Below are 109098 nucleotides of genomic sequence, written 5' to 3'. Positions count from 1 at the left end.
CTTACCTGGACAGTAGGCACCAGTGAGCCGTGCTGGGTGCGTGGCCGAGGGTGCGACCTTACAGAAGTCCTGACAGCTCATTTATTCTAAAAATGAAAGTCTCACTTTCTACAACAAGGGAGCTTTAAGTAGATGAGTATAACATAATAGAATTAAAAAGTTTCAATTATATGTCTTTCATTTTTATATGAATAATAATCAAAAAAGAATACTGTTATTGCATTGCTTTAATGCAATGTCTGGCTGTTTCTTGCTCTGACTGCACTCTACAATGCAGCTTCCAAATAAGTTGTAGGTTCATCAATCTATACTGAAGTTGTCTTCCATCACATTCAATACTTTAACTGATGTCTAACCTTTAAAAATAAAAATAGTAAAAAAGAAATAAAAACTCATCTGTTTTTTCCCAGTACAAAAAAAGCTTTGGAAATCTGTAAGACTTCTCTTCATGAGTTGCAGTCACATAGCTTGTATCACTCAGGTAGACTACTCTCTCTTCCACACTATGACCATATTCTTGTCACTGAGGGCCACCAGGAACTGAAGCTCGGGGTCCATTGCTACGCTGTTGATGGAGGGGCCCTCCACCTGCCCGACGCCCTTCCTGACCGGGGTCGGCCACTCCAACACCTGTCAAAACAAAGAACACATTAGCAACCGAGAGGTGAGCAAAGTTTAGAATATGTAATCCAGGTGGACCTGATGATGTGGGTTAACTGGTCTGGCTGGACAGTAGCTGTGTGTCCATCAAATGAGCTCTTTCAATAACATCATCTTGTTGCGCACTCATCTGTTTTTATAACTGGAGAATTGGCGCCACCTAGTGTTTATTGCACAAACCAACTCCTATATATATATTCACATAACAGTAGTGGATAGAAACAAGCATTCATTTGCAGTATGTTTATTTGGTGTGTACTGATGGACTGCCTTTACGATGTACATGTATGTATGTTTATATTTGTGAGGCGGGTGGGGTTCAAATGTGGTGTATCCTGTTTGTGGTAAGTCCATTTGTTTGTCCGTCTGGAAGTTTGTTTGTTTGCATCGTGACGGGTAGGTACTATGGGTTTATTTGTCTTGTTTCGTTTGCAGTTTGTGGGATACTGCCTTGGTGGTCTTTTTTTCTTTGTTGCTTTGTTGTTGCTATGTTGCTAGAGTAGAGACTGTAAGCTCCCCCTGAATGGAAAGGAGAACACGCTGACAAAATAATGAAATGCCACTAGTGTGTAGAGTTTTCTAACAAATACAAATTGACATTATTCTGTCATGTCATTAGTGGGCAAATTAAAAATTTATGTCGTAATGTTAGATGTTTTAAGATATAGTCAAAGTTCATTCATTAGGTTGAATGGTGACAGCGCTGCTTTTTGTCCATTTATATTGATGTAAGAAGACTTTTTATTGGAGTCATTAAAAGTTAGAATAAGCCACAGAACTAGTGCTTCTAAATGACTTTATTTAAAGAGTTAAATACACAACATGTCAGTAATTATCCCTTATTGCACTGGAAAGCCAGCGGTAATTACAGCAGTTGAACCAGAAAGTTGGTCTATAAAACTGCAATGGATGTTTACAGCGCCCCAGGTTTGTTTACAATGTGCCTGATTGGCTGACTCTGTGTTTTTCTCCGTCTGACTGATTTTTAGGAAATTTGCCATGTTCCCAGATCTCAGCAATTCATTTGGCGAGTGTAAAGTTATCATACTGACAGAAAAAAATAAATTATTAGATCGTTCCCCGTCAATATTAATGTTATAAGTAACAGGACATTTGGAAGAGACGGATACCTCGGTGGGCTGGATGGGTTTCCCGCTCTGGAAACTGTTTTTCTGCAGGTTGGTGACGTGGTAGGTCCAGAGTCTGCCTTTGTCATCGCCGCACACTATGTAGGCTTGGCCTAAAGAGCGAAAATGAACACAGACACACAGAGTACAACCTCAACCTGAGTTCAGACCGGCTCTGTTACTGAAACACTAAGCTCGGGAAATACAATATACTGGAGTCCCGCCTCAAGGTGAGTCATTGACTGAAGTGGAACAAAACAACTGGAAATGCAGCTTGAGCTGATCTGAATTTACAGATATCATAGCACGATTAATTTATTATTATCATCCCACTGCTTTTGATTACATGACTTGGACTCACCTGGACAGGTGTTTAGAGCCAGGTAAGGAATCTCAGTGTTGGTCCACTGCAGTTCAGCCAGAACCACAGCACACACTGCCCTACTCTTCTTGTCAGGCCTCTGGGTTTTGGTCTTGCTCCAGCTCCACAAGTAAATGCAACCGTGCAAGTAGTTCTTGGAGGCTAGAAGGGAAAAAAAAGAAGAAAACTGAAGCAAAGAGCAACCGTGGAATTTAAATCAATGACCTTCTTGTGTGTTGAATTTGATTTCATGTCAAACCGTAAAAGTAAAAGTTCACATTTGCAGACATATCACTGAGCAACATAGAGATTTAACCCTCTTAAGTTGTTTTATAGCCAGTTCATAGTCAACAAATAAATACACTAATGCACAGACAGACATGTTCATTGGGAGTCATGGCCATGTGTGGTCATGATACCATTATATATATATATATTTTAGGATTCACCCTCTGAGCATCTCTACCAAATCTAATAGCAAATAGTTGTTGAGAAATTTAAAAACAATAAAAAGTGCCGACCTAATGGTAGCACTAGAGGCGAGGCCAGGGGTTTGATTCATCCTCTGGAGACCATGAAGTTATACAAAACATCATGGGAATCCACAGGTGAGGCATTTCCGTCTGGACCAAAGTGGTGATATTAACTCTTTTAAGCTTTGTAAATAAGACTACAGTGGTACGCTGTAAGAGCTTCACTTACCCACAATGTCATCTGTTAGAAAACTCAGACCGTCAATGGTGTGATAGTCATGGTCTTTGTCTTCCTTCTTATATATGGGGAAAGTTATCTCCATTTCCTTTGACCTGCTGAGAAATAAAAAAAAACAGATTAAAACTCCAGTGGACAAACTATGCAACTATCACCAATATTTTGTAGAACTGGAAAAAAATATCTGTTAGTATTACGTTTGGGACATGGACAGCAGGCTTTCAGAAACAAAGTTTTATTTTTAGAGTCCGATCTGATGCTGATAAGAATTTGCTCAACATGTGCAAATTGCAGAATAAGTCGGACTCATCAGTTGTGTTTAGTAATTATCTGTCTTTTGGCAGGATCGGCCAAAAGTTCTCTAAACAAGCAAACAAGAACGCAAGCATATGCACACGCGTTGGATGGTTTACCTCTTTGTGGTGTTGTTGGTGCCGAGTTGTGTGTCGTAGCAGTGCAGGCCGTCCTCGGAGGCAGTCAGAAGGTGCGAACTTGGGGATGTTGGGGGAAAGCAAATGTGCAGCGGGGTAGCGCTCATCTCCAACATCAGCAGCTGACTGGAAGGACAGACAGGACAGAAATATTTTCAAAAATCACAGCCTGAATCTACATTGCCCTGCTGCTGTTGCATCATAATTACAGTTACATAATTACAGCTGAGATTTGTTTAGACTCAAAGAATTTGAAATTTAGCAGAGGACTCAGTTTGCTGATACCAAATGAAATTAAAAATGTATATAATTTTAAACAAGGAATCGTTTCAAAGATTTCTGGTACAGAAAATGTATTCTAAAGACCCATTTTTAGCGGGGTATAAAAGCAAAAATACTCACACAACTTTGAAGTTGTACTGGCTGTCCACTCCACCGATGTCCCACATCGTTATCTTGTTATCGTACGATCCCGCTGCAAGAGAAAAGGTCAACTGGTGAGACCACACACACACGAAAAGAATGCTGATCAGAAGAGGTAGTCGTGACTCACTGAAGAGGAAGTTTCCCTTGTTGGGGTTGAAGCGGAGGACAGACAGTGCCTTGCGGCTGGCTCTGAACTCCCCGTAGGCCACGTTGTTTCTAGGGTGGATCAATTTGACCAGTCCTCTCTTCCCACCAGCTGCCAGAATGCTGCAGTGCTGAGCCGAGGCCTTGCCTCCCCTAGACATCAACACTATGGACCAGGCCAGGGAGAAGAACTCCTGTTGTGAGAAACAGATACAAGCCATGTTAAAGCTTATGTCATGATACAAACACTCTTTTTTTTTTTTTGTGCATACTCAGCGTTTTCCCCAGTATCAGGCCATCTAAGCTGCACCATCATAAATTCATCACACGTGGCACAAAATCAATACTTAACAATTACAGTATGAATCTAAAAATCAATATAACGTGTGCTAATGCAAAATTCATGCTAGCTGCTGTAAGCATAAAATAGGCAAGCACGTTGGAATTTTCTATCTTTAGGTTACACGAGGTCATGTGTGGGCCTTGAGGTCCTCAGCAGTATTAGTTCTTTGGCTTTGATTGGGAACAGTAGGTGCCAGTCGGTGCCACCATATCTCAACACTTTGGTGGCCAGGGTCGAAGAGACCTATTGCTGCCTTCCTAGACATAATAGATAGCTTGTTGTTGACGTTCCAATCTGCGTAAACAGACATCTGTGTCTCCAGACTAGAATATGTTGACAATAACACCTCCACGGGTAAAGACATTCTCTTTGACTAATTCTGGGCATATAGTATTTGTGGTGTTATCTTTAGGTTTAAAGTCGATCCACCAGGATGAGTTGGACAGAATGTGAGACCGACTCAGGCACTTCTGATGAACTCTGAGAGTGTCTCTAATTCTCCTTGGCCAAGCGTCAATAAATAAAACAGCATAAGACATCAGAGGCTCCTGAACACTTTCTTCCTTCCTGACCTCACCATTGACCTTTGACTTCAGGAATTACTCCACAACCACGTGACCATGGACAAAAATTGAGGAAGGAATCACAAGACTTAAGACTTGGAGAACAAATGGAGCAAACCTCTCCGTGAACTTTGTACTTCTTCATCACCATCCCGGTTTCACAGTCAATCACACAGAGAGAGTCTCCGCCACAGGTAGCAACCAAACGGTCTCCTCCACCAGCGCCTGTTCATACAAGACAAGAGACTTGAATGTTGGTCTTTTAAAAAAGGCCTTAAAATGCCCTGACAAATCTGAGATTTTTAGAAATTTGTAGACAAGTACCAGTAGCATCTGGCGGCTGGAAAGCGCATGCCCAGAGCTGGGTAGAGAAGTCCTCCGAGCTGTTCTGTTTGCTGTGGCACTGGAGGATGTGAAGGGGCTTCAGATGGACCGGCTGCTGGAAACAGAAGGAAACATGGACATGGGGGAAGACGGGAGGGGAGGAGAAAGCAGAGTGGTGAGAAAAGGGGGACTAACAGTCACTGGGCATTTAGTACTCACGTACAGATGAAAGCCTCTTACAGCTAATATCGGTTCACAGCTACACTTCTTGGAGCTCCAAACAAAACATCTAAATCTTTAATAGCATAAAAAAACAACATAAGAGTATGTAATAGCTCTATTCACATTACCTGTGTCTTGCTGCAGCTCTTTATTGTGGGCTGCATGTCAGCATCTCTCTGCAGCTCTTTTCTGCTGACATCTTCCTTCTGGTTAACGTGAGCTCCGTCCTCTTTGGTTTGTCGCACTTTAGAACCTCTCCTTGGCGTCTCTGGCCTCGTCGGTCCTTTGCTGGGGGTGGAGGGTGGTTGACTTCTCTTGCGGGGGCTCAATCTGACCTCATCGGTCTGGGTTAGAGGTTTGAGGCGGAGACTGGATTTACGGGGGCTGTCTTCAGCGGCTGGGGGATCTGTGCGCAGTATCTTGAGAGGTGTCAGGCTTATGCTGGAGTCCATTGGCGGTTTCCTCTTGGTGGGAGATCTGACATCCTGAAAAAAAAAAAGCAGTGCGAGCTTTAAAACAAGTCCAGAACAAATCATTTACACAACATCCTGAATTTACTTTACTATTCATCAGCTGTATAACCCACCACTACTGTACTTCACCTCTTCTTAACCAATCTCATCCTTTAAACATGTATAAGCTACACAGAAGTGGTATATATGATTTGAAAGTTAGAACCCTGAAGATTAATGTGAGATGCAGCTGCTGTACAAACCATTTTTGTTTTGTCTGTTTTAAAGTCCCTTCAGCCCAGTACTGATGCCTCACATCTTTTAGTTTCATATGATACCAGTAGCTTCACTTAAGCTTTAAAACTGAGACTGCTACAGCCTCTGAAAAACAGTACACTGGCCACGTGTGCTAACATCCACTTGGAGTGGAAGAGGTTTATAAATACAAAACATTGTAGAGGACGCTACTTTCTAAAGTCACTGTGTAGTTTCAGAATCACACTGACCACCCAGCAGAGCTGTGCTACAGATGTTGAAGCAAGTCATCTTTTAAAATCTTACACAGTTCAGTTTGGTGTCAGTAGCCTCCTTGCTCTCTGGTTCTTCTTTCGGTTCTGTCAGAGAACAAAAATACTCCTTAGCCATAATCGCCACCTGAAAAACCAAATGAGTTTTGAGACTGTTACTAAACATGACAGAAAACAACAAAAACAGGGGTCTGGCAGTCGATGTCGAACATCCTGAACTTACTTTCCATTTAGTGAAGTCGCTGACCGAACTCGGTCCAAATTTAACCTGTTGACGGGCGGTGCTGACAAAATCTGCCTCCAATGTGGACATTTTCTGTGCTGTGATGGGATCCGGGAGACTGAAGCTTTTCTCCCAAACTGCAATTATCTAAAAAGAACAGAGACAGTTTAAGTGACAAACAACAACAGCTTATGCAATAAAATGGGGCGACGTTGCAGCATGAATATTTCACTTTCAAAGACACAGTCAACATCATTCTTAGGCTATGGCATGACATAGAATAGAGTATAACGCCAGATTACTGCCATACAACATTTTATGATCTCGATCATAGCAGCTGGTTTCATACCCTGGTCCTCAGGTTCTCTGTGTAGACGTAGCGCAAGTGGTTGGCAGTAGTGCTGACATCTTTACCGTTGTACATTCTCAGGTTGGGCAACAACACCATCAACTTGTAATTATCACTCACCTGAAGAAGAAAAGTTATATTAACAATGAGTTTAAGACCTAGTGAAGTCATTTTAGTTTGAAAGGCCTCTTGAAAAATACACACTGAAAAGTTATGGTAACATTATATTTCCGTTCTATATAATTTCCCATTGCTATGCCACGAAGGGGGAGATGATGTCACGTTTCATGTACAGTTAATAGAGAAAATATTTATCCATTGGGGTCGTCCGTGCCATTATTATTTGCATTTATGCAGCCAAATACGAACAGGAAAGCGGGAAGATAGAGGGGTCAAAGCGAAGGACCATGATGGAGCTCCCAGGTCGCTCCCTTGGGATAGATTTGATTGTTTTCATGATCTGTTTTTCCCCCCATCTATTACAGGAGTCACAATGATAACTTGCTGGAGTACTCCTTAAATATTTGGTTACAATATGTGGGCATGTTAAAATAAGCAGTTCTCCTTAAATAACAAATAACTTTAGTCAGCATTTAGCTGGTTTTAAAAGAAACTGACTTTTTGTATTGTCTGTTACAAATGATTTATGCATTTCTTTTAAACTGCTAATGTATTTCCTAAGCAAAGTATAGCAGTAACTAAAAGGTAAAGTCATAGATATCCACTTATCCTGTACAAGATGCTGGGGGGCTGAAGCCTATCCCAGTTCACACTTGGTGAAAGGTGAGGAACAACCACAGACAGACAACCATTCACACCAGCAGACAATTTAAAAGAGTCCAGTTCACATAATCTGCATGTCTTTGAACCGTGGGAGGTAACCCATGCAGACAACATGAATATGCAAACTCCACACCTAAAGGCCGGCTGGTGGACTTAAGTACAGGAACTTCTTGCTGTGAGGTGACATTACTAACCACTGACCCACAATTCTGCTCGAGATTTACCAAAAAGAGCCCCCTCCCTAAAACTGAAAGCTAAAAGAAAATAAAAAGCTTTTTGGCAAAGTCCTCACAGTGATATAAAGATTGTCCTCCAACTTAAGCTCTTCCAGACCACTCAGAGATTTCAGAGTGGTAACATCCTCTATCTGGTTGTCGCTGAGATCCAGGTATCGCAGCGCAGGCAGCCCTAGATTTTTGGGAAACTCCTGCAGCCTGTTCCCAGAAAGATCCCAGTGCTCCAGGGACTGGAGACGGGACAGCAGCTTAACTGGAAGGTCCTGGTGCTTCAGCCCCAGCTTAGACAGACTGAACAACAGAAAGATTCAGTCAGCGTCCATAAAGCGAGAAATTTACTTTACTTTAAAATGGCATCAGTCACATGTGCAAACAGAAACAATACAAACAATGCAGCAATATTTCCATGAAGGTTTTTTCTTTCCCCTTTAGAAGACTTGACAAGAAGGATGAAGAATGAAAGCATGCTTACTGCAGTGTCTTGATTTGCTCCAGTCTGTTGGTTTTTGGAGAGCCTCTCTCCAGTAAAAGTTTCTCAGTTATTTTCTCCATTGATTATCTGCAGAAAAGGACCACAATGAAATAATTAATATGCGAGAGACGTAACTGTAGAGCAAAGACGGCGTCAACTCAGCGCTGCCTTCTGTTGAAAACTTCAAGTCTGTTACGACAGAGCATCACTAATGGGTAGGTCCATACGTGTGCTCTGCTGCTGCTTTAATACAAGAGTGTACTGACCACACCCTGAGTACTCCTACAGTACTCCTACAGTACTCCTCCGCCTTCACAGCAAGATGAGAATGTCAATCACTGGAAAGTAAGTAAGGTGCTCTGTATGAACATGGGGCCATGCGTGAGGCAATACACAAGAAGTTTTGCACTGTTCTACAGACAAGCAGCGAAGAAGGACTTTGTTAGCTTACGAATATGGATGTAAAAAGCTGAAACGTATTCAACACAATTGTTAAGCATTGAATATAACAAAAGCAGTGGTTCTCAGTGTTTTTACCCTGCCATCAACGAATATGCTCTAAATGCGCCCACATTCATTCTACATGTTATTAAACATGAAGTTATACAGCAGTGGATACTAGTATTACAAGACACTGAGATCATTGTTGATGCTGAGGCTCAATCTCTTTGTTTCAGAGGTTTCAGTCAAGTTTTGCATTTGTGGCCTTCGGCTGCTCATTTGCTTACCCAATCACAGCATGCAGTGTTAAAGCATCGGTATGCATGTCTGGTCAAAACCGCCTGTTGTTGGTGGTAGTCTGTATGTTACTGTGGCTATAACTATTCTTAAACTCTGCCTTACAACAGGGTGTAATCCACTGTGTGTGTTTACAATCCACCTGGTCATTATGCTTTTTAAAAAAAATTAGTTTACTCCACTACTATCTGCAGAAATGCCCCCATGAGTTTCAATACATCTTTGTTTCTGAAAGTCTTGTTTTCTTATTGAATCTGTTTTATGACTGGAAAGTTTCCTGCAATAAAAAACATCATTCACATTCATTCATTCATTCATTCATTCATTCATTCATTCATTCAGTGTATATGCACTCCACACAGAGAAGAGGCCACTCACCTGAGTTCTTATTGTTCGACACAATAACAAAATAAGTTTCGGACACACCTGGAGGTTTTAACCCCGAACAAAATGAGTTTTTCAGAGATTTAAAATCTGCGTTTTCTGCTTTTATTACGACACACCTGTTGAGAAAATGTATCATGCTCGAAAGATGTTTTTTTTTGTTTTTGTTTCTCAGGGTCTACAGAGGTTAGCGAGCCACGTTGGTAGCACCGACCACCAAGTCTTTGTATGTCTTAGCATTACAGACGATAAACTTTTCATACTTGGGTTGTATTGGACATGCAAAACGTTTATTTCCCGTAAGCAAACATTAGGAGTCATGATTTTTTTAATATTAAAGGATAAATTACTCACCAGTACTTCTGCAAGCTCACTGAACTCACCACCAAAGTAGAAAATGTGATTTCCCGGGGAAACTGCGTATATCCGGTGGGCGTGGTTTAAGTTCTGTTTTTATACCCTGAACATGGACTGCCAGGCTAAGTCCAATTATTATATAATTATATAATTATATATAAAATAAAGCATGCATTCAAAACCATGTTTTCAAACTATGAAAATGATCTCTAAAAATATAATATAAATAAAAAATAATAAATGAACATGTTACATTTTTATATTTCATGTTATATAATTTTTCCCCTTTGTTTTTATTTTTATTTTTATTTTATTTTTTTTTGCTTTTTTTCCATATTTTTGCGATTTATGATACTGTATTATTTATAATCTGTTTGTTTATTTTTATTTTTTAAATTTTTTTTAGGTCAGTGCTGCATTATTTCCTATATCCTATAAAAACATATTCTATATATACAGTCTCATTATTGCACTGATCTGTTAAATGATGTAATTCATTGTCTACAGCCTATTTTAATTGTATATAGTTTTTTTGTTTTTATCTCTATTTGTAGTTCTATTTCTCATTCCTATAAAACTTTAATTTCTATATGTTTGTCTATAGTACAGGCAAACAAATAGGAATAAATACAGATACATACAGATGAAAAAGCTTGTACTGCTGAGTTAAAACATGTCTGTGTGACCTTTCGTTGGAGCTTTCTTGTTGAAAAAGGTTAAATAAAGCAGCGTGTGGAGGATGAGACCAAACATTTCGGTAGGTGACGCTGTTAATCTTTTTTTTTTTCAGCTACACGAGAAGAAGATGCAGGATGATGGCTCCTGACAGCAGGGACGGAGGCGCTTCATGCGCTTGTAAAGGCATCCGGCGGTGTCTCGTATGTGAACAGCTGAAAGGAAAGGAACAGTCGGAGGCGAATGAAATAAAGGTAAACATATCTGGCTGAAATATGTATTTAAACATTGTTTTGGGAGCGGGAAACGGGAATAGCTGCGGCTAGCTCCACTCACAAATAGCTATGGATGCCCTCATAGGACATTAATCTGCCAAAAAGTTACTGAAGTAGCCTTTTGAACAGTATTTTGTCGTTATTACGACATAATACTAAATATATATGTTGTTTATTATCGTTATAACATGATGTCTGTATCCTGTACACTTGCCTCTGCTTGACTGTGTGATATTTCACTTGCTGGCCATGTCATGGCACCTGGATGTCACAAACTGTCATGACAAATCACAATATCAGCACTGCCACCCCACCTTTAAAGTAGAGTAGACCTAAAATGATTATTTTGTTTTGGTCCGTGTAGACCGTGCATCATTTCCTCTACGATCCAGAGACCAGGCTTGCCGCTTGCAAAGATGCCACGGCTGCATCCTTCCTCTTTCCTGGTGTCTTCCTGTGGGAAAACTTCATATCAGAAGAGGAGGAGGAAGAGCTGATAAGCTCAATGGACCAGGATGTGTGGACTGAGTCCCAGTCTGGTCGAAGGAAACAGGTTATGTGGAACACGTGTTGCTTTGTTTGCCCTCAGTTAACTTTGTATTTGGTCTTCCAGGGTCATGGCACACGTCACATAGTATAACAATGAGATTGTTCATAGGACAGTAAGCTGTAAAACTGTGTTGTACTGGCGTTGGGAAGTTGTGCTCATAATTTGTACATTTGTTTTGCGCACAACTCACAAGATTCAACTTAATTTTATTAAACTGTGCTCACCAGTGTCAAAAATCTGTCTTCTTACACCAGAAACTACATTTTTGGCATGTGCTGCAGCAAAATGCAGCATCTGTGATGAAACTCACAGGCCTCTGGCTAAATCTAAATGACCTCGGTGAGATTTTTAACAATACGTGCATTGCATAAAGTTTGCCAGGTTGTCATTGGTAATGTATGCATGGTGTCTAAAGGGACCTCTGCTGATAGTATGGACAGAGATGGACTAGATCATTTTTGATATGCAGTAACTAACATTACTAACTATGTACCATAAAAATCTAAATTATTGGACAATATTACACAGCTTTGCCGAAATACTTAATAGTTCATAATCAAAAATAAATGTAAAACATCAAAATTCTCTCCAGCTTATTCGTAGTTTGCCACAATGTCTATACTTTTTATTTATTATTTACGGTCATTATAATTTCGTGATGTCAGTGACACTCCCTCCACATCATACGTGCCCAAACAAAGTATAGGAGTAAGTATTCAAGTAAACAGTTAGTGATAGTTACCCATGAATGTTATATTATTAGTAGTATTATTTGAAATAAATAAAGGTTTTTCTCATTATGTTTGCAGGATTTTGGCCCAAAAGTTAACTTCAAGAAAAAGAAAGTGCGTCTAGGTGGCTTTAGTGGACTCCCGGCTTTGAGCCAAAAACTAATGCTCCGGATGCAGCAAGAGCCAAGTCTAGCAGACTTTAAACCAGTAGAGCAGTGCAACCTCGATTACCATCCTCAGCGAGGCTCCGCCATCGATCCACACCTAGACGACTCCTGGCTGTGGGGGGAACGCCTGGTCACCATCAACATGTTGTCAGACACCACACTCACCATGTCCCTTGAACAGGGCCTGCCAGAGTTGGGACTAGCAGAGGAAATCCACACAGCTGTGCAGCTTCCTCGCAGATCTTTAGTAGTGCTATACGGCGAGGCGCGGCACAGATGGAAACATGCCATTCACAGGGAGGATGTGCACAGGCGTAGAGTTTGCAGCACCTACAGAGAGCTGTCTGCAGAGTTCCTACCCGGAGGTCAGCAGGCAGAGCTGGGAGCTCAGCTGTTGAACATTGCTTTGAGCTTCCAAGGAACTCCAATATAGTCCAATGTGATGATGCACAGGAATGTACTGTCAGAGGTCAGCATCCAGATTCCTTGGACATATCTTAGGGTTTTAAATTTTGGCTAAGAAGGCCTCACTTCTTGGCAGCATTTGGCATAGCCTATGAATTTAATATCCTTGGTACTTTTGTGATTTTGTCTTGAATCCATGGGCACTGAAATGGGGCCTCACCTTTCATAGTGTCTGTCAAAAACCTGTCCAAGGTCATTTAAGAGACTACAAGCTTTGTTTCGCCTTTGAATAATCAACAATGCTCCTGAGAACTCGAAGCACCGCTTAGTTCTGCACCTTGAATAGTTGAATGTAACTGTTTTTGCAAGTGATGACAGAAGCAGATGCAGCTTGATTAATTCAAATTCAAACACAAATCACGTAAAATGATAAAAAATGCAGTTATTACATGATTTTCAGACCTACTGTCCTTCACAAATGTGGTCGCTGTTGTTGTTATTAACATGAACGTTCAGGTAGTATAACATATATTGGTTTGTCCTTGAATATCGTAACTGTTTTATTTAATAGGGAACAGTTTCTAGCCAGAGGTATATTTGTCCAGTAGATATGGGCCAAGAAACACATGCAATGTATTTTAATAAGTAGATATGGGCCAAGAAACACATGCAATGTATTTTAATAAAAAATAAAAACACATTTGAACACACTTTGTATGTATTTACGTTCCCTGCAGTTGTGACTGAAGCTGGGGGGGGGGGTTCTCAGATTTCGTACGTCATCGTGGTTTTGCCTTTTGGTGTGGCTGATCAGCGGTAATGTGAATACACGGCCACACAGGAGCACTGCTGGCACCAGCTGGTCTGAGGTTGAGCTCCTCAGCCGCTGCAGTACACAGGAGCATCTTAGTAAAGAGGTGGCTGTCGATTGTAAAGGTCATCATCCTTACCATCCGTTATACACACCTTTTAAAAGACCATACTAGTGTTTTTGTTTTACGATTAAGCTCATTTACTACTTTTCAAGTCATGTTTTTAGCATTTTAGATCTCTTTAATGTGTTTCCTCTCAGGCTACAAACGCATTTCATTCACAGACAACCACATTCATACCTACCCGCCGGTAGCTGCCAATTTCTGTGGCCTCAAAGATGAACTAACTGGCATTCCTTGCAGGATAAACAAGGAAAATATGTACACTCTTTCCTACTTTTCACTGCAACTGTTGCACAACAATTTCCCTATAGAGAAATTAATAAGCTGCAAACTTATTTTATATAAACTAGTCTAAACAATAGACGAAAAGAAGGAATTAAATAGAGTTTTCAGCTCAAAAGCAGTAAATCTTTATCTTTTTATGTAGTCTTTAACCTACTTTTGACATAATACTCGACATTTATTTTGGCTTCCATTAATTTGCACGTCTGCATGTAGTCGTTGACCATACCTTTATTTTGAAGGCCTCAGCCGGACATCCTTGTTTACGCTAACCGCTGGCTTGCCGTTGGCTGGAGCTGCTGCACAACCTGTTTGTTGATCGCTCTGTGTGGCTGATTAACAGCCCGAGTTTATTATGAGCCGGGTTGGTTTCTCAGGGGGGTTTTAAACTCGCCGTCGCCGGGAAGAGATAGCTAGCTGTCTTGACAGCACGTACAGCAACACAACGAGTATGTCCTGAGCTTTTTATCCGGCGACGGAATTAAAACAGAAGAGGCTTTTTTTTTTTTTCAAATGTAGCTCGTTAGCTAGCTGCGTCGCTCACAGTGTACACACAGCCTTTTTTTTTTTTTTTTTTTTTTTTTCCAGCCTTTTTTTTTTTTTTTTGTTCTGCTCTTGAAACAGGCTCTGCATGGCAAATTAAGTCCGATAGAGCAACAACAAAAAAAGCGGTTGTTCTGTTGAAAAACGTGTCAGGAGTAATACCTGGTTGTCAACCTTCAGCCCCGGGGCTAACCCCCGGTCGCCGACCGAATTAATGGCCGGAAATCCGAGGAGGGGCGCCGGTCTCATCGGCTTGATGAAGGACGCCTTTCAGCCCCACCAGCAGCCTCCCCAGCCTCACCAACCTGCGGTGGTCGATAAGAAAATGGTGGAGAAATGCTGGAAACTCATGGATAAGGTACTGAGAGTGTTGCTTTTTTTTAAGAGAACTGAAAATTATTTTGAGTTTTGTGAGTTGTCACTTGTTCCACATCAGAAAATATCCTCTCCCACTTGCCTCATTTTTATTATAACAATGGGGTAAAAAAAACAACACAGTTTTGACATGATCTTCTTCCACCTGGACTTGTCTGTTAGTTAGACACACATATTTTGACATGACCTAGAGTGAAACTGGTTCTCGCCTTGAATAAATAAGAGTCCTACTAAACACCTAGGATTAAATGTAATCTTTAGAGATTCGTATAGAAGTTTTGGCACAGCATTGAGCTGTGTAGCTGCAACAGCACAGCTCCCTGGTGCATTATCTAATTGGGACACTTTACTTTGTAAATGAGGTCACATTGTAGGTAATATGTTGATCTTTTTTTTTTTTTGTCATGGACTTTGTGGAAACACTTAAAGGGCACACGGATGTCTTTATGATTGATATTAGATCAAAAGAGATGCGTGTGTGTTCATTGCTGTCACTTTCCAGTTTATCTTTTGGACAATCTTAACTGAGCTAGAGAGGAGATCACAAGAGACTCATTTAAGAGGGGCCTGTTTGAAGAAGCCAGTCAGATCTCAGATAAGACAGAGTACGACCCTTTTTGGTGCAAAAAAGTGGCCGTGCTGCCTCATCTGCACCTGCATTAATGTGGTGTCTTCATGTCACACGGCACTGACTGATCCTTTTTTGTTTTAAAAACCTGCTTTTCACCTGGATCATACCCTCACAATCAGGACGGGGTGATAATACAGCGTTGGTGTTTTTACGGCCTTGCGATGGGAAAGTGTGTCTGTGTTTTTTACGTTAGATATACTTTATTCATCCCACCACGGGGAAATGTACTTGTTACGGCAGCAAGAAAAGTGTAGCAAACACTACAGAATTAGAAAAAAAGTAGAAAAGGCAAAAACAAAAAAACACAATAAAGAGACAGAAATCAAACAGACAGGAAATATCTATAACCTACACAATAAACACGAAAAACAATCAACCTTCAAAAACAGAAAAGTACTGAGGATAAAAGTGACATGATATATAAAAAAAGAGTATTGTAATGTAAAGTTACCATGTGTTTTTGTTGCGTCCAACATCAGGTTTCCAACATTTTTTCAAATGGTTGTATGTTGACTAGAGCCTGACGGATACTGGATTTTTGTTTTTAGTTTTATATAATTGCAAGTAACTATACATATAAAAAAAAACACACAGAAAGAATATAAGCAATAGATTTAAATTACACCCTGGATTTTTTTCTGCGCTCCCAACTTCCTTTATTCAGACATGCAGTTTACAATATTTTTATCAAGTGTCATGTTGTAAAGAACGACACACACGGTATGTTGCTTTCGCAGTTTAACACCTAACGTACGTTTCAGTGGAAATCAACACTCACTCTTCCTGTTTTTGCTGCAAAAGCTAAAAGAAAAATGCCCCTAAATTCTTAAATGGGAAACCGTCACAGTCAGTTGAACTAAACTAGTAAGCGTGAAAGCTCCTTATTAAGTCTTTGTTGGGCCACTAAAGCCTCATTAACTTTAGATACACTTTGAAATGTATTTTTGCACAGAAGACGACTGTGGTGCTTTTGGAAGTTATCTTACGGGCCTATCCTGAAATATCATCTTTCGCCTTTTTGTGTTTCCCATTCAGGTGGTGCGTTTGTGCCAGAACCCTAAGGTGGCATTGAAGAACAGCCCACCCTACATCCTGGACCTGTTGCCAGATACTTACCAACACCTACGCACCATTCTGTCCCGATACGAGGGCAAAATAGAAATCCTTGGGGAGAATGAATATTTCCGTGTGGTCATGGAGAACTTGACCAACAAGACAAAGCAGACCATGAGCCTTTTTAAGGAGGCCAAGGAGAGGATGTATGAGGAGAACTCCCAGCCCAGGTAGGTTTATATCCTGATGAAATGTCATTGATCCTCATGGGAGAAATAGTCTGTTGCAGCAAGACGCAGCAGCATGGGAAAAAAAAGAGTTGTGGATCAGGCAAAGTGCTTGGGTAACTGACAGATGTTACAAAGATCAGGCTTATCATTGTTTGAGTTGGCTCCACATCCAGATCATGAGTGTATTAAACTGCCTAATTGGCAGTACGGCTGCTGACTGAAACCTCTTTGTTATAAGCAGTATGGTCTCAAAGTTAATTCACTATGGATTACATGGCTTTACAGTGCAGGGTTGTGCTTAGTATTGGTTGATCTAAGTGAAGTGAAGTGAAAACCCTTTGTACATATCCATATCTGTATTATTTACAGAGTAGAGGCAAACCAAACTAAAAACAAACCTGTATGTAAAGTCATTCAAAGTAGGTCCTGCATCCGTTTTCGCCAGTGTTACTGTCTTCATTACAGAATTTAGAAACATTTCAAAGTAACTCATTTACATTGAAGTGGTTTTGAACAGCTGCTGTTATATTTCCTCAACATTGAGTTGGTAGTGACCTGTTGACATATATAACATAACGTAATTAACCTCTGTAACAGATATCTACATATGAGTGCAGAATCAGTTAGCAATGAACTAGAGTTTGGTATTTTAAGTGTTCTGGTTTTCCTTTGTCGTCCGAGTAGTGTTGACCAATCACGTTTGAGCATGCTTTGGTTGCATGCAGGTAAACAGAGCAAAAGAGGAGGAACGTGTTTGCCAAAATGCTATCTCGTCTTCCGATGACAGCATAGCTTTTTAAAAATGTGTAACGATCCGTTCATAGACATCATCTGACAGTTTCAACTCCATCTCATGCCCCAAGTTAGTCAGACTGTAAACAATGAAAGGCGCGTGGAAGAGGAAGTCTTGGCCCGGATATCTGTTATCCTTTATCCGTACAACCACTGACTGCACCAGAAGCCCTGAAACATTGGTCATCGCCCTCAGAGGCTAAATGATCCGCTCATCTTTTTTGAGGTTCCTAAGAAGTTTGTCTACACTCTATTTTTACACTTTTCGTCAGTGTAACGGAATGCAACTCATGAGTACCTTTTGGTAAAAGTAGACCAGCCATGTGATCTGAAGTCAAATTTGTTGAATTAATGAAGGCATGATGAAACTGTCGCAATCACATCCACTTCCTCTGTTTCTCAGAAAACTCTTACTAAGCAAAAGTCCCTTCCTCTGACACACTGATTTTTATCAAGCATTTCCTCTTAAAGACTCTTCATCAACAACTATTGTGACGGTCGATCACCAGCGAAGTACTCAACCATTCACTATGTCGCATTTATAATCAGACATCTGGGTTAAAGCTGTCATTGTAAAGACGATGTGTTTAAAAGCCTATAAAGCCTATTCTGCCATGTTTTCTCTTCTGTATGCTTATGAGTTTAATAAGAATATAGTTTTTTCTTTAAAAAAAAATATTATGTAGTAAACAAGGCAAACGATATTTTTAGATTTTAGGTTCTTTACTTTGATGACAACTTTGCACACTCTTGGCATTCTCTCAGTCAGCTTCACAAGGTCGTCACCTGGAAAGCTTCTCCGACAGTCTTGAAGGACTTCTCATATTTGCTGAGCATTTGTTTCCTTCACTGTGTGGTCCAACTTATCCCAAACTATCTCAACTGGGTTTAGGTCAGGTCATTGTAGGGGCCGTGTTATCTTATGCAGCACCCCATCACTCTTCTTCTTGGTCTTTTAGCTCTGACATAGCCTGGAGGTGTGTTTGGGGTCATTGCCCTCTTCAAAAACAAATGATGTTGTCACTAAGCGCAAACCAGATGGGATGGCATGTCGCTGCATAATGCGTGCCTTTTTAAATTTTTAATAAATCACCAACAGTGTTGCCACCAAAGCATCTGCACACCATCACACCCTCTCCCTCATGCTTTAAAGTGGGAACCACACATGCAGAAGCCATCCATTCATCATCTCTGTGTCTCACAAAGACAGAGCAATTGAAACAAAAATCTCAGATTTGGTCTCATCATACCAAAGCACCGATTTCTACTGGTCTAATGTCCATTTCTTGTGTTTCTAAGTTGAGATGTGTCTGTTACTTGTACTCGAAAGCATTTATGTGAGCTGTAAACGAGGGTGTTTCTCATGATAGCCAGTTTGATTCCAACATTGAAGATTTTTGCGTCCGCAAAGCTCTTGAAATTCTCCGGATTGACTGACCTTCATGTTTTAAAGTATTAATGGACTGTCATTTCTCTTTACTTAGTTGAGTGTTTCTTGCCATAATATGCATTACTATAGTGGTGGAATAAGACCATTTACTGTTTTTTCTGTTCTTTTCGGAACAACACAACTGATGGTCTCAAATGCATTAAGTAAGCTAGAAGTTCCTCTAATTATCTTTAGACAAGGCACACCTGTTAAATGAAAACCATTCCAGGTGACTACCTCGTGAATCTGCTTGAGAGAATGCCAAGAGTGTGCAAAGCTGTTATCAAAACAAAATGTGGTTACTTTAAAGAATCAAAAATTCAGTTTACCACATAATTATATACGTGTCGTTTCATATTTGATCTCTTCAGTGTTGATCTACAAGGTAGAAAGTCATAAAATACTGAAGAAACATTGAATCAGAAGATGTTTGACTGGTACTGTACATGTTATTTAAACCCCTGTGATCTTTCTGGACAAATATCAGAACTTGATGATAAACTGATAATAAAACTGATAGTATCCTTACTAACTTGTCTTTTTCTGTCCCTCTCCCTCTCCTCTTACTCAGGCGAAACCTTACCAAGCTGTCTCTGATCTTCAGTCACATGCTAGCAGAGCTAAAAGCCATCTTCCCCAATGGCTTATTTCAGGGCGACAACTTTAGGATCACCAAAGCTGATGCTGCTGAATTTTGGAGACGGTCATTTGGAGACAAGTGGGTTTTTGTTTATCAAATATTGAACATGTGAAAAGAGGAACTTGGAATTATGTAAATTCAGGCGTTGGCTTCCACACTAAACTTGCAAATTGTACTTTCATGATTAGAACTCGTTTTGCAAGTATTTTTTTTCTCGTTTCCCTCTGTTTCAGCCTTCCATTAACTTGATTCTGTTGCCACAGTTTTTTGAGATGGTGAGAGAGTATGTTTATTCAAAGTCTGTAACTGTGGCCCCCTCCCACCCATGTGCTGTAGGACCATAGTGCCATGGAGGACATTTCGTCAGGCCCTCCATGAGTTTCACCCCATCAGCTTGGGCTTGGAGGCCATGGCTCTCAAGTCCACCATCGACCTCACCTGCAACGACTACATCTCTGTCTTTGAGTTTGACATCTTCACCAGGCTTTTCCAGGTGAGGCACAATAACAACAAAGTGTCCTGGGGATCACCCAGTATCCACAGATCCATGGAGTAATTCAATAAAACAAAGTCTAAAGTCTGAACTCTGAATCACATTCCAGCCAAAGGCAATTATATTTAGTGGCTTTTAGTCATGAGTGAGTTTAGAGAATCAAACATTATGCTGGGTGGAGTAGAAAAACATTTGCAATTTCAGCTGAGTGCAAAGCTGGCATGTTTCGGCTTTGGCCTCCACTTTTGTTGCGAGTCCAGCTGAAATCTCTGCTCTGAACATGGAGAAGTAGATGAGATGGACTCCACATAGAAACAGAATTACGGCTTTCTAAACTTTAAGTTTGTGGGCTGCTGTACTTAAGAAATGCGGCCTCTCCTTGATTGTGTGATCACATTAACAGATGATATGCAAAGTTTCAACAGTGTCAGCTTTACATACAGTAATACGTGCGAGTTAAAGCTTTGAGTTCACCAAGAATTAAGGAAGCACATGGCGCCCACAATTTTGGAAAATGGATCGGTTTTGCTTGAGAACTTAGAGGATCCGCACATAAAAACACTGCACAAAAACAGTGGTCAGAAACTGCTTATGTATCCTATACATAAACATACATTTTTGCTTGTCTGTGTGTGCGGTGTGTAGCCGTGGTCATCTCTTTTAAGGAACTGGAACAGTCTGGCAGTCACACACCCTGGTTACATGGCCTTCCTAACCTACGACGAGGTCAAGGCTCGACTGCACAGGTTCATCCACAAACCTGGCAGGTGAGACACAGATGAGCTGTACATCTTTTAAACACTTTTTCAAAAACATTTTTGCATCTTCACACTGTGCGGAGCAGGAGGAACTGCAGAAATAAAAATTTTTGCTTTGCTCATGATTTTTTAAGAATGAAGTAATAGGTCAAGAGTCAGCTTCCCAACTGCACTTGTCATATTTTTTTCAACTGAACACTGCTGGTGTGTATCGTTGGTTGAAACTGTTGTCTTCCTCTCAGCTACATCTTCAGACTGAGCTGCACTCGGCTGGGCCAGTGGGCTATCGGCTACGTGACAGCTGACGGGAACATCCTGCAGACCATCCCCCATAACAAACCACTCTTCCAAGCTCTCATTGATGGATACAGAGAGGGATTGTGAGTCTCACTACAACAGTGTCAATGCACCAGTTTATACATTTTAGGCTACATTATGTTATAGATTATACACGCATCTAGGAATGGCTAAAAAAAACAAAGTTCACTGGTACAGAATATTTCCATTGAACATGTCAGCATATATCTCTTTTAATCATCAAAACTTTTTTTCTTGTAGGTATGCATCTTGTTGCAGCATGCAAAGAGTATCTTTAAAAGTATCAGACATTCCTCCACGGTGGACCTCAAAGCCGCCTGTACCAAGTTGCTTGGTGGAGGACAGCTTATACTGAGAATAGTTAGAATTGATTTAGATGACAAAAAATGTCAACAAATTTAGAGAAACTCTTGCAGCATAATCCTCCTCTTTGCCTTTTAATACACATCTCTCTTCACATCATCATGTTGTCATCACTTCACCAATAAATTCCTAAATACTTTGTGAGTGTTTAAAACAGCCATCGGACGTGAGAGGACGTATTGTTTAAAATGCACGTCGCCGTTCGGCTGAGGCAGGGATTCTTGATCTTAAGGCTGCTGTCATCAGTATTTGTTTGTGCATGTCTGTTTACATGTGCGGCGGTTCTCCAGCTATCTGTTCCCAGATGGTCGTGCACAGAACCCAGACTTAACAGGGCTGTGTGAACCTTCTCCACAGGACCACATCAAAGTTACTCAGGTTTGTTTCTCATCTGTAAACCAGTCCGTCCCATTCTTGTGCAGTATCCGCACTTGTAAAAGGTGCTGCCTAACATGCTTGTTATGCCACAATATATAGACTGCTTGAAATGGATGCACATTAAACAAAATTGCACTGAATTGATGAGCGTGTAGCTTCAATATAACCAACCTGTGTCCTCTTCTGTTACCCCTGTAGGAGCAGTATGAGCTGTACTGTGAGATGGGCTCAACGTTCCAGCTTTGTAAGATCTGTGCAGAGAACGACAAGGACGTGAAGATCGAGCCTTGCAGACACCTGATGTGCACCTCCTGTCTGACTGCGTGGCAGGTGAGGCTGTCTACACACTATAAAGTTTTTATTACGTTGGTTTCCAGCAGCTTAGTAAATCCTGACAGTCAGACGGGAAGTACAAATATTTCAGATTTTGAGCCATGACAAAGACTTGAACAGACTAAGTTTTGTTTTTTGCATAGCAGTGCTCGATAAGCTGTGATCCCTATTGGCTGCATAGGAGGGGAGTCAGCCGTCAAACAGGCAACGCCAAACACTACACAGTATCTAATATCACTATCAATTTCCAGCCTGGATTAAATTGACACTTTCCGGGCATATTTAGTTTTCAAGACGAAGAAGAGCGAAAGAAGAGGTAGAGCCTGTGACGAGTCAGAGAGGGAGAGACAGTGGTGTCAAAAAGTTCAACAATTTCTAATTCTGAGCAACTGAATTATAACTTGATGAACAAAACTGTGGCCAAACTATAAATTATGAGGTTAATTTGAACTTAAACGTTGGCTTTTTAGGCATAAAATGCTATTTTCCGCTATTCACATATCACATTGATTTTATTACGAATGCTGCTGTACTGCAGGTTTAACAAAACAAAAATCATTTGGCATCGGCTGATCAGACTCGTCTGCAACTGAATTGATGGCAAAAAACATAAATGAGGCATCGCTCTTTGATGTTAGAGCAAACTTCCACTTTGTTTGTTGTCTGGACAAATTCACTGCAGGTGTTCTGGTATCAATACTGCTTTCTCTCTTCACCCTTTTATAAACTTTTGAGGTCTTTTAATCGATCTCAGTTTAGCTTCTGCGCTGTTTTTTGTTTTTTTAATCACTTTAGTTGCTTCAGCTTTTCCATCTGACGTGCATTGGTAGTTTGCAAGTTCCCTTTATTCTTCCCTCTGAGCTTGTTGGACAGATGCCCTGTAATTTGTGTTTGAGCAAACGTTAAGTGTCCCATACTGTATATGACGAAGGCCTCAGATTTGACACTTTCCTTCCTGTTTTTGTACATCAGGAATCTGAGGGTCAAGGCTGCCCATTTTGTCGCTGTGAGATTAAAGGCACAGAGCCCATCGTAGTGGACCCCTTCCACCCGAAGGCCAGCGGTTCTTCCTTTGCTGGTTTCCAGGGGTCCAGTAGAGCAGAAGCTGCCGCCAATGATGAGGATGAGGATGATCGCCTGGAGGACCAGCACCTTGTCATGAGCAGGCTGGCCTGCACCAAGGTAAGAGTACCACATGAACTCCATAGACACTTACCTGATCCAATTTAGTCGTCACTGCTCATTCAGTGTAATGTCATTGCTTTGTGCTATGCAGCATCGCTAAATTTCCATGTGTGTTTATGTGTGCAGGTAGAGCGCCCGCCATCTCCGGTGTCTCAACTGCCCCCGGTACCCCCAAGACTGGACCTCCTGCAGCAGAGACCCTCCAGCTCCCACAGTGCACAGGGTCAAGGAGCCACACCCAAGGTATGTGTGTCTATTTGTGTGAGCGTGAGTTTCTCACCCCGTTTGTGGATTAGGACAAAACAATATGTGCATTCCCACAGGTACATTTCAGGAGTTATTGGTCATTGTAAGTGTTCCTTCTCCAAAATTGCTGTAAAAACAAAAAACAAAAACACCTTTCCTAATGAAATTTCTACAGAAGAGCTGGAGGACATAATCTACAGTCTTCATTCAGTGCAAAAAGTATACTCATATTTCCTGCTAACCAGTAAGATATCACATGTTCATTTAAATAACTATTTGCATATAAAACAAGTACACATTAATGTGGAAGTCAAGTTCCTGTAAACCATGCCTAAATCTTGGTATTTACAATAGTTATTTATGTGTATGTAACAAAGCTCTTGATCCAGGTCCTAATCAGTACAGAGCTGCATGGATGTGTGTATGCGTGTCTTCACATTTCATCCACTCCTGCCTTGACCCCAGATTGCAGCCACACATAGAGACAAGCCTCTACCTCTGCCTCCGGCCCTGAGAGAGCTGCCCCCTCCTCCCCCTCCCGAACGCCCCTCCCTGGTCGGTTCAGACTCCAGACTCCAGAGGAGACCTCTGCCCTCCACTCCTGACCAGCCCGCCTGGGCTTCCAACTACATGGTCCCACGCCCGGTAACCAAGGCCCTGTCAGCCCTGTCCTCCACCCCTCAGAGCAACGGAACCAGTGGCGAGGGAAGCAAACCCCAGGCAGCTACTAATGCTGTCTACTGCCTGGCTGCAAGGTACTGAGCTCAGAAAACTCAGAGAACTGAAGAAGAAAAAAATACTATAAATGGATGAATTTAAGTTATGTTGTCTCAACACAGAGGTAAATTTGCTTTTCTGCTTGCTTTACTGTATTTCCTCAAATATAAGTTGGGGCCTTTTTAATTACCTCAACTGCAGAAAGTAGCAGGCCTTAATTTGAAGTAGGCTACATTTCTTTTTAAGTCCCTCTGTTTGTTAAATTTATTCGGTCATACTTTTTTACAGAGCCTCCTTTTGTTTTCTGATCTGTTCCCAACATTTTTGTTACATTATACTGTTAGGAAAAACCCACCACTTCCTATTTCCATTTTAAATTAAAAGTCCTGTAGCATTCAAGTTGATGGAATTCCTTCATAGCTTAGCAAGGCTTTTATTGTGAAATATTTGCAGGACTGCATCCTGTAAAATTCAGTGACTTGCTCTGTTGTATTGCACTATTTTAAATGTAGCTTCTGCCGTCTTGTGACACTTGTACTTCATTACAAAACACATTCTGGTGATGAAATGTGCATTACGCTTAATTAGCATTCACATTATATAATTGTGAGTTTAGCATTTATTTGAGTTTGTTTGAGGAAACATGCCAAGTAATGTTCATTTAACTGTGCATCAGTTAAATGGTGTTAATGTTGTCGCACTTTTCTGGGCAGACAGCTTCTAAATCTGACAGGTGCCAATTTAAGTGATGCCCAGTGGCAAAGCGTGGGAATAATACAGTATGTGAGGAAGTAATCCGAGCCACATCATAATGTGTGTGGTGTACCCTGGTGGTTATTGCAAGCAAATTTACCCTGTTTGGATTTTAGGTACCTTTACACGATGATAAAGTACAGTAGCAATACATCAACCTAAAAAATATGTTTGTAAACTGAAAACTCATCTTTGATTTATTTAGTTAAGGCTGGGGAATATAGCTTAAATCTTTGAGAGTCGCTAAGTTTCAGATTTTCTCACTGCATGTGTATTCCACACTCAAATTTTATTATAGCTGTAAAACTGCACGGTTTTACCTGATTTATAAACCACAAATGGACAAAGTCCAACCATGCTTTGTGTTTTCTATATATGGTCAGAGCTCTGCCAGCGCCACTGGTGTCAAGTGGGGAGAAGCCATCGTCTGACTGTGAGGAGAATGAGTACATGAGTCCCACCTCTCTGCCAGCCTCTGGTGCCCCATGGGTTATAACAGGCTCCTTGGTGCCCCCACCACCTGTCCAGGCAAACCACCACAATGACATCAGGTAAACAAGTGACGAGCGCTCATGCAACTGCTCCCCGAAGGCTTTCATCATCCTGTAATTATCATGAAGTGTTTATTTCAAATCAAATCAAATTTTATGTGTATAGCCCAAAGTCATTTGCCCTGGAGGGCTTTACAATCTGTACAGGGAGTGACACCCTCTGTCCTTAGACCCTCGGTTCAAGTAAGGAAAAACAGGGAAAAATGTGGAAGAAACCTGAGGAAGAGCCACACAGGAGGGATCCCTCTCCCAGGACGGACAGACGTGCAATAGATGCCATGTGTACAGAACAAATCAACAGAGACAGATTGTACAATTACAATGACTGACAAAATGACAATGAATTACAATGAATGATAAAATGATTACAGTAGCAGTGGAGCCTGTGATAGAGATAGAGAGACACAGATGCACAGCAGCAGCAAATCATTAACTAACTATAAATTGTAATGGAGATATGCTGGCAATAATGACAATATTGCTGCCATAATGGCAATATTATAAGTAACAATATATGTAGTAGGCGTTGTGCAGGACCACAGAGAGAGAGAGATGCATCTTCAACCAATACCGTGCCTGACTAGGCATAACCCTGAAAGAGAGTCTAGTCCTATAGCAGCATAACTAAGGGATGACCTGAGCCAGCCCTAGCTATAAGCTCTATCAAAAAGGAAAGTCTTAAGTCTGCTCTTAAAAGTATTGACCGACTGTGTCTGCCTCCTGAACCGAGGAGCTGAAAACTCTGGCTCCCAATGTACTTTTAGAAAGAGCACAGTGTTCTAGAGGGGTAGTAAGGTACTATGAGCTCTTTTAGAGATGATGGTGCCTGACCATGAAGAGCTTTGTATGTAAGGAGAGGAATTTTAAATTCTTTTCTAGATTTAACAGGTAGCCAGTGCAAGGAAGCCAAAATGGAAGAGATGTGATCTCTGATCTTGATTTCTGTCAGAACACGTGCAGCAGCATTCTGAATTAGCTGCAAAGTGTCTCAGTGTAGAAATGGCTGCTTGGACCAAAAAAAAAAGGTGAACATGAGGCTAAAAGTGTTTTATCTATTGCATGAATATACCTAACATAAAACTGTCCAAGCCATTTTATTTCCATGGTTCTCTTCCCACCCTGCTCTGCCAATCATGATCAGTCAAGTAGATGTGTCAGTGTATCACAACAAAGAATGCAACAAACCCAACATCATTATTTTACTATGCATGTATCAGAACAGCCAATACTTTCAAAAGAAGAACAACGAGGAACCCTTGTTCTCATTAGTATTTGGGGAGAGGGGGCCACAGGAGGGAGCTCGAGTCTGAGATTAGAAACCAAAATGTGTCCAATCCATCCTTCTAACCATTTTCACATAGCAGTAGTACTCTGCAGGACCTGTAAACGGACTTTAGTGTGTTAAATCACCTTGCATTTGCCAAATGGCACATCAAAATCATGCAGTTGGTTTCTTTAGAGTGAAAATTCAGATCAGTTCATGGAGCTAGAATCTTGAAAAGGGGAAAGTTTACTAATCTGATTTATTACTTCTCTGTAAAAAGGTTGACTTGTCAGGTTCCTGTAATGAAAGAGAATCTTTTAAACAGTTCATTTAAATCTCACTAGAGATATTTAGACTATGTTAGACATTTTGAAGGATTCACTGACCACTGACTGTTAGAAATACAGTAATCAGTAAACAGCTGCAATAATTTATCTGGAGAAGTTATTTTTTTCCACCAGGGGGCTCTAGATCCTTAGGTTTGTTTCTCCATGGGTGTGCCTGTTCCAGAACCTGCAAACAACTCCTATAACCTCCTTGGTTAAACACTTTTAATGAGATGAAGCAAATGCAATGTGTGCCAAGAGGGCAGCAAAGTTACTCAGCTTGTTGTTCAAATGAAATGATGACGGAGTCATTAAAGAATCTCCACAACAAAGGAAGAATGAATGATAAAAACACTGAGCTCTATGTTATGTGATTTATTATAGACTTGTGATGAGCACCTTTCAATTCAAACTTTTTATTTAATTTATTTTGGTACTCTGTGTTAATATCATGTGCAACTAGAGTATGCGGGACTTTTTTAATTTAAAAAGACAAGTTTCAGGTATGTAGAACAATATTTTGACTTTATTTATAGTGGATTAGATGTCATGTAAAGATGACACCTAATAACACTCCTAATTATTGTTCTTTCTCTCTTTATTTGTCCGAGCAGTGAGTTGGGAGACAGTGATTCTGAGGACCCCCAAGTCTACGAGTCCATGTGTAACATCCAGGCCCAGGCTGGTTCCTCTGAGCCGGCACAGGCCTCTGACCTAGGTAACATTCACACTTCATTATCACTGTCCTAAGAAAATAAATGGACATTTTTCTCTTTTACTCACTAATTCTGGTCCTATTATTCTTGTACCACCCGCACTAAACCTGTAATACAAGAACTAAAATACATAAATTCACTATATATTGTATTGTATCGCATATGTGGGGACGTTGTGCAGGTGTTTCATTCATTGTTTTTCTCCTCACTATGTGAACTGTGTGAAATGTGCGTTCACTATAGGTAGGCATCACTGTGATGTTTGTTTTTCAGACCACCCTCAACACTCAGCTGCCGTTTCCCAGGACATGAAAGAGGAGACCAATGAGGAGGATGTTTACGAGTATGACTGTCCCAGACCAGTCGTCCCTCCCGCCCCCACCAGAAGAACCCTGTCAGATATGGGCGGTCCCTCAGCTGCCTTCAGCACTCTCAGCATAGACAGTGCAGTCGAAGCCAGTATGTATTTTAACAAGTGTATCTGCTGCCTGACGGTAAAATGACACAGGCTTCTAAAACATGTTTTTTTTTTTTTCTAAATCTAAGACCTCCCTCAGATTGTCACTGTTTCTGTGTATTTTCAGGTATGTTCGCAGCAGGTGTCGACCCCGAACGTCCCCCTAAACCTCTCCCACGGCGAGCCAACTCAGACAGACGGCCTCGGCCTGTAAACCGTGAATTTTCGACTCCATTGCCAGACCTCCCTGGTCCCTCCTCCTCTTCCTCTGCCTCCCCCCCTCCTCCTCCTCCTCCTCCTCCTGCTGCAGGCCCAGGAAACCTTGCTCTAAACGGGGAGATTGAATGCCTGATGTCCCAAGGCTACTCCATCCAGGACATCCAGAAAGCCCTGATGATCGCCCAGAACAACCTGGAGACGGCCAAGAACATCCTGCGCGAGTTTGTCTCCATCCCCTCCACGGCACACATCGCCACATAGTCACTCCAGGCACGCCCATCCTCTCTGTCCCATGTCTTGTCTTTCCACTCTGTGCCATTACCATGGATAGCATTTACCAAGCACTTTCCTGCAGGGCCACAAGCACTTGCCAAAAGGCTTTACACTGAGCTGCGTTCACGTCCTATCGGAAGATGCAGACAAAAAGATGACCATCATCTGCAAGTTCTACTCATTGAAATATCATCCAAAGTCATTTGTAACAAACTTGCGTGTAATGGTTTTATAGATTGTCTCGGACTACCAACGTAAAGTGGTTGAAAATGCCTCAAAATCTCTTGTTTACTCGTAATCGCCACTTGGAGATTGAAGGTTTCGGCCCAGAAGGAGCAGAAAGCTTCCCCAGAATAGACGTACCCATGGGTTGGTTCAAACCTTTGGTCCAGTTTGGTTTTAGGAGCAGCTCGGTACGGGCAGACAAGTCCGATATGACCTGAACGCAGCATACATGGAGAGTCCAAGCCTTTTAGATGTGAGCTCTCCGTAGCCGAGCTTTGACCCTGTTGTACTTTGCTGAGGTCCACTCGTGTTGTGGCAGTGTTTCCCCTCAGTCAGAGTACTTTTTTTTTTTTTCTCTCATTAAGCTAAGTGTTGAAGCTACAGTGACTTTTGATCAGTAGAGGGAACCTGCGGATCGGTGTCCCGCTGCTGGCAGCCGTTCAAGTTTGACGCTTTACAGGCTTCTTGGCGAATCGTGGCGTACGAATATGTAGCGACACAAGTTTGGTTGGAAAATTAGTGATTAACTCCGTGGTGTGTGTGTGGTGTGCGCTCATGCTGATGAATGTGAATGTTCAGTCGCAGTGCAGTATCGAAGGGCTTCATGTCGTACGCGTCACTGTGGCTCGCTCCGTTTCGATGGTATTTGACAAGTCGGCTCCATATTTCCTCTCAGCTGCCGGTTCTATAATGAAATAACAAGTTTAATGTTTAAGTGCTCTCATAAGGTGTCGTGTTGTGTGTAGTACTAACAATGGCTGAATTTTCAGAAGTTTATTTTCTCGTTTTTTAACTCCATGATTGCCTGCCACCATTTCAGGTGGTCGAACACTGAAGGCTGGTGTATTTACTCAAAAGCTTCTCTTCTAGATTCTTACTAAAAAAAAAAAAAGCTTACGGATTTTAACATGTGCTGTTGATGTGATTCAGCTCAGCATCACATTTGTACCCAGAACAGCTTCAGGTGGTTCAGGAGAGATCAGATGGATGGGATTTACATTGAGCTGGAAAAAACTGAAGGTTGTCACGTGGACTCAGGTACTCAGTAATAAGCCAGGGTTGAATGTAATGAATGAAAAGATGCTAAAGGACACAATTATGATGATACAACGTCGCAAACACTCCTCTAAGGATTTTCTTTTTTATTGTTACATACAAACACATATATTTAATATTTCAAAGTCAGTTTTTAAAAGCCCATTCAGTTTCAAACTCTCGAAATGTCTAATACTGTCGTACTGCCACATATCACAGTCCTGGATGGTTATCTCTTGACATTTTGGTCACTCTGCACTTCATAAAATGTTTTCAGCATTGGTTAAATGTTCTTTTAAGTGAAAATATTCCACATTTCATTGATCCAGCTTCTCCATTGGATAAAAGTAGCTATTTAAAGACCTCAGCTTGGGCTTTAAGAAGTTGCAATGTGCATTTTACACAATTTTCAGACATTTTGAGACAAAATGTTGAATTGGAAAGGGATGAAAATAATCTTGCAGCCCTATAAAATATATAAATTACATGATTTTTTATCATTCATATTGCTGAAATATACAGTAGTTGTAATATCTCAACAATACAGTATACAAAGATCCGTGTTTCCACAGGATAAATTGTAATAACTTTTTTATCACTAAATATCTACAGATTAAAGCTCCACTTAAATTTCAACACTAATTATCAAATGTTAGCACGCTTACTCGCCCTGCTATGATGGTGAGCATGAACATTACACCTGTGAAACATTAGGGCTGTCATTGCAAGCATGCTAACACATTTAGCTCAAAGCGCTATAGATTTTTTTTTAAAGTTACCAAGGAGATTTCTTCTTCAGCCTTCATGTAAATAATGTTCTGAACTGAGTGACTGAAATGTCAAGAGTTGGAGTCGTGCTGTGATAAGTAGCAGGCCTGTCCTGGATTGAGTCCTTGATACAAAGTCATCAGCTCGACTTCATTCAGATCCATTCTCCAACGAAATGTTCAAATTAACGCAAAAATCGAGACGGATTCGACTCAACAGTCCTCACTCAGGTTTTTGGATTTCTTTGCAGTGGACCAATAATGAGCAGCTGTCTCTCTTACTCTTACTGTATGCCATCCTATCAGTGGCATTTTGATGTTGTATCTACACAAGAGTGTGCGTTTCCACACACTCATGGGCTCACTTCAAGCAAAGATAAAAAGATGTCTGACTCATCAAAGCAGGGAGTCTGATCTTAGTGCAGAATACAAATCCATTAGAAGAGAAGCTCTGTCACTCTAACATGGCTGTTCCATATTAATGCACACATTTAGGAACACTGCCAGAAACAAGACAGGACTGGACAGAGCATCTTATTTTCATTTTAATATACAAGCAGGTTAATATGTCTGAAGCGTCCCCTTATAGATCCTCATCAGATCGTCACCTTTGATTCTTGCAGTAACATGTTAATGTGCCTTCTGTCCATCACTACCCGCACATGCCAGCAGACACATAAAACTCCACGTTTACTGCTTAAATGCAACAGAAATCTACACGCTTTTTACTGAATTTGTCTCAAATGTTCACCTTCATAAACAGAATATCACATCAAAAAATGGATAATAAGAGTCCAGTCAATAATAGATTTTCTTAGCCCGTTAAATAAATACAATTGTCATGGATATTTCTGATAAGATCCCATAAATTTGGTCCGTAAAGATTTGTGACCAAGATATGTACGGAACAATTTCCAAAATAAACCTATTGGAGCTCCCTGGTGGACAAATTATGCATTAGCGTTAAATTATACCTGCAGTTATGAGACACTAATTTTAATACTTACCGTTTCAATGAATGCAATGTACGACCATATTTTGACATTTCTATACTGCAAATTCCTGTTACTTAAGTATACATTGATCTGAGGAGTAGGTGGCTCAATCCCCAAAGTATCTGTACCGGTAACAGAGTTTTGTTTTGTATCGATCCTATTGATGATAGGATCGATGTATCAACTTAGACATCCTGGGATGCATGAACACTCCACTTACTGCTGCAATATTTGCATCTATTTATCTTGCGTTTAAACGTGCACATGATTTAAAATCATGAAGAGAATTCTTTGGTGGTAATTCAGATATATTTAGAGATAGCCTACTAATAAAGCACTCACTTCATAAATCATGACCTATTTCTCTCTCTTACATTAAAGCACATTAACAATAAAAAATGTATTTATCTATACTAATATTGGTCATCTTGACCCTCGTATTGCTTTATATTTGATCAAAACCAGATACAGTGGCATTGCCCACCTCTCTAACTGGTATATTTGTGATAATACAGATTTTTAATTTGACATATTTTTCTTCTGGAGTTAGGTTTGAAATATGTCTACATGTCTGTGGAATCCGTTCAGGGCTCTTTCTTTTATGCTCTCGAAGTATTGCCTAATGTGATGAAAGTAACAAACATACTGTACACTGAAGTAAACCATGCTGGAATTGTCCTCGTGTAGGTTGATCACGACCCTGCTGACGAGGCGGAGGTTGCTGAATCTGCTGTGGTTCCGTAGAAATCCTGCAGCTTTAATTGCCCCTTACCAAAAGTGTTTTAAACGAGCACGGTGCCCCGCGTCGCCCCCTTCAGCTCGCGTTGATTTACAGAGAATGTGTCCCTCGGCTTTGTGCTCAGTCAAACGTTTGAACGCTCAAACGGGGACTTAACTCTTGACCATGAAAGTGTCGCTGTGTGAGGATACACTCGAGGCTGACAGTCATTGTTGAATCACTGCCAGAGACTCCGCCGTCTCACACACAAACACTTTCCCTCACTGCTAAGCTCAGCTGGTGTGTTGGTCCACTGGTTAATATGTGTGGTGTAATCATGGTTACTAGCCTTTTCAACAAGAACTTGCCTACTAAAAAAATAAGTTGTCATTGCTTTGTTGTCGCTTGTGTAAATATGATTTTATTTATTGTCTTTTTAATATCCTCAGCATTTTGTTTTGTTGCCATGTTTTCATGCCTAAGCCATTAAGATTTTTAATTAAACAGTATTTTCTTTAACATCTGATCTGCGTGGTTTGTCCGTAATGACTTTAAGCTGCTGTACATCTTTTAGAGAGAAAGGGAACTCCTACTTGTCTGAACAAAACGACACTTGGCAACAGTTTGTCTGCAAAAGATCAATATTTAAGTTATTTAATATTAATTTCAGTCAATGAACAGTAGTTATCAGTGATTAAAGCAGAGGGAAATATGTATTTTCTCTGGTACCTCTTGACTTTGGATAAAACATTGTCACATATTGTGACAATAAAGTTGTCATCACTGTCAAACGTTTATAACAACAGATATGATTGAATATGATTCCTGGCCTACACGATTCAAGTATAGCTTTAACTTTATACATTCAGAAGTTATTTTTGGCCAGCCATGTGATGAACTGGCAACTTGTCCAGGCTGTACCGCACCTCTCGCCTAATGTCAGCCAGGATAGGTTTCAGCCCCCCCGTGACCCTCGATAAGAGTAAGTGGTTCTAGAAAATGGATGGATACGTTCTTTATTTATTTTATTTTTTTGTGTCATCAAATTAAAAAAAAAACTACAGCATCATGTCCATCCATATTACTGTGAATCATCTGTAATCAGTGAAGTCTGCACCACAAGCAGACACTTGAAGTCCACTTGACCCCCCCTTTGTGGACTTCATGAATTATGGGTTTGGACAGCACTTAGCACTCACACTTCCTGGGAACAAACCACAAGGGCCAGAGTCAGCCAAAGTCGTCAGCAGTCAGCGGTTTAGCTGCACTGTGGGTAATGTAGGCACCAGGTTTTGACGATGAGGGAGAATGTATGGAATAAAGATATCTCTCCCTATATATATATATTTTTTTTTTACTTTTATCTTAAGACCAAGTGCAAGAGTGCAAAGCTAAATCATTGCAGTAATCTTGAGTGGAGTAAACTCTTATGTTAACCAAAGTCTCAGAAAAAACACTGGTGTCAAATCCATGCACATAGTTTTGGTTTGGTTGACCACATTTCAGCAGCAGTTCTCTCTTTCAGAAACCGCTCTAGTTACTCTGGATAATCCACAGAATACTTTTTATTCTAAGAAAAACTTGTTTCATAACAAGCATGAGTACCAAAAAAAAACAAAAAACTACTGACTTCAGCATCCCCAGTGTTCCTATCAGAACAAAGCACAGTGATAGTACTGTACTCCTTTATCTCAGTATTGCCTCACCTGGATTTGTACGCTTTGCACTAAGTAACGAGGGAATAGCTGATTTGTTTTGCAGCGAGAAGAGAGGGCCGCTCTGAGATGCTTCAATTTGTTGCAGATGTGAGCTGTGTTTTCTTGTCCTTCCTCCTCCCAAACTCCAGCTAGAAATCTGAGCAACTGTTTGAGTCATTTCCAGCTCGCGCTGACAGCGGTTTGGAGGCAGCGCTCCTTCCTGTCTCCTCACTGTGGGACTGTGCAGCGCTAACCGAAAGCACACAGAACCCAGCCGCTGTTCTGGTTCACATTGAGCCCTGTGGGCAAAAAGAAAAGCCCAAAAGTGATCACATTCCCGGTGCTCTTTTCATACCTCTGCAGAAAATAATGATAGAAAAACAGTCTCTCTTGAAATGAAACATTTTTTATTTGGCATTATTTTCTTGCAAAAAATATAAAAAGAAACGCAAGCCTCAAAGAATCACATGTACAGTACTTAATTTACACACATTTAGAAAAAAAAAGAGCATAATTGCAATGTTCAAACTTGTTTTCACACTTGTGAAGAATCCAGAACAATAAACGCAAACTTATTTTAAGTTCTAAACTGAAAAGACGGGTGCGGATTTATGGATCAAACATCTGCACGCTGGACACGGTTGGTGTTATGGCTTTGTGCAGAATTTTCTAAACCATAATGACAGCATCGCACCGTACACGAGGACACTTCTTGCCTGAGGACGTCCTGTACCTGGATATTTCTACAACTTTTAACACCTCAACTCAGTGGAGGAAAAAAAACAAAAAAAAAAACAAAGAAAGCTGAAAACGTATCACTACTTTGTTAATGTTGCAAGTCATCTGGGCAATGTAGCGCTCACAGCAACAAAACGTGTCTTCACCATAAACCTAAACAGTGAACAATCAGTACATCGTATTCACAACACGGGCTCTTAAAGGAGTGTTCCAGTGCTGCTGCATGTTTCAGCTCATTTACTCTGAGTCAGAAATACTCATCAGCTGCTCATTCAGATGAAACATCAAATCCTAAAACAATGACACTGATCTGAAGGTTTTTCAAGATGCTTTTTTAAGATTTTTAACCCAATTTCCCCAAGACAGTGTCCAGAAATGAAATCTCTTTTGTGTAAAAAAAGAAATAAACACTTTTGTTCTTTTGTGTTTTTGCTCAATCGATATTTTCAGACACAACAAAGAGAGCAACGTGTTTGTCATTTTTCATTCTGCATCTTATAATTAATGCAGGGGATGGAATATTTTGTTGATCCACATGAAACGAGTCTTTAGGCATTCTTGGTAAACAACTCTCTGCGTTTTTACAAAGACAGATCAAAGTCATGGATTTCTCAGATGTCTGGCTCGGTCATGTGGATGTACTGATAACACGACAAACTGTGGAGAGCTGTAGACACGTTAAATGTATGTCTACCTTCTACAGCCGTTGCTTTACATTCGTGTCACATGTTTTGAAAAAGGAAAACACCTTGAAACTTGCTGGAGTTCAGTAATCCATCACAGAGAGGAACATCCACATCTGCTTATTGTTGTTAGAGAGTCATGATAGTTTCATGTTAATGCAGAGCAGACTTGAAATAACCAACCAAATACTGTCTGTGTTCCCTCTGATGGATTATCTAAGTAAAGCAAGTTTGAAGCAAACTCACAGCTGCCTGGATGGTAAAAAGAAAATGTTTAGCAGTATGTGATATCTGAAGTAAACACGTTAAACATGCACGCTGCAGCACTGGAACACTTCGGGCCCAACTAGCTCTCAGTGGAAACGAAGAAAACACACAGAGCAAACCGAAAAAACGAAAAAAACAAATTCAGTGTATGATGCATTCTCAAAACAGGCACAGCAGATCACTAAACTTTGACCTTTTTCTCCTTCAGTAACAGTCCAAGGCCACCACTAGCAGGTCTGTACACTACATGTATTTACAAACAGTACAAGGGCTTGACAGCAGTTTGCAAAAGAAAGGCTGCCAGTGTGTGTGTGTGTGATCGACACTGGTTTGATCGGGATCATTGCTGTTCTGATTATCCTGCGTTTCGAGCTTCAGTGTCTCCTGCTGGTCTAAGAGGAAACGCCTCAGTGTTCAACAATTTTTTTGGTAAATCACAACATCGGTTTGTAGAAATATTGAAGCAAACACGCTGACAAGCCTTCTCTCAGTGTGACTGTGAACCAACAGTAAAGGGCTGCCTCGGAGGAACAGCTAGCGTTTGGTCTCTTGACATCATATCCTGTCCTGAAACTCGCCTGGACGCATGAACACGGATCAACATGCACATGACCCAGACGCTACCATGAAATGAAAATCTGAGTGCCAAAATATCTTAAATAACAAAATATATATAATATATATACACTTTCATAAAAATAAAAAAAAAGGAAAAAAGGTGATGATGCACACGAGACACCATCAGACACACACCGAACAACAGCCGACAGCTGAACACAGTTTGAGGAAAATGGTACAAAACAAATGAACGAACTGAATGTTGAGGAAGCAAACATTCATTCAAAAGAAAATACACACAGCACATCCATACTCGTGTGTGTGTGTGTGTGTGTGTGTGTGTGTGTGTGTGTGTGTGTGTGTGTGTGTGTGTGTGTGTGTGTGGATGCGGTTGTGTGGTGCTGTGTAAATCTGCAGAGAAACAAAGCACGATGAGGGAATGTCCGGACTGTGAGGCGGTGTTACTCTGCAGGACTCAGATCAGTCAGCACGTCTTCTGCCTCCTCTGCTCCAACACACTCACTCACACACACACACACACACACACACACACATACACACACACGCAGACTGCTGGCTTCATGTGTCCTGCCTCCCTCTGCACAACACCGTCACTGCTGCGACATCGTGGGACTTTACTGGAGGGACAGAGGAGGACATCAGTGTAAACACCAGCTTCATATCTGCATGTACACACACGGGACACCATAAACAAATACAGATACTACACATGACAAATGAACAGCAATTTGAAGACTGGGGTCTTATTTTTTTGTAGTTTTGGCGAGGGATGGGTAACCGGCTTGTCCAATTTGTTGCAAGACAGTGACATCAAATTCGTGCTGTTTCCAGCACTTGCAAAAAGGAGTGGATCATGATGGAGAGAAAGGAACGGCCTGACACGTGGCTTCATTTCAAGTGCTGAAACACTACCTTCTTCCCTCATAGCTGTGCCTCGGGTCAGCCAACAGTTGGGGTAGTAAAATGATGTCCGGTATAGCTGACTGTTATTCATATTAGTTCTTATGGGGAGTTTACTTTAACATGCAAAGCTATGATAAGGGACTGTTGGTCCGTTTGGGAGGACCTCCTTGTCAGGATTACAACTGAACTTCTGTTGAACTCATAATCAAGGAGGAAGCTCCACAATCATGCCAAGGTCAGGGCAAGAACCGTACAACCCTGTGTTACTTTCTCTTTGTCAGACTCTGAACCACCCTGAGTGAGGACTCTGACCTTGCAGCTGAAACACTTCCAAACTTGTTATTTTTTGAGATGAGAAATAAAAACATCGCTGGGAACTGGAAATGCAGCAAAAAATGGGGCACTAAACATGAGCAGCAAGACAATCAGACATGCTGTCAACAAACCTCCAGGGGAGTGATGAAGTCATTATCCATCCATCACAGTGTTGACTGATGTGCTGCTTCATATTTGACCTACTGCAAATAACCAGAGTATTCCTGGGAAAGTTTTCCTGTGCACTAAGACAGTATTCAGAGTAGCCAACTGTCACCGTTTTGGCACAAGTGTATGGCTTAAACTTGTCCATTAACATCACAGTGTGCACAACAGACACAATTCTGTGGCTTTAGTTGACAGATGTACACGCACAGAGCACCTTTCATACATACATGTTCAATTTCCTCGCTTTGCTCTACTATTTTGTAACTATTACAGATTAAAAAGTCAATAAAACACACTTTTTGATGCACTGACTCTCTGGAGTCTGTAATGGGTATGATTAATAAATGTGTTTACCAAATAATCAAGGGTTTTGCTGAAACGCCAATACCGATGTTCTGTTTACAGCTGTTTGTACGTGGGATCCTTTCCTTTGAGCTTGTTAAACACTATTTTAAGTAGTGAGACTGTGTGGATGGAAGTGTGTCCATATACTGAACAAATAACTGACTGACAGATGGAGAGTATGAAAACACGTCTGACTGCTCATGTTTTGTTGTATTGTCCAAGTTCCCAGATCTCACCAATTACCATGTTTTCATAACTGATACAAATGATGACCAAAACTACAAAAACTCAACCCGAGTGGTACAAAGGGGAAACTGTTTCCAGTATTTCATGAAACTAACTAGATGCTGGGTCCAGCTACATATTTACCATACTGACATGAGAGTGGGATCTTCTCATCTAATTCTACATCTAACTCTAGCAAGAAAGTGAACAAGCATTTTACCAAAATGTGGGACTATCCCTTTAAAAGAGCAGCGTGAAGGATTTAGAGACATCTAGTGGTGTAGATTTCCACCCCGATGCCTCACCCTCTCTTTCCTAGCGTGAGGGAGAAACTACAATGGTCAAGAAATGCACAAAACACCAAAATGCCACATCTAGAGTGTGCGGTTTGTCTTTTGTAGTGTATACTGTAGAAACATGACAGCTCACATGGCAGACTCTGCCATCTGTAAATATAGAAGGTTAGAGCACTGGAGAGTATACTAAAAAACATAGAGTATCCCTTTAAGTCACAAACACTGTCTGTCTGTAACATCCAGACGCCCTAAAATCATTGGAAGTGGTGCTCTGCACGCTAGCAGCTGGTGTGTGTTTATTTATAACCATTAAATAATTGATAAAAAAGCTTTTGCTATTACCCCAAAATATATTACAAACCAAATTTCCAACAGCTTCTGTGTTAATCAAGTAAGTGAGCCAACTCGGCACTTCCTGACATGCATCTGTGCTCTAGCATCTCCCTCAGGAAACCTTTTAAACATTTAAACTCCACAAACTTCAACAGAACAAACTTTGTGTGGACGTTGCCTGTTGTGGGGGTGTACTGAACACTTGGGGCCGCTTTTTTATGCTGTGAAATAATGACATCATATTCATTCACCACAATAGTTACCTGCTCATTAGGGCCCCTTTTGTCTCCGTTGACAGCCTTTAGGAGGACGGCGTCTTCGGTCTTTGTGTTTGTCTTCATCTCCACGACAATGTCATCTTTGGTGGTCTTCTCTTTGGTGCTGCTGACAGAAACAAGAGGTCAGCACGTGTGGAATCTGACAAAAAAAACCAGGTAACTGGGCCTTATTATGCAAATACATCATTAAAAATGTCTTTGTTCTTTCAAGTTTAACATTTGTCTGCTGTGTTATTATATCCAGGTTTAAGTCAGTTTGTTTTCAGCATTCCTGCATCAGGATCTACGGGAATGTAGTTATTTTATGGGATAAGAAAAGTATCCTCAGATTTATCCTTTAAAAAAAGTGTTTTGTTGACATGGTAGAAGACAATACTCACATCTCTTGTTTCCCTGAGCGTCCACAAGGGATTTTCCCCTTCTTATGCAGGAAGTAGAGAACACTGCCGAGGATGGCCAGCAGCAGCAGAGAGAGTATGATCACCACTATGATCACTCCGCTGCCCTCAGCTACACACACACACACACAGAAAGACAAATCACATGTCAGTGTTAATCACGATATCGGCAGTATCGGCAACAGTAACAATTTAAAAGACTTGTGATGTTTGGCCATTTATCAGGCAGGAATGGCCTAACATACAAATGATAGTGGTTGCATTATGGGAAGTGTAGGATAAAGCTAAATCCTTATTTCAAGTATTCTAATTTTAATCTGTCTCTTGCAAATCCCCCATTACTATGACTGGAGTGCCATTTTAAAAATAGGATAAGGAAACATCTGCTCTGTACAAACTGACTGCACTATTTCAGCCATTTTGTTTCTTAAGTGGCGTATTTAACAAAGTCCATTTCCTCATGCATGATAAATAATTAGCTGAGTGTGAAATCATATTATATTTTTTTGCAGTGTCATTAAAGCTGCAGGATTGCAGAAAAATGTCATTTGTTTTGCACAGAATTTGTGACTCAAAGTCTTAATAACTGATTTAATTTAGATTACATAATTCCTCCAGAATGAAAAGACACTAACTTTTTAGTTTGCTGGTTCAGTTTGTCTGAGTGGCAACCAGTAACATTTCAAAAGATAAAACCAAACTACCACAGGATCCTTTCAAGCCCCGTATAATGTTCTTATCAGGACTGAGAAGGTATCTGGGATGGTTAAAAGTGCCTTTTTGCATTTTGAATTCATCTTTTTCATTTCAATTCACTAAAATGTTTTGAAATATTCCTACAGTAACTCATGATATTATTTTGCGCTTACTTATTATCAAATGCATGACATCAGTCACAAAGGCATATCTGTGCCGTGGTGTATTCTCAAGGATTAATTACAGTTTACTGCCATTTGTGTGAGTGATGATTATGGTAGACGGAATAGACTGTCACTGTCTGCTTTAATCCCAAATTGATGTTGTCCATTGTTATATATCGGCTCATTTAAAGAACTGATTCTGCAGCTATAGGACAGCCCCTCAAACCTTTACCTCACCTACTGTACATTAAAGTTAACTTTCCCAATGAACTCTCCTAACCATATGAGAGTTCATTGTTGTAGTGCAGAAGACAAAACAGCAGCACATTTATACACACACATGCAAGCAAAGAACAGAATAGAAGTGGCCATTTGAATTTGTTATATTTCATTTACAAAATCAGAAAGTAGAAGAGATGATGGTCGCTTTGGGAAGCCTGTGGATGTTCTCTGATAGACTATATTAACTTGAGCAGAGCTGGGACTTAAATAATTTCACATTAGCAGGATGACAAAAGAAACAAAGAAATATCTCCATTATTTCTGCCCCAACACTCATTTAGCTTCTTTTGACACTTCCACATACAACATATTAATGATCCCTCCTCTGAACTGTAGTTTTTGAATGTGCGTGTCATTATCAGCAGACTGAATAATTTATGTTACACTGATACAAAAGAGATGCAGGCTGACTACCGTTCAAACCTTGTGTTACACAGCAGACCTTCATAGTAGGAAAAGTACAAAACTGTTACTAATAACATTAGTTAGGATCAAAATGTCCTCAGTGCGAAAGGTCTTTAGTGTGACATGGGACTTTGTGGCAAGCAACCCAGTTTTATCTGAAATGTCTGCCTCCTCAGACATGACATGATCTTTCATGGTTAATAAGGTAAAATAGTAGTATATAAATACATTTCCAGATCTAAAATTAATAATCCCCTGTGCCTGGACTGTGATTGAATTTCAGGTTGATGCTGCTGCTCCAACAGAAGTATGGGCCCCATATTTAAAAACATTTACCATACCCCATTTGAGACAGTTATGCTTAGCTTTGCGTGTGACATACAAGCCACGCTATTTTTAGGATTTTATTTGCTTCTCCTGCATTCAATTATTGAGTTTAGCCTTCTAAATGTGCTGAATGCACAAAAACGGAGAAACAGACTAAAGACAGCGTTCATTTTGTGGTCCTGAGTGGCATAAAACAGTGATGCAATTCATTCTTAAAATAGATCATCTCCATGTTAATTTTGTGTAGAAAGCTTTTACTCTCAGCCTGTATACATGTTTAAAATGGCCTCTAATAAGCTCAGTAAACAATTAGGAGAGCGACCAAATATTTATATCGTGGGAGCAGCAGAGCACTCTACTCAACAAATTTTTAACATAGTTTCTTTTTTTTTTGTTATTGTCGTTTTAATGGGGGTGAAGGGGGAGGGCGCTCTGAAATGCCCTTCATTTGCTCGTTGTACTCCCCTAAGGCTAGTGAAGACTTTAATGGTATGAAGTGACTGTTGAGATATAGTCAGAAAATTGCCCCATAATAATTCCCCTCTTCATACTTCACACTGCAATTTCACTTGGTATGTAAAAATCCACTATAAAACACAAGACTGTCTGGAAAAGTCAATAAAAGTGAGACACTCTTTTCTCACTTATTTATGTTTGTTGCAAAAATTCTGGGATATATATAAATACTGCTTTTACTACTGCAGTAGCATTATAACTGTTGGGGTGCTCGAATTTGCTGGTGTTATTTTTTTTCTCTGTATCAAACAGAATATTTAATATGCCCACAGGCCATCCCAAAGATCTGCCAGTGAACCAAAGACAGTCCTGGTATAGAGCCCCTAAATAATGTATACAGTCCTTCAACCCTTCATTGTCACAGATAGAACTTAGTCTAAAGTGTGAAAACTGAGACAGAAGAGAGTCTTTTAGTTGGAAAAAGGGAAAAAGGCGACTGTGGCGATAATCTTACCAGGAGAGAAGGGAGCAGTTGAAGTGACCCTGGGAACTGTGAACAAGTAGAACAACGCTTAGAGTGGCCCCCCAACATACACACACACTTCTCATGTTTCATTTGATCGCAGCTGCTTTAGTAATTACAAACTATCCCATATTCAACTGGAGGTGTGAGGGGAACAGAGCTTAACAATACTGTTTTTTATTCATCTGCTAAAGGATCATTTCCCAACCTGGGGGCTCAGGATCCCGGAGGAGACACAAGCTGATTAAAGGGATAAAACCTAAATATTTTGGTACAAACTCAGTTAATGCCTGCATTGTGGTCTTACCCTGTGATGAAGAGTCACAGGTGGATCGTTTTATGGGGTCACAGGCAAAAAAGGTTAGGAACAACTGCGGCTTTTTGTCTTGTCTTAGGGCTTCATGGCAGCAGTGAGCTGAAAACTCTCACAGGCTGCATCAGTGATGGATTTTGCAAGTCAAGAGTTAAAGAATGGCCATGACGAATGTGAGGGACATGCACTTAGTCTAAAGGTGTAAAGCCCTGGACATTGTCCTTAAAATGTGGCTATTGGTATTTATTTTAATAATTTAATATGCATGACTAAATAAGTAAGATCTAAAACTATTCTAACTTTGTCAGATAATACTCGGAGTAAGAAGCTGATGAGAAAATGTGGCCTTGCCACACTTTTCTGTGTAAATTACCGACAAAGGTGTTGACGAAAAGATGTTAAGTTGGAGCGTCTTGTTTTCTCACACACTGTATGTCCAGACCAGAAAATAGGCCATAAAATTAAGATTTATGATGTGTGAATCTTAAGATTCTGTTGCATGTGGAAAAAACAACCCCTGAACAACTACAGTCATCACACAAACATTCCCTCCATAATGTGTTTCACCTAAGAAATTCTGTAATAAATTATGAAACCGGTGAGAAATGTATGAGAAGATTCACTGTGAGGGCAAGCAAACCTCGCGCTCATGGTGGGCATTAATGAATGCTTCAAAGTCAAACTAAGTTTGAAACTCCATCACTGATGCAGCCTGTGAGGGAGCACAGAACACTCTTCTTACTTCTTCACTCACCGCAGCTCCTTCACTGCACCAGAAGCCAAATATTGCATGAGCACTGTGGCCTTTCCCATAACAGTGCTGTCATGTTGGAATAAAGGCTGGAATTAAATGGCTAAAAGATGAAAAACAGTATGACCCTGATTTCCATTGTTTGAATGCAAATGTCAGTGCAGTCTTCATCAAACCCACAGCATGATCCACTCGTACAGACTTTCCAGTGCAGGTAAAAGAGAGACTCACTGGCTTTGATGCTGAAAGCCTTGATTTCAGTGCCCATGTCATTGGAAGCGTTGCACAGAGCGCTGATGTCCGAGGTGACTTTGACTGACACCACGCTGTGAGTCATGTGCTCGTTTGCTTTGCTCACCACCTCTTGCCAGCTCTGCTGAGACACACACACCTTGTTGATGAGAACATCATACACATGTTTACATCAGTGAATATTAACTGTTTGCAAAATGAAGCTTACAAACTGATGCTGCTGATCCTCACAACTAGACAATCTATAAAAGCCTATAAGCTCGTGGTCACCACATTTTTATATATTTTATTTGACTACACTGCAGATCATGCATGTCTTTAAATTTATAATAATAATAAATTTATATAATAATTATATATTTCTATGCATTCATGTTTGTCATTATTTAGCCGCAGAAATACTACACGGAGCGGCAGACCAGCAACTCCAATTTCCTGCAAGGTAAAATTACTGTTTTGGTAAATGGAATCTGGTGGCTTTGAACTGAACGTCTGTTTCTAATTAAACAGTTTTAGTAGATGCATATTGACGGCGTGCAATTGCCCAAAAGGATTACATTGCAGCCCATTTCACGGCTCACTCAGTACTGGACCAGTTTCAAGAACTGTTGTCCCTATTAGACTAGAATCAACCCACAAACACTCACATACTTTCACTGTCAGTGTAAAGAACTTAATTTACTCCCCACCACACTAACGGCAGGACTTTAATTCAAATATTATCATCTTCACATGTCAACTGTTACAGGAGCATCACTACAAAACAAACTAGCTTCTACTGCATGATGAACTGCATCTAGTGGAGACCGCTGTGAAGTTTGTGCTGTGTTACAGTGCAGACTGGATACCTGACTGCCGATGATGTTCCAGGAGATGCTGGGCAGTGGATGGCCCTGAGCCTCACAGCTCAGGTTCACCATCCTCCCTGCTGCCTCCTCCAGCTGCACTTCCTGCTCCACACCCACCAGCTGGGGACCACCTAGATGCACGTACACAGTATTCAGTGTATGTACTGTAAGTCATCAAATTACATTTATAAGTGTAGTTCATCATATTTGAATAACAAGTCTGTTTCTGATCGGGTCCTGTTTTAATTTGATAAATTCAGTATATTGTACATTTCCATTAGTCAGGCACAATAACAGACTTGTGTCACACACTCTGCTGCTGAGTTTTTCTTTTAGACAGAAAAACTTAAATTGACAAATAAATAATTCAGTTCAGTTCCCTTGACGCACAGTTGTTTTACATTAAAAGCCATTCAGTGACTTGGAAGGACACAGTTCTCCTCTTCTCTGGCAGGTTTTCAAAAGCTGCACATAAGTCTTTGACTGCACACATCCTTCTATAGGACAGATTCCAATCTTCACCTGACTGATATTTGCATTAACAGAAGCAGGTGTTTTTATCAGGCTAACCAAATTAGAGCACACAGAAACAGAGTCAATACAGAGACTATTCAAAACCAAGAAGAAGAACCAAGATACCTGCAACAAAACTATAACCACATATTTAAGAGCCAACAAGAAAAAACTGCATAAATAAATGAGAAGAAATAAAGAAGCATTTGAGTGCTGTGTGTAAAAGTGGATGGAAACTTAATAATGACATGAATTTCCTTTCAGCTTTAGCTACATGTTTAATGCAAAAGTCAAACTCTAGAAATGTATTCTCGTATTTATGTGGAAGCTTCTTTTGGCATCACAGGTAAAGAGAAGTTCTTGGAAGGCGATGGGACAACTGACCTTGAACGATGATGTGAACGGAGCCGCTTGTGTGCAGGGCAGGCAGGGAGGGAACGGTCACCTCACATATGTACTCTCCTGTTGTTTCAAAGGTGGCATCCTTCAGATGCAATGTGTTCCCTTTACCAACCTGCTGCCCATCCTACACACACACACACACACACACACACACAATAGGTCTACTTTGTTTATGATCAAATACCTAACTAATGACATCCTAACCAGCCTCAGCTGTGCTAACATGCTAAACTAATATGGTGGACATAGTAAACATTACAACTGCATGTTAACATGCTCATGTTAAGGTATACTTAGCTCAAACACAAAGGACCACTGTGTCTAAACACAGCCTTCACAGACTGTAGCCTGCAGACTCAGTAACTGCCTGCTGCTTACCAGATTTTAAATCTAATCTAGTCTAATCTGCACTAATGTGTACATACCTTGTACCAGACAGTGGATGTTTTCAGGGAGGACAGAGCGTTGCAGGTCGCAGTCAGTTCTTCTCCTTTGAGCATGACTTCTGAGTCTTTAGGCACCACCACAGCTGGGTCCAAGTCTGAGCACAACAGACGAAACAACACCAAAATAAGACACAGGAAACACATCGTCACAAGGTTGGGCTGGGATTAATTCAATGGAAGACTTCTGTGATTATTCACTTTTTTCTCTGAGATCGAGACGAGATGACCTGTTGATGACATCTCTGTGCATTAAGTACAAAGTTGGAGTCAGGACGTGGTTAGCGTAGCTTAGTATAAAGACTGGAGGCAGGGGGAGGCAGCTAGCTTCACCTCTTACATCTCCTGTTGTTTGTCTTCAAACCAGTTCAAATATACAGTACAGTACGTTATGGTATCCATAAGTGTGTATGTACATATAGTATATATATGTTTTTCTGTGTGTGTGTGTGATTCAGTGCTCATTTCTTACAGTGCACAGTGAGCTGCATCTCTCCTTTGACCTCGCTATATCCGGTGTAGTCCAGAGGGCGACACTGGTAGATGCCGCTGTGTTTTCGTGACACTGGTGACAGGGTCAACACATCACCGTTGCTCTCCAAGTCCACATCCATATCCTGCAACAAATACGCTCATTTGTAATCTGAATCCATGCTGTGATCATGTGAGGGCGATAGCAGAAAGTAAAGCATGTTCTTCGTTTCTTTATCAGATGTGCTTTTACGGTGAATGTTCCAAGACATGCTGTATTTTCAAGACAGGTCACAGAGGTCAGTCCAAGGGGGACAGCTGCAGACTTTATGATTACACTGAAGAAATGACTTACTTCCTTCAGTTTGATTTGGCATAAAGAGTTTATGGGTATAATCCTGCTTTGGTTTAAAATTATACTTTTCCTAAATGTACATGAACTTACTTCCAACTTTGTCATGACATCTGAGACTTAGGTAGGTTACAGAACATTTTCATTTGTTTTGACAATTGTGGTTTTCCTTTCTTAGTTTCAGCCGGGGTAACATTTTACTGACCAGTTTCCTCCTGAGATTTACACTGAAGTCCATTAGGCCAAGAAACACAAGTGATGACACCCAGACAGGATTTAAACAAATCCTAAATGTTTAACCGTAATATCCAAACCCACTTCGAAAGTAAAAACATTTTTCCTTTGATTTTCATGTCAATTCAGCCAGAGTAAATAACGTGGCAACTAGTGGGTGGTTTTCTATGAAACTGGCTCCAGTGATCATCTCCAGAGGATTAACTGTGCGTATATACTATGTCTCAAAATATAACTGGTGGTATACCATGACAATGACAATGGTATGTACCCTCAAGTGGGGCCAATGTACGGTTCAATTTGACCCAAAGATGTTTCTAGCAACAAAAAACAAAGAACGAGAAAAACAATTCAAAATCAATAAAATAAATTAGGAAATAAGTCAATGAAGGCAACTTTGGATCCTAGTACCATTTTGCATCTAATCAATACAATACAAAATCCAAGATGATGCCAGATGGCTCCCTCAATCCTGTTCTTTTCATCCTGATTTAATAGTGTTTGCTTTTGGCCATTCTTGCTAACCTTGAGACCTTAAAATCGAGGAGGATTTCAAAACCAAAGTGGAGTATTTTATGTAAACGTGGCAGATTTTACAAAATACATGCCTCTTTCCTTCAAAACTTTCTGTAAGAAACATGAATTCTTCTTTACGGATATCTTGGCTCAGTCACTATATGGATGAAAAATACACACAGTCTATTCAAAACATGTATTTGTACCATCAACTCTTGTCTGCAAACCATCCTGTTTTTAGAGCAGAAGAGGTAAAAAAAAAATGGTGCAACTCAGCTTCCTCCATTTTGGATTCTTTGGCTCTCTATGACATAAGATGATGTCTAAAAATGATAAGATCGAGATTCAAGAAATGCATCCCGTAAGTCATGACCATTTGCCCCTGACTGCCTAGTTAGGAAGAGTTGGCAGTCAGCTGAGTTTTTATATTGTCCACACATACAATGGATGTGTGTCTGACATGGGAATGAGTCCTGCCCATGAGCCCTGTCAGTGTGGCCTCCGGTCTCAGACCCCAGCTCGGATCTGCAGGGTCAGAGCTGACAGAGCCTTCATAGACCTTGCACACTCATGTCTACATGGGGCCCTGTGAGCTCTGCATATCAAAAACATTCCCTACATGTCTCCTGTGTGTCACCCATTCTCTCTTGGGGACTTTTAGGGTGAGAAAATGCCTTCCATTCTTACTTGTTCTCTGTTGAAAATGAAGGACGGCGGGGGGTTGCCATCACCCTGGCAACGTAGCTCCACAGTATCCCCCTCTTTGACCAAGCCCTGGGGCGACTCCTTCCACAGCTCCACCATGGTGGTGGGGTCTGGACACATGCACACACACACACAGACAGAATCAAATTAAGCAGGCTTATTCAGCTAAAGTCACTTTACAAGGGCATTTACATAATGCTGACAGCACAGACTGATTTTGGCTTGGTCTGCCACTGTATCACTACAAAACTGTTTCAAACGATTAGACCAAAAGACAAACAATGTGTCCATTAAACATAAATAATGCAGCATGATTGACAGTAACAAGATTCATACAGTTCCCCCTAAAGTTAAAAAAGATTGTATACCTTTTATCTAGGTAAGACATTCTCCTGAGACACTGGCTTTAAGTTTGAATTGCACATAAACATTTTTACTAATACAAAATAATTTCAACCAAGTGCTGTGTTTTTCACAGACACAAACAATTAATCTGCAGCTCTCCTGTGAGTTCATTGGTTGTTGTTCCTGATGTGGGCGTCTCATGAATATTCTACTGGCAGTGTGGAAGTTTGATCTATGCATTAGCATCTGTTACAGCCAAATAAAATAGGCAAGACAAATAATTTGCAGGAGGATAGGATTCAATACAAATCAACAGTTTCAACTCTTTTAGCAGTTTAATTTATACATGAAGTGGAATCACAGGTGGAATGTGGAATACACAGTGGAATACAGAAGTGGAATTTGTGACATAAAAACTGAGTGGCAGGTGTAACTTTATGCAGTTTGATGTGATACAAATGTCAGCTGTTATAGTCAGTGGTTGAGGCCTACATGACGGAAATATAAAAAGGCTCGACTCACAGTGAACAGTGATGTTGATGCTGTTGGACTCGACTGTCCTGATGGCTGTCGGGACAAAAAAGCTGACCTCGCAGGAGAAATAGGCATCCTTGTCCTCCTTAATCACCTTGTACTCCAGTGTGCTCTGGACAGAGTAGAAGCCACTGGGCTCCCGGGTCAGCAGGGTCAACAAATTTACATCTGTAGTATGAACAAGACAACGTAGATATGTAACAATGGACCACAGCAAATTAAAGCTATTTTTATTCTTTACATGGGGATCACTGAAGTTATTACTCTGCACCCTTCAGGGAACATGAATGCTTATACCACATTTCATGGCAATCTATACAATCTATACTGTCTAGATGTTTCAGTCTGGAACAAATGGGTGGACTGACAAACCCATCGACATCTCTCGAGGCAAGTGTTGCTAAAAATATCTCAGTCTTCTGTGGACGGGGAAATTCTTGGCTCCAGTTCAGAGGTACTTAAGGATATTGCTGTTTTACTGATTAGTGTGGAAAACTTCCCTGTTCAAGTGCTGTATCAATATGCTAAGACTTGAAATGAAATGGGGCAAAGTCGAAGCCTGGATTTAAACCAAAGGAAACACTATAGTGAGGCCCATATACTGTTTGCACTTACGTCCTGGTGTAGACATCAATGGCATGCTGTTCCTGTACCAGGTGATGTTGGGTTTAGGGAAGCCGTTACGAACTTCACACGATGCAACCTGGATGAGTCACATTGATAAATCTTTATTACCTAGCAGCAGTAAATGAGAAACACAAATGCTGTGGATAAAAGATCAAGTGTACCCACCTTCGACGGTACCTCATTGGTCACAGATATCCCAGTAGTGACACCCTCAATCAGTGGAGCCTCTGGAGGAGCTGAATCAGGAAAATAATTTAGAATAATAAGACTTTGAATTCTTCTTTAAATCATGGTTTGTCTGTCATGGAGATTGTGTTTTGTGGTCTTCCTTACCAAACACTCTGAGGTGGGTCTTGCCCTCAGCATAGCCGGCAGCCAGACCATTAACCTGGCAGAAGAACTCCCTCTCATCAGACAGTTGGACATCTTGGATGGTGAGTTGAGTTCCCTGCTGGTCTGAAGTCACCTCGATGCGACCACTGTAGTCTGTGTTGTTGTCCACCATCTGCTCATTTTGATCCCCGTAGAAGATCCGCATCCGTGTGTTACTCCCTAAAGCTCTCTGCAGGAGAAGACACATTTAGGACACACTTCACCTTGTAATGAACTCTGACATCTTGGGCAATATTTTAGGGTTAAATCAGTGGAAACAGTTGCTTGTGTGTTTGGTTGATATTGGCTATTGCTTCCAGGTAGGATTGAAACCACATGTCGAGCAGGTAAATATCAAAGGAACTTGTGTCTCATGGGTATTTTCCTCTCACATGCTCAAATGACTTTGACGAATTGAGCCATTTGTCTCTACTTTCAGAGGGGTTTTGTTCCCCGGACATGCTGACATGCTGCTCTGACTGACTTCTGCAAAACAAACAAACAATGCGATCCATCCATCAATCAATTACTGACGCCTGTTTAGTTGAATCAGACAGATCCTCAGTCATAGCAGTTTCTGCTCTGTCTCCATTGCCCTTTAAGCCATCCTAGCCATAGCTTTCTAACCCTGTTTTTGTGTTTTTGTGTTTTCCTGCTAGTTTATGCCCATATGGACTTGCCAGTGAATGATTACATGTTGTATCATCATTTCAGTTAACATTGTTTTGACTCCTTCTACTGAGAGTATTGCTTTTGGGTCTAGATCTTGGTTAATGAGTCATTACAGTTGTCACAAGATGACGGTTGAAACAAGTGCCTTGCTCATTAATTAGCTGGCCTTTGCTGTATGATGTAATTCCACTGCTTGTTTTCCCTGAAGTGTAATGGTTTCTTCTGACGTCAGTAGAGACTGCTGAAACAGTAAAATAACCACTCGTGTGTGTCATTTATTATACTTCTAAACCACTTTGTAACATGTATAAATATCCTGTTTATCCTGTCTTTTTCCAGGAAATAAAAATGTCTGACATTACAGCCACAAACTCAGGCCGAGATGCCTTGGCCATAATTCAAATTAAGGGGGCAGCCCTACTCCATACATGCACGCGTGGATAGTTCCCGACAGGCAGTGTCAGTTTTCGCAGCGGGTCCAGCAGTACTCACCACAAACCACTGGATCATGACAAAGCTGGGCTCGTTGCTGGCATCAGTGAAGCTGTATTGGCAGGGGATCTGAGCCGAGTCACCCAGGTAGACCTCAACACTCTCATACATAGTCAGCTCCACCTTGGCCCACACTGGAAAACACACAGACACACACATAAATCAACTACATGTTTTTAACAGTCACTACGCCATGTTTCAGTATTATTCATAAATCATTCAAAGACATAAAACTGTATTAAAGTCAAAATAAAAGTGGCATTTCACCATCTCCCTCACCAACATCTAATTCTAATTTTTATCCTTGACCTTCATATAATTCTGAAGTGCATTGTGTTTGGCAGATGACTAACTGTCTTCCCAAACCAACCTGGAGTCAGTCTGCCATGTTCGCAGAACAAAGAAGAAAAGGCTTCTTGTCCACATGGCATAATTTTCATCTCCCTTCTGCCTGGCTGACTGTAACCACAAAACCACATCTTGGCCAAAAAAATCAGTTCCCTAGGCATCATTGGGGGAATGCAGGCATGGGAAGGCTAGCCAGTTTGACACTGGGCTGTTGATTCAGACAGCCAAGTGCTTTTTCAGCCATGTTGGACTTGGCTGCTGTCATTGAAGGGGCCAACTCACACAGTGACAAAGAGAAACAAGATGGCACAAAAGTCCATTTTCTATGTTTAATCTAGTTTTTATGAAAGATTGTAAAGGATACTTCTCCTCCCCTTCCCCTCCACCTTACGCTGTCAGGTGTCACTGTGTGATGTTTGGTGGATTTACTTGTTTTAGGGTACCTTCTTTTTTCTCCTTAGAGTTAGCTTTTAATTGATGACTTTGGTTCATATACATATAGAACGGTTAGTGTTCCCTCCTCTATCAGTGACTTCTCTCAGTATGATAGCTGAGTATCTCTGCAAACCAGTTATTCTTGAAAAAGTTCAATGTCCTTTGATTCAGACCAGAGTCTGAAGAGAGAAACGATGTACTTTTGAAAAAAAAAATTACACACTATCAGTGGCGGTCAACAGATGGTGTGAGTGTTAGTCAATAAGATATCTTTGGTCCTTAAAATGTGATTTTTAATGATTTCACATAAGTGTTGTGAGTAAAAAGTACATGTTTAAACTAGTAAAAAAATAGATATCTCTGGTTCTGTTGCCTTATTTTAATATTTTTTTATTTTTACTGTCGATGAGTTGAAGTGCAATGCTGAAAAGAAAAGAGTATTCTTTTAAGAACAGTATGTAGGTAAATGTATTTCAACTAGTGTACAGAATACAAAACACAATAAGAAAACTATGGTGCAAACTTTATTGTCTCAAGAATTACTGTAGGCCACCTCTTATGTGCACTGTGCAGCTGTATTATGTAGGAAAACATAGATTTTGTGTTACCAGATACTGAGGCCAAAAGAAAACACCAGGCATATCCCAGTTTTTGACTATTTAATGGTTTTCAAAAGAATGGAAAAACAATTAGCAAGTGTTACACTACAGTGTCATTGTGTGTGTGCGTGTTTTCAGCGTTGGTTGAAGCAGACCAAGCATGAAAAGAGCTTTAAGAGTCCAGTTGCCACCCTGCTGCCCCCATTCAGTCTGCTACTCCCCCCATCACCACCGTGTCCCCTCCCACTTCAGCACCAATCATTTTCACAACTCATTTTTTTTTCTTTCTCTCCCTCCCTCTTCTGCCTGAGTCTATGCTCAGCCAACCATTTCTTTCAAGACAACGGGCGCGCCATTGTTCCCCCACCTGGGTGGACCGGACCCCCCCCACACACACACACACACACACACCCCCACACCCAGTCGGCCAAACGATACTTTTCCATCCTTGAAGCAGAGGTTAAAAACAGTTCATCATGTACTGAAGTTTTTGTTTACTGTGACAAAGATGATGTGAGACAGATTTGAGACAAGAAGCAGATTAAGGAGGCTGCAGCGCAAAATATGTCACAGAAGTCAGTGTAAAAAATGTTGTGTCTCTTTGGGGCCGTGCTGCTAACTTTTCAGCTAATCCGATTAGCACTGGGGGGTTGCTGGGGATTTGGCTTCCAAAGCCAACCTGGGACCGGTCGTCTTATCTGTTCCTGTTGTGACTTTATGCTGCACGGACTAAAGCACATACACACATGACCCATGATCTATGGACCCTGGCAACCAAAACTGCTGCCGGTTTGTGTGTGTGCATACATACATTTGAGGCTGTCTGCTGTCTGTGTCTGGATGATACAGAGCTAATTCATTCAGGAGGAAAAAACGCACACCACTCCAGAATATTTGAATGTGTTGACAGGATCAGGCCTGTGACTCTACGACCTGGCCTGTCAGAGAGATGGACAAGAAAAGGGGGGCAGGCAGGAGCCAGTTCAGCAACAAACATAATTACATTTAAAATGGCTGATTAACTCCTCAACTATGCTACTGGATTATTCATTATTTAACCATTATTTTGTCATTGTTATTTAACTGCAATTAAATAAAACCACACTAAAGATCACTTCCGAGATTTGATTAATTCTGGAGTTTGAAAGCGCTCCACTCCTTTCCTTTTCCTTCCCTATATCCTTCTCTCCTTTGTGATCCAAAAACTGATTTTAGTGTTGTCGTCTTGCCAGTCATCACAGCAGGGCTGGGTACCGTTGGATATTTTTTCAACACTAGTGCCAAAATGTTGGTGCCAAAACGTTCTCAATACCTTACATTGAGGAATATAGAAAAGCCCTTTGTTAATCTGAAGCCAAATATCTCACAGGTCTGAAAAGAAGCAGCTGTACAAGAAAACTGATTTAAAAAATTCAATTCAATCACTAAATTGATTAAGGACAGGAAGCATACTGCAAACATAACTGCAAATCTCAGTTGGTCCACCACTTTGACCCATACAAAAAACTTTCAAAAACCTTTTTACACAGACGTTTCATGTCCCCCAGAGGATGAATCATACTAATTTTAGTGATCCCGACTTTTTGCATCATTTATCCTGTGAAGAATCTAAACGCCTATTGGTTGGATTGGAACAAACTTTCAGACATTGGTGATCCAAAGACGAATGCATCTATATGAGTGATCTCCTTTTCTGGTTTTGGCATTTGGTACATACATTCATGCTACCCTCAGGACGAATTTACTAACTTTAACCACAACTTTTCATCTAGTACCATTATCAGGTCCATTATTTCCCTCTTTTCCTTTCTTTACATGCTCCTGGTTCTGGGTAAAGGAGCACGAGGAAAGACTGATGGAGCACGACCTTCCCAAAAATGAAGACCACATTTCCTATAAATACCAATGTTGCCACTTGCACTACTTTCACACAAAGAGCTGTGGCTCTACTTTTTCTGTGCAATAAAACAAGTAATTGCAGATTGCATGAGAGACCTCACCTCGTGCTACAAATTCATTCTGAGAAATGACATCACTTGTTTAGAGTGATTACTGTAAAATCTTAAAATTAATTTGGTAATGATCTGCACTGTTATGCAGCACTTTTAACCCCTGTAAAACATTAACAGACAAGGCAAAGCATGTTAGAGGGGATTCAGGCAGAATTAAGGGCAGAAAGAGAATAGACAAATTCATTTTCAGATAAGGCAAATGGAGACAGACTCATACAATACTCTCACAACACAAGTGAGACAATAAGGGACATAATGAGCGCCATACTTCCAGGACAGTCTCTGCATACAGTGGCTCATTATGCACCTAACACTCGGACAATACCCTCAGACGCTAACCAAAGTGGTCACCATGATTAGCTTTCCCATTCGATTGAGGCTGTCAGCTTAGGCCTCCAGTAGATCTGCAGCTTCACCACTGATAAGAGTCCAAATCACCTCTGACGCGACAAACCAGCCTCATTTACCAACCCTAATCCCTCACATGCTTGGCGGGCCATGAAATGAGACTGAATGTTTCTGATAACATAAAAACTGGCTGTAATAAATGACCTATAAACCATTCTGTCCACTGGACTGGATTTTTTGGGTGAGAAATAATATATTTTCATTTGAGGTAACGTTGTTGTCGCCAGATAAAACGTGTTGTCTGGGGTCTGAATATGAAAATATCAGGATTATACAGATTCAAAGACATTTTAGAACAGATTCTCTGCATATGTAATGACATTTTGGGGAATGAAATTCAGCTATTCTGAAGCTACTTGTGAGAAGATGTGAGAGCCGGGACCCAAAGACTCCTTGAATAAAAGTTATGTTTGGACAGTGTGTGTCCCTCAGAGAGTGGAGGGTGTAAAAAGCTAGCATCAATACGCAACCCTGGTGTGGTGTCGAACACCTGGGGGACACAGTGTACTGCCTGACATCAAAGAGCACACACACACACACATACACACACACACACACACACTCACACATACACACACACACACACACACAGTGAAAGCATAGAGCCCTACAGTGGAGATGAGAGCTCCTTGTCCTAGTGATGCGACTGTGCTTTCAGGCGCAGCATCTGGCACAAATCTCCCTGCAGCCTGTTCCCGGGGTGACAGCCAGTGGTAGTGTAGGGTCCAGGCTTTATTCTTTCACTTGGAGAGATAAGGAAGCGCTGCAAATCTCCTCAAAGGCACTTCTTTTTGCATCAGTGATTCCTCCCTTTCATGCAGCAGAGCATATCACAGCTCTGGTTTAGGACCTCGCACGTAGCCTGCCATCATCATTGTTCTGGTGGACTTGCTCAGGTTAAGATTTTTGGAAAAGTGAGGGGGTTGATACTGATTTCATTCATAATACTTTGCATTTGGCAAACTTGGTCACGCTGCAGTTCCTGACTTCAAACAGTACCACACACGCATCAAGGTAGTTGCAAAGATCAGGTGGCACAGTGCAATGTTGGCACCTAATTTGACATGATTATACTTGCACAGGCCACCTCTTTTTGGAAATGCATGTGTGAGATTTCTGTGGTTTCGGTTACAGCCTCATCCCAGGTGATTCAAATGGGTCTGGAGTTGAATGTTCATTGATGGTTGAAGAAACAATAGAACAAACAGAGCTTTGTTGGCAGGATGAAAAATGTGAACGCCATCTTCTTACATAGCTTGTTAGATACGTCGTTCCATCAATGAATTGTCCTTTCAGTGTTCGCATGTGTTCCTCACAATTTTGACATTTCCAGTGCACAGGTCGTTGTGCTGGTGGTGGCACAGAAGACATTTCATGGAGTCACCAAAAACTTTTTGCGCGCCAAAAAAGACAGATGAAGATGTAGCTGTGCGGACAGTTCTTTCAGTTTGCTCGACTTCATGGCTGGCTTACACACACCTAATTTCTCATTTTGTTTGCAGCTGTTTGTCTATTCTGTGTTTTTCTATTCTATATTTATATAGCAAGTCATCTAAACTTAACATTTTTGCATGAACTGTGTCAACAAAAGGGAATCTGTGTTCCTGAATTTATGGAAATTTTAAAGAAATATGTTGAGACTGTCCTGGCATCTTGCTTCTCATAAATCTGTCTGCATACCCGCACATGGCTTAAAAAAACATGTCATCATACTGGGAATGTTTCTCGAGTTTCACTACATCTTCCAACCTCTAGCAAACCATCACAAACACTGGCTTTTAAAGAATTGCTAATCATTCCCGCTGGTTAGCAACTTCTTCAGCAGCTGCATTAATTTTTCATCATCACACCCGATGGGTGAGACTTCATTAAAGTAGTAACATGAATGTTTTATTTATGCTTGTATCTGATGTTCAGCAGTGAGTGTGGCTTGTTCTTCTGCATCCACTACCCATCAATAGACCCCCTCCAGAGCTGCTGGGCTCTGGCATGCAGGTTGCTCCACAGCCACAGGATGGCTAATTAAAGGTCAACAGGCTAAACACTGTATCTACATCAGGGGGGGTCTGCTTTAGCTAGTAGCAGAATAAGAATAAATTTGGAGAATAAGCCTACGGCAACTAATTTTTCTAAAAACTTTTCATTAAAATTTAGTTGTGTGTACCTTATTGCTAGAAGCTCTAGAAACAGAGCTAAAAACATGCAAAAACAACATACATTTATTATTTAGTCATTTCGCTTGCCAAAAACAAACCTAATCCAACCCCAAAAACTGTGGATTAAGCATCTGAATGGAGCCGGAATAAGGTAACACTATCACCGAAACCGGGAACAAGAACTGCAGTTCCACGGTCCAGAAATGTCCATGACCACTGTGCTACAGTTCTGGGAGAAATGCTGAGTGTAATTCTGTTTGGTTTCCATTTCAAACATAAATATCAATACAGGAATACATGATTGGATTTCCTTCCTCTAAATGGATTGGTATGTTTGGATAAAAAACAAACCACAAGTATGGAGCATATCTTGACCTATCATGAAATGTAGTCTTTAAAGCAACTGAATAAATAAAGCTTTGGAACCTTTTCCATTGATTAATCTAACACTCGGCAACATGTTGAGTGATCCCACCTCACTGAAGGTAGGTGAAATGACATTTTGAGGTAGACCAAATCTGGAAACAGCAGTTATTCCTTTGTCTTATATTAAAGTGTGTGAAAGACGAGACATTAAGGTAAGAGGGGCCAGGTATGAGGCCTCAGCTGTTATTCTAACACTATAAATAGACCTTTTCTTTTTTTTTCAATCAAACCTCTGACGACAGCACACTGACCTACTCTAACAAAGGCCTTCTTATCCCAGCACCGGTGGTCATCATCACAGCACTGCATATCCTTGAAAGCTACAAACTAGGTGCCAACTAAATCAGCTTTCCCTCCACCATCCAACAGAAAAGATTGGGCTGAGATAATCACTACCATTTGCAAGAAACCAAGAGCTCTGCTAACACTGAATTAAAAAGTTACTGTTACAAGATCAGACATATTCAGTGCTATTTTCTGGCATGTCTGTCTTTGTTGGATGGTTGACAGTTTAAATAAGACAGTTTTGTATAACCATCAAACCACCGTGATGTACTGTATCTGCAGGGTTTTGGATCAGTGCAAAGGAATATGTATACATTAAGGAGAGTATAGTGTTACAAAGAGAACTTGTCAAGTCAGGGAGCAATTATGATCCTAATTGGAGAATGTGTTGTAGAGGTATGATCTGTTTCATTTGACACAATGGCCTCAGCTAACTGAGGTCACTGTTCTTGTCAGTACTGCAGCGTTGTTGTTAAACTGATGAGGCTGTGACTAATCCTGACCCAAAGGATACAGGAAAACAAGAATTTGGTTGATACATGAAAGGGTTTGTGACAGCCAATGTGGGTTAGTAGCTGTTCCACTAGCGTCTGTAACTCGACACAATCTCTCACTGAGAGTTTCTTTCATCTGGGTTTCTGAGAAAGGGGGACATGGCTGGTGTTTAAGTACATTAAAGAAAGGAGAAGTGGAAAAAGTGCACTTTTTTTCCAGTGTGGTAGCGTGTAAACTAAAAGCGTCGTCTTCTTTTCTCTCGTTTGGCCATTATTCTTCTTCTTTGATTTTCTGCTATTTCTTTATCTTAACATCTCCCATCCTGTCTTGTCTCCTTTTTTTTATATGGGCCTATGCTTAATGAATATGCTTTACATCAATGGAGCCAAAAAGTCTTTTCTAACCTCAATAAATATTGTTACAATTTTCATGAACAGAAAGTCTACAAAAACAACAGGATGGATAATTAATTCTTCTGGTCTTCACACCCAACCACATAATTATAATTTATGCAAACAGGCTGAATCTATTTAGTGGGATGCTCTCTGATAGAGCTTCATGTTGTACTTGATGAGTCAGCTGTGTTTTGACATAAAGATCTTATATAATTTGCTTTAATGGTGATTATGAGCTATGGGTCTATCATGCCCTCATCTACTGATGTGAACCTGTGTCTGGATTCATATTTGTTTTAACTTTTTTTACATTGTTTTGTGGTTCTGCATCTGTTTGCATCTGACTGTATTAGTATTCAAGCTGTGCCTGCCCTACAACAAAGGCGTATTTGTGCACTCCCTCTGCTTTTATCCCAACTACCAGACATGAGGGGAGCTGTCGGCTGAGCGTGCCACACCTAATTCACCAGGATCAAAATGGCGAACCCCAGCGCCCCCCAATCCCCCGCTGAGAACCTTAATGCTCTCAAAGAGAATATCAGAGTGATCACAGGTGCACTGCTGTGTTAATGAGGTAGAGAGGCTACTCCCTGTGCCCAGGACAGCCCTGCTGAACCCCTCAACACACACACACACACACACACACATACACACTCTACATGATTCAAAGCAGTGTTGCTTGGACAATATTCAATAATAATCTCAATTGAGATTCCCCAACCCCCCATCTGAAACCCACCACCCGATAACCACACCTGTTTTCAGCAACGAAAGGCCAGGTGTGACAATGAGCTCCAATCACCTCACATTCCTGTTTCTACAACTTTCACAGCTCAGCTACAATAATCTTCACTGTGTTTGCAGCGATAAGAGACATGCTTTCAGAAGAGAAGAGCATGGAATATTCAGGTAGAGGAAGGTGCTTATACAACCAGTTGACTTAACAGACTTGGAGAATATATTTTCCAATAATTTGTCTGTCTACAACCCAACTATATCTGACACTGCATTATGAGTTTAACATTCATAAAGCTTGCAGTAAATGACCAGGCTAAACTTGTAGGCCCATAGCAGAAATGTGACGACAATCCTTTGTGGAAACAAATAGATTATTTTTAATTGTTACACCCCAATAAAGCTAACTAACTAGCCTGGTCTGGGCAATGCCAATCACAACTGTTTGTATAATACAGGACTTTGATATAAAAACTGTACAGAGGAGCGCCACTGAGGCATTTTCAACCAAGATGGTTGCTCCTGATGTGGAACGTTTTGCTGCAACTGTATTTTGGTCTGCATTTGGTCTGTCAAGTTATTGTTTAGTCTAAAAAATACTCAAAATGTGCATCACAATATCCTGGAATCCAAAGGTGACACCTTGAAATAGCTTGTTTTGTCTAGCAAATAGTTAGTATCACATTAGACAGAGAAGGATTGCAAAAGCACACTGCAAAAAATTAAGACTGGTAAATTTATGGATATTTTTGCTTGAAAGATAATTACCAAAATAGTTGCAGACTAATCTTCTGTCAATCAACTACTTGTTTTAGCTCAAGACCATAGTATGTATGTGATGAACGTATTATACTGTGTGATGAAAATGTAACTAGGTGTCTCCTACACCCTTAGCATTTCTTGTTAACATCATTTGAGAAATCAGAAAGCCAACATAAATTTGGTTACTTGAATACAAGACACAAACACAATTGATTATATAGTAAAATTTTAACACACTAATAGCTAAATGTTACCAATAAATATGTCTAAAAAGAAAAAAAGAAAAAAACGTTTTTTCTTTCAGTATTTTCTGTCTTGATTGATTTTTGATACTTCACGCAGTGTTTGAGCAGACATGTACACAGCTGTTGAGAGAGAAGCAAAAGATGAAAAGCACCTGTATGTATTTCTTTAAGTATGGGTGAGTCTGTGTAATGTACAATGGAATCTTATCCACCAGAATCACTACAACTGAGCTCTCTGGCTGCCAGACTGCTGCAGGAAGGCAACCAAAAAAGATTTTAAGATCAGATTAGACTTTCTGATGTTAATGTTTTGTCTGGTTAATCAGTAAATCAGTTGTTTAGTGTGCTTTGTACATGTTCTGTGAATAACTTGCGGGTGGCGGTGGCAGGCATCACAGGGTGGGGGAGGGAACCTTGTGGAGGGGGGTGAGGATGGGGAGCAAACAAAGCACATGTGGGATTTAAGCTTGACAACATCTTACAACCCTGGAAAGGTATCACGCTAGGATGAAAATGGCCAGGACAAATTGTGTACTTGTTTTCTGGTTTGCCCCAATAACCTGGCTTGTTGTTGAAAATAACTTTGTCTGCAACTGTCCCAAATTCTGCTTTCAGCTGTCCTAGATTTAACAACTATTGTCCCAGATTGACGTTTCTTTTTCATTCTACATAATTTAATTGAATTTTGTTTAAGTAAAGCACATCACTTCAATGACTCACTCTGGTCCACCATTTAAGTTCTGCTTGTTGTTCGCATCACTTATGTCTGAATAAAAAACTGAAACTACCCAAGGTGTTTGGCAACAATCCGTTTTTAATGGGAGGGAGAAGATCAATCAAACTATTTAAGTATTCACAGAGATCCCGAGAGAAAGTCTTATTTTTGTTGTCCCTGGAACAAGGGAATGGTTCGGGAAAGGGACATCCTTAACTCTGAGTGCTGGTTGTTGTGTGTGCATGTAAACAGTCTGTGCGAGTCAAATGTTCAAAACATGTTCACCTTCACAGCAGCCTTATTGACATGTCTCACACGTCTAAAACTCATGTGTTTTCACAACAAACTTGCCCCGTATTTCACATCAAAACACAGTGCTCGCCGCCAGGAATAAACACTTTCTCCTTTTGCTCTAACGGGAGCCACATGTCTGCAGTCAGTCAGACACAATGTCAAACACAATGATATATCTGTGTCTAGAACTCATAACCAGTTGCATTGTTTGATATGGGAGCAGTGAGAAGCTCAACGCCTACTTTATCTTGATCTCTAGACTGGGAGACTCCAGTTCTCAGGGGACAATATCCACCACTTGTTTTATTCACTGGGCTGCAGCGTGCCAAGACCTTGAGCCAGGACTGTGGTTATGACTGGATTCCCAGTCGTCGGGTGGCACTGTGTCCTGCTGGGCTGGGGAGGATGGAGGAGGTGGGGTTCACGTTGACACAAGCAGCTGTGAACAATAGTAATGTCGCCCCCATTCCCATGCTGTGGAGGACAGGGGCAGCTGGGGAGGGGAGTGCTCCAAGAGCACCTGTGGGCAGCCCATTTGTCAAGTGATTTGTGGGAAGGAGTGTAGGAGTGAGGAAGGAGGGCAAATAAGGGTGTATGTGTGGAAGAGAAGGGTGAGGGGATGGGGGGAGTAACTTAGAAGAGTATTATCACAGGACCACACACAATGAAATGACTGTTGAGTTCCCTGTCACACACACCTGTGCATCTATACAGAAGCCTCACACTTCCTCTAACCCTCTCCTAACCCATGCCATGTTCAAGTACTCTCGAAAAGTAAGAAATTCTTGTATTCTTTCAGTTTACTGGACGATAAAATTATTATTAATGATCCATCATGCTTGAATGTCTTGCCCACAATTCATGCTTCCAGCAGGAAACCACAGCAGAATCAGACAGTCGATAGAAGGAATTATTTTAACCTCTTCTGTATATGTACCTATAGGTATATACATACATAAAAACAATAATATATAGCATTCACCTGTCTATATGTCTCAGATTCTGAGGTCTATTTCACAGTTCAGTCAGAATAAATACTTCTCAGAGTTCAACATGAGTTCAGTGTAAAATTCTGGTTATCGTAACTTGGGTCTTAAACCTGCGCTAATCAATATTTTTTTTTATTAACAGCAGACCAAATGACTTTGTGTGGCGTAAAAGGGGTCATTCACAGTGATGAACCCACAGAGATTTATCACCCAATTCTGCAGCTCTACAGACCCTTTACTGTCTTTCAGATAATTATTTTAATTTACTGGTTTGGTTCAATCTAGTGCTGTCAAAATTGGCCAAAATTGATTAATTGAATATCTATTTTTGCACATTATGTCCATAAGAGGGTAATAATACATTGAGAGATATAACTATGCCATCTAAAGGACCAAAAGATAAGCATCCTGTTTCATTTCCGGTTCCCTGTGTTGGTGCTGGTACCGTTTTTTGCTGCTTTAGCTTATTTCAGTTATTTTTTTATATTCCTCATTGATAGTTTTAGTGAAAAAGTCCCAAAATCCATTACACTGTATATGTTACCTGCCCAGCATCATATAGCAGACAGATAAAGTTAGTAACTATCTGGTGAGTATAATGCAGCATTTAGGGGTGGAAGCAGCAGAGATTTCCCTCAGAAGTAGGTAGTGACCAAAAATGGAGCAAAAAGTGATATCTGACTTACATCTATGAATCACAACTTCAAATGAGTACTAATTTTAAATGTTTTTCTACCAGTTTCATGTGTAAAAAGAATCAATACACCCAAATGTTCATGGGACAAAAATTAGACAACCCAAGTTTATGCTGTAACATGTATAAATTAACTTCCACAGACAGGCACACGGGGAAAATCCTCTGCTCTGAACACTCCTCTTTGATTAGGCGGTTGATCTTTTAACAGCGTCCAATATCAGGGCTGAGGGAGTGGGGGAGGATTTGATATTTAAGCATCTCTTTATCCTCTCCCTTTTGAAATGTCAAGTTCAAAGATCCAGACCAGCGGCCTTGATCTGTGAGCTAAGACGCCTTAGAAAAAAAGAAAAAAACGGCAACTCCTAACCGTCATCATCACAGCTTTGAGTCGTGAGACGGTACACATGGAGTGTTATTAAGTTTGATTATGTTAAAGTCTGCAAACAGGCTTTTGATGTTTGCTCCTCGTGCTCCGATCAGACCTTTTTAATCGAATCAAAGCAGTGTTTTCTCTGTAGTGCAATGCTCGTAATGTGTGTTTGAGCCTTTTCTAATTGAATAACTGACTTATTCAATCAGGACACTTTCCCAAGCAGTCTCCCTGATGTAACACTCATATCCCACGTTAAGGCTTTTCAGTTTGTCTAATTTTTAAACACAAATATAAGACGGTTTTGTCCATAATGAAGATAAGTGATAGATATGCAGCTCCACAATTTTGAGTGGAGTGCCAGTGTCACTGAATGAAGCACTGCCAGGTTATTTAGAGCCAAACAGAGCCTGATGTCCTGTTGAACAGGAGCCAACGCCCTGAAAATAACACTAATATGCCAAAGACAGAGCCGGGCCAATATCATGTTTTTCAACTTATAACCCCATCACAGTCTGTTAAGGTTCCTTCCCCTTTTATTTAGATTTAAAGATTATATATAAACTAAACACGATAGTTCATAACAGATATTAAGTTCTTATATAGTACACACTATAATGAGGTTTGTGATATAAACCATTTATTATATGTGGTGGTGGGAGTAATATTTATATGGTGTTATATATGGTGTTATAAGTAAATAAAAATAAAGAGATTATTTTGTGTGCAGTCTGTTGTACCAGAACAAAAACAGAAAAGTCATATTCAATCTTAACAACTTTGAAAATTCCTGAGTTGATACAAAACAATATTTTAGGTTTGACAGATTTTTATTCCCAAGACGTTTTTTATTAGCACAACATGCTGATGCTTTGCCCTCAACATCCAAACGTTTTATGAGCTCATTTTGCACTGCAAAGAAAAGCACTTGAGAATTGATTTAGCTCCCGTAGACGCGTACAAGGCTAGACATTTAGATGATAAGGTGATCAAATGCTTATAGCAAATGCTCAAGGCAGATTGAGTCCATGCCTGCATAGGAAAACACCAGGGGATGAACCAGCGGGCCTGGAGGAAATATAATTTTGAAGATGCTGAATCAGAGCTGAATTAAGTTGAATTCAGTGAAGTTTACAAAGTTATGAAGTGAGTTAAAGTTTCAAAGGATCAGCTAATTTTTGGTCACCTCAGAGTTTTCTCAGGTGAAGCTACATCTGTCACTATGAACACGTCAGCACCTTTGACAGCATGACTGCCTCTTATTAAAGGGGAACTCTACTGATTTTACACATGAGGATCGGGTTTCTCGCCGTGGAGAGAACTACTCTGCCTGTGGAAACACTTTTGCAAAGTTTTCTGTGGGCTCTGGAGGAGCTTAGAAAACCTGGACAATGTCTTTGGGGTTTATCTGAGCTTTGGCTTGGAGCAGTCCTCGGGCGGGCATTATGGAAAGTGTAGTGTACAGGGCTTTGGGAGTTTGACCATCTTATGCTGCTTTAACTTAAACCATGCTTTTTAAATCTCTCACAAGTCCCTGAAGTTTATGGAAGCTCAGTGCTAAATAATTTCAGTAGACCAAATATAAAAGAGAAATCCACAGACAAACATTAAAGGATAAGTCTGGTGATATATAATATTCTACTGTCTGTGTAGCTACAGTTACAGTTGTTGTCTAAAAACTATTAATAGCACATCAAGAGTCATATCGATGCAAGCTTCTTCCTTAAGATGAACATAAACATTGTGCTAATGCTGAAAATACTCACTATGCGTAACAAATGCCTTACTTTTGCCACTTTGAATAATGTTTGCTAAAAAAACCCAGCTGTTTTTTTGGACCTGTTTCCTGTGGTTTAACTGGCACTGTGCAATTAGATTTACACATAATAAAAATACAAAGGATTTAACCTTTGAGTACACAGGTCCTGAGAAATTCGAACCAGTTACTTTGCAACTAATCTGTAGGATTATTGTAGGAGGCGACATATTGTAATCTGAAACCTGATTTTGTTCTTTTAGCTGACAGCTAATCTCTCTCAGACTGTGTCACTCACTCCTCTCCAGCTGCTGGTTAGAGTTAATGATGGAAACTTATCAAACATCGCACTCATACTCCATCAAGAGTCATTTACGCCACACATCATCTACCAGATTGCCAACAGAAGAGGGTGGGGAGGAGGTAGATGTATGTTGTTGTCATGATATCTTTGCCACTGGGTAACAAACACAGCATGTTTGTAGCCCAGTTGTTAAGAACTTCTCATCTAAATGACAATCCCAGTAGGTGGTAAGACATAAAGAACTGATGGTCAGAACCGGCTTAATGACAGTATCATCAGTCTAAATGAATTATCTACAGCCATATTACAATACTACATGTCTGACGTGTTTCTTACTCCTCCACTAGTATTTCCCATGGGTTACGTACCCTTTAACAAGCGCAAGTGTGTATTTTCAGGCCCATCAATATCAGTGTTCCTGGTCTCTGCTGGGCAGCAGATGCCAAGCTAGCTGGAGGTGGAGGAAGCCCATGGTGTCATGACTTCTCCAGCCCCGCGGGGGGCTTTGCAGAGTCAGAGATCTCGTCTCCAGCTCGTCAACCATACAACCATACTGTATTTTTGGATGTGGTTTCCAAAAAAATAAATAATAAAAATAGTTGTATTGACTCTTTCAACTAAATGTATGTAGCTAGCTGACATACTGTATGGGCTCTTAAGAGACACACGCATGCAGTAGATGACTGTGCAGCATTTCAGGACACATCACTTATTAAATGGTGCTCTGGATGGGGTCTGTTATATCAATATGGCTGCATATTAGATGAGTATGACATATGTTGCAACTTAAACAAGGGACTAAGCGCTCCTCCAGCTCTTAAAGCTGTACAAACACACTTTATGTAGCAGTTACTGGCATCTTTTAGATGACACGCATGTATTTGCAGAAAGAGAGAAATGAATATGTCCCATAAAAGTTTTAGAGGTTCTTTGTTCTGTCACCAAAGTCTATAACAGAAAAAGGCAACAAAATATGGTTCACAATATAAAATGATGTATGGTTCTACAGCATCACAATAGCAAACTCTTTTTCATCCATTTACTGTCACTTATTCACGTCAGGGTCACTTTCACTACAGGGCAAACAAGGCAACCCAGACATTGGTTTCCCTGGCAACCTCATCCAGGTCTTCCAGTATCCATGGGGGGTTACCCTGCCAGATGCCCAGACCACCTCGAATGACTCCTCTCAATGTGGAGAGTCTGCAGTCTGGCGCAAGGGTCTGCTCCTATCACCCAGCTACAGGGAGACATTAGCTAAGATAAGATTCATGTTTTCGTCTCTACCTCGAGGGATGCTGCGAAGTTTTGCTGATGTTTTGCTGTCAAGCTGAGAAGTGCATTTAAGTTCAGCTGAAAACCACTTCCCAGAACACAAGACTATCACAGAGAGCCAAGAGTCACATTAGAAAAACTTGAGGAGAAATCTCACTTTGAATTGTACCATTCTTTCACAAAAAAAATATCTGCTGTGTAGTTCTTGCTGTAATTCAGCGGCACAACAGCCCCATGCAGGTGCTGCTTATCAGGACCAAAGTGAATTGAATGTCAAATTCCTCTGGGAGACAAACAGATGGACTGAAGATGTGAAGTGATACTTCAAGTCATCTTCCAGTCAATCTACAAAAATCACACCAGTAAAACCCAAATGTGTTGGGGCTTTATTTTGGTCACGTAATATTCACTACCAACAAATCATTGTTTGGAGCATAATGCTGGCTGCCACAGATAATCCCCAACAGTAAGCAAGATGTCTTCATTTGAATTTGATTCAAGTTTTTTATTACGTTGAGTGTTTTCCAGCAACAAACATGGTTTTGGTCCAACTTCATCACATTTTAAATTGTCAACAGAGGACTTCCAGGTATGTTTGAGACTGTATTTGTTGTAATTACATAAAAAAAACTAGCTAAATATGAATACATGCAGTAAATACACTCAGACAATGAGTTGCATCAAATCGCCTAGAGTACTACTAGTATAATACTGATGACTGATAGTCATCTCTGCTTCTCACATCAACCAGAAGGATGTTTGCCAACAGCTAACCACAATGTTAACCTTTATCATCCTGAACCAATACCATGTGGTAAGTCAGAGAGTCAAGAGAGAATCCAGTTCTTGCAGTGCATGGGATACCGTCAGTATGGAGCATTGACATGCCTTTATACTAAAATTGCAGTCGTAGAAGAAGCCCTATGGGGCAGATTCCAAGCCCTTAACTTGAGCTGCAGAGGTAGATCACATTACAGCTTTCATCAGACACGTCTTCAAAAGACACTAGCAGTGTCTGGCAGCCACTAAATTGCCCCAAAAGTCAACTCTGCACCGAGGCTCCTTAATAAATCCTGTCTGTGACTCGGACATCACCCTTCAGTGTCAGATTGTTATCTGTGAACAAAGCCAGTTATCACATCCCATGTCAGGTGACATTTTACAACAAAGCCAACTACATTTCACCGTGCAAGCTCTGTTATAACTAAACATCTACTGCACAAAGCTCATGTTACTCCATCTGTGTGCTGTGGTGTCCATGCTAAAGACTTTCACAGTTTTTGTTTGATCTATTCCAATTCAAATTCAGCTCATATCACTTTAAACTGCCAGGCGTCTGTTGAAAATTCCTCCCACACATCTACTCTATGACTTCTGGTCACTAGATGGAGGGTGACAAAATGCATACAGACTCAGAAAATACAAGCTTTCCAAATCAAACTCAATAAATATGTATGTATATGTTTTGCCCAAACTGATCTGTTACAGAAAGAACAGTAAAAAATATGGTTGCATATCGGGTAGTTCATAAAATAAAGTACCAAAAAAGTATCAAAGTACTGAAAAAACTGGTCAGGTCCATCATCCTGTTTTTTATTCTATAATTGATCAATTCTGATTGTGGTTTCTGATGAAGTAAAAGATCTTGCATGCTGCCTGTGTTTAAAGATTGAACATTTTAGAACTTTGGGCTCTGAAATGAAACAAAAGAAGACAGAGTAAAAGTTCAGTCTTGTCCTTGGAAACAGATGTGGTTGAAAGATTAGGGTAAAGAACTGTTGCCAAAGAAAAAGAACAAGTTATCAGGAAAAAGTATGGTCTTATCTAGTCATTTTGAAAAATTCTAAACAATACCCGGTCACAGTGATAACCACACTACAGATTTAAACCAACTTGTGTTTAGTGCTATAACAAATAGTCATTTAATGTATTAGTTCACTGGCAGAAACTCAATAGCAAACATTACCACCTGAATATCCTTGGGTTTTGGGCTGTAATGGCCTTTTTTTTATCCAACTTTCTGATCGAACAATATACCACTGAATCCAGAAAATAATCTACATAGGAACAAAAATATAATAATATAATGAAAATCCTAAATATTTGTAGTCCTACATGTGTTACAATGATGCAGAGAAACAGAAAAGCTGGAAATATTCTAGTCAAATTCCACTGCCCGATCAACAGTTGCTGCTGGTTCTCCTTCGCCAGCTTATTTTCTGCCTTTCTTGGTCCTCCTAAGGGACACTTAAACAAAGAGATGAGCCCTCTGGGGAATCTAACAAACAAATGCCCCGCAACCACAAACTAAACAACAGAAAAAGACAGAAATAATTAGGCCTGCGCTATGAATCAGCTGAGGGGGAGAGTCCCACACAAAGCATGAAATGTGAGTTAAATCTGGCCCTCTACCATTGCACTGATCGCTGAGCCTCAGGGGTTGGGATAACATTTACAGCACTGACACAAGACCCTGCAATCCTGCTTTGCGCATAATATCATACACAGACATCCCCTGTACTCCCTCACACAAAGTTTATTCTAAAAAGCACACAACACTGAGGGTGTTTTTCTTATGTTAACTAAATAAACTGGGTATTGAGGAGTTTCTAAACCTAAAGATGGTTTCCTAGGTAATAGTAATGAACAGACTAATCAGAAAAAACACTGCCAGATGTATGCCAGATCCATGGCATGGCACAGCCCATTAGCACAAGAGGCAAACACCATGAAAGACGTTCTGGTCCGCCCCGAGGTCGTCATGAATATTCATATGCACATGTACACACTGAACACAGAGATGTCTTTTCACCATCAAAGTCAGCCCGAATTTAAAACTGACTTCATTTTAATTTGACAACAGATGTGAATGCAAGTTGATGTGACAAGCTACTGACTGGCAAAGTGCCAGACGTCATGAATTTTATCATTTAATCTGGATAGACATGAGAAAATAAATGATATATTGTCTAATAATGTGATGTGATGGTAAATGTAACACATTTTTTAAGCAAAGTTGCCATGTTGGCAACATGGCTTTTTCGGTTGGCCCACCCGTTTGGTCCAGAGTGAAATATCTCAACTACTGGATGGATTGCCATGAAATCTGGCACAGATATCCATTGTTCCCAGTTTATGTATCTTAATGACTGTGGTGACCCACTGACCTTTCCCCTAGCACCACCATGCAGTTGTCATTTGTGGTTTGGAGGGAAATATCCTGAATATTACTGAATGCACTGTGATGAAATTTGACTGCGAAAGAAACAACATTCCTGTCAGCCTCATCTGTGCTTTTTGTTTAGTGCTAATTAGCAAATGTTATACAGTACTAAACATTATATCTGTTTATCATGTAAGAAATAAGAAAAGTACAGATAATTGTTAGCTGTTCTCTTTAATGGTGAATAATTAATATATAATAAAAGATTCATATATGGTTACATGTATGCTGGTTGGTCATGAAAAGAGAAATGCATCACTACGTCTCGTGTTTGAGCAAATCCATCTGTGATAATGCAATGTTAAACTAAACAGAAAACTGATCATGTGGAAAGTTTTCTGAAGTGGCGTATCCACACATTTCTCATGTCTCAAGTGTCAAAACAATACAGACTCTGACACATAAAGAAGTTATATTTGGTGGCTGTCATAATAAATCACCTTCATTATCAGCTTTAACAGAGCTTCTGTGCTCTTTGACCTTTAAATGTCTGGAAAAAAGACATTACCTGTTGTATTTACTATTTTGTTACTTCCGTCATATGTACTCATGATATCACTCTGCAACTTAATCCTGCTAATGAGCTGAATGCTACACTAAATATATTTTTGCAGGCTCCAGGTGACAATGACACATTGGTTGGTTTGGCAGTTTGACATATCCCCGAAGAGCAAGAGAAATCAGAGGACTTGGCATTCCTCGGGACAATGACGTGGTCTTAAGGGGAAGCCTTGAGCAAATACTCAAGACAAGTTGGTGGCACCTGCATTGTTCCAAAAAGACACATCTCTCATATCCATTACAACAGAGCAGACATAAAGCTCCGAGTGAGACATATAACGAATGACATAGTGCTGTGGTCATATTTCATACACACCTAACCCCCTCAGGATTTAAAGGGGAATCCTTGCTTTCCACCCACCAGCAGTAACAAGAGTTCACTATGGAATCTTTTTATTATGGACATCCTCCCTGATTAACGACGCAGGCTGAGTTATTGACCCTCAGAGTCATGATATTAAGCTATGCTAAGCTAACTAGCGGTTGTTTCAGCAGGCTGTGGTATTACATATTTCCCAAAATAAATATTTTTTCCTTTAATAACAAATTTAAGTAGAGCATCGTCAAAGAAATAGTATCTTACTAGATTTATCATCTTTTCAAACTTTCATTTGTCCATTAGTTTCCAATTCATTTTTCGACATTATTATTCACCAAATGTCCAAATATGTAGCTCACAGAGATCTAGATTGCTTAAATGCCAGGTAAAAAAAAAACACAGCTTCAGAGCCAAAATTGTAATTGTTCTGAAATCAAACTGGTTTTGTTTGGCACCAGGATCTCTTGTCCTTGCTGGTTTGGACACTTTAGAAGTGCAGTTTTCCAGTTTATAAGAAACTGTTGATCTTTCCATGTGGGTGGTATGTTATGTAGTGCCAGCTTTATGTGCCAAAGCTTGATCAACTAAGAAAGCTGACATTACATTATTTTAATTTTTTCTTATTAAAGAAGCTTACAAAGAAGAAGGATGGTGAGCTCTTTCGCTCCAGCACCATATCACACGTTTGTTAAATTAATCCCACCCTTGATTTGCATACAACTCTTTCCAACTTGTTGACAACAACAAGAGCAAAGTAAATATTCCCAGGCTCAGTCCAAACAAAAAAAGGCAAAGGAGGGGGCATGAGAGAGGTGTGTGAGGAGACACAGGATGGGGGACACAGCTTAGAAAAGGCGGGAAGGAGGCAAAGACCATTGTGGTGTACAATTTCTCTGTAACGTGAGCCCCTGCTTGTTGCCCCCACAGCAGAATGTGCCTTGTCCGATGGATTGGGCGTCAGGTGTGTGCAGCTGCTGGTTAAGCTCTGTTTGCAGACCAAAAAGAGGGAGAGAACTGGGAAAAGGAGGAAGAAAAGGCTTCTCAATGAAGGCGATACTGGAGGTTTTTTTGTCTCTCCCTCTGGCACTGATGGGACTGCTGCCAAGACTTGGATTGTGGCCCAAGAGACTGCCATGTGTCCCACAGATGGGCCTTCTAAATATGAAGGGACGTCATGTACAGATGGCCAATTTTGCCTGTGCAGAGTTTAGAGACAAATGGCAAAACTGCCAAAGACTGAAATTACTACTAATGAATGTCTTATTTTAAAACAAAGAAAACAAGATGGCCTTCAACATACATGCACACATCTCTAAATATATGCACAGTCTCACGATATACTTTCATATATTAAGCCTAAATAATGAGTGACAATGACAGTGTGTCAAAAGATGTTCACAACACTAAATAAAACAGGGTTGATAACATTAATCTAAAGAAAAAACGAGCAGAGGAGCTGCATGACAACAAAGGCCATGTACAACGTCATCTCGCAACTAAATTGATTACGAGACGAGACACATGAGGATCTGTCTGATCCAGCTGAGGTGACGGTGACTGATTTATAGTCGCTCGCCTTGTGGTAATTAATCAGTTGCATGCTTTTAGTGCGGATGTCGTTAATTCAAACCGCCGCATGTGGTTTTTTATGCACTTCTGCAGGTCACCCGTTCACAACGCAGTGTGTTTGGGATAGGTGTGAGGCTGTTTATGTTATTGTGTTTGGCCAACTCGGATTCCACATGGTGACTGTGGCAAAACTCCAGATGCAATACAGTGGTCCCTCGTTTATCGCGGGGGATACGTTCTAAAAATTACCCGCAATAAACGAAATCCGCGAAATAAGTTTTACAATTATTATACATGTTTTAAGGACGTAAAACCCCTAACCACACACTTTTATACACCTTTTTACACGCATTTTGTACAGTACTCCCTTAGTTAATCAGGACACAGAACACATGTGCGGTTCTCCCTTAGCCAATTTAGGACGCAGAACACAATGTGCGTTCATACTGTACAGCACGCTGTAAAAAAAATCCGCGAAACAGCGAGTCCGCGAAAAGTGAACCGTGTTATAGCGAGGGACGACTGTACTTGTTGCGAGGAAAGTAACAAAGTACATTCACTAAAGTACTTGAAAACTTGAGGAATTTGTGCTGCTTTATACAAGTATATAAGCACAATGCAGTTTTTATACACTGCATGAAACCACCTAACAGTATATCAAATAGGTAAAATAAGCTGTACCTCAGTTAGCTACAACATTGAAATACAGCTTAGACGTTAATGTTATGCATCCAATAGTATTTTGGATGTTGTAAAGTCTGTGTGGATGCACTGATACATGTAAACACAGAGAGATATTCTCCCACACAGGAAAACACTGATTTCTCCATGAATGTTAAGTTTAGTTAAGACAGATATTATGCATATGACACTGTGTAGCAAAAATAATACTATCCAACCAGGCAAAAAAAATTCTTCTATGTTCATCACACTGCTCTTACAATACTGTATACAAATGATCAATGCAGTGCAAGCAGTGCAGCCAAATTCAATATCTGGGATTCAAAGACTCTCTCAGCACTTGCCGAGCACGATGAGGGAGAACTCTATGGAACCCTACAGCATTTTCAATCCTTTTGGAAAATAAATCCAAAAAAAGCCCTTGGTGTGGTGCTGGAGACGTTGTTCACGTTTCTGATGCTTTGTGTGATAAAAGTTTGGCGCTCTGGCACTGCTCCATGAAGAGCTCTTCATCCCCTGAATGCACATGGATGTCATGAGTAATTTCCTACATTCCTCTTCTTGATTTGAGTTTGCTTAAACAACTGTCACAAGCTCCTCAAACAGGTTCCGCCTTCTCTAGGGCGCATTGCTCACTGTATAGATTTTTCAGCACGCTGGATGATGGGCTTTGAATAACACATAAGTCAGGGATGTTTTGGAGAGTTCTACAGCACCAGGAAGGTAGTCAGTCAATAGAGTAGAAATTCCCTCCCAGAAGACCAGGGATCAAACTACAGAGGCAGCTGTTGGATATAAAATCCCACTCAGACATCAACCATCTACTGACTGCAGCGATACACCAGACATGCAAGACAAGGCTCTTGAAAACCCTTCAGTTTAGGCTTAAGGGTGGATGTCAGCTCTACTCCTGCCAACTAAACAGCTACAGCTTTGATTTTCTAAAACACGTCTTGGATCTTCAAAGCATGCACAGGCTTTAGACCAAAGACTGAACCAATAAACACTGAAAAAATGTGCTTTTAAAACAAGGTACATTCAAGTGAAATGATTTTTAATATTGAACCTCTTCTTATAAATCAATGTCTGCTTTGAATCCTGGTGCAGTTTTATAACAAAAACAAACAAACTTGTGTTGGTGCACACTTCAGACCTATTCTGTCTCTGTCTCCCTGCTTTGCAGGAAGCACAATGCCACTCTAATTATCTCTTTATCAACACTAACAGGAAAGAGGAAACATTCAGACTGAAAAGATCTGCAAAATGCTTTATTTCTTTTTCTATAACATCCGCTCCTGGCAATTAAGGAAGATGGAAGATGGTTGTCTTGGTTAAATGTGAACAAGACAAGACTTGAAGTTTTTGAGACTTTGAACTTTTTTAGCATTGAACATAAACCTTAACAAAGTGTGCATGTCCAGCAGACACTGTTGAATGCCTGGAAACAAAAGCTCACAGGCTTGTATAATCAGTAACAGTAATGAAAAGAGTGCATTCAATAGCATGTAAGGTATTTGATTGTTCGCCTTGCTGACATACATGCATTGAATTAGCTTATGCCTAATCCTATATAGCAAGGCACTGTTATAATGCCGCAGGGATCAAACAGCGCACTCTCTTTAATGAAAACAATGAGCCAATGCATTAGATTATATGGCTGTCATGCCTGGCTATCACTCAGACAAACGCACTAATCCCACACGAACAACTGCAGCCAACAGCTGCACACTTCCTGCTGCATTCAGACAAGCCCAGCAGCAGAGTGGAGGCATTCTCAGGCATTCAGCCACTGAGACGGATGAAGAAGAGGTCAGGGAGACCAGCCATTATTTACATGAGGAGATTGACTATCCCTGGGATACCTTATGAGTCATTTCTGGATGCTTCACTACTTTACTCGCTACTACAACGCATTTTCTTATCTGGTTAATAATGAATGATAAACAAGGTCACTCACAGACTAACAAGAACATGACTAAGAAGCGGACCAAACAAAACCCAGAACTATTTACAGCATAGTTACTGCTCTAAAACTGCAAAGTGCAGTTTTTCATTAATACAGTCTGACCCTGTGGTCAAAAACAATTTGGATCTCATATATTTGATCTGATATATAAGTGGCAGTTTGAGTAACTTAATGTAATTAAATGTATTATTCTTAATTTAATTTTAGAATATCAATAAATCCATATAAACCTCAATGAATAACAAAATGAATTACTTCCTATGTTGAGGAGAACCACACAGTCATAACATGATGTGTAAGACTAAAATAGTTTTAAAATGTCTCATAGCCCAAGCTTATATCTTCAAATTGCTTTGCAAAAGATACTCAGCTGATGATGATATATGATGAAATTAATCAGAAAAGCAGGAAATTCTCACATCTGAGAGCTTGAAATGATTTGATCTTTTGATTGTGACTTGATTAATCCATTGAGACCACTGTTGTATCTCATTTTCAACTAATGAATTACTTTTACTAATCATTTCTACAGTCATTAACCATGACAATCACCACGTGCCTAAATATTAAAGTCAGTATTAAAGTTGTCAATGGTGCATGAATTCTATCAATTGTATATGTGTGATACCAAAGCTGTTTTGAATGGTCTGAGTCCAAACACTGTTAAAATGTCAAACTGCCCCTATATCATCACAGACAGTGTCTACATCAGACACTGCATTCATCAAACAATGTGAGTATCCTGCTGTGGATGTTGTATTTTCACTAACGGTGGATACATTAACTACTACTAAAATATGATCATAGTCACAAAAATATACTTTAATTCTTAGAAAAGGTTCAATATTTAAGTAAAATGGGCACATTAAACAATACTCAAACAGTAGTAAATGGTGCATTTGTCAGGGACTATTTTCAGCTGCGGATTAAAACACATTTGGCGTTCTATTACATGTTTATAGCAATACGGTGATGTATGTACTCAAAATAAACTTCAGTGGATGTGTTTCATAGTTATGAAGGCACATGCCATAGTTAATGGACAACAATAGAGCTCTGTGGTGCACAGGAGTGAGACAATGTCATTGATTTGCTTTGGATCTTTTCATTGGATATTTATATAACAATATGGAAAATGTATGTATGACTATCACCGACCTTTAGAGACAATTACACCGTCAGCTGTCCCAACATAGTATTGTTATTGCCAATAGGCATTCCTCCTCTTTGGCTGAAACGTTATCCTAAGTATCACTGCTCATGTTACCTATTGTTGATGTAGCAGTTGACATAACTTTCTGGGGTATTTCTGATTGACATTCCGACAATGCGAAAGTGCTTTTTTAAAATTTCATGCTAAACCCCAAACACTTTGATTTATGAACAAGTAAAAACATCACATCCTACTAAAGCAATATTAAATTCCAGAAGAACTGCAGGCTTGAACTGGCTTTGTGTCATTACAAGTGTCTTGTATGTGCTGTTCTCATACTGCATTGTGAATCATGTATCTACATATTTATTGAACTGTTTGTGTGACATGACCCTAATTTCATCCTATACATCAGCGGGCCTGGAGGTTTTCCGCAACAACAAAAGAAGACTGTAAGGCTCAGTCTTGAAATGTACTAGAGGATAAAATCACGTTTGGTTAAACATATTTCAGGATGGCATGAACTAAGTAAGCACGTTCTCCGTATCTACTTTCTGTTCTGTAAATGTCTGCGTAAAAGCTCTCCCACTGCTCTGATTTACTGCACAACCACACCGCCCGCACCACTTGCTCATTCCTGTAACACAACATGACCATCATACTGATGAACACTGGTCTGTGAAATCAATAGAGGCTGCATCGTCTAAGCTACATGTTTGGGTTTCTTCTTATACTCGGGATGGGTTTATTTCCATGCAGCAGAAATGCTTTTAGCCACAAATTGTATTTGAGTAAGTGCTCTTCAGGGCCCATTAGAGAGCAGATCAGTTCTGACAGAACCTGGTTTAGAAGCTCTTTAGAGAGGACGGGGTCTCTATCTCTAACCAGCGACCTAATCCAAAAACAGACAGCTTTACTCTGTCTCCAGAGGAGGTAGGATTAAATAGAGGTAACCCAATTAAGACAAGGCTGATGGGCTAAAAAACAAGGATTTAAGAGAAAAAGAGGTTTAATGTCAAGACAGAGTGAGTGTTGTCCTGTTGTGAGATGCAACATGGTGGAGGATGGTTTACATTGAAGTCTTTGCGGTAAAGCTTGAGTCAGGTAATCCATCAGCAAACATGCCTTTAAAGGGACAGTTCACCCCAAAATCCAACACACATATTTTTCCTCTTACCTGTAGTTCGTTTTATCCCTCTGCCAAGTTTTGGAGATATCGGCCATAGAGACGTCTGCCTCAGTGACATCAATGTCTCTTTCCATAAACATGACCAGGGTACTTTTAATAATCCGCAGATATTATTGTGAGTTTTATTTAGGAACATTTCTTGTATCTATATCACGTGAGTTTAGCCACTGCCACTCCCCTTTAGGAGACTGGCAGCAGGTCCACTTTCTATTGACTCCAATGGGAGACGTCAACGTGAGCAGAGATTGAGCTATTTTTTCACCTTAAATAAATATTGGGACTCATTTTTTCACAAGCCATATATCTTCAGAACATTCCGACACTAAAATAACGTTTTTCACACAGACAAATTAGGAGAAAATTAACATGGAGTCGCTACTAAAAACGCTCAATAACAACTGCACTGAAATTTAAATAACTTTCTGAACCGTCTCTGGCACAACACCATATGTTTTCATCCATCCACAGGGATATTCATAAGACTTGCAAACAAGTTTAGGAAGCCACTCCCACTTAGGAGACACAAAGTGTATACAGATGAGAGGATACGAAGTCCAAAGATGTGACCTTCTGACGGACATAATGTATTATTAATCAAGTAATCAAGGCAGTAATATTTAGATGAGTTAGGAATGAAGTCAGTTATTAGTTAGTTAGGTAACTAACCATTTTATGGACCAAAAAATGAATCGATTAATCGAGGAAATTAATGGATAATGGCAATATTGGTCAGTTGCAACTATACAACTCATTGAGGAAAGGTGATAATAAAGTGATATAAAGTCACACACATATTAGTCAGTCTCCCACTGTTCAACTCCTTGTAAAACAAGCCTCTCCCATCACATTGCTATTACTGTCTCCTTCTCCAAGGCTCAAACACTAACCATGTCCTGCTTTGGGACTCTTATTGTGGTTCTTTAGATGTTTACAGCAGTCTTGTTAAACCTTTAATAACTTATCCAGACTGTGTCACACAACAGTAAAAAAGAAAAGAAAAAAAACACACTCACACCAGTCACAGGCATGGTGCATGATGCTCAAACGTGCTGTACAGCTACGTGTTGGTAGGTTAATTGGTCCGCTAACAGCATCAATTACGCAGTAATTAATTACACCTTTAAACATTTTTTACGACGACTCTAGACTGAAAAACAACCAAAAACAAAAAAAAAAAATAGCAGAGGAGATGTTGAAAAAGTGTTACCAGTTAAACATGTGCTTGTTACACGAGATGTAAATTAGCTTTCAAATTCATTACCGAGGCGAATGGCGACTAATATGCAAACGCCATTAACTGCACACGAGCGAAAAATGCACTTTTATTCGAAAAAAAAGAGAAACTGCGCTCGCCTTAACTTAAAAAAAATAACCTTTGTTAGTGTCGTTTGGTTTGAGCATCCACACACGCTGTATTGTCATTCAAACCCGGCTCTCCTCCTTCACTAAACTTAAACTGTTTTATTAAAAAAAAAAGAAAAGAAAAGAAAAAGGGCACAAAAGAAGCGAATTTAATTTAGTTTAACTCACCGCCCCAGTTCAGGAGGCAGATATGAAGAAACAGCGGTAGAAATGTTCTTTGTAGGAAAGCCATGTCTTATTGCTGCTTGTCGTATCCAGTCCAAAATAATGTGAAGTGAAGTGGTGTGTCGACGAGAAGTTAGCCAGGAGACTGAGGAGAGGAGAGGAGGAGAGGAGGAGAGGGGAGGAGGAGAGGGGAGGAGGGAGCTCAATTAAAGTCTCAGGCTGGCGGGGTCCTCCTCCGCCTATTGTGGGGCTTTGCATGTGTGTGTGCGTGAGTGTGTCTATGTGTGTGTGTGTGTGTGTGTGTGGTAGAAGCAGCTTATCAGTGTGTTTTTCTGCCACAAACTACGTTTCCCAATACACACAGCGACTTTTTCTTGGTTTAAAAACTCCTCAAGGTCACGATAATAAGCCTACCTTATCACGTCTGCACACCTTTTAGCCGAAATCACATGGCATGTTGGTTGAATTCGGCTTAAAAACTTTATTAGCATTTCCACAGTGGCTAAAGGTAATGGATGCATTCATACCTGAGGCTAAAATTTAATATTTCAAGTATTGAAATTTGAGTATTTCTATTTTTTTTTTTGCAGTGGTGGACAAGTGGGGGCAAGTACAGTAGGCAGCAAAAATGCCACCTACAGAAGATAAAACATGACAAAGTGGCATCTATGGTGGACCAGCATGCAAAAAAAAAAAAAAAGAAAAAACATGATAAGGCTTCCAGTGGAGAAAACATGATGTTGTAGTGTACCCCTCCAGTAAGGAATTTTAATGAAATGCCCTTTAGGGTGAATTTCCAGGGGAAGAAAATGGGATAAAGTCAAGTGGCAACCTCCGTGGATGGGATATGAAGCCAATGCCTAAGTGCCAAAAACTTCTAAAGCGGCTGCTTAAGGCTGGCTACAGAACAATTCAATTTCCATAAGCACCCATAGTAAAGTGTCCAACTTAACAGCAGAAATAAACATGTTTACAGCCTGGTACAAAAAACATTTTTTCCTCCAGTGATCTCTTTGCCCGAAAATAAATGTGATAAAGTGGCCTCTACGGTACCCTTCCAGTGGACAAAACATAATAAAGTAAAAAGGCTGGTGCCTTTTTTTAATATTTTTTGACCCACTGGTTGATAGTAACCAAGTATTTACTCAAGTACTGCACTTAAACGAATAGTTCAACATTTTGGGTTTAGGGTTTTTTGTTGCTTGAGAAGTTTTTGGCGCTTTCATGTCTGCCAGCAGAAGGTTATCTTAGCCCAGAATTCAAACATGAAACCAGGGGAAACAGCTAGCCCAGCCCATACTCACTTTTGTGAGTGCTGACACTTGACTGTGATTCCAGACACAGTAACCCAGTGTTTGTTTGCTTGTTGTGCTGAGTGCTGATATAGAAACGAGTTTAGGGAGGCTACTCTACAACACTTTTGTCATGGATTTACTGACACTAATACAACAGTAACACTACTACGAATTCACTCCTGCTGCCATTATTTCTATATTTTCACCATGATTCCTACTACTTCTACAAATCCCACTACTACCACTACTATTACGTCTTTGATTATAGTATCACTAAAAATCGTACCTCAACCTACCACATTCAGTAGCCTACGTGAAAGCAGATTCAGTTTGCAATTACATCATCACTTCAAGGCTTGCCTAGTGCTCTTTTGTTTGGTCTTCCTAATAATCTGTTGGTCGCCTACAACTTCTTCAGAGCGCAGCCATCTGTGTACTAACAAAGGCCAGGCAGATAGCACATATAACTCTTATTTTAAAGTTTTAAAGACTTCTTTTTAGTTTTTAAATTACTGTGGCCTCAGACATGCTTCTTATATGTAACCAGTAGGTCCCCCTGCAGCTGAACTCTTAGTTGTTCTTCGGACCTCAACAAAAACACACAAGGAGTCGGCTTTCAGCCACTGTGGCCCTGGTCTCTGAAACAGTCTCCCTGATCTGAGGCACTCCATCTCTATAGACATTTGAAAATAAAAGTATGATTTTTTTAGCCTGGATTTTATTCACTTTTTGGACTTTAATTTATTTTACTTTTAATATTTTATGTTTTTTATTGTTGCAGTTTTTTAAAGTCTTTTGACCAAAGAATTTTTAGTTGTACCTCCCCCGTCTAAACACTAAAGGAGACTGCGCCTTTGAAGTTGTGGTTTTCTACACTTTGGAGCTCTTTCCCTTTGGAGACAAGATCTGTACAAGTTTAAAAAGCACTGTCCAGTGTATAAGATTTAGAGTGCTCTATTTACAGAATATAGTAAAAATTGACTATAATATCTATAGCTATGTTTTCATTTGTTTTTGGTACCTCAAAATGAAACCTTCATATCTACAGATGCTGCAGGTCCTCTTCCAAAGAGTCCGCCATGTTCCTACAAACTAAACACTAGTTGTGTTTGGTTGGCAGCATAGTTTGTCCTTTACACTAGGAAGGAGACGGTGAGATGAAGGGAAATAAATATATATATCTTACACGCAGATTCTTTAAAGTTTACTCTTTTACTTCCACATCAACCACAAACTATCTTGGTCATCTTAGAAATAATGCTGTGAGTTCACCCACACATGCAAGAAAAAATATATAATACATATTAATATTGCCCTGGAAGAATGTCAGAATATCTTTTAACTTTGGGATATATTAGAAATAAAGAGATTGAAGATAGAACAGCCATGAAGCACATGGTTATATGCAATGGACTTCCGGTAAAGTGAGCCGACTTCTGGTGTTTTCATCAGTGACTGCAGAGTTACCTTGGTTAACAGCTGCAGCAGAAAAGCTTCCTGGAGTTGGTCACTCAGCTGTCCAGCCCTCATCATACATTATTCCACAGCTGTGGACACAGCACAGGTATTAGACATGGAGAAGAAAATCCTGTGGTTACAGAACACTTATAGCCTACTATAGGTTTACCAGAAAGTGCTTTCAAACATACTGAATGTGGGGCACTCATGCTGTGAAACTGTCACGCTTTGATTGACTTGTTTGCAGTAATACAGCAGGAAAACAGTGTCTTACAGTCATTAATCATCACCAGACTGCACATCTAAAAATAATTCTACTTTATGTATAATTTTACTGTATGAATATTCATATTTCTAAGCTTAAAAAATAGATAAACTGGATTTGATAAAAATATATATCATATATAGATATATGAGTTTGAAAATAATGAATATTATAATACATTTGATTTATGGAGGAATATATAATTATATATTTTGTCACAGTGACAAGTTAAAATTATGCAAAGTAAAAATTCTGTCAGCTGTGGTGAGTTATTTAGAGATAAAATATCTATCTCAGATTTATTTTAACCCAGTGGTCCGTAATATTTGTGGCTTGTGACCTGAATGTGGACCTCTGCCCTTCTCAGATTTGTGGCTTGTGACCTGAATGTGGACCTCTGCCCTTCTCAGATTGTTTCATTTGGAGACTTTTTTGAGGCCTGAAGAGGAGAAAGTATCCAACACAACAAACAGAGCAAAATCAGAGAAAAGCTTTATTTAATTGTGTCATTCATCAATGAAGATTGTGACAGCTCCTGAAAAAGCACCCATATGAACTCATATAACTCGATCAACCATTGTCAAGTCAAAATAAACCTAAAATGAGCTTCATGCTGAAAAGAGAGCAGCAGCAGCTGCACACATGTGTAAAAGTGTATCTTGCACCTCATATCAGGGGATATTTGGTTTGGATTTGAGCCAAGTTCTCACTCCACTCTAAAGGAAACCATCTTTCACATGAAATCTATCTACCCCTTTCTCATGAGACATGATTTTTACCAGACTTCTTCCAAAACCGTTTTTTCATTTGTTAATACCAGTAGCTCACAATCCACTGGCTCTTTCACCTCAGCTCAAAGCATGCCCTAAATACACTTCTGCAGAAGAAACTTATGAATAAAACCTGGAAGAGATTAAGATTTCTACTGAAAATGTCAAAGGTACTTTCTGTCTAAATGATTTCATTATATTTAAAGGGAGGGCTCCGGTTTTGTGGGGTTGTATGAGGTACTCATGCATATTGTGTTACCTTCAACAGAGAGTGGTCAGCATGCTCCCAGTTTGAAAAAGCAGACAGAAGTTCCTGCATGGAAGTAGAACAAAGCTCTGCTGTAAACAGGATTAACAGAAAGACCTTAGGCAAGAAGGTGAGTTTGGAGTTTGCATGTTGTGTTGAAAATCTGTGTATCTGTGGGTTCACTCCAGGTACTCTGACTTCCTCCCATAGTCCAAGGACGTGCAGGTTTATTCGTGGCTTTAAATTGCCCATAGGTGTGAATGTGAATACATCAGCCCCGTGATGAACTGGCAACCTGTCTAGGGTGTACCCCACCTCTCGCCTAATGTCAACTGGGATTGGCAGCAGCCCGTTGTGACCCCGATAAGGATAAGTGATTATGGAAAATGAATGAATTAATAAAAAGGTCCACCTCAAAAAATCAATACCTGTTTAAGTGTGAGTGGACTATATTCAGTTCATTCACTGCTCTTCTACTGAGTTCTAACAAGAACCAAGAGAAGTGAGCACATTACTGCTATTCTTAAATCTTTATAGACATCAAGACATATAGACAGATCGATCTTGACCTAGGTTTTTATTAAAATGATTAATTAACAACACAAAGAATAAGAAAGTATTGTTCTGAAGACCCATAGGTTCATCTGTATATGTCAGGAGGACATATCATAGTAAAAATACACATTGTTTTGACTTTAGGGTACAACACCCAAAGTAAAAACTCATTGAAACTCACAACATTCACGATTTTATGGTTTCATTATGTCAAAAAGATACCTGAGAAGTTGACAGGAAAGTAAGTATCCTCTGCACTGACTACTGTTTCCTGTCAGGATGGATTACATGTACACAGCATGTGCACATTTTAACTGACCTTTAAATTTTCAGTTTGACACCGTTATACAGTATCTCCTCTCATCCTGTCTCTCTTTTTGCTCTTAAGCCACATAACAGCAACAGAGATGGCTGGAATAAAGAAAAGGAAGAAGCAATAAAAGGTTGAGAGGAAGCAATATAATAAAGAGGTACAGCTGATTTAAAAATACAGTAGAAGAAAGATTTGGCAGGGGGAAGTCTTTTTTTTTGGCCTCTCCTCTCAAGGATTTCTGATGGGGTTTGGGATTGCTGCCCACTTCAAAGTCTTTTTCACACGAACTTCTGACTTTCTTCCCACTCTTTTAGAAAACAGTCCATTTCCAAAGGCCAGTGAAATTTGTGTGGCCCCTTCATGTCTCGGAGCCAAGAATTAAAGAGACAAAGATAGATTTTGACCACAATAAGGCAGCACCCCCGGCCACTTTAACTCCAGTACTGTTTTTAACTTTTTCAAAGGAGAAGTTTTTAGTTAACAAGTATAGAATTAACAATATTTACTCGTCAAATTATTTCAAGGGGTGTAAAGATAATGGCTCTACAATCATGATAAGATCACTGTTAACATTAATTGTGATACATGTTTTGTTTGCTGTATATTTTATTGTAAAATGTGTCATTTTGAACATGACTGCATTAATAGACCTTAGATTTATAGAATTTAGCTGTATGGGACTTTTCAAAGTAGTGTTATAAAGTGCTGAACGACATGGGAAAGGTGAAACGGGGCCACAATAAATAAATAAAAAATAGATGAAGTACTTGATGCTTCAAACATTTGAACAATTTGTTCAAAGGGGTGGGGGGGTGTAAGTTCAGAAGCTCCGACTGATAAAGTCCAGTCAAAGTTGAGTTATGAGAGCGCATGGTTAGCCAGGGCGTCAGCACAGAGCAGTGTGAACTTAAGGGGGTAGTATGAACGTCCGGCATGTTATGCTCTTGAAACTCCTCTCTTATGGCAGGTGAAGAGGAGAAGTGGCTGCATGACCATACCATCTGTTACGGATGTTGCACATGCCTGTCCACGCCCTAACAAGTACAACAGTAGAGTTGGCATTGAAATGACTGGGAATCTCCCCCTGTGCAGAGAGAATTTGGCACATTACATTGAAGAGAAAATAGAGGGAAAGAACCAAAATATTAGTTAAGGCAAGATTTAGGAACAGTAAATCCTCTTTCAGAAGATTACAGACGTACCACTAAAGCTCATATGTTGATATTGTATTGATGTAATGGATGTTTTAGTCTGGAATCATGTGATGTTGGGATAGAGCCACAAACTCAGCAGAGGCAGAGGCCGAAGTCAAGATAGAAAAATATCAGACTGACACAGGAGACTTCTGTTTACTTCCTGTTTCCTACCAGCTGTCAACACTGGTCTCTTTAACCATGACCGTGATTATTTCCAGACTATCACCATGTAGTTCCTCTTTTAACCATGACAAAGTAGTTAACCCCGAACCTTGACAAAGTAGTTATTTGAACCCAAATCATGATCTAACCCAAACCCCAACTATGTTGTTTTTGTGCCAAAACATCAGATCAGAAAACGCTTACAGGTCATCCTGGAGGACACAAACATTTTATTTTGATGTTTCTTTCACTGGAATTGCTGACCAAAGCAGTCAAGTCAAGAGGAGACAAGGCAGAAATATAACTGTCAGAAACATTTTAAACCTTTAGTTAAACTCGTTATTTGATTTTTTTTTTTTCAAAAACATAATCAAAAATCTGAAGGAATGTAAAGCAGATTATGAGTGTCTGCTTCATATGAGCATTTATTTGGTTAAAAGGAATGAACAGCTGGGTGTCATCTGTCATCATCTCATATTTGGTGAATAGAGACTTTTATCCTTGAGAAAAAATGTGTATTTTTAGTGGAATTCTGATTTTTTCTTTTGCGATCTTTTCTTGAAGTTTTAAATGAAATCAGACCCGATCTGCGATCCTATTTACATTCAAAGTATTTCAGTAATTCTGTAGTTACATCCCTGTATAGTAGTTTCTATTGTTTCTTTGTGTCCCCCATTCCTGGAAACTTAATGTATTTGCCACCAACCTTAGTGCTGACAGTAATCATTCATCAAAAAATCCATCTACAAAGCAGGACATGATCATTTCTGGCATTTTTTGACAGATTTGTTCAAAATACTGCAGGGAATAGTGGAACAAGACGGACCACACGCAATGAATTGTTAGTTGACGAGCTGCAGGCGATGCACACCACTTTTGCAACAAGGAAAACAATTCCTTACACTGCACCCGGGCATGACGGGAATATTGCTGTATTTTATTAAAACACAAACAAAAAAATCACTAGTCACTCTTCTGCTGTATTTTTGACAAATAAGCTGCTAACCTCCAAGAATTCTGGGATCTGGAAGAACCAGACTTCTTGTTGTACTTCATCTAAGTGTCTTATCATTTATTTATATACATGGGAGCCAAAGGAGAAAAGATGTGAGACTACACAATTTTCATTCAAAGGAAGTAGTATTGAACTTTCAGAAAGTTGGCGGACAGTAAAAAAAAAATGATGCAGTGGAGATATCCTGACTTTTTGTCCCCTGTGTATAACTACCTCAAAGGGCACTGTATCCTGGATTTCTCATTATTCAATTTGATAGTAGCTGTAACTTTAGTGGCCTTGGTCAGTTCAAAGTAGAAATCAAATCAAAGCTGTGGTCTTGTGTAGGCTGACATGGTGATCATCATCCAATGGCATAAAAAAAAGAAAATAAAAAATCTTTGAAGTAGTCAAGGCATTGGACTCAAGTCCATCACCATCACCATCCATGTCTCTGCAGCCCACAGTGAGCCCTCACACTGGCTGCCCTGCTCACACAGATTGGGGGCAGAGTGTTTCACCACAGGGGTGCCAGACGAAGTCAAGGACCAGTGGTTTGAACAGACTCTGTCAGAGGAAGGGGTGGGAATGTAAGAAAAGAAAGATGCCATTCACCAAAAAATGCCAGGGGGCTTCAAGGGCATGCTTCCCGATTTGAATAACTTGTTAATGCTGACCTAGGAAAAAGAGATTTATGTCTGTAACGTCTTCGGGAAAATTACAGCAATCACACTAACGAGTCTACTTATAGGAACAGTAGGAATACCCTGCCAAAAAACAACATTACGACTTCCTAAAAGTGGGTATTCAGACAAAAAATTAGCATTGCACACACAAAAAACACAATGGGCTGTCAATGGTCCAGTCTGAGCTGTAGCTCTAAGTTTAAAAGTGCTGCCAATTCGTGACCATCTGCAGTACAGATAGTACAGACTATCATTATAAAACATACGTCTCTAAAACTGTTGACAGGACAGTGGAAATCCTCGATGTCCTGCGGCAGTGATAAGACGAGCATTATATTCATAAACTTTATGCAGATTGCAGTCCTGAGAGTCAAACAGTGTTCTTGCTGCACACTTATCCCTTTGAAAGCAGTATGAACAGAGCAATTGAAACGTCTTGATTAAACTCAGGTCCGCAATGTTTTGCTGAGGCCACATTTTTACAAATTGTGCAAGCAAAGCTCATCTTGTAACAACACAGTGAATCACTAAGGAGGACCTTAAAAGTTTGTCCAGAGACAGTAGAAGAGAACAGTGATAAAAAAAATCTGCCTGCCAGCGCCTTTAATTATACTTTACCACGTAATCTCGTGTTTATTACTGTACTGATTATAGCTGGGAGAAAAGACTCTGTGATGTGGTGTCCTCATCACTTTTCCAAATTAACCCTCAAATGAAAGGCTGCTGGTTTCACCTGTGACAGAAGTTATATCTTCTGCTTGTTGGAGTTACTTACTGAAGTCATGTTTATTCAATTTTCCCTTGAAACAATATATTGCAAAAGTAATCATATTTTTATTGCTGGAAAGTGCCAGGAAAAATCAAATAAACCTCAGCGAAGTTGTGCATTATTTTACAGTGACTGCATGCCTTTTTGAGCCCCCAAAAAGCTTGCAAATATTTCTTTCATAATATTTCAGCAATGATAAAACAAAAAGAACAATCAGTGTCAGTAGAATGACAATTTGACAATTTGACAATTTTGATTTATTAATTAAAAGTAAGATTGCAGCAACAACGACCTGAGACTTCAGGTTCTACTGTTTAAATAATGTGGAACCAATTTGCATGCTCAGATTAGGTAATAAAAAGGTCCATTGTATAAGATTTAGGGGGGATCTATTGGCAGAATGTGACAGAAATGGAATATAATTCTAATTTTTTTTGTGTATAATCACCTGCAAATAATAATTGTTATGTTTTGTTAGTTTAGAATGAGCCTTTTATATCTACAGAGGGAAAGGGTTCTCTACAGAGGTGGTCTACATTAGCCCAGAATGAACAAACCAAACATTGGCTCTAGAGAGGCGCTTTCGTGTTTTTCAGTTGAAGAAGAATAAACAATACAAAAAAGAAACCCATGTGCCTTCACCTCCTGTTATCAGTGGCAAAATTTGTTGGGCTGGAGGCTTACTAAAACAACAATCATTAGATACACTACCCAGAATTTGTGATCAGATTAAAGCTGGAGCATTGTGTGGGGTGTGTGTAGGCAGAGGGCATAAATGGGTTATGGGACCTCTGGATGTTTTGGGGGGAGGGGTAAATGATTGTACCTCCTGACATTGCTCAGATCCTCTGACAGGGTTTGCCCTGAAGGGGACTGTCACGTTACCAGTGACCCCTTGGAAAGATTGTTGCCATGGCCACAAGACGCCTTAATGAACTAATGAATCACTCTGGCACACCTCAGCTCAGACACATCAGTGTCTCGTTGAGGACACAGAGGGAGGGAGGCACAGGGCGGGGCCAGGACTCCATATAGACTCAATACGGGGTTTGGATAAATCAGTCCAAGGGACCCAGGTGGCCAATTGTTCCCAAATGTAGTGAATCAAAATTTGGTCAGGGCAGCTCTTAATCACCAGCAGACAGCACACTTCACATTCATTCTTCTCTGATTACATTAATAAGACATCAAGGACTGTATCATCTATTTTCTACGCACCTAATGGAGAGACCGTATCTACTTGTGTGTATTATGCTGCGGCATGTGGAAATCTTCCATGACTTATATAACATTTTTACCTATATTCCATATATTTATATATTCCTGCAATAATAATGATATTAAGCTCAAACATTTTGGAAAATAAGTTTGTTTACTTTCTCTCAAAGAGTAAAATGAGATTGAGAAGATTGAGACCACTCTCTTCTCTCTGCTGGAGTCAGGATGTAGTTAGCCTAGCTTAGCATAAAGACTGGAAGCACAGAAAAATGTTTGTTGTTAATACATACTGGAACTATTTATTGGCGAACATCAGCCTCATTAGACAGTAATCATAGTGAGGTTGCCAGGTCCCACTGTGCCTTTTAGAAAGACACCAATAAACATATCTGGCAACCCACAGGACAGCTGCAAGAAGATGCAAAGAATTACTTAACGGGTTGATGAATGGTTTGTTCGTCAAGAACAAATTCTCTTGAAAACCATTTCACATTTCTGTTTGTGCACAGATCCTGAGGTGTGGTCTGATCCTGATTGTTTCCTCTGCAAAGGAAAAGTAAGTCAAGCTGTATCACTCTTGAGGTTTTGAAGATGAGAGTCACAAGCACAAAAGCTAGCAGACTTCTCCGCTCACTAACTACGCCACAGCCTACAGATGCCTTTAGCGGTCTCGGTGTGTCCACTCTGCCCTCTCGCCTAAATTTGCATATTGAGATCCAATCACAATGTAGGCAGAGATAACATAAAAGCCAATTAATGGTGAGTGTAAATGCAAAGGCCTGTGAAATGTCATTTTACAGATAACATAGATACAGGTTGCAGGCTATTACCAGTTAATACGCAGGTGGAAATGGGTTCATCAAGTGTAACCTCAAGATAGTGCTACAGACAAGTGTGAAGGTTTTTACATTGTGGGGTTTAATGAGAGTAGTAGTAGTATGTGTATAGGAGATATGCAAAAAATAAGACAAATGAGGCTGAAAAAGGCAAAAAAACTAAACAAAAAAAAACTGCATAGGTTACAGAGTTGGATGTTAATTCTAAGTGGTTTCAGTGTTTTTGTCAAAAAATCAGTTAATGCAGGTTTAACACTTATTCCAGTAATACAAAGAACATTAAAAACACATGTAAACCCAGAAGATTTTTCTCAGATTTATAAATATGAATGGTATGTTGCACGCACAGCCAACTGCTCGTCTGATACTTAAAACCGAGAGTTATAGTTCAAACCTTTCTGAATATTTCTGTCTAACAATAAACAGAGCGGCTTTAATGATGTGGCTTTTGAGTGTTTACATGTGTTCAGTAATCCTTGTGAAATTTAATTCAGAAAAAAAAAACAGGGTTTGAATTGAAGAGCTGAAGCCTTCAGGCAGCTCTGATAAGGCAGCTTTAACCTCCCCCTCTTCCTCCTCCTCCTCCACCACCTCCCGCCACATAAAGACGGCAGCCCTTTCAGCTGTTTACAGCTCCGCGGACAAGAAATAAGAGCCAAACTGCTTTTTGCTGAGGGGTTCTCACGGCCTGAAAACCTGCACTCAAAATTAGAATTTACAAAATGCAGGCGACGTCTTCAACAGACCTGGTGACAGACCCTTTAACTCCTCACACAGTAATGCGAGATACAGTTTCTTGTTTATGCATTGGAAGGTATGTTACAGGGGGTCAAGATTGGCCCCTTGAAACTGGCCCCCTGTAATCTGACTGACAACTCCAAGTGCAAGGACTAACACTATTAACCTTAAACCATTCAATCATCCAATCACATAAAGAAGTCAAGTGTGTAGTATTCCCAAAGGTGTTAAGTGTTCATGACTGCAACATTTTAAAATCAGGGGGTCAATTTTAGGGTACAAGCTTCCCATCGATGTGCAGATCAAATCTCTATGTATGTGGCATGAGGGCTTGATGTGTTTTTCTTAGACTTAACCACAGTCAACCATTTTACCCTGTAAATTCTTCATATTAGTGGTCCTGCTACAACCAAACACACTCTCCTTAACCTCTTATTGGGTTAGCTGACAGAAGCTGTTATTCTTGACATTTATTACAACTGAAACCCCATTGTTTTCTGCTCCTCCATTGTTTGACTGTTCAGTGTTGGGGCACTGTTTTGTTACCCCGCCTTTGCACCACAGACAGCCCTGACACAGCAGTGGCCCTAATGGTTACTTGTCTAGTGTGGTTTTTATAGTGTCTTGCAGCTGCCAGCTTTATATTTTCACTGTTTTGTTGGATTTAGTGCTTTAGTTATGGGAAGTGTGTAGTGCTTCAACTGAATTGTGTAATTTAACATGCTTTTGTTTTATGTCTTTTTTTACTTGTTTGACTTCAGTTGCCTAATCTTAACCAATACTGTAATTGCAGTGTGCAGAAAACTGTTTTTATTGAATCTGGTCTCCTGGCACGTGTTTTTGTTTTCTATGGATGCAGTTTTGACCATAGACTGTGGAGGACCACAGTGGATGAAATAAAGTAATTTTAAATCAATCATTTAGTTTCAAATCATACAGTAGGTTTTTGTAGTACCCATGTTATTTTTATCCCCTGAAAGAACATTTTCTACCTAAATCCTCGTAAACATGAACTTTTTTTCTAATTATTTTGAATGTCATTCTTCATGTATCTTGAATAATATGCTTGGTTGAAGAAAAAAATACATCTGCTGACCTGCTGTGCACTGACTAGAGGCAATTAATTGAGATTTTTAATTAGAAGAGAAAGCAACAAGTGTTTGTAATGTCAGTGTCATGGTGAGGGGTGCACTTGTTCAGCTTCACCCCTTTAGTCTAGTCTATGTGAAGTCAGTTCTGAGAAAAATTGTTGTTGAAAACATGTGAAAAGACTTTGAACGATATGTTACTGAAATGTGGAGTTAGAGGTTAAAACAGTTTTTCACCAGTTTTCAGTCCAGGATTTTTTGGGCGGCTCGATAAACACTGAGCCCACCCTGAGCATACCCCTACACCCTTAGCAGAGCGATAGAGATGAATTCATCTCACTCAGAGCATTTCAAAGTTAGTCATGCTATTTTCTGAACTCATCTGACACGTATTAGTCGCTTCAAAATTGCTGCTTGACTGCTGTCCTGGAGCTGAGAATCCTGCTAATTTCTACCCGATGTTGACATCTAATTTCATAAACTTGTCAATATTTTTAATCATTTAAATTTGACTGAGTTAATTACACATTATTCTTACTTTACACCGACTTTAGGCAATCTATGAACAACAATGGAGTCCTTTAACTCAGCGCTCCTAACCCACAGGCCGAGAAACTTTTGCTGCCGGAAATCTTATGATTCAGCAAAAGAAGCTAAATAATAATTATAATTTAATAGGTTATTACATTCTGTTTTTGTGATAATTAACTTAAACTTGACGCAGTGTGTGTGCTGTTTTTCTCTTACATCACTCCCTGTCACATAAACCCCAAAATAGACTGGAAGCAGGCCATCAGTTTATGACATAAACCTCTCCATTGTCACCGACTCTCGGCATTCATCAGTGCATTAAATCTGTGTGAGACCACAAGCTGTTCTGGGTGTATATGTGTTACTAGATAGCAAACAAAGTTAAAACACAGATATGAGCTTCGTAATGGTAAAAAGAACATGAAGCATCATTTGGATTTATTCAGATCCAGTGTTACGAATGTGTGTATACTCACTGCAGCTTTGTTTTATTCGCTTGTTTACACCTCAGCTCAGTGTGGGGGCGCGTGATGATTTCAAAGGGAAACGGTAACCAGGGGAAACTGGAAATAGTGTTGACCAGCGCTCCCCAACAATGGCTGCAGTGAAAATAACAATGAATGCAGAGGCTTTAGAAGGCTTTTTTTATTCTGTTTTTGTGCTGAAAAGAATGAAACAAAAGCAATAAACCGGACATTGGAAAGAAAAGCTTTTCAACAAAGCAGTGATGTGATATTTCAAATCTGTCACAGTGGAGGTGGTGTGTGAACAATATGGGTATTTTAACCCGGCAGACCCTTGTTCTCTCATAGTCCTCAGTATTGGAAGTACCTGCTCAAATTAGTTTCTGCAGCAAGTATATGACTACGCTCTTAGTGTACTGGAAAGCAACTAACCCTTCCTTTTAAATGTGGAACAGGCTCCAGCCTGACTCTAACCCTATAGAGTCAGGCCCCCTGTGTGGGATCTGGGAATCTGAGGGTTCAACAACCTCAAATTGACTTTATATTGCATAAAAAACTGAATGATCATCAAAATGCCAGGTGACTGAGTATATTTTGGAACAACGGTTTTTGTTGTCCAGTGGAGTTCTGGACACCTTCATGTTGGTTTGTCACTTCATCTGGCATGTAAATCCTGTTAATTCAAAGCATTTTTCAAATTTGGTCTGGTAAAAGGACTTTTATTTATATAGGGTCTCTCCAGTCCACCAACCACTCTTGCCAGACAGACTACGTTAAGTTATTAAAGTTATATAAGTCATCTTGAAAAAACAGTATGCACACGTACTAAAAAAGTAAATTACAACACTTCATCACAAAATGACAGCTGTCATGACAATGAAAGTGTTTCCTCCTGAGATATTCACTACGGACCACTATGTTCAATGAAAAGTGCCGCACGTGACATGCTGACTGAGCACCGCAGGAGGCTGCGGGGTGTTTATTCTGCACGGCGAAGGGTGATTGTATTCAATCAAATCGAGGACAAAATGTGTTGTGATTAATTTTCTTTTGGCTCAGACCAAATTGGCCATCTGGTTTACAAGAACACACAGTGTGTGTGGGAGTGGGCCTATCGACCTGCTTCATTGTTCATTCTTTGCCCCCTCAAGGCTGAAAATTTCTTATATGTGGGTCAAGGACACATTTGTGAATGATCGTGTATGTAAATATGGACTCCATATATTTATATAGGACTACTGTAGGGTATATTTATTTTGGAATATCAATTTGTCCTTGTTTTTTCTGACCTTTTTTCTGACAACTTTGTATGACTTGAGAATTGAGAATGAATTTGTCCACTTTAGAAAGATTTGTAAACTGTAATATGATTTTAACAGCTACAAGGATGATTTATAGTCATGCCAAAGAGGAAGCAAAAAGGGTCATGTGAAAAATGTTAATATTTTTTGTACAAGTTCTTGATTGATTGATTTGGGCAGTTTTGCATAACCCTTTGCATAATGTCCAACATGCTCTGTCATCGAGGTACTTTAACGCTGTATTTTTTAATTTCTGTAAAAAATGTTTAACATTTAAACTTCTTCACTTTCTTTTTCAAGAGCTGGAGAGTCAGGGGAAAGCTGGGGAAAATAACTGTGTCTTAACTGAAAATGTATGCTTTTATGGGGAGCTAAGTGCTGTTACTATTTCTTAACTGACAACAACCGGACACCGTGGCTGTGTCTTTTCATAGTGAGTTTTAAAACTGAAATGCTCAGCTCAACACTAGTTGTATAAACAACACTGGATATAAATTAAAAGAAAAATAACCTACGGGAGTAATCAATTCAAGTAAAAAAACAAAACAAAAAAAACAATATAAATACAATTTAACAAGAAAGAATATGACAAATGTATAAGTGTACTTTCGAAGTATTTTAAGTGTACCATAAACTGTACAAGTGTGACATGGTTGTGTCAAGCATATAGCATATACAAGTATTGGATAAGTATTAGTAGATAAATAGATATGAACATCCTGGTACTCTAGCAACAATTCTGGTTGATTGCAATTTTGCAGACAGGGTAAAGTGACAGGTGTTTTACTGAAGTATTGCATGCAAAAATATCAAGTCTTAGTCAAGTCTAGTCTAGCACAGTAGCAGCAGTCATGGTTGGTGGTGCACATTTTGCAGCCAGGAGTTCTGTTAGTCCTGTGAGGTTGCCAGGTTTGATATGCAGCGAAACACCACAACAAATTCTCGTATGTAAAAACAGTAAACCTGTATCTGATTCTAAATCTGAGTGTGCCCACACAGAAACCAAAAACCTGTTTTCACTGACTGAACGTGCCCTGCAATTTGTATTTGTTGGGTGATATAGTCCTTTTTATTTACACTTGGACCAAAGACTGTTCCATTAAGCCTGTTGCCAAGAAGAGTCTTTCAGTGATGTGGAAAAGGTAGTGGACATATGTGGTCTCAGAATAGTTTTAAATTGCCGGTTACCAGTCCAATAACTACCTGCGGGGATCAGGTATTTGCTTTCAACCACCTTTTTAAGGTTAGTTTCCCTGTCTCGACCTTTGCTGTGTTATTGTAGTCTTAAATGTCAATTTTGTCAAGTTGTAACCTTCATTCTCTAAAGTCTCTATTATTCCTATTATAATTAGCCATTAGCAGTTGTTATTTTCAGCCATGGCTCCATGAAAGGCAATGCAAGTCCAGATTTAAACGTCTTAACAACTACTTGATAGATTGTCTTTGAATTTGAAATCAGAGGAGGAATCCTGCTGACTTCTAACTTGATCTTCTAACTTGTTAAGTATGCACATACACAGTTAACGTGTGTAATCCTTGTCACTAATGTTATCTGTGATAACATGTTGGATATGGTATACAGTAAAAGTCTTCAGCACTGCACTGGTTGGATTTTAATGTCTGACAAATAATACTTTGAGCAGCAGAATACTTGGCAGCACAGTCTGTTCCAAAATGCTGTTTGATGGTTCAAGAGGTAAAAATGTTAAGGCGCATGGTCTACTCCTTACTGTCTACTTCTTGTGGTTGCTATAGGAACCCGCAGTCCAAACCCCCAGAAAGCCAGAATGTGTGTAATCAGCTCTACAGAGTGGGGGAAGTCCTGTTAGGGTTGCTCCCAAAGAGCCGTGTTAAAATAAAGATGAATTCTCTTTTTTCTTTCACACTCTGCAGGCCATGAAAATCTCACTTTCACTCTCTCAGATTTCCTCATTCCTCATGCTCTCATTTAACAAGTGGATGTAATCAAGTTTCTCTCTTATTAAATATGCATATTTAATTTGGCTGTCTGATCATATTTCAAGAGGTGAAGGAGTTGCTGTCGTGGGAGTTAATTTACTAATGAGGAAGGGGAAAGATCTGAATCTCTTAGCTGTAAGAGCATAGAGCTGTGTTTTTCTATGCAACCTCTATTTTGTTGAATCGTTTACTTAAATCAAAGGCATGTATTTTCCTTCCTCGCCGCTGATTTGCTATATATAATGTTTGCCTGTTGTTGGTCTGGATTACGACTCCCACTCTCCTGTACAGAGAGACAGCAACACATGTGCCGAATTGATGGTGCAGATTAAAACGCATATTGTTTCAGTTACATGGTATGGGACTCGGGACATGTTCACATCTGCTTGGATTCATCCAAAGCTTTTAAGGATGTACTCCAGTTTTTATCATTCGGGCAGATGGCGATGCTGTCATTCAAAGTCAAGGATACACCAGAATAGCTAATAGCTATTAAACAGCTGTAGTACAGACTGATGTGAAGATATTGAACTGTTCCTCAGTGAATAAGAGACTCAGTTACTCGTTTGAACCCAGAATGATTTGTCAATAGAAAAAAAATTGTTGTCCTGCGCAGTTATGGGAATTTTAAAACTTAAAATAAAGAATACTTGCAATATCACAGGAACAGGCAACCGGCAGAAGAAATTGTGAAATATTGGTGCTACAATAATCTGTCCACGCAATTAGTAGTTTAAGAATTGATAACAGATCACCATATTAACTACAAACTGCTGCTAACTGTAGCTGCCGTTAGCTAGTTAGCTGTGTCTCAATTTGTGTACCTCCATACTTACCCTTGGTATTTTGAGTATGTAATAACATCATAGCGGTCACTTCTCACCTTCAGTCGTCGTCATTTTAGCTACTTATAGGAGAAAGAGAAGGACCACCAGGGCAGTGAAGCCAAGCTTAGCGGCCTTTCACTGAACAAAGTCAGGGTCTTGTTGGCTCCTAACAAGACTCTGACTGCAGGGATGGTGAAGACATGGTGGGTTTAGGCCAGGACAGGAGAGGAGTAAAGCAGGAGGTGAATGTAAGGGACATCGGGCATCAGCCAATGCACATCTCTGCAGGCCTGGGCAGGGATTTATAGTGGGGTCAGCCTTGGGGTGCCAGGAGACAAACCTTGTAATAAAACCACCTCAGTGTTGATAGCTTGAGGGCGTACCTGATGCCACAGTGACTCACTATCACTTTTTGAAGTACAAAGTCATACGATGAGACAGATGGCCCTGGGTTAGATGGTCAGCATGCTAACATTAGATATTTCAGCAACACAGTAATAGACATCTTTGACATCAAAGCTGTTATTTCTTCACATTCTTGTGAACTAAAATTCATGCAAATTGAAACTTCAATCATCCAGTTTTCCCTTTTATTTTACCGTGTACCTGCATAAACAGATTTTTTTTTTGTTATTTGGGGCAGCAGAAACAAAGTGGAAACAAAGTATTGACATGTTATCACATATACTGTATATATACATATATATATGGTAAATGTTTTAGAGGCTTTTTTTTTACTAAAAGCAGTGGCTTCCTGGAGTGTTGTTATCACCATGCACTTTCTAGGTAAAGCCTGAAGACTGATGAAATGAAGAAATACCAAAATAACCTCCCAAGAAACGAAAACTTTGTTTTTAGACTGGAGTTTTTGTACGATTTAATTAGTGAGCTTTAGAGGTACTGGTAGGTGGATTTGCTTATTCTCAGACAGAGCCAGTCTAACTAATCCTAACCCTAACCCCCAACATTTAATGTACAGATGTGTAAGTGGTATTGAACTTGTCCTCTAATTATAGGCAATAGAGCAAAAATATGAAAACTAATTTGACCTAAAAAAAAAACTTTCGAGATCCTGGACAATAAATCTTAATGTTAGAGCAATAACAACACACAATATACAGACCATCAATGGTAATACAGAGACTTCAGTGCAACTGTAAGCTTCCTATGTTTCCACATTAGCCTCTTTCTTCAGAATCACCTCTCCTATCATGAGCTACTTCCTCTCCTCGCCTCCCTTTTAATCAGTCTTTCCCAGATGGAAACTCATCAGAGCTGCCCTCCTCTTTCATATGCACTGTCTGTGAGAAAGCTTCTGCATTTTGGACCTACTCAACCAGGAACACCACTCCTCGTCCTCCCTGCTGCTGCTAGAGTCGTTCCCAGGCCTGGTGAGAAGGTGAGCACAGATAAGAGGTCTTTATCTGGGTCCCATAGGGAGGTGGGTTAAGTTTAAGGTGAAGGTTTGACATGGCAGCCCGTCTGCTAGTTCTGGCTGTTCCCTCCCGCCTTCTCCACCTCCTGATGCGAAGCTCAGACTCAGTCCCCGATCCCCATGTCCTTGGGCTCATTCTTGACGGCCCCCACTGCTCCGGCTTTAATGAGAAAGATGAAAGCGGTGCAGGCTGGGAGAATACCCAGCCCTCCTCCTTTGCTTTCCTTCATTCACTTTACTCCTCGTCGCATTTGTTCAGCCCATCCTCGCTCTCACTGGGCCTCCAGCAGTATCTCATGCAAGACTTTTTGCTGGGGTGGGGGAAGTTCTACTGTAATAAATTGGAAGTGAGACCGGTTTCCATTTTAAATTTTTCAGGTATTATTCCCTCTGATCTTATGTGCACATTTCTTTCTATCCTTTATTTCTTTGTGTTCAGGCACTCTGGCTCGAATATTTAAATCATAAAGAAATGCAACTTTATTGAAATATTTCCATTCATCTTTTCTTATAGGATCACAAAATGTTGGGTGAATGTTGGTGCAAGGGTCCAATTTTATACTGATGATTAAAATGATGTTGGTGAGTTCTTAATCATTGTGTCATGCATATACTTATGTCTGCATGAGAGACCACAAATTAAATAGTGCTTTTGACTTAAAATAATTCTAATAATTAAAACAGCAGTGGGGATTAAAACTGGACATGATGTGCTCCAATCACAGCATAGACAGGGTCTTCTTTTCCAAATCAGTTCACTTGGCTGTGGTTTCACTAGATAGGGACAGTGGGAATCTCGTTCATCCATTCATGCATGCCAGTAATTAGCCATACCCAATTCCCTCCACCAGCCTGTCCGCCACACAACGACAGGCATGGTCCTACCTCACAACCCAGCCCAACTGATCCAGCCCTTAAAGCCAATCCTTATCCTGGAGTCACAAATCTGATTTTCTGAGGGTTGAGTGCCACAGGCAGACAGCCGATAGCACTCAACCCCTCCAAGCTCATTCATTCCTACTAAAGATGCAAATCTTTTCAAATGGGTCAGAGATATACAGTAATTTTTTTATAATCAATAACAGCTAGGCACTATTTTTTATCAAACATCATTCAAACAGGGAGAAAAAGAGCATTAGGGACTATTTTCAGTGGTGGAATCATACACACAACAAATACACAGCACGACTGTGTATTTGTTCAATGTTCAATGAAGGAACATGTATTTGCATAGCACTGAGCATGAATTCATGCATAATATGTGATGTCCGTTCATATCACAGCTCATCTTAATACACAGTCGTGCTCACATGCTCATTCTTAACTTTACCTGTAAAAGACCATTTCTAGGTCATAACATTGTCCCATCTATGTAGAATAAAAGATGTATTTGAAATAAGACAGCAGTTTGTAGGTATTGTTTGTTTTTTTGTTTTGTTTTTTCGGTGCAAAAAACAGCTTTGATGTTTTTATGCCTCTTGATTTTTAGCTAAATGAAATGAAGTTGGTTTCCTTTGATATAACAGTATGTTGGGGCCATGCCTACACCGAAAATAAAACTAAACAAGCATCCTCTTATTCTTACTTCCATCTGCTGTAGTTGACTGACAGTAATTTCTTTTCTTTTAAGATTATTTTTTTTGGGTCTTTTCAAGCTTTATTTTGACAGAAACAGCTGAAGAGTGACAGGAAATGTGAGGAGAGAGAGAGAGATGGGGAATGACATGCAGGACAGTGCCACAGGCCGGATTCGAACCCTGGGCTTTCGCAGCAAGGACTGAGCCTTTGCACATGGGTCAGCTGCTCTACCAACTGAGTTAAACAGCACCCCTGGCAGTAATTTCTTAAAATAGAGGCCAGATTAAAATTAACAAACAGGGGTTGGCCCTTGAGTTCCCACTGAGACCTGATAATTGTCTTGTTCAAACTACAGCAATGATTCTGAACCATTCTCTGATTAATAACATTCACTCAGCGAAATTGATGATTGACCTTGATGGCGTGTGAACAATAAGGACAGCAGTTCAACACGTCCTCATCACTCCTGCAGTACCAGATGGTGATCACCCTCAAGATTGTGTTCACTGTTAGCTGCTACAATACAATGCTTCCACCTTGTGGTCATTTTCATGTAATGCAGTAACACCTATACTTCAACACTTACTGTGAAGTTTGGAATATTTTATTACATTTACATTTAGTCAGTTAGCTGACACTTTTATCCAAAGCGACTTACAAAGAAGGGAAACAATCAAGGTACAGTGAGACTAGGACATGTCAGTGCAGCAATAAGTACTGTAACAGTTCTAGAGGGGGTAGATTTAGCATATCCAGTTGTTGGTAGGTGCTCTCTGAAGAGCTGGGTCTTCAGGAGTATTTTTAAAGGTAGGACGCTCTGGTAGGAACTGGTAGCAAGTTCCACCAACAGGGAGCAACAGACGGGAAGATTCTGGATTGCCCTAAGCAAGCAAGTGGAAGAACCAGCCGTTGTTTATGCAATGGTTGTGGGGTAACTGGGGTAAACATTATTTATGATGTTATTAGATTATTAATACTGATGAATCAATGCACGAGTAATCATCAGTAGAGCTAGTTATAACTACATTATATGGTGAAGTTCAGCGGTTTAGTCCAGTGGTTCCCAATCTAGAGGTCAGGCCTGTCTAAAGAATCACAAATTAAGTCTTGGTTATCTCTTAGAGATAATTAATAACTCTCCTACACCAATTCATATTCTTTTCTAATCTTTTTTTTCCTGTAAAATATTAGATAATAATTCCTCTTTGGGCCTCAAGTCATTATTTAAATGAAGCTTTGGAAACAGGGGAAAGAAACACAAGTGCCAGTTTGATGGAGTGTTTTATTAAGCACTTTCTGTAAGGCTGAAATACATACTGCTGCTGTCTGCTGCTGCTGTCCGCTGTCTGCTGCGTAACAAACTATTGATTTCCCTAAATAAATATGATGCAGATAACAACAACTATTCATGTGTTCTGTAACACTTCCTTATTGGAGTTGTACAATTCTGACTGAGACAGAAAATCCCACTGAAACAACCTCACAGTGTTACTAAGAAAGACCTGCTGGATTCCTGGTTGGTGTTTTTTTTTTATTACTTTTTTGACAGGTCAGTGTGATAATGTCTATGACCTACCTGTCTAACATGTTGCTTTGACCATCATTTACACAAATATGAACTTAGGAGAACATGGATACTAGGTGCAGTACATGTAAATGGTCCACAAGGACAACAATCATAACACTGATAAAGCTCTCAAGAGAATCTTAGAGCGACAGTAACTTTGTATGTTTTCAATAGCATGAAGGATTTTTGGTGATTCTGCCCTGGTTGTTATTCTAGTCTTAGAAGCTCTTGGACTTGTCCTGGTTCTTCATGTATTTCTGGTAAACCACTCCCAGTGTGGTGAAGAAGTTTCCCAGGAAGAGCACCATGTAAGAGCAGCCGCACATCGCAACCTAGACCACAACGAAAAAATCGAAATCGAAATTATAAAAAGAAAATCAGCTCACTCAGAGAATACTAAATTATATTTAAAGACTGAGGGAGGTTTACATTATTTACACATTTATTTTTATAACTACAGACATATATATATATATATATATATAGATGAGTGAACAAAAAAAAACTTCAAAACTGCAAAATTGTGGGCATGACTAAAAGCATACAACGACTAAGCCTAACCTTAGGCATTTAAAAGCATTTAAGCTAGTAGTGACTTCAAGAGTTAACGACGAGCGAACACTGAAGCTGTGTTGTACAAACCTGCCACTCTTTACACTCCGGGAGCTGAAACATCTTGAAGAGTGTTATGCTGTTGTAGAGCTGCCAGAACTGTAAAAAGGAGGAACAGTCAGCAGTCAGAAGATGCTCTAAAACAGTAACTCTGGAGTAAAAAAAAAAAGTTCCTATTTTAGTAAGCACTATTAAGAGAGAAGCTACTCACATGACCAAAGAACAAGAAAGGAAGGAGGAAGGTCAGGCCTCTCCACATCCAAGATTGGAAACCCTCTGGGCACCGAGAGGAGAGAGGAGAGTCTCAGATTAACTTAATCTATATTATACCACTGATATTCCTCCTGCATAGCTACAGTGTATATAAGGGACTTTATTCTTTTTTTCCTTCAATAAAAACATGAATCATTTGGCCTCTTTTGTCCTGTCATGTGTAGTTCATTCGTGCCTCTTCTTCCATTATTTAAGAGTCATTCAGTTATAAATAGAAACTGACAAGCTGGTGACTGACATCAGTTTAGACTGCACTCACCGACTGTAAGGTCCATGTTATGTCTTTCTCCCAGCGCTCTGAGTCTGTACAAACAGCCGCTCTGGTAGTAGTACTGAAGAAACTGGACAAAGCCTACTTTGCAGACAGATTGCAGGAAATGTTATTAGCAAAAAGAAGCAGACTTCACGCCGTTGAAAGTTCAGACTGAGATTGTGTTCACACTTGATACAACCTAATTTAACACGGTTGAAAAAGGTTATGTATTCACCCTGGGAATGTCAGTGTCAAAATGTGTATATATATTAAAGGAACACTTCCCTTGTGTTCAAGTGTATGTAGTAACATAAAAATAAATGCCATTCATAAAGAAGAAAAGAAAACATATTTTTATGGATGTCTCCAATCTGGGAATCAGAGCCCCACAAGCGGTCAAAAGATCATTACAGTATAAGAAAGAAAAGAACATTTCTGGCTTTTCTTTTTTCTACTGTTTCCTTTTGTAACACACTAGATATGTTTACGTCTTCAAGGCTCATTCATAAGTAAATAAGCACATTAATAATAATAATAATTAAAATAAGGAATACTGGAAAAGAAATACAGGATCTGGAGTGATGAGATCTGGAACACACAATAGTTAGGGCTTTACAATGCCGACAAAAAGAAATATCTTGCCAGTTGCAATTCATGCACCAATGGCCTAAACTGTATCCTACTCTGACCAGCACATAGTGGGCATATCATAATGTAAGTATGTAGAGTGGAATGGGGACACAGCTTGAATGTCTTACTTTGGTATAGACAGTATGTTAGAAACTGGTTCCTAAACATCTGGTAGAGAGCGCCGTCAGGCCTGAGAACAGAGGCAGAACATCTGGTTAGAATGGAACATCAACCAGGCGATATATCATTATAATAATATTTTCTACAAAACTCTTTCTCTAAAGAAAACAACAGAACAAATAACATAACTTACCAAGTGAGCATGACTCCAGACAGGAAAGTTGACACATAGTGATGGAAAACCCACCAACCTTTGATCCTGAAACAACATGGAAGACTGTAACCTGCAAGCCAGTCAGTTTATCAGCCGGATCAACGCCGGGCTCTGGATGAATTATCTGACATTATTCACATCAAGAGAGTATTTGGCTACATTATCTAGCTAGAAATGTGTGTGTGTTAGCAAGCAAGCACGTATTAGACAGCTAAAATCACAATATAACCATACATTACAAATGCTTTGCAGTAATGTTAGCTTTGACTTTGGGCTTGGCGTTGGACTGGTGGGTGCAGATTATTTGCTAATATTAGCATACTCCATGTCTAGGCTATTGTTGGCTACTGTTTCACACAGTAGGGAAGTAGGTAGAGAGAGAGAGGGCATTCAGGAGCACGCATAAACATCACATCATTTGGATTTTCCTGGAAAATTTGAATCCTTTACATAAAAAAAAACAGTCCACAGTCTGTTATGGGCAACTGAGAAAGTTGTGGAAGACCTAATGTTTTAAGTAACGTTCCAACCTGTTCACACATTATCAATGAAGAAAATGATCAAAACATAAAATGAATATGCAAAATGCCTCAGAATCTGACATATGGTCAGTTCATCCATCATCATTCTGATAAAAATGGTGGAGACAGTCGCAGACCTTGAACCGTTGCTGATGAGGATACTCTCCCGGATGGTGAGTGTGCAATAATACCACACCAACAGGAAGTTAAACAGGGCATCTAGCACTCTGAAAGAAGAACAAAAAAAAGAGGAATGAAGTTAATCACCACCAAATGCACACATATAATGGAAGTAATTCAACAAAACATAAACATGATGTCGGTAAATGTTACCTGTAGCTGAGCAAAAAGCGACAAGTGAAGGAGAAGACGAAGAGGATGACCGTGAGGACCAGTTTAAACTTCTCGTACTCGTCTTTGTAGGCAAACCTGTTCGGTGAAGCAAACAGAAATAATGTGATGTGATGCTGACACGACTGTACTTCTGTGACGTAAGAAAAATCAGTGTGACTTACTTTGACTGTTTGTTGAGGAGTGTTACATTGACGTTTCCTAAAACAAGAGTGAGGTATAACCTAAACAGGAAGAGGAGTACGTCATTCATAATGTCATCTTATACATTTTAATACTGTATCAGATCTGTTACACAAAGACAAGCTGCACCAAAAAAACTACTTTCAACAGTTTTATGCAAATAAAAAATACTGACATTTTCTTAGGAGACTCCACTTTGTCATTCAAATACATCATAAATATGTATAATCATATGAGAGCAACAAACCCGTTCTTCTTTGGCAGAAAAGCTTCCATTTCAGAGAAAGCATCTGCTCTGTCTTTAATGGAGTCCTCGATTTCGGTGATAGCATCCACATCCTCTGGACTTAATTTGGTTGTTTGGGGATTTTCTTTGCATCTAATGATGGAAAAGACATTATGGCATGTTTATAACACAGCAGTTACAACCCCAATTCCAAAAAACGATTGGGATGTTTAATGCTCTTTGTACTGTATTTAATTGGAAACAGATTGAAAGAGAATTTCATTTATGTTATACACATACATTATGTTATACATGTGTCCCAACATTTTTTATTTTTTTTCTGGCACTTGTTACACTTTGGCTTGCTCTTTTTTAAAATAATTTTTAATTCTACGTCCCTGTGGTGCCTGTGACTGTCCTAGAGCAAAAAGAAACAACATAATCCCTCACTGGCTTCCCACCACCACAAATGGGGATAAGTACCAATAGCCGGATCCAGTTCTCCGTCAGCAAAATACCCAGATTCATGAAGCTTCGCCACTAAAGAATCGCTCATTTTATTAACATTTTATTCCTCCTCACTGTTTATTAGCAAAGAGCAATAGACAGTACACAGGTCAGCAAAAGCTAATTAACATTAATCACCTAGTGGCTAAAATGAATGAGGGAAATCTTAATATTTTCACAAATTTGCACATTCCTAAGTAAATATTTTCCACATTCTTCGTTTTAAATATTGTAGAGCTCTTTTCATTTTTCTTTTTTTTTGATACACTAAAATGACTTACACATAGTGAAACGTAAACCTAATAAAGGGTTCAAAATGACTTGAATTGTCAGGACTAAGATAGCTGGCTATGTTTAGGTTGTCTTGTGTCAATGTTGTCTTGTGGTTTCCTGTTTTATTTTGACATTTTCCCCTCCTCTCATTTCAGATAACTTGCTCCTTCCCCTGGTCCACTTGTCTGACTTTCCTCCCCGCCCTGATCGTTCCCACCTGTTCCCCATTACCGTGTGTATAAATTGTCTGCGTCTCCCTTTGTCTGTTGCCAGTTTGTCTCGTCCTATGTACCTGTGAACCAGCTCCTCGTCCAAGTCAAGTTTGTTACTACCTTTGATCTGTGTTTTGTCAGGTTTTTGTAGATTTTGTTGATACTTTATCAAGCCTTTGCTCTTTATAGATTTTTCCCTCGCAAGAGATGTTTTTCGTTCGTTATCTTTATCCTTGATTTTGTTAGTAGGTTTTCCCTCTCTTGAGTGGTTTTTGTTTTCTTAGATTACATAGTATTTTCTTCCCCGTGAGTGATTTTCTGTTGTACTTTCATAGTAAAAGATTATTTTCTTTTGCACTTTGTCTCCTGAGTCGTACGCTTGGGTTGACAGGGCCGGTCCTAGCTATGGGCAATGTGGGCGGCCGCCCAGGGCGCATTCTCCGTGGGGGGCGCACGAATGCCCGAAAAAGCAAAAAACCTCGGTAATTTTCGATACCGCCCATTAAGTCAGCGGAGCGGGCGCCCCGGGAGCGGGGTGTTGATGCGCCTTGACAAGGCAGAGGGGGGCGTCGGACAGACCGATGGGGGCGCACGCATCCAGGGGCGCACGGGCGGCCGCTAGGGCGCACGAGATAATGTTCGCCTCGGGGGGTCTCGCCCAGGGCGCAAATGTGGCCAGGACCGGCGCTGTGGGTTGAACCATAGTTCTAGCCATAACATGAATTAAATAAAATACTATTAAATTTAAAGAAGAATACTACATATTATCTGCTATGAGACAATTTAGAAGTTCAAAGACAAGGATCAGAACCTGTAATGAACACCTACCCTGTGGACATTTGACTGACTTGCACAAACACTGGCAGCATATTCTCAATGAAACTGCTGATCAGTACTCACTCTTCTAGTGACACAGTGAGCTCTTTCAGTTTCTTCCTCTGGCGTGCTATGGCACCGGAGCAGCTGTCTTGCAGTTTGGTAACTTCCTCAAGTTTCTGTTTGTATAGACGATGAGTATCCTGGAGGTAAAAACAAAAATAAATATAAAAAGTTGTGCTGTGCAGTGCAAAGGTTTTCATTTTTATGTATTAACAAACATCTGAACGGCAGAGAGGACACAAAAAAGATGCCAGGGAATGTTTCACAAAAAGGAAAAGGAAGAACGTCTTCAGTGAGGAAGTATCTTGTTTTATGTTCGTGCTTGTCTTTCGTCGTTGACTTTTATTGATATCTGCCACGGTAATAATCCACCAGTTGCTCGCTACATCATGTCTGTGCGTGTTAATTATGTTACTATGTGACTGCTCTGGCATGCTTCAACATGGGCTTATTGTTTGCCACTAAGCATGTGACCTATGATGGCAGTTGCTTAACAGTCCCGCTGCACAATTATAGCACTGTTGTAATCGAGATCATGTTTTGACATCCTCTGGTACAATAAACCAAACACTTCCTGATCATAATTCAACAGGCTGACCGGTTTGAGATGCGTTTAAGAGAAAATAGTCTATTTTTTAATATATTGTATATATTTGTTACAGAAAACATACAGTATGGTCACCCTCTAACAGAATACAGTACATAGTACTCATTCAGCACTCATTAGCTGATACATAACTATATATTACATCATTCAATTGGTAAGACTGTTACATAAGTAGCATTTTACTGCTGTAGCTGCTTGAGGTGGAGCTAATTTAACTATTTTATACTGGTAGTAATCCAAACCGATGTGTCAGGCCCCTACAGTGGTCACGCGATAAATGTGAGGTTGTCTTTACTACAATTATTTCACTGGAACGGTGAGAATGTATTATGTATTGTTCTGTTTACTCCACTAAATGTATCTGTCAGCATTAGATTTTTGCATACAAAACATACGAAGAACTTATAAAATATGTTTTGTTACACATTAAACTACCCAACAGCTGAAACAAAAAGCTGATTGGCTTTTTATTGTTTAGGTCATTTGACAAGCAAAAAATATTTGATGGTTCTAGCTTCATGTGGCAGTTTACTGCTTTTTCTTTTTTTTAATTATTGCTGTCTGTTTTTAGTAATGTTGAGGTTTGGACTGTTGGTTGAGTATTGTGACGGTGTCACTTTGGGTTTCTGAGTAATTGTGTCAGTAATCAGTCGATCAATGGAGAAAATAAATCAGCAGATGAATCCATAATTCATTATCAGCTGCGGTCCTATACAAAATAGTTAAATCCTGCTTTTATTTTATATTGTAATGCATGACAGTATAACAGTCACAGGGGACATTTGTCTGCATTAGTACTTTTATTTTTAAAATTAAGTAAAATGCTGGACTTGTACATGTAATAGAGTATTTCCACAGTGTGGTATTAGTACTTTTACTTAAGGGAAAGTATCTGATTACTTCCTTCATTACTGCATATAATGACAACACACCAAATCCTCCATACCACGCAGTTAAAATAGTACTTCTACATTACTGCATGTGTACTGTAGCACATATTTCAGTTTAAGATATTACTGCCATGGTGCTTCATCAAAATAGTGTCGTACTGAGACAATATGACAACCGTTCCGGTGACATGTGGCATGACACAGTGTAATCTCCTCTTACTTTGAATGAGTGTTTGTTTTTGTCTTACTTTATCACAGTACTATTATCTTTAGCTCCTGAGGGCGGCTCCCAGTGTCGGCTGTGTGCCCAGCCACAGCTCCGAGCCTCCGACTGTTCGCTTACCCGGACAGGGCACACTTCCATAGGTGTAACTGAGACAGGAGACACGCTGTTTAACTCACCTGGATTTGTTGGTAGTTCTTCTCTAAATCTTCCCATTCTCGTAAACATTCAGACAAACCTGATGGACTGAACAACATTTTCTATCCTGACATCAGTGAAACCTCCTGGAGTTGAGTAATATCCAAGATCCGCTGTGCAACAGTTGGACTCCTGTCAAAGCTGAGCAACGAAACCAGGGCGGCTTCCTGCTAGACCCTTCAAAATAAAAGCCCCAGTGACTGAAATAGTTTAGTGCAGGGGTCTTCAA

The 109098-nt window shown here is 40.0% G+C and overlaps 5 protein-coding genes and 1 long non-coding RNA gene across 11 annotated transcripts in view; 3 read left to right on the top strand and 3 right to left on the bottom strand.

Moving 5' to 3' along the window:
- Positions 1–418: 418 nt before the first annotated feature.
- lrwd1 (leucine-rich repeats and WD repeat domain containing 1) lies at positions 419–9908 on the bottom strand. 3 transcript variants are annotated; one of them, XM_019274790.2, is made up of 16 exons: positions 9831–9908; positions 8355–8441; positions 7939–8173; positions 6864–6983; positions 6515–6661; positions 6326–6418; positions 5441–5797; positions 5091–5205; positions 4885–4991; positions 3844–4054; positions 3693–3765; positions 3273–3416; positions 2851–2957; positions 2149–2310; positions 1791–1900; positions 419–630 (listed from the first exon to the last, which is right to left on the bottom strand). In XM_019274790.2, exons 2-16 carry the CDS (start codon positions 8432–8434, stop codon positions 487–489), a joined length of 2205 nt encoding a protein of 734 aa, XP_019130335.2. In that variant the 5' UTR covers positions 8435–8441; positions 9831–9908; the 3' UTR covers positions 419–486. The 3 variants fall into 3 exon arrangements, with proteins under 3 accessions (XP_019130335.2, XP_010731867.3, XP_027129131.1); XM_010733565.3 differs by having other exon boundaries at positions 5091–5202; XM_027273330.1 differs by lacking the exon at positions 9831–9908 and adding an exon at positions 8621–8639.
- A 666-nt stretch (positions 9909–10574) lies between these two features.
- On the top strand, positions 10575–13281 carry alkbh4 (alkB homolog 4, lysine demthylase). Its single transcript, XM_010733567.3, has 3 exons — positions 10575–10762; positions 11148–11336; positions 12143–13281. Exons 1-3 carry the CDS (start codon positions 10646–10648, stop codon positions 12662–12664), a joined length of 828 nt encoding a protein of 275 aa, XP_010731869.3. The 5' UTR covers positions 10575–10645; the 3' UTR covers positions 12665–13281.
- A 1163-nt stretch (positions 13282–14444) lies between these two features.
- Positions 14445–33155, top strand: LOC104921108 (E3 ubiquitin-protein ligase CBL). Its single transcript, XM_010733558.3, has 15 exons — positions 14445–14754; positions 16438–16685; positions 19478–19624; positions 19883–20039; positions 20685–20806; positions 21040–21177; positions 21769–21856; positions 22055–22186; positions 23162–23371; positions 23501–23617; positions 24086–24375; positions 25474–25641; positions 27846–27949; positions 28221–28406; positions 28532–33155. The coding sequence occupies exons 1-15, from the start codon at positions 14611–14613 to the stop codon at positions 28882–28884; spliced, it is 2604 nt and encodes an 867-aa protein (XP_010731860.2). The 5' UTR covers positions 14445–14610; the 3' UTR covers positions 28885–33155.
- Positions 33156–34723: 1568 nt separating this feature from the next.
- On the bottom strand, positions 34724–79676 carry mcama (melanoma cell adhesion molecule a). Of its 3 annotated transcripts, none has more exons than XM_019274781.2 (16): positions 79449–79676; positions 51557–51690; positions 50354–50582; positions 50186–50256; positions 50009–50096; positions 49382–49561; positions 48497–48624; positions 46709–46853; positions 46219–46334; positions 45776–45917; positions 44879–45009; positions 44010–44154; positions 42706–42741; positions 39844–39973; positions 39449–39569; positions 34724–37217 (listed from the first exon to the last, which is right to left on the bottom strand). In XM_019274781.2, the coding sequence occupies exons 1-16, from the start codon at positions 79510–79512 to the stop codon at positions 37215–37217; spliced, it is 1863 nt and encodes a 620-aa protein (XP_019130326.1). In that variant the 5' UTR covers positions 79513–79676; the 3' UTR covers positions 34724–37214. The 3 variants fall into 3 exon arrangements, with proteins under 3 accessions (XP_019130326.1, XP_019130329.1, XP_019130327.1); XM_019274784.2 differs by having other exon boundaries at positions 44010–44151; positions 79449–79672; XM_019274782.2 differs by having other exon boundaries at positions 39449–39566; positions 79449–79668.
- A 21354-nt stretch (positions 79677–101030) lies between these two features.
- LOC113744404 (uncharacterized) overlaps positions 101031–109098 on the top strand; it is a 15300-nt gene continuing 7232 nt past the window's right edge. The window contains exon 1 of the long non-coding RNA XR_003461498.1: positions 101031–101483. This is a non-coding gene — a long non-coding RNA (uncharacterized LOC113744404). The remainder of the gene's footprint in view (positions 101484–109098) is intronic.
- Positions 101654–109033, bottom strand: LOC104921110 (transmembrane protein 120A). Of its 2 annotated transcripts, none has more exons than XM_010733560.3 (12): positions 108851–109033; positions 106973–107091; positions 105102–105233; positions 104836–104895; positions 104654–104749; positions 104458–104547; positions 103779–103844; positions 103594–103655; positions 102842–102937; positions 102521–102585; positions 102340–102408; positions 101654–102029 (listed from the first exon to the last, which is right to left on the bottom strand). In XM_010733560.3, exons 1-12 carry the CDS (start codon positions 108926–108928, stop codon positions 101916–101918), a joined length of 1047 nt encoding a protein of 348 aa, XP_010731862.1. In that variant the 5' UTR covers positions 108929–109033; the 3' UTR covers positions 101654–101915. The 2 variants fall into 2 exon arrangements, with proteins under 2 accessions (XP_010731862.1, XP_010731863.1); XM_010733561.3 differs by having other exon boundaries at positions 102842–102934.

This window comes from Larimichthys crocea, chromosome XXII, assembly GCF_000972845.2.
Source record: "Larimichthys crocea isolate SSNF chromosome XXII, L_crocea_2.0, whole genome shotgun sequence".
In the NCBI taxonomy this organism is placed as follows: Eukaryota; Metazoa; Chordata; class Actinopteri; family Sciaenidae; genus Larimichthys; species Larimichthys crocea.
The sequence above is the reverse complement of the archived record's forward strand: the minus strand, read 5'-3'. Positions and strand labels throughout refer to the sequence as shown.

What these genes read in the sequence shown, in the direction of transcription:
- LOC104921108 (XM_010733558.3), top strand. Translation starts at nt 14,611, where the DNA reads ATGGCCGGAAATCCGAGGAGGGGCGCCGGTCTCATCGGCTTGATGAAG. An exon ending in GTCAAGGAGCCACACCCAAG is followed by an intron (nt 23,618 to 24,085) that starts GTATGTGTGTCT and finishes CCTTGACCCCAG; the next exon opens with ATTGCAGCCACACATAGAGA. An exon ending in AACCACCACAATGACATCAG is followed by an intron (nt 25,642 to 27,845) that starts GTAAACAAGTGA and finishes TTGTCCGAGCAG; the next exon opens with TGAGTTGGGAGACAGTGATT.
- LOC104921110 (XM_010733560.3), bottom strand. Translation starts at nt 108,928, where the DNA reads ATGTTGTTCAGTCCATCAGGTTTGTCTGAATGTTTACGAGAATGGGAA. An exon ending in AGAACTACCAACAAATCCAG is followed by an intron (nt 107,092 to 108,850) that starts GTGAGTTAAACA and finishes TTTTACCTCCAG; the next exon opens with GATACTCATCGTCTATACAA. An exon ending in CTTTCTTGTTCTTTGGTCAT is followed by an intron (nt 102,409 to 102,520) that starts GTGAGTAGCTTC and finishes TCCTTTTTACAG; the next exon opens with TTCTGGCAGCTCTACAACAG.
- alkbh4 (XM_010733567.3), top strand. Translation starts at nt 10,646, where the DNA reads ATGATGGCTCCTGACAGCAGGGACGGAGGCGCTTCATGCGCTTGTAAA. An exon ending in CGGAGGCGAATGAAATAAAG is followed by an intron (nt 10,763 to 11,147) that starts GTAAACATATCT and finishes TGGTCCGTGTAG; the next exon opens with ACCGTGCATCATTTCCTCTA. An exon ending in AGTCTGGTCGAAGGAAACAG is followed by an intron (nt 11,337 to 12,142) that starts GTTATGTGGAAC and finishes TTATGTTTGCAG; the next exon opens with GATTTTGGCCCAAAAGTTAA.
- mcama (XM_019274781.2), bottom strand. Translation starts at nt 79,512, where the DNA reads ATGGCTTTCCTACAAAGAACATTTCTACCGCTGTTTCTTCATATCTGC. An exon ending in CATCAACATCACTGTTCACT is followed by an intron (nt 48,625 to 49,381) that starts GTGAGTCGAGCC and finishes GCATGTGTCCAG; the next exon opens with ACCCCACCACCATGGTGGAG. An exon ending in GATGCAGCTCACTGTGCACT is followed by an intron (nt 46,335 to 46,708) that starts GTAAGAAATGAG and finishes TGTTGTGCTCAG; the next exon opens with ACTTGGACCCAGCTGTGGTG.
- lrwd1 (XM_019274790.2), bottom strand. Translation starts at nt 8,434, where the DNA reads ATGGAGAAAATAACTGAGAAACTTTTACTGGAGAGAGGCTCTCCAAAA. An exon ending in GCGACTTCACTAAATGGAAA is followed by an intron (nt 6,419 to 6,514) that starts GTAAGTTCAGGA and finishes TTGGTTTTTCAG; the next exon opens with GTGGCGATTATGGCTAAGGA. An exon ending in ACCAACAACACCACAAAGAG is followed by an intron (nt 2,958 to 3,272) that starts GTAAACCATCCA and finishes TTTATTTCTCAG; the next exon opens with CAGGTCAAAGGAAATGGAGA.